The 144179-nt window shown below is 41.7% G+C and overlaps 1 protein-coding gene across 13 annotated transcripts; it reads right to left on the reverse strand.

Moving 5' to 3' along the window:
* Nucleotides 1-3200: 3200 nt before the first annotated feature.
* On the reverse strand, nucleotides 3201-96670 carry TNC (tenascin C). Of its 13 annotated transcripts, XM_032251421.1 has the most exons (29): nucleotides 96003-96670; nucleotides 69999-70588; nucleotides 65705-67114; nucleotides 64064-64327; nucleotides 62520-62635; nucleotides 61597-61753; nucleotides 57913-58182; nucleotides 56652-56837; nucleotides 56288-56377; nucleotides 55420-55683; nucleotides 46739-47011; nucleotides 45886-46158; nucleotides 45008-45280; nucleotides 41838-42110; nucleotides 39296-39568; nucleotides 34993-35268; nucleotides 30807-31079; nucleotides 28978-29250; nucleotides 24938-25060; nucleotides 23630-23773; nucleotides 21056-21175; nucleotides 18605-18748; nucleotides 17710-17840; nucleotides 14071-14203; nucleotides 12780-12931; nucleotides 11885-11981; nucleotides 9198-9359; nucleotides 6612-6775; nucleotides 3203-3952 (listed from the first exon to the last, which is right to left on the reverse strand). In XM_032251421.1, exons 2-29 carry the CDS (start codon nucleotides 70453-70455, stop codon nucleotides 3842-3844), a joined length of 6882 nt encoding a protein of 2293 aa, XP_032107312.1. In that variant the 5' UTR covers nucleotides 70456-70588; nucleotides 96003-96670; the 3' UTR covers nucleotides 3203-3841. The 13 variants fall into 13 exon arrangements, with proteins under 13 accessions (XP_032107314.1, XP_032107312.1, XP_032107313.1 ...); XM_032251423.1 differs by lacking the exon at nucleotides 34993-35268 and having other exon boundaries at nucleotides 3201-3952; nucleotides 96003-96655; XM_032251422.1 differs by lacking the exon at nucleotides 45008-45280 and having other exon boundaries at nucleotides 96003-96666.
* Between the last annotated feature and the right edge of the window lie 47509 nt (nucleotides 96671-144179).

Below are 144179 nucleotides of genomic sequence, written 5' to 3' on the forward strand. Positions count from 1 at the left end.
CTTTGGATATTTAAAGTGTCAAACACAGTGCTGGACTACAAGAGGGTCAAAAAATGTCACGGACTCATGGTCTAGTGAGGAAAGTACTAGCCAAGGTATCAGGCTTCTAGCACCTGAAATCATCTGGGACTACCTAAGCAGAAAAGGAATTTTCTGGAAGGATATCAGGAGGCTCATACAATTGACAGGAAGTTTGAAGAAGCAGGCACAGAAAATTATCAGGAACCAAAGGAGGCCAGGTAGCAGGAACCATCAGCCAGTCTGCCTTTGTCACTGCTGGAAACAGCTGTCACTGTTAGACAGAGACGTGCTGGGCCACAGATCCCACGGATAGATGGCCCCTTTGCTAGACCCCATGGGGGAGCCAGTGTCCTACGCTCTTTGTTTTGCATTCCTTGCTAAAGGTTAGAAGTCCCTCTGTGGGTATCCAATTGGCAAAGCCCAAGTTACGTGCCCATGCCCTGGCTACCAAAGGGAGGAGGAAAGAATATTTTCCTTTGTGGCTTCCTTGGTGGGAGGCAAGTTTCTCAAATTTCCTGAAACCGGAAAGGAGTTTGGATGCTGGGAAGCCATTAAATGACTAATAATCACTTTAGGAAGAGAGGCAGGAAGTAGAAATTATAATGGATAAGGCCAGCCGGCAGCTGTAACAGTGGCATTCAGTGCTCCCAAGGGTGGACGAGCCTACTGGTGTCCCTGAGGAGAGTTAAAGGAGAGGCGTTTTTCCCAAAGGTGTGGGCAGGAGGGAGGAGAGCCACAGAGGCTGGCACAGGTCCTCAAGGCTAGCAGCAGCTAGGGTGCAGTGACCACTCCTAAGCCAGAAGAGGCAAGTGAGAGAGCTGTTTTCTAAACCTGAAGAGAGAATTGCATGGAGACAGTCAGTGAACACTGGCTACAGCTCTCTTATGCTGGCATTGACAGCCCACAGTGATCACAGTGATACTGTGTAGACAGAGCTGGGCAACCAGTGCGCTGACCCACCCCCACTCTTAATCTCTTCTCTTCAATGTCCTGTTGGCTCTTCCCATTTTGTCACCCACCTGGAAGCTGGGGATCATTGATGTAATCCATATAGGATGGCCTTGAAGTTCACAGAGCAGGGAGAAGGGGAGCAGATGAGAGAAGGAACAAGGGGAAGGTGGAACACCCTGGAAATTACTTCCCAATTGAGACATTTCGACTGTTTCGTGGGGGCAGGGATAGGGCCCAAGCCTTGAGGGTGAAGTGGAATTTTAAGGGAACTTTCAAGACAGAGGAGGTTTCCTGAACTAAGCCACAGAGGCAGAGACTGAAGGACATGTTTGAGAAATGGTACGCTCACACTAGAGACTGTGGTCTTTGAATGACCTGGCCCCAGACCCTGTTGCCTGCCCTGTCCCCATTTGGGTTATTACTGACTCTTGTTTGATGTGGCTTCTTAACCAACCCAAATCCGATTCTTGTGTGGCTTGTGGGGAATACCTTAAAGCTTAGGTACATCCACAGTTCTGGAGAGGGGATAATAGGGCTTGGGTTTAGAGACTCACAAGTCAGCAGCCAGTGGAGAGGTAAGCCTCCAGCTTGAGGCCTGGTTGCTGCAGGGAGCCCGTTTGTTTGGATTTATACAGCCAGGAGAGTGTTGCTATGGCTGAATTGCATGCAAACAGTTCTTATGATCTGGAACAGCAAGTTGTATATATAACATGACAGCATTTATTAAAGCAAGATAAACTTAGCAACAAAGGATATGGCTGGAGCCATAAATTCCTCTGATCCTAGCTTCGGAGCCATCACATTCCATTTGAATGAGGCCTATCAGCCTAAATTTGACTTATTTTGTTAAATAAGTCAATTTTCTGAAAATCCCTAAGAGAATGAACTGGGAATTACTCTCCCTGCCCTTGTTTAAAAAGAGAAATGTTATGTGTTGAGTGGTTCTGACTCACTGTATTTACTGAGGACGAACAGATCTGCCACCCAGGGCAATGGGTTCCCCATCACTAGATGTGTTCAGTCTTAGGTTGATGGAACATGGGGTCCGTCCCATTTTGGGGACTGTGATGTAGGGGAGAAGGCAATATTCCTAATAGACATTCTTCCTAGTTCTAAGAGTTCAGGATGGTAGAAGCCTGATGCAGCATCCAGTTGAACTTTCCCCCATACCCCATTCTGCAACCTGTACTCTTTTGCCACAGCACACATTTCCCCAAAGATGGAGAAATTTTCATTGAGAGACTGGAAGACAGAGGGAACACTGGAGCCAGAAGACCGGGGTTTAAATCCAAATTCTATTATTTATTGAGTAGCGGCCACAATCAAGTCATTGGGTTTCTATGAACCGCAGTCCATCTCATATAAAGTGATAATGGTGATGGCTACAACGTACTAGCACTAAATATACCCCAGGCTCCCGTCTAAGGGCCTCAAATGGATAACATAATTTATTCTTCACAGAAATGTTCTGAAATAAGAAGTGCGAGCATCCCCACTTTACAGAACAGGAAACTGAGGCATAGAGAGGTTAGGGAACTTAGGAATAGTGGAGCCAATAATTGAGCTCAGGCGGTCTGCCTCTGGGGATCTTAGCCCTTGTGTGATAACAATCCTCACCTCATCTATATCATAGAGTTTCTAAAAGGTTGCATTAGAAAATGGGTATAAAAGCATCTTTTAAACCATAATCTATTAGTCTCTGAAATACTGAGCAAGATGCTGAATCTCAAGTTGTAAGCTTTTTTTTCTTTTTTATTTTTGAGACAGGTCTCCCTCTGTTACCCAGGCTGGAGTGCAGTGGTGTGATCACAGCTCACTGTAACCTTGAGCCCCTGGGCTCCAGTGATTTTCCCACCTCAGCCTCCTGAGTAGCTGGGACTACAAGTGTGCACCACCATAATTGCTAATTTTTTTTGTTGTTGTTGTAGAGACAAAATCTCACTATGTTATTTAGGCTGGTCTCCAATTCCTGGGCTCAGGCGATCCTCCCACCTCAGCCTCCCAAAATGCTGGGATTACAGGCATGAGCCACCACGCCTGGCCTGTAAGCTTTTCCCAAGCATGTTCAACTTTGTTTAAAACAGTGCTTTCTTTCCTCCCCGTCTTCAGTCTCCTTCCACCCCTCCCACTTGACCACCAGTCCTACTTGCCTTTCCAGTCCCAGCATTCCTCCCTTTGTTCAAATGATGGACTTTCATGAAATTCAGACTCAACAACAAAAGGCAAAATAACAAACTCAAAAGTACTTGTGCTTTTATTAAAAAAAAAAAAAAATACAATCAGGTACTGTCCAGAAATGTTTTGGAAAGAAAAATCTCTTTAAAAATCCTTAGTTTTTATCATCATCATCATCATTATTATATTAATAATATTAATCATATCCTTAAAATGGAAACAGTATTGCTTTTCTGGTTTCTGTCATATGAAATGTGAAAAAAACAAAGGGATGGCTTCCAATGACACATTTAATCTTTGCTAACAAAAACAATGACAATTAATTATACAGCTTCATGTAAAATATGGCTGGTTCTAAAACAAACTACCCCTGTACATTCTACCCCTCTTCCCATTCCCAGAGCCACCCAAGAGAAGTAAAAGCCATTGTGATGTCGTCACTGGAAGATCTTTTCTGAATCAAAACAACAAAACAGAAACATGTTGGAGACTGATGTCTTTGGTGCAAAGAAAGAAATCACATAGGAGGTGAGGTCTGTGCTGGCGCTGTTGGCCCCAGGGATCCATGGTCAGCTTTGACTCTCACCAAATGCCCAGGTATGGACCGATGGTTGGGCTGGTTGTATTGATGCTTTGGTAAAATCCTTTCCTTGCTCTGGGCCTTATTCCCCTCTCACCCAGTGGTCCCTGGAATTTACGCCCGTTTGCGCCTGCCTTCGAGATTTCTGAAGTTGCTCGGTCTCAGCTTCATCTCAGCAAACTGGATTGAGTGTTCATGGCCCTTCCAGTGGAACCAGTTAACACCCTGTAGAAAAAAAAAAAAAAAAAAGAGAAGTCCCCCAGGTTGGTTACTGTTAGGCAAGGTGTTCACTGATCATTGCTATTTAGTCGTTCAAACTAAATGAGTTCTGTTTCAACTTGACTGTTTGGTGTATCACAGCTGCCTCTTGCCTATCTCTCTGTTGGTCTGGGTTGTGAAAACTTTCAAAGGGACTGGCTGAATCTGACCCAATTTTTCACCTTAGTCAAGAGTCACCTGAGTTTGCATGGAGCTTTGGGCTGCCATCTTGAAGCAAATTGTGGCTGATGAAACCTGCCATCCTAAGGAATAAATTGTGAAGGAATTAAGGCCATGATTAGAGGTTCTGGAATTGAGTAGCTATATACAGGGTATATGTGTGTATGTCTGTAATTCACAGGATTTCTATGGAGTATTTTAATAAGAGTTTGATATGGAATAGCAGAAAAAACAGGAATGAAACACAAATCTTGCAACTTGACATATAGGGTTAAATATTAGTGCTCTTACCTGAGAGCTAAATAGCCTTAAACAAGTTCTCAATATTTACTATATTTTTTCTTTCTTAAGATCTGACAATGCTAGCCTTGAAAGATGTGATGAAAATTAAATGGATTTGTAAATGAGCTATCACAGAGCTGAGCACATTGTAGGTGGTTGGTAAATATTACTTCCCTAGTCTCAAGTAGGGGGAAATATCCTTGAAATTTTGGCCAAAGCTTTCTACAAGAAAAGCCTGTAATCATGTTTTGGCTTCCAGGTTCCAAGTTTGACCCTTTAGTGAAGTCTACAGGTGGCAGAGTCCACCCATCGAACCCCACATGGCCCCTTGCCCCACTGTGGGGAAGTAATGGCTAGTGAGATGGGAGAAAAATAGAGACAGTTTATTTGCTTCTAATTTTTTGGCATTCACTGACATGAGTGGCTTCTGAGTCTTATAGGGACGTGAGGTTTAAGAATGGCTCATTCATTTTATGGGTAAATGTGCTTGTAATCACTCAGTTACAGTGAATACGGTAATCCAACAGCCTGGTGCACACGCTGCCTCCCTTTGTCCTGGTTCTTTCCTCTAATAGTTCAGGGCTGGAAGCCACACCTTCTTGTACTGTGGTAGACACTAAAGCCAGAGAGGGAGAGTGACTTCACAGAGGCCACACAGCAGCTGGAGCAGAGCCGGAGCTGGGGCTCAGATCCTGTGGCTCCATTCCACGTCATCTCTTTCTTCTTCCAAAACAGAATGGAAGGATGGAAAGAGAGGCTTGCTTTCTGACATGTAGCTTATTTTTTTTCCCAGAAGAACTTTGTGTTACACAGGTGTTTTGAGATAGGGCAATAAAGATCATTAAAAAAAAAAAACCAGAATGGAAGTATTGGTGAAGTAGCACAATAAGATGGAAACAACACAGGACTGCTGTCAAGAAATGTCCTGTAACTCTTGCCTCTTCTGTAACACAGGCATGAAAAACCACATCCCAATTCCTGTGCAGGGTAAAAGTGATAAGCACTTGAGATACAGAAGGTAAGAGTGCTTTGAAAAGCAGCAGAAATTATGTAAGGTAAGGTCTACACTTAAGGTTGCAGGTGTTACTTGCTAGCTGTTAACTAGGGCATAAACACATGTATCAAAATTACTAATATTGAAGAGCAACAGGTCCCAACACCTGCTGCATGTCAGAAATCACTTGTGGAATCTAACAACAACAACAACAACAACAACCCAACACCAAAAATGGAAATATTAAAAAAGAGAAGATGCTGTATCTTGCCTGAGATCATTGAATCAGAATACCTGGGGTTGTCATAAAGCGTAATTTGGGCCTTTGCATTTTCATTAATTCCTTGGGATTCCAGTGATCAGACCTCTTGAAAATCCTTGCGGTCCAGGGCTCAGTGTGGTGTGGCCACATGGGAACACCTATCTCTCCTCCCTGGGATGGTGACTGTTGTGGAGGGACTGGGCAGGTGCTTGGTTGTGATTAAGTGGCCAGTCCCACTTATCTTTATACTTTTCAGGAATGTGCCAGTGTAGGCAGGGCTCAGAGTAAGGGAGATTACTGAATTTCATCCGTTGGCCTATTTCTAAAGGGGATCAAAAAAAGTCTGTTTCTGTGACTGCAGAAGAAGTGCTTGAGGTGTGTGTGGTGCAGGGGAAATGCCAGGCGCTGGAAGCAGGGAGAGCTGGCTCTGCTGCCAACTTCACTCTGTGATCTCAGGAAAGTCAGCTTTGTCTGGGCCTTGGTTTCTTCACATAATGAGGAGACTTAAAGTCTGTGGACTTCATTTCAAGGTGTTCTTGGGATCCTAAAGGTGCCCCAGTCCAGGGGATCTGTGTCATCAACACTACTTCACCTAAACGGCCTCTACTTTTATTTGCTTTATGTTTGGGTTTCAGACAGAGAGGAAAGCTTTGTGTGAGAAAACCTGTCTCTGTTTGGAATCCATTTGACCAGTGGTTGTCCTTGGGATCGTCAAGTGTTTACCCGTGCTGTTTCTATTTTACCTACCTGCAGTGTCCTTGAGATTGCTCACTGTCTTGGGAAAAACATGTTGTTATATAAGTAAGGTTCCTGCCTCCTAATCTCTGCTAGGATGGGGGTTAAATTCTGCTTCCATCAAGCCCTGCTTCCCAAGCCCTGCCTGCTCTGGGCCCTCATGGTCCACTCACCTGACTGTGGTTATTGTCCCCGTATCTCCCCATCAGGTTGACACGGTGACAGTTCCTGTACCAGAAAGCCCCCTTGTAGGACAGAGCACAATTGGTGATGGCTGAATCCGTGTCCTTGTCAAAGGTGGAGAAGGATCTGCCATTGTGGTAGGCCATGGAGTCACCTGGGAGAAACAGAAAAATCCCAGTTGAAATGTCCCTCCTGGACTGTAAAGGGTAGAATTAGAGGTGACCGCTGGAAGGTTCTGGGGGTGGGACTAGCCTTGAACATTGAGCCCAGAGTCAGTATTGAACATGGAACTGAATGGGGCATGAGTGTTGCCCCCAGTACTTACTTCCGACAGAAGCCGCGTGATGTGGTGGGAAGAGGGCTATAGCTGGCTTTGGAGAGTCCAGCTTCGAGTCCCATCTTCTCACTTTTTAGCTGTGACCTTGGACAAGTCAAGCCTCTTGTTGGGCCTCAATTTTCACATCTATTCAATGGAACCAGCACTTTGATTCTATCCACTGAGCAGTGCCATTGTGACAATGGATATAAAGGTGTATGCCAAACAGCTGGCACGGCACGCAAATACTTATTATGATGGTTGTTATTTTTATGACTTTTCTGCATTTCCTTTACATAAAAGATCTCAGAGCAAGGAGAAGCATGCATTTAATAATGGAATGCTTTTCTCCCACACATAAATTTTATTAGTCATAATTATGCCCTTCAGACATTAGATGTCCCTAAATAGCCCCTGTATCACATAGTTATTTTTTAAAGTGTTTATCTGACCATTGTTCCGTGATTCTTAGACAAGAAGCCCATTTCCATATAGTACTATTTGGAAACTAATTTGTAATTTAATATGTTAAACTTATAAAGCATTGCAATGCCATTGTTTTGTGGCATCTCCTCACTCCCAACTCAGCCAAGTGCTGCGTTCAAAAATTTCAAGACTCTGAGGTATTCTAAGCTGACAATTTGAAGCAAGTTGTCAAAGGGACCCAGACACCTTTTTAACTGATGATGCTACCCAGAGCCTGAGAACTGCACGTAGGTATTAATGAAACAGGATGCTCTCCTGCAGAGGGCCTGGCTGCAGCTGAAAATCACAAAGGAAAATGCAACCTTACAAATGTTATCTCACTAAAGGGAAATATTATGGCTCATTCCTTAATGGAAGTACAAAGAGAGAGGAAGAGAGGCCACATTCCTGCTGCTTGATGAAATTTGCTTGCCTTATAATATTATTCTTCTTGCCTGAAGCCATCTCAACGAAAGAGGTATTTATTTCCAGGTCATAAAGTACCAACATTCTTTGAGGGATTCAAGAAACAGAAAGCAATGTTTGCCCTTGGGTATCTCTCTTTATTATCACTAAATTGCCATCTCAGAAGAGCTCTGTGCCTCCTTAGGCCTCTGGCTTTTGGCGATCTTTTGTCTGGAGAGTTTTCCCCATATGGATGTTTTCTTTCAGGGCTCAGGGAGGTTGGAAATGTGCCAAGCATCTGTCTCTTCTGCTTTCACAAACATAACAGAAAGCCACCCAAAGTGGGCGTGGGTTGCATGGGGTGGTCCACACTCTCAGTCCTGACCTTTCTTTGTCACCAAGAACACTGTCGGCAACAGTTTTCTGCAGTCAGACTTGCATCCACCTTCTACAAGCTGTTTTACCTTGGGCAAATATCTGAGCTCTTCTGCACTTGTTCCCTCTTCTATATAAAAATAACATCTTCATGAAATGGTTTTATGAGGAATAAATGAGATGAATACAAGGGGAATATCTACAAAAGATGGTACCTAGTAGGACTTAATATGTGTTGTTTCCTTATTTATTTCTCCTCCTATGTGGAGCCAGGAAACCACATCAAACCAGTTCAAGTCCAAGAAATCTTCAAAACCTTCATGAAGGTTATGAGCCAGACAAGGAATGAAGGGGCCACTTGAGAGGCAGGGACCTTCTGTTCATGGGGATGCAGGCTGAGGCTAGATGACCAGGGATGTCTTGGAAAGGATTCAAGCAGTTGGGTGATGTGGTGTACAGTTTGTTACTCGAAGTGTGCTCCACAGACCAGCAACACCAGCCATATCGGCATCACCAGGGAACTTGGAGTAGATGCAGAATCTTGGTCCCATCCCAGACAACCTGCATCAGCATCTGCACGTTCACAAGATTGCCAGTGGGTGCATATGCCCTGAACAAACTGAGAAGTGCTGGATTGGAAGAATATTAAGGCCTTTGGGAGACTTTTTTTTTTTTTTTTTAATCAGTCTACAACTGATATCTAAAACTGGGTAAGAAAGACACATTTTTTTTTTTTTTAAAGATGAAATCAATCCTGATTGTCCTGATTCCCAATCTAGTCAGTTTCAGGATCCAAATATCTATCCAACCGTTTTGAATCACAGTTTTTTTTGGATTGGCCCCCGTAGGTAGTTAAATATTTGTTGATTTAATAAATGGCCTAATAACATTGATTTAATAAACGTTGATTTAATTAGTGAGGAAGGAATGAAAGAATTATGAATGGAGAAATTAGCTGTAAATGCCAAGAAGGCCTCCATGGCTTTGTGGGCTCTAAGTGCAGCTGCTGCTGTACCTGCTGTCCCGCTGTACCCCTCCACCTTCAGCTTGTAACGAGTCTTGGCATCTCCCACGCTGAACTTGTCATAGACGGCGAAGGCTGTCTCCCCATTGTCCCGCAGGTCCACCCGGAGCTCGTACTGCCCTTGGGCTGTGATTTTGTTCAGGTTGTCCAGCCCTGTGGATGACAGGCAAGGGTTGCTAAGAAGCACAGGTGGCTGAGGCCCTTATTTCTATTTCACTCTGTAAAAGCAGCAGCTGGGTACACTTAAAAGAGGACCAGCTGGGCGCAGTGGCTCATACCTATAATATCAGCACTTTGGGACACTGAGGCGTGGGGAAGCAGGGGTGCAAATTACTTGAGGTCAGGAGTTTGTGACCAGTCTGGCCAACATGGCGAAACCCCGTCTCTACTAAAAATACAAAAATTAGCTGGGTGTGGTGGTAAGTGCCTATAGTCCCAGCTACTTGGGAGGCTGAGGCAGGAGAATTGCTTGAACCCAAGAGGTGGAGGTTGCAGTGAGCCAAGATTGTGCCACTGCGCTCCAGCCTGGGTGACAGAGCAAGACTCTTGGGAAAGAAAAAAAAAAAGGCCATATCACACAAAGCATGGGCTGAAAACTCACTCTTCTACTTGCTGGTATAACACTGGACCAAATATGTGATGTTTTTGAGTCTCAGGTAAAATTGGGTTGACATTTTTGCCCCACTTCCAACCTCCCAGTGCCTTAGTGAAGATCCAAGGAGATAAGGTGTTGAAAGTATGGTTTAAACTCTAAAGTGTCTTACAGGCCAGGCTCGGTGGCTCACACCCGTACTCCCAGCACTTGGGGAGGCCACGGTGGGTGAATCACCTGAGGTCAGGAGTTCGAGACCAGCCTGGCCAACATGGTGAAACCCCGTCTCTACCGAAAAAACAAAAATGAGGCGGACATGGTGGTGGGTGCCTGTAATCTCAGCTGCTTGGGAGGCTGAGGCAGGAGAATCGCTTGAACCCAGAAGGCAGAAGTTGCAGTGAGCCGAGATTGCACCACTGCACTTCAGCCTGGGTGACAGAGTGAGACTCTAATAAATAAAGAAACAAAATAAAGTGCCTTACAAATGAAGGACAATGGATGATAATATGATAAACATTTCCTGGCATAGGCAGTGGTGCATAGAACAATATTCCCTGCAGGTAGGTGGTTGGAAAGTGTAGGTTGCATGGATGAATGGATGGGTGTAAGAAATGTAGAGTTGACTTAGGAAATTCCAAATTTCAGCTCAACTGTTCATTGGTTAGACTCCTATGGGCAAACCACTCAACCTCTTTGAGGCTGTGATTTTATCCATGCAAGGTGGTGAGGAGAGCAAAAATCACCTGCTGACCATCAAGTAAGTCCCGGAGACAAAAACTCCTTATCTGAGAGGTTTAGAGTTAATTAGACTTCCCTATTATCTCAAGCAAGCATCTGGGGTTCCAGGTTTCTTTCCCAAAAGAATATAAGTAACTAGAATTTCTATACATCTCTGGAATATATGCATATCAAAAGTCATTTTGCAACCCTTGCTGACATTAAGGCACAGAAATGTCTACAAATGTAATCACTTATTATGATCTACATGGCTAATATGGTCCAAATTACCCATAAGCTCCTGCTTTAAGGTCCATAAATACCCCTCAGGAAAAATCCACTGCAGAGCTCTTAGTCCTTTGGAGGCATTCTTTCTTTCTAATAAACTTTTCCTTTTTCAAACCTATACTGTTGTTGGGAAATTCTTAACAACCTACAAGTCAACCACTTCTGACACCTGACACCTTGCCCAGCAGGTGGCAATTGAGTACTTTGCAGGAGTGCTATCAGGATTAAAGGTTATGGCTGTAAGAAACTCATCTTAGCACCTGGAGCACAACCTGGGGCACAGGAGGGAAGCTGTCAGTGATATCAGGGAGAAGCCTGCTATAACTGGTCCAGCAAATGACTTAAGGCTATGTTAACTTGTAAGGGCTGAATTGAAGCTCTTCCTTAATCAGATTTTTACATTTTGTGAATGGAAATAAAACATCGGGACCCCAATTTATGCCAAAAGGAAAAAATTAAACTGAAAGCTGAGTCATGCAAGAAACTGCCTCTCCTTTTGTCCCTAAGCAGATGCCACAGATAAAAGCCCAGATATCTCCACAAGTAGTTATTCTCTCTTTATCTTATGTAAAGTGCTGAGTACTTTACATGCATGATTTGCTGAGTGTGAGATGAATACATAATTGACCATTCTCTTTTTTTGTCATTCTTTTTTTAAAAATCTTGCAACATGTGGATTCGGTAATGTGATCATATCCTTCCACTTTCCCCACCAGCCCACTTTTCTCCTTTAAATACTAAACCTCTCAACATCATCTTTGAAAAGAAAAGAAAAGAAAAAAAGGCATGGACTACAGGTTGCTCTTGTGGCTTTGTGTTCCTTTTCTTCTGGGCATGTCCTTAACCTTGGCTAAGTAAACCTCTAAATTGATTGAGATCTATCTCAGATACTTTTGGTTTACATTTTAATGTTTCAGAGCATTTAAATAATAGTCTTTTTCATTAAGAATTTGATATTCTGTGTCTGCCACCGGAACTAGTGCTTCTTCCTCATCTCTTTCTCCCCTCTCGGTCAGTCACTGTGAGTTCGAAAAAATGACAAGGAGGGTATTCGAGATACAAACATGCAGAGCTGCATTACCAAGCCAGAATTCTTCTCTGCGGTCCCCAAATCCAGCAGCATAGGCCTTCCAGTTTTGGTAGAAGTTCTCACGTCCGTTTTTGCGTCTCAGGAACACCTATAAACATATCGATGAATCTGGGTGTACTTAAGCTATTGCAGGAAAGAGAGGGCATTGTTCTGAGAGGAAGAAAGCTTGCACTGTGGACAGAGCTCCAGGCCCTGGCTCTGTCCATCCCGAATTTGCCATGTGACTTTGGGTGGTCACCTCTCTTCCCTAAGCCTTGGTGTTCTCATCTGAAAAATAGGGATTAAAAATACCATCCAGTTTTGCGTAACATGACACGTCAATGTAGGTTCATTGATTGTAACAAATGAACCACTATGGTGCCGGATGTTGATAATGGGGAGATTGTGTGGGTGGGTGTCGGGTCTATATGAGAACTTTCTGTTCACTTAATTGTGCCGTGGACCTAAAACTGTTCTTAAACAAATAAAGTTTATTAATTTAAAAATATCCTATGCAGCTCCTATGGTAATGGGGTTGGAATAATTCATCTAAAACTCTTAGCACAGTGCCTGGTAGATAATAAATCCTTAGTCAGTGCTAATTAATATAAGCAATGGGTTCAATGATCCCTGTCATTTATACATCACAGAGTTGTTTGATGAAGATTGAATGAGATAAACTACAAGAAACTTATTTCCCCGTTTCAAAAGGTACCCGGCTTGTTTCCCGTTCTTTTAAGACAGAATTCCCAAGTACCTCTGTGTGACAGGCAGTATCTTGCAAGGCCTCACACATGTGGGTGTCAGGATGCACCAGGAGGAAGAAATTACTCTCTTCTCCTCCCCTGCTGTGCCCTGTCCCTCCTCCCCTAGGCCTGAGAGCTCTGCAGTCCCTGGTGGTACTCACAATCCATCCACCCCCATCGGAGGTCATGTCACAGAAGACTTCCAGTGCCTGGGCCTTATCACCATTCAGATAAATGGTGTAGAGGCCAGAGGTCGTGTCTCCATTCAGCATTGCTTGGGAGCAGTCCCTGGGGAAGGGGTATAGGAGTCCAACTGTGGAATAAGGAGAAATGGTGATGCTCACAGAGCAGAAGGACTGAGCTGGAGCTTAAGTCTCAGCTTAGCTCTATTGACTAGAATGCCTGGACAATTTCCAAGTGCAGTAATATGATGCAAACAATTAAAAACTCATAGAAATAAGCAGTCTTGGAACTATGCCTGGTAGATGGACCTATGAGCTGATGGTCATAGCAGTTCTTTTTTTCTGATCCAAGGACATTCATCTGAGGTTGTATCATAAGCTGTTTTCTTATTTATTTCACATCCGTTGTATAAGAGCATCTTTAGGGCACATTTTTCATTAGCATTTGGCGTAAGATCTGGCCAAGAGGAAGCACCTTCTTTGGCAGATGTTTGCAGAATGACTGTTGCGTGAATTGTGAAACAGGGCTCTCCAAAGACCAGATCCTCCCATTCTCAGGAATGAATACCACTTTTATTTACCAATGGAACAACTTGCAGTTTTGCCATCTGCAGAAAACTCTGTGGCAGGTGCAGGGGGAGGCTCCTTGGGTGTGGAATATCTGAGCCCAACTCTGATTGTAACTCACAAGATAGATAGTCTTGAACAGGTCATTTCATCTTTGAAAGCCTCTGCTTCCCTACTAGGACATTGGGCATTCGGCCCATCATACCAGCTTGGTGGGAGGACCATTTGTGATTCTGAATGTGGACAGGCTTTGTAAACACTGGCATGATGAAGGAGAAAGGAAGAGACTTTGAGCTTATCTTAAACTCTGACAATAAAAGGACCACACATTTATATGGGTCACGTACTGGGCTAGGAGTTCAAATGCAATACCTCACGAACCCTTGCAAGACTCTGTTGAGGGAGGGATTATTACTAATCTCCCTGTATAGATGAAGAAGCTAAAGATTATAGGATGGACGTAGCGTTCTTAAGGCATACATAGCAAGTGATAGAAATGGGGATTGAATCCAGGCGGGCTCCCTCCTTTCCTTTCACCAGGATGCTCATAACCTCCCACACTTGCCTTCCTCAGGCTTCCAAGTAGTAGCAGTGAATTGATTCTTTTCAGAGGTTTGTTTGAAAATGTTAAAGTCAAAGGGGGAAGTCACGGGTTGATTCAAAGTTAGATCTCAAGGCCAGATTGCACCCTGGGCCTCCTTACTTGTGGTGAAGATGGTCTGGATCAGATTGCTCCTCAGCGGCCCACTGAGTGCCTGGATCTTGGCTGTGTAGTGGGTGGATGGGCTCAGGTCTGCCAGGCTGTAGGAGGTGGTGTCTGGACCCACAATGACTTCCTAAGAGCAGAAGAAAGAGCATAATGGCTTTTGGTCACAGAAATTCTAAGGGTATAGATAAGAAGTCATTCTATTTATTCATTCATTTACCCATCCATTCATTTATTTACTCAACAAGAATTCATTGAGTACCCACTCTGTGCCAGGGTCCATGTGGCCTGCTGAGATATCAGAGATGAGGAGGGTGCAGCATAAGCAAGGCTCCTGGGGCCAGAAATGCAGGCAGAGCAAGTTAAAATAATATGAGGAGGCAGAGACTGCATCTGAGAGTGAGAACCCTGCTGTAGACTCCAGAGCTGAGGCTACCCACCTGCCCAAGGCCCTGCCAAACTATATTGGGAGAATGGGATTATAATGATTAATTTTATGTGTTAAATTGGCTGAGCCATGGGGCCCAGATATTTGGTCAAATATTTTTCTAAATGTTTCTGTGAAGGTAGTTTTTTTTTTTTTCTAGATGAGATTAATATTTAAATCAGTAAGTTTGAGTAAAGCAGATTTAAAAAATAAAATGAAATAATATGAGAAAGCAATAAACTACTTCAAGCATACTTAGCTTCAGGTACCAGAACAGTGGAAAATGTTACTAGATTATAAAGAGCCTTTAAATGACAAGCTTTGAAACTCAAAGTTTATCATTATAGGGCGTGAGGATCTCTGTAAGGTTTAAATGCTAAGCTTTGGAACTTGAAGTTTATCATTATAAGGAAGGGGGAGCCTTGAAAGATGTTTGGACATGCGAATGACATAAACCCAGCTGTGCTTTAAGAAGCTTAATCTGGTGGCAAGATGAATCACACAGAGTAAGGGACTTAAAGGTCAGTTAGGTCCGTGGTCCCTAAATACAGCTCTTTATCACTCTGGGAAGCTTTAAACAATAGGACGCCTGGGCCTCATCTCAGACAGACTGAATCATCAGAGCCAGAAGTTGAGCCTGGCTATATTTAAGAAACTTCCCAAGTGATTTGGATGTTCAGTCAGTCTAGGGATCTCTTGAGTTAGGAAATGATTATAATAGCCCCATAGGCATGGTATGACGAAAACTTAAGCTGACCCCACATGCCTCTCTTCTAGAACAGAGATATCCATGAGAGACACATGTTGACCAACTCTAACTATGCCTGTAGTCTGTGGCTGGTCTCTGTGCTGCCGTACAAAGGTGATGGGTTTCAGTTTGCAGGAGGTCCTCTTGCTAGCTTCCAGTTCTTTTCAGCAAATGACCTTGGTGTCTGGGATTGGAATTCAACCTACATACCTAGTAAACAAAATACAATGCTGTTCTCTACAATCTGCAAATACCCAGCTGAGTTTGGGCAGTCATGTGTCAGTGCAGAGACTCCTGGAAGCTTCTCCTGCATCCTGGGAACTAGGAAGTTACCTCATCCTGATTTTTTTTTCAATTGGAGAATGAGTTTCAGAGAAGCTAAAAGACTTGCTGTCATTTCATTAACTGTTGGAGGCAGAGGATGATCTTGCCTCCTGGCTTCCCAACACCCTGACTAGGACCGTTTTCTCCTATACTAGGTTGATTTTTTTTTTTTAACTAAGACATATAAAACTGGTGAACAGACATGCAGAAAAATAAACTGGGGTGAGTGTTCATTTAATACCCAGTGGCCTTTGTGCCACCCTGGTTCTAGTCCCTGGGGGAAAGATTAACTGTCAGGGATAAAGCTGGGCTCATTGAATTACTTAGGAATACAATTACCTTTCAGCTCTCTAGGCGTTTATGAAAAGTCATTTTCTAGGCAATTAGGGTACCCTAGGTGAAAATGAGACTCACAATTCAGGTAAACACAGAATCCTAGAATGCCTGACCAGGAGAAGACCTTAAAGATAAGACCAAGTCATTCATTTTACATATGGGAACACTGACACCCAGGGAAGAAAATGGATTTGCTTTACCTCACACAGTGAGATAGTTCATTGTTGTATCAACTCCAGGAAGGGGTATGATAGTAATTAGCAATGTGTCCGGTTCTGGCTAAATGAAAGACTGGATGTAGCCACTTATCTCTACTTGTTTCTGAAACCCACTAAAAAGAGAGCAAGAGAATGTAAGGTATAAACCCACAAAGATGAGGGGAATGAGAGAGGAGACAGCAACAGGCATGCCATGTCAAAAGAAGATAGAAAGTGAGTGGTAGAGAGACCGTGGAGGGGAATGAATAAAGAAAGCTGAGGTTAACTAAGGAGCATGGTCAGAGCCAGTCAGAGGCTGTTAAGTGCAAGCCACAGAGTCCAGCAAGTTCAGGAAGGGAATGTGTACAAAAGCAGAGATGTCTCTGAAAGCCAATGTGGAATGTGGCTGAACAAAGGTTTGATTTGTTTAGAAGCTTTTTTTGTGAGAAACAGACCCTGAAATCTCCCCATTCCCTTCAACAGTCTAAATGACTGCCCTTTTCCATCCAGATGGTGGCTGAGGTTTATTCTCTGGGGAGGCTGAGCCAGAGAGGAGGCTTTGGGTTCAAATCCACCAGGCTCAGTTTTCAAGGAGGCCGAGGTGTTACACTGCAAACATAGTAAGATGAAGGTTTGTACATAATGAGAGCCCAGGCTTTAAGGCACTGTTATTTGGGGGTCCCTCAAGAAAACTGTTGGGTATTTGCCCGATCATTCTGTAGGGAGCCACAGAGTTGACAAGCCTGCCTGTGCAGTTGGAACTTCCAATGAGCTCTTTCATTCCTAGTTCAAATACAAAAAGACAGACCATGACTAATAGACAGTGGGAGGATATCTCCAACGTGAGAGGCAGAGACCCAAACCAAACCCAACCCAATAGCAGCAGCAAAACAAAGAAACTTGAAACAAACACTGTGCAGGATGTAGAATAAAACACCAGCAACATATATTCTTAAAGAGATGATGATACATGAAACACAAGGTGCTAGGAAAAGATGAATGTGCAGAGAATAAGCAAAAGATCTTGGAAATTTAAAGTAAGACAACCAAAATGAAAAATTCAATAACAGGTTTGGAAGGTAGAGTTTAGGAAATCTCTCTCACTTGTCTGAAGGTCTAAAGTTATTTCAAATTAAAAGGTAAAAGAAAGAAAGTTATTGGATAGAGAATATAAATACTATAAACACTGGATAAAAACAGTATTAACAGCTGATGTCATAAGAACATGGTGAAACAAATTGCAATACATAATATAATGATACCATCTGTGAGATAATACATATGGCAAACATGCAGAAGAACCTTTTGGTCTTTGTTCAACAAAATATTAAAGGATCAAGATTCCAGCTCCTAAAATGTCCTCACGTCTTGTAAGCAGTGGTTCTTGATCTTGGCCGGCTATCGGAACCAGAGCCTGCTTAAAATGAAAGAGGCTGGAGAGTATGATTCAGAAGATCTGGCATGCCGTCCAGTCTCTACTAATTTTTTTTTCAGCTCCCCAGTTGCATTGGGGTAGAAAAACATCATCAGGTCATTCTTCCACACTTTGAGGATCATGAAAATGCTTCAACTAGTAGTGAGAAGTTGTTATATACTTGAAATACCTTGACTGTGCCATCCACCGATTCATAGACCAGCAGGTAACCGGTGACTGATGCCCGAGGAGGTCGCCAGGTAAGGAGGGCAGTTTCCGACTGAACCTCAGTAGCAGTCAAGTCTCTTGGAGAATCGAGGTCTGGAGAAGATAGGATGATTAATATCAGATAAAGTCAGCAAGTGTAGGACAGAAATCTGTGCTGGGCATCAAGAAGACTGGGTTCAAGTCCTTTCCCTACCACTGAACTACGTGATCTTTGGCAAGAAACTTATCTGTTTATAAATAAGGTGGTTGAGCCAGATGACCCCCAAAGACAAATTCTCTGTGGTTTATCTCGTCCCAAGGGCTGGGTGTTCCTAACTGGCCTTGGCTGGATTTAGGGAGAAATATACAGCTGTGAACATCATTATGAAGCCCATTGTTTCTAAATAAGAGGACAGATGAAGGCTAACATTGGCACTCACCCCGACAGAGAAGATGGTTCCTCTGTTTCCCTGCTTGCAATAGTTTGTAAAAAAAATCTCAATGTATAGAAACCTAACAAACATCTAGAAAAAAACTGCCTAAAAAATCTACCTCTTCAAAAATATTTTCCTGCCTGGAACATGGATCATTAAATGCTAGGTTTAGGGCCAGTGGGAACTGTTTTTCCACTTACAAAGCCCTCCTCTTAAAATTTTTTCCTTGCCCGTGGGGAGACCAAGGTCATTTCAGTTCAAAAGGAAATGGTGTGTTTCTTCAGGCCTTGACTGAGTGGGCACTGGTGAATTTTGCTGCTGACGTAATCACATTGCAAGGCCCTGACTTAAGAAAGAAGAACTGGCTAGGGGTTCCCGTTTAGAATGCAGGCTGTGGGTGGGCGTCTCAGAAGGGAGAGCTTCCAGCTCTCAGTGCCTTTGTACCTGTTGTGAACTTGGCAGTGATGGTTGAGCTCCTCTGGGGACCTTTCTCTGCAAAGATTCTCAGTGTGTATTCCGTGGCAGGCTCTAGGTCGGTCAGAGCATACTCCACTGTGTTCCCGGACACCGTGCGTGTAATTTCTGGCACTAAACATGGAATACACATACCGAGGCAGTTACCTCTCACTGTCTGAGCCACGAGTGGGTTTGGCAAACCTCACACACACCTCCTTCAAACATAGAAACTTTCAGTGACCCTGTAGAAAAGCAGGTCTGATTGCTGAAATGACTCACGCTCTCTTTCTCTTGAGCACTCACCCCACATGTAAAGGATTTTTCATATGAAGATTGAATTTTTCCAGGCACCAAATGAGAAGGAAGGGAAACTGGGGGTCAGGAGATTTTTTTTCCGCATAATGCCAGCTGGAATAGCTTTGCCACTGAGACCGAGATACAGGACAGTTGGAGGGGACATCCCAAGCCTTGTGCTGCCCATGCTTAATTTCTCCCGATGCATGCTCTCCTCTCTTTGTCAGTTATTCACATGCCTTTTTTAAATTTACTAAATGTCATCAAGTCATTAGGCTGAAGGGTCACAAAAATTGGACAGTGATGGCTGTACCAGAGCCTGTCCACTGTCTTTCAGGACTGCTGGGTCATGCCTACTGGCAGAAAGTGATACTGACCACAGTGCCTAGGGCCATGTGTTTATTTCCTATTCACAGGTGACCAGCCATCCTGGTTTGCCAGGGACTGAGGGGTTTCCTAGGTGTGGAACTTCTGGTGCTAAAACTGAGACAGTACCAGGCAAGGGGGCACAAGTTGGTCACCTTACCTCATTATTGTTGGGTACCCCTTCTCTTCTGAACAAAGCCCCTTGTTTGCCCTGAATCCACGATCTCCATTGTTCCCATGAACTATACCCTGATTTATTTTAGGTGCAACACCATCTTCCCTGACTCAGAGTTGCTCACAGGGACTATTTAAGAATTAAAGAGTAAAAAGAATAAATCCATCATCCCTCCTCCCTGCCTCTCCCCCACCCTCATCTGTACTCTGTCCTCAAAAAGACATTTCCTAGATGCTTACCAGGGCTAAGTTAAAATTTTCAGAGGCCCCAAACACAGATGCTGGTGCCTGCCCATATTTTCACTGAGAGCAAAACACCAAACCATAAAATATAAAACTTACCTATACCTGGAAATTAAAATTACACAATTCTTTCTAGAGTAGTTCATTACAAAATGATGGACAAGTTCATTGAAAAGGACTCTCTCTTTCTCCTGTCTCATACTTGTATTTGATTTTACTTTCTGATGGCTGTAGTTTGCTGGTGCTCTAAGCAAGTGTTTAATCGGCCAACTGGGTAAGTTAGCACTAGTGGTTGCCAAACAAGAAAATGTTTCTGATTTTTTTTTTTTTTTTTCCTAAGACAGAATCTCCCTGTCACCCAGGCTGGAGTAGAGTGATACAATCTTGGCTCACTGTAGCCTCTGCCTCCCAGGTTTAAGCAGTTCTCCTGCCTCTGCTTCCTGAGTAGTTGGGACTCCAGGGGTACACCACCATGCCCGGCTAATTTTTATAGTTTTTGAAGAGGTGGGGTTTCAGCATGTTGGCCAGGCTGGTCTTAAACTCCTGGCCTCAAGTGATCTGCCTGCCTCGGCCTCCCAAAGCGCTGGATTACAGATGTGAGTCACTGCACCTGGCCTAAAATTTTTCACTTTTTTTTTTTTTTTTTGAGACAGAGTTTCGCTCTTGTTACCCAGGCTGGAGTGCAATGGCGCGATCTCGGCTCACCTCAACCTCCGCCTCCTGGGTTCAGGCAATTCTCCTGCCTTAGCCTCCTGAGTAGCTGGGATTACAGGCACGCGCCACCATGCCCAGCTAATGTTTTGTATTTTTAGTAGAGACAGGGTTTCACCATGTTGACCAGGATGGTCTCGATCTCTTGACTTCGTGATCCACCCGCCTTGGCCTCCCAAAGTGCTGGGATTACAGGCGTGAGCCACGGCGCCCGGCCTAAATTTTTCACTTTTTAATCAAATTTGCTAAAACTAGCCGTTCCTGTTGTCTCTGAAAAGCTAAGACTCCTAAGTACAGCCTGAAGCTGTCTGGTTAAGATTTTAGATTCTGTATTTCTTCTTTGTAAAAGATGACAGCTGCTTCCTAAACAGGGTGTCTCATGCTGGTAGGAAGAAAGGCTACGAGGAAAGGAGGAATAAGCCAGGAAAACATGTAGAGGCTGGAGATATATCTATTATTTTTATTTTAAATGTCCTACTGGACTCCCTTGAGGTTGCAGTTGGGAGCCACGAGAACATGACTGGCCTTTTCAACTTACCCGTGCGTTTTTACCATCCTGTACCAAATGTGGCATGAAGAAGAGAGAATGGGAAGTGTTTACAGCAGGAAAGACACTCCTTAGAGTGAGGAGAGACTTGGACAAAACCTTACCTTTCTCCCCTGTGTAGGAGATGACATAACTGTCCACAGTGGCAATGGCCGGCTGCCATCTGGCCAAGGCTTCCGAGTCAGTGATGTTGGCCGTCACCAGGCCAGATGGGCCATCCAGAGCTGCAAAGAAAGATGGTGAACAGGAGGGAAGTCATTGGGTGGGACATCAGATCCCAGATGCTCTGCTTTCCACGCTGCTTATGGAGTTCTGGTGTTAGGACATAGTGTCAGCTGCTTGGAATGGTTCCAAGACCTGAGCCTGCGGCCAGGCTGACCTGGCTTTGAGTAATGACTCCCTTGCTGGCTCAGTTACTTTGGGCCTCTATTTCCTCACATGTAAAATAGGGCTAGTAATTCTGGCTGGCTTCATCCTCAGTGTTATTTTGATTTTCCCATTATATTATGGGTGGAAAGGATCTGTGTAAACTGAACAGGGCTGAACCATGACAAGAATTATAGTTTATATCACTTTCCCCAGGGAAAGAACGTACACAAACAGAAGGGACTTGCATAGTTAAGACTGCCCAAGTCATTTTTTTCTCCTCTCCTCTCCTTTTTTTTGTTTTTTTTTTGAAAGGTCTCACTCTGTTACCCAGGCTGGAATGTGGTGGTGTGATCCCAGCTCACTGCGAATTCTCTCTCCTGGGTTCAAGTGATTCTCCTGCCTCAGCCTCCCAAGTAGCTGGGATTATAGGCACACACCACCGCACCCAGCTAATTTTTGTATTTTTAGTAGAGACGGGGTTTTACCATGTTGGCCAGGCTGGTCTCAAACACCTGGCCTCAGGTGATCTGCCTGCCTTGGCATCCCAAAGTGCTGGGATCACAGGCATGAGCCACTGTGCCTGGCTTCAAAGCCTTTTCTGAGCTTTGAATGGTATCTCTCATTAGGCGGCTTGCAGAGAATATAAAGCCAGGCTCTGGAGGCTGGTGATCCTGGGTTCTACCATGGCTTCTTGGCCTGGTGCCTCTGCGCCCTGGGGAAATCCATTTCCCTTCTCCAAACCTCACTTTCTTTAGTTGCCAAAGGGTGACTGTTTAATTAATAAAGACTAGCTAAGAAACATATGTAAAGTGTACTAGAGAAAGCTCTCAATAATTGCAGTTGTTATTAAGATCTCTATTAAAGATATTTGAAGTCTTAAGTATGCTTTTCAAATGACTTGTTCTGAGAAAGGATGGCTATTCAAAGGGTGTTTATCCCTGGCCTTTTTCAACTGACCTCTCCCACTCCCCAACATCACTTTCTTAGAAGCTAACCTGAATCTAACCATTTCCTCTTGCTTTTTCACTTACTGCTCAATTACTCCCATGACAGTCCTGGCCGGGGTGGAGGGAAGCTATCCTTAGCTCATTTCACAGAGAGACACCTGAGCCTCGAGGGATAAAATGACCGGCCTGAGAGCCAGGATGTGGCAGGGCAACTGTGGAGCCCACATTGTCCACTCCGAATTTCTTCCTGCTTCACTCTGCATGGACAGAATCTCCTTTAACTGGTGATGACAATGGGGCATTGGGAGGGACCACGTCCAGCTTTTGCGATCTGTTGCCGTGGAGAATCCATTGATGAAAGATTCCTTTGGGGAAATAAGGGCCTGTGAGGAAGGGTGGATGGGACTCTGGGTTCAGATGGGATGTTTTAATTGTGTGTTGTCAACTCTTTTTGGCTATGAGGATATTTTTAAAATTTCCTATGAGGCCCATTCTTTGTATCCCTTAATGAGTTGGACTGGATAATTGCTCATATATCAAAGGATAAATTGTTTAGAGACATGGCTGTGCGAAGAGAAATTTTCCACTTCATTCTCCTTCAATGCAATTCATTATTTCCCCCTCTTTACAGGGTACTCTACCAATCAGGTTATACTAGGAAAGGAACCCTTTCTTTTAGAAGGATAGAGAGTTTGGAGTCAGACCGACATATGTTCAAATTTGTTCCAGCATTTACTAATTATGTGGGCTTGGCCAAGGTATTTCACTTCCCCAAGTCTCAGTTGTCTCCTCTGTAAAATGGGAAAGATAATAGCTGTGAGAATTACATGAGAAGGGTTTAGTAACAGTGCCTGGAATGCAGGAGCCACCAAATAGAGAGGAGTTGGTTTTGTTGCTGTCACCATTACATGTTTATGTGAAGCACCTGCTTTGAGGGACCCTCATAAGGGTTCCAGGCAATAGGCGGGGAGGGGAGGGAGGTGGTAGGCTAATACAGAAGATTTACAAATACAATTTCATGTGAGTTATACCCTGTGAGGGAAGCAGAATTGTGCCTGAAAGTAGACCCCAGAAAAATGGACTGGTAGCTCATGTAGCTGGTAGAATTTGGATTTTAATTCAGGTAATTATGACTGCCAAACTTGGACCTTTTCTTTTGCCATAGTCCAGGAAATAGAGGCCCAACGAAGTTAAGGTTACCCAGCTCACCAGAGGCTGGGGTCTCATGAACGAAACCCTTTTATTTCTAGCTGCTGAGTCATGAGCTACAGGGCTGAAGGTGAGAAATGACATAAGATGTACAAGTGATCTTTGAAAAATACACACACATACACACACACACACACGCACACACCAACTCACCTGTGGTAAACGACCCTGAGACAGGTTCACTTTCCTCAAAGCCCTTCATGGCAATGATGTTAACAAGGTACTCCACCCCAGGTATGAGTTTCACCAGCCTGGTCTGAGTCTTGGTTCCATCCACAGTTACCATGGAGGGCTTACCTAGAACACAGTAAAAGCAAGACCAGGAATAATGAACCTCATTGACACTTATTCACTGTTGCCCCCAAAAAGGGTGGATCTGATTTAGAAATGAAACTATATTTTCATCCAACGCCACTTTCTTGACTTGTCATTTGCTCCTACCCTCTGGCATAAGGGAATAAGCCTTACATTTTGTATAATGCTTTTTCCATTGGTGCAGATGCCAAAAATGAAGCCAGGAGAGAGAGAGAGAAAAAGAAAAAAAAAAAACACAACAAAACATGAAGTCACAATGTACTAAAAATGGCAAGTTTCCATTCATTAGAGAGCTGGCATGTTGTGTAAGCTTTATTTCATTATTTTTCCCCACAAAGAATATGGGAAGCTTACTATGTAATATATATCTGATCTATTTCCCCCATTGTCTTGGCTTAGGATTATAGAGACTCCCTTACCAGTGAAAATTCTACTTAAGAAAGCTGGCCAGAGTCAAGTTTTGTGCTGTTGTATTTATTAAAAAACACAGAAATTATATTTCTTAGAATTTGGGGGCTAGTGAAGAGCTTGCACATTAGCTGGTCAGACTTGCCATACAGTTGCAACAGCATTCCTGTGAAGAGGTTATTAACCATCCTGTCTTCACACACTTCCAGCAACAGGTAGCTTACTACCTGCCAGAATGTCTTTAGGCAGACTTGACTGGGCTTCTACCCTGTGCTCTCTATTATAGCCCATGTGCTTTGAATTAGAACTCACCAATTTTCTAAGGCACAACTTGCTATTGTTTACTGAAACAGACAGATTTGGTACCCAAAGGCAAAACTTCGCAAACATCCAAGACTAGCTTTTCAGATGAGTGTGCTCAGAGAGAAAAATGCCAATAAATTTAGAATCTTTTGTCATGGTGAGCAAACAATACTGGAGATTTATTTCTCATAGAATTTTATAATTTCAAGGCTAAAAAGGTCTTATTCAAATGACCCTTCACATGATAGTTTCTTCTAAGAGTCTCATGGCACTTTACGAATGAGGTCTCTTCTCTCCAGATGGTCTCAAAAATAAAGAATTCATTTTCTTTGGCCATGTTGTTTGGGGGGATGAAAATTGTCAGAGTCTCTTTCAGGAATCCATCCAAGCCCGCAACACTCCTCCTCTCCCTCACTCCCCTTCCAAGTCTCTTACCTCCTGTAATGGGCACATAGGTAATTCGGAAGCTCTCCACCTGGGCAGTGGGTGCCCTCCAGCTGACAGTAGCTGAGTTTTCAGTGATGTCGGAGAAAATGACTTGCTTTGGGGAGCCCATGGCTGTCAAGAAGAAAAGATGAGAGAAGCCCGGAAACAGTTAACTATCTGGTCCTTCAATGGTTCTTTTTGAATTCCTTATTTAGGAAAACTCAGTGCCTAGAGTTTGTGTCTGAGCCAAGCCTTTAGGATGGAGAATGTGGTGATCTGTAGTTAAGTTGTGACTTACTAGGACTAATTGTTGTTTCACATCAGATACAGGGCTCAGGGTTGTAGAAGAGTCATTTGGTCTAATTCAAGGGGAGTGATAGCACCATAGCTGACTTCCAAGGAATCAAGAGAGAATGGTTTCCTGGAGTGGAATATGTCCCCCTTTTATTTTTAATTTTTTGCATTTTCTTAAATCTTTGCTAATTTCTTTTATTAAATAATACCAAGACTTGACAACTGTATAGTTCTTTGCAATTTATAAGACTTAATCCTCCTATAGAAACCCCTGAGAAGATGTGGTTGTAGCCATGTTTACAGAGGACAAAACCAAGGTTTCCATGAACATTCTTGTCATGTGATTTTTCGGGGTCCCAGGAGTAGGCAGCAAAGCCAAGCACAGTCTGGAATCCTGGAAATAACGTTCACACAAACACTGACCTGGACAAACCCATTCCTAGAACTGGAAGGAGGTCCAAAGCCAAGAGAACCACCTCAGGCCCATCACCAAAGCAAACACCTAGCAGACACTGGGTCTACCGGTGAGGAAAGTGATGCCCAGGGGAAGTTTCTGCCTCTCCAAATACCTCCCCTCAAAACCCAGTTTCATTTGGCTTTTCTCTGTGTATTTTTTGGCTTCCATTTTTGCCCTCTTCAGCTGACCATGCCTACCCAGAGAATTCAGGAAACAATTTTCAGGCTCTGGGGAGCCCACTTCCTCATCTTTTCCCCTCTCCAACCCATAGGGATTATTACATTCTGAAACCCACAGAAACTCAGCAAGGGTTTTTTTTTCTTCCCCTCTCTGTATTTTTCTCTCATCCAAGACATCTCCTACAGCTTTCTTCTGTGACCTGGTAGCCACCCCCAGACTCTGTGGCTGCCTGGGTTTTTGCCCTGTTCATGGAAAATTTCAGAAACCACATGGGTCTCTGGAGCCTGGAAGATGTTAATTGTCCAAATACCACTGATAGGCTGGGTGACCTGGGGCACGTCCCTTCATTTCTGTGAACCTCAGTTGCTCCATCTGTCCAGAGGGAAAAGTGGTACCCAGCCACAGGAATGTTTTGAGGATTAGCAGAGATAGTAAATGTGAAACTCCCAGCACAGCATCTGGCATGCAGTGAGAATTCTAAATATGATTGCCCTCTCTTTATTTTCTTTCCAATATCCCTCTTTCCTCCTTGAGCCATACTAGACTTTAAGGTGTCCCCTAGGAAAGATCAAGAAGCAGCCAACTGAGAAAAAAACAAGAGTAAGGTGCATAAACTCAGGCAGTGAGGATCTCCCTCTGCCAAGCTGGCGTACTCTCACTGTACCTACACAAATAACTGAAAAACTCAGTGATGTAGGTACATTTTAGTAGGTGTATCTTATGGCCAAACACAATAATATCTAATAAAGTTACGGTGGGTAAAGAAATTCTGCTAAATACTTGATATTCATGATCTTACTTAAACCTTGAGGCTGAGCTTTGAGTTAAATTCTCTTTTCCAGGTGACGGAATTGAGGTAGACCCATGATTAAACTCCAAGGACACTGCCCCACGGTTGTTGGCTTAACCACTAGGCAACACCGTCTCTCACTGCCCCTTCTACTGCCCTGGGAACTCAGAGCTTGCAGTTTGTGCTAGGGAGAGGTACCTTGTGAGTGAGAGGAGGAACTATAGCAGGGCCTTCTCGGGAGGAAGGAGGATAGAAGATTACAGAGAAGAGCTTACAATGGTATGAGGGAGGAAGAGAGGAGAGAGAACGAAAAAAACAAAAGGGGAAATTTATAAACCTGATGAGGTGAAGACAGAAATTAGGCTTCTGCTGTACTCAAGAGCCTCCTTTCCTGTCTTCTCCTGGTCCTGGAGCACAGGCATGTGGACACACACACACGCTCCTATGTTTGGTTGTAAACTACAAGGCTCTAGAGAAGAAAGTCAAAGAGCGAGCTTTCCAAAAGAGGAGGGTCTGCCTTGCCTTTTTTTATTGTTCTTTAAAAAAAATGTAACTCATGATTTTTCATTCTATTTTTTGCTTTAGAACTGCAGGGCTTGTAGAAAAAAGATCAGCAAAACAAAATCAGTGATCAGAAGAAGTAAACTTTGAAGAGCACTGTTTATAAACCAAGGTCAAAATCAAGGCTCTGCCTCTGATCTGGAGTCGTTTTATGGTCAGCCACAGGGAGGAGGAGACTCAGACCTGCATCCCAGGATAGGGTGTCCCTGTTAATAAGGAACAGGGTTTTTCCTCTTACTAGGTTGCTGCCTAGGTTCTAGCATTTTCTCCAAGTCTACAAATACTGATTATAATTTTTCCATTGGTGATTTCTTGGCACTTGTTAGGTCCTGAAAACTTGACAATATAAAATATCTATCTTTAGACAGAGAGGAGAGGTTTTGGCAAATGTCATGCCTATGCCTGTCAGAGATGGCAAGCAGGTATATTGATTGGTTTTCTGTCATCCAGCCTGCTCATTTTTAATAGTGTTAGAATAAGTTGGTCATTGGGTTTTACTCCAAATCTAGCTGTATGACTGTAGAAAAATCACTTCACTGTTCTGGGCCTCGGAGTCTTCATACACAAACAGAATAGGTTGACCTACATCACTTCTCAGGTCCGTTTTATCTCTCCTGGTGATTTTGTCATTCTGTCTCTTGGTTTCCTCTGAAGAAGCTGTTTCCAGTGAATGCCATATTGCTGCATTTCCCTCAGCTTCATGAAATAATTTACTTGTTGGAGGTCTTTCCTTTTCTCTTTAGTCATGTTCATCTTAGTATTATTATTATAAAGAGTCATATTATTACTATTATTGAGATAGAGTCTTGGTCTGTCATCTAGGTGGGAGTGCAGTGGCATGAACACAGCTCACTATAGCCTTGACCTTCTGGGTTTAAGAGATCTTCCTGCCCCAGCTTCCCAAGTAGCTGATACTACAGGCGTGAGACACTACACCTGGCTATTTTTTTAAAATTTTTTTGTACAGGAAGGGTTTCACTATGTTGCCCAGGCTGTAACCAAACTCCTGAACTCCAGTGATCCTTCTGGCTCAGCCTCCCAAAATGCTGGGATTACAGGTGTGAGCCATCACCCTGGGCCTAAGAGTCATACCTTGAAATAGCTCCTGTGGAAAAAGGTGATTAAACTCCAAGGACATTCTAGGTGCCTTTCGGAGTTGTTATGAGTATCAAATAAAGTTAGAGAGCTTCACAAAGAGTAGCATGTTAATCTTGCTAGCTCTCTCCTTTATCCTTGCTGATCACTGTGCTGATTATTCACATGTAACATTTTATAAATATTAATCTTTATAGGTAGAGGTACCACTTCTCCATATCTCCCTGGTTGGTGTGGCTCAAACATTTAGCCAGAGAACAAAGGGGTGTATCTCTGGATAAAATATGATGAGATAATAGATAGAAGGAAGAATCTGTGGAATGTAAAAAAAATAAAAGATGATGACTGTAATGATGATGATGCATTAATGACAAGGTGAATAGCTCTCATTTGCGGAGCCCTTGCTATGTGCCAGAACTTCTGCTATGGGCTTTACATGAATTATCTCATTTAATCCTCACAACCCCATTAAGTAAATGGCATCATACTTTTTTTTTTTTTTTGCATAAGGACTTAGCCAAATTGTCTAAGGAAACACAATCTATAATTGAAAGAGCCAGGGTGGGAGTGCCAGCTTGCCTGCACCCAAAGCTCCTGTGATTACCCGGCCCTGTGAGAAGAAGACCATTGAGTCATGACTTTTCTCTATTCTGTCCTGTTTATTTACAGTACCTGTTGTTGCTATAGCACTGACTGGCTGGGATCGCCTTCCTTTGCTTATTCCATAGAGTTCAATTTCGTATTCAGTAGCCTCTCTGAGACCTGTTATGTCCCTGGTACGTTCAGGGGCAAGTAGGGTTATTTCCAGTGGCTCAGACTGCTTTTTGGTATCTCTTATTTTGAGAACAAAATTGTCGAAGACCCCTTCATCAGCTGTCCAGGACAGACGGAAACCGTCTAGGGTGGCATCTGAAACCAGAAGGTTGTCAACTTCTGGTTCGGCTTCTAGAGGGAAAGAGAATGGTGGGAGAAGGAGGAAAGATAACATCATTTACCAGTACATGCAATCTTCTCTCCAGTGGGGGCATCAATATGTAGTGATACCCCAGCTTTCAGAGATACAAGTGTCCTGGGATACCAAAAATGAAATCATTCAACATTAACAAGTCCAGTAGGATCAGGAGAGGGGAAAGATGGAGTTGAAACATTCAATACAAGTCAAGCATATGCTTGCATATGTGAGTTTTGTCTAAAAGCAATTCTGTAAATCCACATCTGGACTCAGCATCGGCCCCTCCTACATATTATTAAATAAGTTCAAAGGCAGTAACTTGTTTATATTTGCTCTCTGTCTTCCAGTGGCTGAGTGCCCATTCTCTGCAAGACCTTTTTCTTTTCTTCTTGAAAAGACAAATAAACTAGCATTAACGATCTGTAGAGCTGCTCATGATGATACTGCTGATTACATTCCCCTTGAGTCTAACCAAAATGGCTTAAAAAATGTTATGGTCTTTTTGTTCTTAGTGCTGTTTCACTAAAGAAGGCTCCTACCCTTGACTTTTTTTTCTTGCGTTCTTTCTTGCTATTTTATTAACCATTAGATAAATGTTCAGATGGTAGAATTGAGATTGGAATATTTTCTGCTACATACTGTGGACCCAGGGTTTCATCTTGTATTGCCTTAACTAGACAAAACTCAATGTCAATGTAGATTTAGAGTTGAGTTTCCCAAAGTGTGCTCAGAGCATTTGATTTCTGTTTGATCCTCTTCCTTAAAAAGTATGCACTGTCAAATAAGTTTGGAAAATACTGCCTGGATAAGTACTTCTTGGAGATAATGCATGTTAGGATGTTCTGAAGAGGCCTGCAGTTAAAGATCCTCTTTAACTTAGTCTTTCCAAACTTACTTGAACATGAAATTTCATCACCAAGTAGGAACTTTGAACATTCTATGGAGCTAGTAATCTCTAGAAAGACTTTGAGAAACACAGATTTTCGACTGGTAGAGTTGTTAATTTCTGTAGGAATCATTAGTCTTGAGAATATTATGGATTTAGTCTGTGTTGCAGAATCTCTTTATATTAGTGATTACCAATAAAATAAGTTCACAGTTGTTTTCCCAATGATGAGCCCACTGGGTAAGTTTGTTAAGATCACGGTTGAGATTCTGAGATGGAATAGGTTTTAAACACGTTTTTGAAATATACTCATTGGTATATTTCTTTTGAGAAGGCTGAAATGTAGCTGGGGACCAGCCAGGCTGATCACCAGGGAAGATGATATAAGATAAGCACACAAGAGTTGTGAACAAGACATGGTCTAAAGAATTTTGAATTCAAAGTGGAAGTATTTCGACCTTCTCATTTCTGGGGTGAGAGTAGGAAGTGTTCATTAGGTACATACGACAAGAAGAAGTGTGGGGAGAACGTGAAACAGCAGACCACATTTGTGGATTAAGGAGGGAATGTGAACAAAGATGTTAAAGTCATGGCGATCTGGGAGACAGGTTACATAGGAGGGGACCAGGAAGAGGAACGAATGGCTCACTTGATTTGAAATACCTGTAACAATCTCAGCCCTCAAGGGCTTGGTTTGGTGCCCTTGGGTGAAGCCAGAGACCATAACCTCATAGCCAATGCCGGTTATGAGGCCTCTAAGCTCCAGCTTCCTCTGGTTTCCTGAAAGTGTGAATTCCTGGGGGTCCAGCAGCTTCCCAGAATCCACCACCGTTACTAGAAAGCTGTCAAAGGCATTCTCCGATGCCATCCAGGAAACTGTGAACCCGTAGGGATTAATGTCGGAAATGGTTAAGTTTTCCAGAAGGGGCAGGGCCTCTGAAAGAAGGGAGGAGTGAAAATAACTCAGGTTAGCAGCACTGACTCTGTCAGGATAGCACACGTTTCCAAGAACACCCATAGATACCCAAGTCCATCATTCAATTTGTGTTACATGCTCAGAAAATGAAAATTCAGTAGGAGCTTATTGGGTGCCAGGTAGTATTTTCTTGTGCAGTTCTCTTAATAGCCTGTGAGGTAGGTATTATTCTCATTTTACATGTGAGAAAACTGAGTTTCAAAGAGGTTGATTTGGACAAAGTCACAAGCTAGTAAGGGATAGAGCAAAGTTTTTAGTTGGGTCTGACTCCAAAAGCCATGCAGTTCTCTATACAAATAGGATACATTGTGTTGAATTTGGATCCCTTTCTCTACTTCCCACTGCCTTCCACTTTTTTTTTTTTTTGCAAGTATAATTTTTTTTTTGGTATACTTCATATGTTTCTATCCCTCTTCTAGTGCACATTTTGAGTCAAATTAATGAAGTCAATTAGTGCCATATCCTCACAAACTGAAATAAAAAGAGGAGGTAGGTTTTTTGTTTATGTGTCAAAGTTAATAGGTCATGGTTATAACCCACTAAGAAAATAAAAGATTTGCTAAAGCTTTTGCTGTTTATTTTCCTGGATAAAGTTAGAAAACAAGGACACATCTGGGTCTTAGTAAGTTCTGTCATCATCATCCCTCCTTTCTTCATTCATTCACCTTCCTTTCTTCACTCACCAAACATGCAGGTCCCAGGCATTCTGATTTCTCAGATGCTAAAGTGCCTATTCATACACTGGGATATCCAAAAGAAGGGAGCTTATGTTGGCTGATTCTGTTAATAGTTCCCAACTGACAAAGCTTCACATCATTATCCTAGTTAATCCTCAGAATGATACAGTAAGATGGATATTGCTACCTGCCTTCCAACTCCAATCACATCTAAAAAAAAATCAGAGATGTTAATGACTTAGCTTAGGTCATACATCTACTAGGTGCCTAAGCTGAGATCCAACCAGGTCTTCTGACTCCAAGTTCTACGTTCTTTCCATACCTAAAGCCAACCCCAATCAGAGATGGCAATCCTGAGGGATAAGGAGAATTAGTGGAGAAGGTCCAGTATCTCTTTTTTAGCTTTTGTTTGTGTGTTTTTAACCCATAGTAATGGTAAATGCATTTTTTTTAATCAGAAGAAAGAAAAGGAGACAGAAATTTCAAAGTTAGTTGCATCCAGTTTAGTGACTTCTTTTTCAACTGCAGCTAAATGGAAACTTTCAAAGAGATAAATCCTCTTGCATTAATTCACTAATGCTCAGGGTCTAATCCATGAGATGTAAAGAAAAATGTGTAAAAAAGAAGTGTTTGGTGACTGAATGAATAAGGGAAGGAATGCCTTCATCCCCTGAATAGAGATTTAAATTTTGCTGTGGCTTGGACTTCCTGTACTTATTTGGAAATACTTGGTGTTTATTCTGAGGCATGTTTTTCCATGTAAAGATTTCCCAAGGATCATAATTCTATCAAAGGCGAAGATGAAATCATTTATACTGTGCAAACAATCTTGGTCTGAGAGACAAAGGTATCAAATTCTGTTCCTGGATTTTGTTTAGATAAGTGGCATCTCTCTTTGATAGCTGGCCTCTTTGCACCTCCACGCCATCAAAGCAGTGAATTCCAATGAAACTGAGGGCATTCAGGCTAATTAGTCAATCAAGGGCTTGTTATTTAAGAGTCCCTCCTGTTTCATTTTTTTTCTTTCTTAATATGCTTCTCTTAAAACGCAATCTTTTCACGTCGTGGATTAGCTGAGACAATGCTGTAACTGGATCTAGGATTCCCAAGACCGGCTCTCAGCTTCCCTTTCTTCTGTTACGTGGGAGGTCCTACAGGCAGCTACAGTAAGCAACAGCCTGATGGGATCTGTGGCCATTTCTCTCCTCCTGAGCAGTGAGAATCTCATCTTGTTCCTCCTTGTCTCACTCCCTTAAGAAATTACCATGTTCTGCATTTGAAGACTCATCTGAATGATTTAATTCACATTAGGTAACTGGATAGGAAAAAAAAATCACTTTTTAATCTTATATTAAAACACATCCAATGTTCTCTTAAAAAGGAGAGGGAATTCATGATTACATAGGTCTATTGTTCTATCTAGGCTTATTGGCTATTTTTAAGAAAGCCACTTTCCCAATAATGTTGGGAGATGGTAGGAAGACCATAGCATCTATAAAATACCTGCTGGATGCTAGGCAGTTAAATTTCATCAACTCCGTTTAATCTGTGAGACAAGGCTTCCAGAAGTACCTGTGGTGTCCTCTCTCCATGCATAAGGAAATTAGGATTCAAATAAGTCAAGAACTTGTCAAAGTTATGTAATTAAAAGGCTGAGGTTTAGAAACCACATAAGCTTGATCTGAAAATCCTCACTCCTCCAGGATGCCATGCTGCCTATAATTAAATATTTAATCGTACTAATTAACATGTCTTAGTTATGGCAATTTAGATGCTGGGAGAGACCTGGTTTAATGTGAAAAATCAGATGGCAAAGTCTGGCTTCTGAAGATTACCATTAATGCAAAGCAAGAGACTTCTAAATATTGTCTGATGCTTTTTGGGCTAGAAATTTAGTAAACTGACACCATGTGCGGCCTTTGCCATTGCAGTCTTGGCTGCCACCGTTTGGCAGCATTTGCCAAATTGAACACTGGCAAATGTTCAAGAAGTCAAGTTTAATGAATGGGTAGGGCTTAATTAAACTTGGAGTTTATCTGCCATCTGAGGGTGAACCTTCATCAATCTATTGTATTGCCAATTTTAAGAAGAATTATTTTTTAAAGAAAGGGATGGTTATACTTTTGGGGCACATATATGAACTGCCTTACCTCACATGATTTATGAGCAGAATTTCTATCTTAGGCCTTTACTAACTTAAGATTCACTTTTTAGGTAGAATCTCTAAACTGTGGCTAAAACAGCCAATAAAACTGGGCACAAAAAATCCTAAAAGCTTTATACAACTCTTGAGAACATTGTCTCCATTTCCCAAGGGCAGCTGTGAAAGACCTCTTTTGTAATAGTACCTGCCTTCTCTTTACTTAGAAGTTTACATGTAGTGTCTTGGCTGTCATGAATAATGTGTTGTAACCTGTGTCAATCAATGGATGAATGGATTAAAAAAAAGTAGTGTGTGTGTGTGCATATATATATATATTTATATAATTTATATATATATATATATATGTTCCTTGTGTATGTATATATATCTATATCTATATAGATATAGATACATAAAATGGAATACTTCATAATCTTGAAAAATAAGAAAATTCTTTCATTTTCAATAACGTGGTTGAATCTGGAGGACACTGTACAGAGTGAAATAATCCAGGCACAGAAAGACAAATACTACATGATCTCACATGTGTGATCTAAGAAAGCTGAACACATAGAAGCACAGAGTAGAATGGTGGTTACCAGCGACTGAGTTTGGGTAGATGAAGAAAGGGGTGATGCTCATCAAGGAGTACAAAGTTCAGTTAGACAGAAGGAATAAGTTTTAGTGATCTATTGCACAGCATGGTGACTGGCCATCGTTAATAATAACATATTGAAGACTTAAAAATTGCTAAAAGAGTAGATTTCAAATATTCTCACAGCAAAAAAAAAAAAAAAAAAAAAAATGGAAAGCAGGTGAGGTGATTGATATGTTAATCAGGTTGATTTAATCATTCTACAATGTATGTGTATATCAAAACAACACAGTATTCTCCATAAATATACACAATCGTTATTTGCCCATCAAAAATAAAAGAGTGTACATTTGGAGTGAAGACTGTATTTTGGTTGAATTTTCCTTTAAGATGACTTATCTCTTTTTCTCCCTGTGTTAGAGTTTTAAACAGGCAAGTGAGAACTTCTGATTGAGTACCTGTAACGACATAGGCAGTGAGGGATCTGGTGGGGTCCCCGGCCCAGGTGGTCCCTGCCACACTGATGTCATAGCCAGTGTTCTCCACCAAGCCCATGACGTGAGCTTGCTTTGCATCTCTTGATACTGTCAGTTGCTGGGACTCATGCAGTGAGTGAGCGTCACTCACATTGATAACAATCTTTGCAAAAAGCCCAGCTTGAGTAGTCCATGACATGTTGAAGCTGTTTGGAGTAATATTGCTAAGAATTAGCGTGCCCAACTGTGGCTCTGGCTCTAAAGGAGAAGGAACATGGGTAGAAAGAAAGAGAGAGACATTATTAGAGGAAGCAGTAGATTTCTCCAGAATGTAGCCATCGAACATGAAAGCACTGATATCTCCAAATATATGCAGAAGAGGTAGTGTGTTAGGCTGTGTCTACACCTGCACTGAATATGATGGGAGAGAATATATTGCTTTCTCTGTGGGCATAGATTTGTGTTCTTTTCTTATTTTTTATTTTTAAGATTTGTGCTCTTTTAAAGCATAGACACCACCATTTGCTAGGCATGTATGAAGAAGAGAAGACAAGCCATTAGAGTGGTAGATCGGAATAATGTGAAGGGTATTAAGGCTACATTTTCTAAAGTTTGTAATGGGGACACAAGCCCTGTAAGATGTTCCAAGAAAAGACAGCTTTATGATTAAGTATGCATGGTAAACACTGAATATTGTATCTTACCATAGATTCACAAGGTGGGTTTGCATTTTAAAGGCTCTGACAGGCTGCTTCTGTAAATAAACATTTCATTTTCTTTAGCCAATAATTTCATAAACTTACTGATCAATGCATACACTATCTGAGGAATATTCTTCAAACATCCCAAGGAGCTGGTGTTCCAGTGAACATCCTTTAGAAAATGTTTCTTTGTAGTTTCCTTATTTATAATTCTTTTTAGTATCTACTGGTTGCACAAATTAAAGGGTAATATACATATAAAAGAAATTTTTACAGTATTTAATGTGCATTGTAGAAAAATCTATATTTCACTCTTTAATACCATCAAGGTGAAGATGGCTTCCATTAGAAATTCCCGGTGAATGCAAAAGTGAAAGAACAACTTGAAGTTAGGCATTAAATTTTCTGCTTAGGAAACTCACTTATTGGATAATTTGGACAGATAGATGGTTTCCCTGAGTTTATATATCTCTTTTCTGTTAAAATCTCGACATTCAGTTTTGAGAGCAACTCATTTAATGTTAAGGGGCCTATATGGCTAGATGTTTATGGGGCTGGCCTCCTAAATGCTCATTTATCAAATAAAACTAATTTTAAAATAAGTGCAACCCAGATTGTGCTTTAGAGAGTGCTGAAGGATTCAGATATTAAGATCAGGATTTAGGGTTGGGAAGAGGTACACCAAGGCCTTGGGAGTTATTTTGCTTCAGCTCCAAAATTTGGAGGAAAGAAGGGGCTCATTTGGATAAACTTTATCTGCACAATTGTACAGCATAACTCAATGCAATAAAATCTCTACGAACAAAAAGGATTTGGTTTAGAAGCAGCATACAGCCATTAGCATTGACTTCGGATTTCCTACTTATTAACTTGAGAAGGTAGCAATGCAATTGTTTTCAGCTATAACCTCAACCTCAACAAATTCCCTCAATCACACAAAAGATAAAAATTTTCCAAGTGGAACTCTGTTATTTCCCTATATTTTGCTATAGAAGCAATCTCCCAAATTAAGGATGCATGCCAGAATTCTTTTCATGCTACCAGACAGTCAATGCCAACAGATTCACCATGCAAAATAAGACTTAGATTCTTGAGGTCAGCTTTACCTCCAGCTGTCTCTCAAAGGGTGCAACCAAGCTGAGAAATGAGATGCAAGAAAAAACAGAGAAAGATAGTGGTAGTTAGGGTATGGTCAGTGTTCCATGCAAAATGAGGGGCATTTTTCTCCGACCACTTCTAACCTTCTGAAATGATTCCTTAACATGCTAGCTGCTTCCAGGAAAGAGAAACATTTTCAAAAATTTAATGCTATGAATATTCACCACATGCACCAAGATTTGGACAAGATGATGGCTGGAGAGAAGAGCCTGAGGCTTTGTGACAGCTGTCAGTGAGTGACAAAACATGCTTGACAAAGTACATGTCAAAAAAAAAGGATAGTCTTCAGACAAAAATCTCAAGAACAAAATAAGACCACTGGGTCCTCTCATGCAGTTGTTGATTTGTGATTCAGTGTCCATTCTCAGCATGCTCAGCTCAGGGCACCCTTATTTTTAAAAAATTCTGCTGGAGAGAAAGAGGGTGTAGATCTCTCTGACCAAGGCACCAGAAACGGCATGCACATACCTCTTTGAACATGACATATGCAAACTTTGATTAGAAAGACCACAGGAAGATGATAATGGGTGGGACTGGAAAAGATTATTCAAGATCAGAGGAAAGGATGGTTTAGAAATTCAACCAAAGCAAGTCAGGTTAACTCTATATAAACAAACAGAACGACTCCAGATGAGAATGGATATTTAGGAAAAAGAGATTGACACTGAAATTCTTTAATTTGGGGTGAGAGTTATTCTAACATTTTAAAGCTTTTATTTGGATGGTTCTATCAAATTTGAGAAGCATTGGGATCAACTAGGAGGATGAAAAGTGGGTAGTGAGTGATTTTTGGAATGCTATTCAGAGGAAGTTCAATGAAGACTGAAGAAGCTATAATAGGAAATACCTGTGGTTGCTTGGACCATCAGGGCCTGAGCACGATGCTCGCCAATCAGCCCATGAAAGTGGACAGTGTAATTAGAAGATGATTTGAGGTTGTTGATGACAGAGCTGCGAGACACCCCAGGCACAGAGAGCAACATGGTCTCCTGGGGGTGATCAGAATTACTGACTTCTATAAGAAAGCTATCAAAGGCAGACTCCTGAGCTTCCCATGAGATGGACACACTGCCCCAGGTCATGTTTAAGACAGTGAAGTGGCTAAGAAGAGGTTCGGCTACTAAAGCAAGGAAAAAAAAAAAGAAAGTGTGTCAATTTAAAACACCATTATAGAGTCAAAATCAAAACACGTAAGACTAAATCCATAAATTTTTAGATTTTATCCTTTGTTAATAGTAAAATAATTTGTCCTTTGTTGAAAATCAGTTTGAGCCATGAGAAATAAGCATATATGTTTGCCTAATTTTCTCCTCTGGGATTTTTTATACTTGAATCTGGCTAAGATAGGAATTGGATAATGTGGGCTCTCTGCCTTATCTGTGGACCACCTGATGACAATTTGTAGCCTCATATAGAATAAGGACAGACCCTCCTTCAACCGTGGGTGACCTAAATGACAGGCAATTTTGATGTTACAATGTCAACCCATTTCTTGGATTTCCCAGACTATGAGTCCCCTTTTAGTAAACTATAAGGAAAAATTCTGTGTTTATTCTGTATTGCTTTTTTTTCTAGTTTGTGATTTCTTCATTACCTCTCAAGAGAAGGCACTGTCTAAAATGTGCTAAGAATATTATTTTGAATGTACGTGGCTCCTCTTTAAATTCACTTAGCGTTCTCATGGCAAAGAGCAACTTAGTGCACATCTCACAGATACCACAAATTTAAAATGAGAGCACATCATTATTTTTTAAAACTAAGTCCCTTGTTTGAAACACAACTATTCTACTTTTATTTTTGCTATCTATCATTCATTATTCTCAGGGCAAGACAGCATGGGCTGGTCTTCTAGAGGTGATGTTGGAACTGAAATGGTCTGAATGGCATGGTTGCCTCCTGCACTCATCTGATAAGTAATCTTTGCTGTTTCTCTTCATTTTCCCAATTGGGGGAAAAAAACCACCCAAAACCATAAACACAATTATTAAATCATTGAGATATTTGGGTATTGCAAGGTCAAAGAGACAAGGAAGACAAAGACACTAAGCTAATACAAAAAAATATTTATAAGACCTCTTTGACTGAGGCAGACATCTTTCAAAGTCAAGAACAGCTCTTCTTATATAGCTTTTTAGTTATCAGAGGTTAGAATTCTTTTCTCTAGATTCCATATGGCAACCTAGACTGAACTGCATTTTATGCTGCAAATATCATGGTCAGTGATAAATCAGGCAGGTGACTTTATGACAATCCATTATTTGGGCTGCTGTTGGAAAAGAGTTACGTTAAACAGCACTCCAGCCTAGCACCATGGAAGAGTTAGTGCCCTGTGGGTTGTACAGCAATGGGTGAGGAGAAGGAGTGGCTTCACCCTGCAAAGAAGACTGTGGAGAGAGAGTGTTAGAAATGGGAGAATGCACATGTACCTGTCGTGGCTGTGGCACTGATGGTTTTGGTCCGGATGCTGGGAGCAAGTCCAGAGAGGTAGACAATAAAATCAGTGCTAGGGGACAGCCCTGAGATATGGGCAGTTCGTTCAGCACCAGAGATATTATATTCTGCAGTCTCCAGCAACCTATTGGAATCAATAATTTCAATGGTAAAGGTCTCGAAGATCCCATCGGTGGCTGTCCAGGAGAGATTGAAGCTCTCGGGAGTTATGTCAGAAACATTTAAGTTTCCAATTTCAGGTTCTTTGGCTGAAAAAGGAGGGGGTGGGGGAGAAGAAACAAATACATTTGAGTTAATTATTTGGCTTTTTTAAGATTGGGGTTGTTAATGGAACCATTGCTGGGTAGAGAGATCTGATAGTTCAGGGCTATGATGGAAGAAAGCAATGTTACCAATTAGTGCCAAAGAGAGAGAAGCAGCAGTTTTGTTAAAAGAAAAATTAGAAAAAAAGAAGGTAAGGGTATGGCAATTAGATTTCTCTACATGCAGTTGCCACATACAATCAGGCCCTAGCCAAGAAGATGTGCTGAATGATCTTATCAGGAACTGTTGCATCTCAGCCGCTCATGCCTCTGGGAGCCCTATCTCAGAGTTGCTGGCCACAAGTCAAAAGATATGAGTCCCAGCAGCTTCCAGTCTCTTGAATCGGATTAAGAAGACCAAGATTACTTGGATGCTTCTCACAGACATTCTTTGCTTTGAAGGAGCTCCCATCTATTCAAATGAAGGCTAAATAATTCTGATGCCATTACCCTCCCAAGGTGGTAACTTGAGGCATCTGATTTTGTGACTTAATGGGAATTATCAATTTCTCAGTGTAATTCTTGGTATTTTTTAATACTTCAGACAAGGACCAGCCAGCCATTCTCATATTTTGTTGAAATAGCGTGTCCTCACTTAACTGCTGGTAGGCTAATACTGCATTGCCAACCAAGAGTTCTAAACCAAGGCAAGGCAGTTTAGGTCATCCCTTTCAATGAACAAGTAACATTTTGTCTTGGAGATGGTCCTGCCAGTGCTTTCCCCAGCCACAAGAATAAAATGTGTAGAGGGCAGGTAGGAGCAGGGTTTGAAAAGCTAGTACTGTCTCTTTAGCAAGAAAGAAGGCTCCTGGTCTCTGAGATCCTTCTAATAGATTTGTTGAGATACAGATCAGATGGGATTAGGGTCCTTCCCGCCCATAGGCCAATTCATCAGTGGCAAGAATGTTGCTATTGTTAAGAAGGAAAACACACACATAAAAATACTGAGGACATAGAAACCACAAGATCTGCAGGAAAGATCAGAAGTGGTGGGTGATTACTTTGTCTTCTGGGAAGGGATGGTTTATGGATGCCAGATAAAAGATGCCTTGGGTGCCTTCAGAGTAGCCTCAGATGCAAATTCTAGGCATTTCAGGGTCACTGTCAGGCAGTGGTTTATGTTTATGTTTATGTTTAATAAGTGAAATGACTGAGGTTTAAATGCAGAGCTATGCTCTTGCTAGATTCAATTCAATACAGGTATGCATTACAGTTTACTTGCAATAATTATTTTAAAAGGGGGAAGTCATATGCAAAATGAAGCAATAGTCTCTACCAAGCTTCAAATCCATGGAGGCACATAATAAAGGTGCCAGGGGAAGGCTGCTGACTTTAGCAGGCTCCCGGGAAACACTGAAGCCTTGTAACGGGTAGAGAGATGAGTAAACAGTAATGCACCCTCCTGGGTCTGGGGCTGGGAGTTTGCCATCCAAAGGCCAAAAATCCAGAGAGAAAGTCGATTAAAAGAGCTAAAAGGGTATCAGTTCTTTGACATTCATAGCCCGGGACATTCCTTGTTCCAAAAGCTGCTGTGTGTACTTGTGCTAATGAATGGCTTTCTCTTTGGTACAGTCTCCAGTCATAATTGTGTAATTCCTTTTTTTTCCTTATGGTCTAGCTATTTGCTAATTTGATGTTCTAACAATGACTCAGTATCTGAGAGAATTGCCCGGAGGAGGGTAATTCAGTTCTCTTATTATACTGGGTGCATTTTAAAGAAACATTTCTTAAATGCAAGAACCACACACAGTACTCATATCCTTGAGTGCTTTAGAGATAGGAAAGCACCATTTCCAACTAGCAAAAGATTCTCTAAAGTAAATAATCTGTGCTCCACCAGAACTCATATACACAGAGTGGGGCTTTTAGTTAGACCCAAGCACTGGAGAAGTGAATTAAAACCATCTGGCTGATTCCTGAAACAAAAATTCATCATTCAAAAAAGATGTAGAATCAGCCAGGTAAAGTATGAAAGGTGTGGCGGGCGGGGGCGGGCTGGAGATCAGAAAGGGCAACATCTGCGTCATTCACCATCCACATGGCAAAGGCATGGGGACAAAGGCAGCCCACAGGGAGGTCTCTGAGCATGCACAGCCGGCCAGTGAAAGGCACATGGACAGGATTCAGTTATGGGGAGATGCTGACTCTGTGCATGATCTCTAGGAGAAGAATAAAAGAACCCTGGGGAGAAAGCATTGTCAGGGAGAGGAAGTACCTGTGGAGGCCTCAGCAGAGAGCACTGGCGTTCTATAGCCCTGGATCACCCCATAGATGGAGACTCTGTAAGGCGTGGCAGCCTTGAGGCCCGGGATGTCCACAGCCCGGAGGCTGCCAGGCACTGTGAGGTTCTGGGCTGCCTCCACCTTGTTGACCTCCTGCACCTGAATGACAAAGTGCTCATAGGCTTGGTCAGCTGTGGTCCAGTTGAGTCTGAGGCCATCCCAGCCAACCTCAGATGTGGCTAAATCTCCCAGCTGCGGGAGCTCTTCTGAAGAAGGACAGAAAGGTATTTGTCAGTTCTGCAAACCAAAAATGAGGAAACCAAACATCCCACAGCCCAACTCTAGGAAAGAGAAAGGGGAAAGATAAATTTTTTAAAAATTTGATTCTTGGTCTCTGAGCATTTGCAATTTGAACTGTGGTTCTCTGGTCGCAGCTGTCTTTAGGAGTTGAAAATGGCCAGAAAGGTGAACATCTGCCTGGTTTATCCTTGAGATGGCAAAGACATCTGCACCAATGCACAACCCACTGGGAGCATGCATTACCAGCAGCTGAAGTTCACATGGAAAAGTAGGACTGTGGGTCAGGGTAAGAGAAATGGGAATGGTTAGAAGGGCAGACTTTGGAGGCAGGTGGTCCTTGATTACAATCCCAACACTAGCATTTGCTAGCTGTGTAATCTTGGGCATGCCACTGAGCTTCTCTCTGAGCCACCCTCTCTTCACTTTTTAAATGGAGCTGATGGTGCTATTTCCTGGGATTGCATGATGATTAAATGGTAATATCGATGAACTTCTTAGTGTCATACCTGATACATGGCAAGGGCCGACAAGTGGCAGCTAGATAAATTTATCATTGTTCGAGTGTGTTCCCTTGGAATTTCTTACTCACGTAGGGGAGAAATGCCTGCTTTATTTCATTATTTGTAAATAGAAAGATTATCCATCACTAGCCACTGGCTACCTGCCTGGGTTTATAAAGTGTATGCTGTCTCAGCTGTGAACAAGTATGCTCCTTTGGTCTTTTATCAGCTTTCAGGGATCAAAGGTTATGCTCTGGGTTCTCAGCTTGCTTCTTTTTTCACCTTTTTCTATTTGTACTTTGTGTCTAAATGAAGAATGGCTGTATCACAGAGCAAGGCTGTTTGTGTGCAATGAGTGTGCCTGCTTTTAATTAAAAGAGTGGATGTTTTTCTCAGTAAATGGTGCAGGAGAGAACCCACTATTAGTTTTTCTACAGTGTAGAAAGGAAATTTAATGTAGTTGTTATTGGTGATTGAGAAAGTTAGGATTTAGGATATAGAAAAACCCACTGCTTTGTGGGTTACTCCTCAGGGTTAAATGCAATCTCCCAGCCACTGTTTTGAAGGCTGAAGTGGCCATGGGTTAGAAGTTTAGGGAAGAAACTATCTGCAGAGATTTCAACAAAAAAAAAAAAAGGTGAAAGATAAATACTTGTTTTTGGGTATCCAAGGATTCAGTGCATTGTGGGAGTCTGGGCAACTTCTTCCTTTTAAGAGGGGCTGTTTTCAAACTGTGTTTCACGTAGATCTGGGGCTTTTCTAGAAGAACTGTATTGAGAACATGGATGGAGGTATCCCCCCTTCCTTCCAGGTTTACTAAGAATAGCTGTTCATTATCTGTCAAAGAGCAGGTTTCCTTAGAAGATTTCATAAAGCAGTTGTACTGCTAAAGACAAGTTTGCAGACTGTAGATGAAGATAATGAGCATCTTGCCCACAGGCCACACCTGTCTCAAATGCCCTTTTTGCTCTTGTTTGGTCAGAAGATGAAATACAGGACTATGACCTGGCCCCCAATTTGTGGAATCGTGTGTAGTTTCTAGCAACCGCCAAGTTTATTTGTTATATATAAGCAAGAAAATTTTTTTTTAATTGGGTGGTTTGGATTGCATTATCAAAAGGCAGGATATGTAGAGTGGGCATGGGCTTAGGGCATAGCATAGAAGCCCTATTACCAAAAAGTTGGCCTTTTTCCCCATAGCCCTTTTTGAAGCTATTTCTAGAAATCTCATATACAGCACATAGTTTTCTATAATAGATGGAGCAGAACATTTTGGTGGAAAATTGAAATTGTTTTTCCTTCCCAAATTGAATGAAAAGCATTGAAGTCAAAGGTGGCTGTCCTTTCTTGGAAACGTCCCTGCTGTGAGTATCTGTTAAGGAGAGTCTTAATTTCAGCAGAAGCTAACTGTATCACTTCCAAAGGTTATTATGTAGAGATCTGCCTATCAGTTGGGTGTTGGTGGCTCTGAGGCTAGCAATAAGGTTTTTTTCTAGAAAGTTCTGATCTTATTTTTGTGCCACAGCCCTCACGTTTGTGCTGTTTTAAAAATCATGACGCTGTTGGTGAATGATAAATTTAGCTATTTGCTACTCAATATTTACTACATGATGGGCAGGCACTTTACTAGGCACTGACATTCATTAGCTCATTTATTGCTCATGACAGTTTTCTGAAGTAGGGTTATCATTGCTGATTTAAAGATGAAAAGAGGAGGCTCAGGGCTGTAAAGAAATATACCCAAGAATAGAGGCAGGGTACACTGGCTCATGCCTGTAACCCCAGCACTTTGGGAGGTCAAGGTGAGTGGATTGCTTGAGCCTAGGAGTTTGAGGCCACCCTGGGCAACACAGTGAAACTCTCTCTCTACAAAAAATACAAACACTTAGCTGAGTGTGGTGGCTCACACCTGTGGTTGAGAGAATCACTTGAGCCTAGGCGGCAGTGAGCTGTGGTCACACCACTGCATTCCAGCCTGGGCAAAAGAATGAGACCCTGACTCAAAAAAAGGAAAATATATAGCATAAATACACTATATATAAGTATATAAGTATATATTTGTGTGTGTATGTGTGTATATATCTATAGATCTATAACTATATAACTATGTGTGTATATATCTATAGATCTATAACTTGGGAATATGTGTGTATATATCTATAGATCTATAGATCTATAGATATATACACACATATTCCCAAAATTATTTAGCCAGTGAGGTAGAATTCCAGCCCGGACTCTCCTGAGTTCATGCTGTCTACCAACAACATTGAGGTAGAATTCTGCCACATGCGGGAACTTTCACTATTTCAATGGTATGCTGGCTCCTATCATGTCTCAGGTCTGGGAGGAGGATCATATACCTGTGATGACCTCTACAGCAAGGGGTCGAGTGCTGCGGCCCCTGACCTCGCCGTGCAGGGTGATTGTGTAAGGAGTGCCGGCCCTGAGGCCTGGGATTTCCACGGAGCGTAGGCTGCCAGGAACGGTGAGATTGTGAGCCTCTTCCACCTGGTCAGCCTCCTGGACCTGAATGATAAACTGGTCATAGGTTCCATCTGGCGTGGTCCAATTCAGTCTGAGAGCATCCCAGCTAACCTCGGTCACTGTGAGGTTTCCCATATCTGGAACCTCCTCTGCATAAGGACACAGAGTTGCTGAGTTACTTAAAAAGGCAATTGCACTCTCGGATTCAGGTGAGATGGCATTTTGGCTAAGGTTGGGATGAGTCGTCTGTTTAGTGTTGATTACAGATGCATGATTTACAGCAGGTGTTGAGCACACTCAAATTGTTGGCACTAAAGCCAGGGTTTTTCTATTCAGCCTTTGGGAATGAAAAGTAGTTTTAGGAATTGTTCACAATTTCTATTCTTGACATACAAATAGGGTTATGGGGAGTCCTTTGGTGTTCTTAAAATGAACTCATGAGCTCAGAGCTATTTTTTCTTCACTTACAGGTTGGGCTTTCCAACTTTTTCGATATTGTGATTGAAACTTACTTTGAAAAAAAGTCACCTCTCACTTTTTTAAAGGAAGAGTAGGTGGAATTTTCCATGGAACTGGGCTACAACTACGACTTAGCCAAATAAGGGATGTAACATTTAGGAAGAACCAGAGATGATTCACTGGTATTTCCCCAATGTCGTAGGAGCTGATCCCAGTTTAGAGCAAGACAGTACTTTGATTCTTCCTGAGCAGAGACAAAGGGGAGGAAGTGAATTAATGAGTTAGTCTAGAATACCTGTCAAGACTTCAACAGAGAGAGGGGTTGTGCTGAAGTCCTGAGTGACCCCGCGAATGGTGATGGTATAATGAGTGGCTGCTTTGAGCCCAGGCAGGTTCGTGGACCTCAGTCCTCCTGGGACCGTGAGGTTCTGGGCTGCCTCTGCTGTGTCAGCCTCCTGCACCTGAATGAAAAAGTACTCATAGGCCCCTTCCGGAGCAGTCCAGTTGAGTTTGAGGGCGTCCCAGCCCACCTCGTCCACCACAACATCTCCCAAATTGGGAGTTTCCCCTGGAGAAGGACAAAGAACTAGTTTAGTGATCAAATCCCACAACAAGTTCCAGGGAATCTTTAACACAAGAAAAAGCTTTGTATTACTTTGTATTACTTAAAAAAATGTGACTTTCTTTGCATAAACATAAACATGCATCATGCAACACTTTAACGTTTAGAAATGGAGCAAAGAGAGAGGGCGTGGGAAATTTTTTTTTTTTTTTAAATCTTAAAGAATTGCCTTAGCCCTCAGTAGATGAGAGAATTTTGTGATTTTGTTTCCCTTTCATGTATAGTGCCTTAATGTCCCTTAACAGGAGGGAGGCTGTTTATGGAGTTAAAGGTCCTCTCCACGGGAGCTGTGTGTTTAGTCCCTCAGGTTGAGCTCTGTACAAGTCCCAAGGGTGTCACTCATGTGGAGTGAAGCATTAAAGGTGGCCTTGGGATTGTGTAGCCTGATGGCCTGATGTCACAATTAAACCCCATAGACATAACTAGTGGGAGAACATGTCCATTCCAAAGCTAGTTGTGTCTAATGATTCACTGGCAGTTTCCTGCTGGGAAAAATAGAAGCTATAAATAGAAAGGGAAGAGATACCTGTGGAGGACTCAGCAGAGAGCACTGGTGTTCTATAGCCCTGGATCACCCCATAGATGGAGACTCTATAAGGCGTGGCAGCCTTGAGGCCTGGGATGTCCACAGCCCGGAGGCTACCAGGCACTGTGAGGTTCTGGGCTGCCTCCACCTTGTTGACCTCCTGCACCTGAATGACAAAGTGCTCATAGGCCTGGTCAGCTGCGGTCCAGTTGAGTCTGAGGCCATCCCAGCCAACCTCAGTCACGGTGAGGTTTTCCAGTTCAGGGGCTTGTTCTGAATAATGACAGAGATGGGGTCAGTTAAACTATTCCTCATAAAGTTTTGCTTCTGAGAACCTAGGAATGGCAAGCTCGATGCCACACCTACAGGCCATTGCTGCCCGAGTGCCATGTTTTGCTCACTGCATCTGCTACCAGTGCTTTCCCTATTAAAACATTAGCAGGACAACAATGTAATATTTCTTTTGTGGCCGGGTGCAGTGGCTCACACCTATAATCCCAGCACATTGCGAGGCTGAGGCGGGCAGATCATTTGAGGTCAGGAGTTCAAGACCAGCCTGGCCAACATGGTGAAGCCCTGTCTATACTAAAAATACAATAATTAGCTGGGTGTGAAGGTGGGCGCCTGTTGTCTCAGCTACTCAGGAGGCTGTGGCAGGAGAATCATTTGAACCCAGGAGGCGGAGGCTGGGGTGAGATAAGATGGCACCACTACACCCCAGCCTAGGTGACAGAGTGAGACTCCATCTCAAAAAAAAAAAAAATTTTGCCTTCTTGAATATTTGGGTTTTTCTCTTGGAAATGGTATTTTCCTGTTGATCAGTGTCCTGCAGATTTAGACAACTATACATCTATGTTAGCAATATTCTGAGCTTCAGTTTTCATTTTGGAATGTCTTGCTTCATAAGGGAGTGGCCCTCAGTTATTCTGGGGGTCTTGGTTTGAACTGTCTAACCTTCTGTATTTTGAGACAGTTGGCTCCTCTTAGATTCCCTTCTTTTTTCGAGGCTGAGGTGGGTGGATCACCTGAGGTCAGGAGTTCAAGACCGGCCTGGCTGACATAGAGAAACCCTGTCTCTACTAAAAATACAAAAGTTAGCTGGGTGTGGTGGCAGGCACCTGTAATCCCAGCTACTTGAGAGGCTGAGTTAGGAGAATCACTTGAACCCAGGAGGTGGGAGTTACAGTGAGCCGAGATTGAGCCACTGCACTCCAGCCTGGGTGACATAACAAGACTCCATCTCAAAAAAAAAAAAAAAAAAAAAGCTTCTCTTTTTTTTTGTTCTGCCTTAATATCCTCTGGGAGGTCTGTTTTATAGCTTATATTGGGATTTTGTCAGTTTCTAGGTCTAAATCATTTACACAGATCACATTAGTAAAGATTAGAGATGCTTTGAAAAACTGTTCCTTATTAGAAAAAAAGAGGCCCTGGGAGAAGCAGATCTTACGAAGCTCAAGGAAAACCAAATGCACCCTCTTCATTCATCTCCTGAATGCATGAAATTCCCTAAAAACTCACTGGTCTGAACTTGACTTAAGGGTGAAAATTTGCCCAGGGTTGAGCTTAAGTGGACTTTGCATAACTTAGGAAGGAAAGTATTTCTCTGGAAATGGATCCTGTAAACTAGAGAGTAGAAACTGCCTTTAAATCATTTAAGAGAACAAATTTTTTTTTTTTTTTAATTTGTACTTCACATTGCTGCTATTTCAAATGAGTCCTGTGTATCCATTAGAGCAGGCTTCTAACTTGAAAATCTTAGCTTGGAATTTGATCGAGGATATCCTCTCAGAGGAGAAAACATTTCTTTACTAGAATTGATTTAACTCAGACGTTTCCAAGTTCTGGGGAACATTCTTCCTACTTGTTTCATATTGTCAGAGCATGTGCTCTTTCAAATTTTGTTTGATCGGGAACAGAGATCCACAAGCTGTTAGCTGAGGCCCACATCTGGCCTGCCGCTTATTTTGGTAGTCAGCAAGCTAATAACAGTTTTGTACTTTTTTATATGGTTGGGAAATAAATCCAAAGAAGAATATTATTTCATGGTGCATGCAAGTCATATAAAATTCCAATTCTGGTGCCACAGATAAAGTTTTATTGTAGCATAGCCATGCCTGTTCACTTATATATTGTTGATGGCTGCTTTTGTGTTACAAAAGTACAATTGAATAATTGTGATGGAAACTGCCTTGTCCGTAAAGTCTAAAATATTTACCATTTGGCCCTTTACAGAAAATGTTTGCAATACTTGATCTTGAATGCCAGTATACAGACTCTTCTTTAACCCCAGCTCATGTCCTAAAGCTTATGCCTGAGGCTCTGAAGTGGTTCTTAACCACCTAAACACGGCCTCTATGAGAAAGGGAGGACCCCAAACTCCAAGTGATGTATCTAGGTTTAGGAAAAGAAAGGAGGTATCAACTACGTTTAATTTTGCTGGGCCTTGTGAGGTCAGAAACAGTGCCCCCTGATGCAGTGATTATACCCCTGACCTTGGGATTTGAGCACTACTAAACTCAAGAGCATGTCCTTCTCAAATATTCCAGCAGCCCTGATGTAGAAAGAGATATAGGACAAAAACAGAGCTAAATGAAAATGAAATCAATCCTATGTCTTTTTAGCTCCCTTTTTAAATCCCACTTTCCTGTTTTTGTTCCTCTGCTGTCCACCTGTCAGACACTAATCTGTCATTGACAACGTACCCCTTCATGTGAATTAAGTTACTATCTTACTTCTGAGGGTGTCTATCTTTTAATCCTTATCTTGTGACATAATAATATGTGACATAAAACACATTTTTTTCCTGAAAGAAATTTTAATGCAGCTTGTAAGAGATATTGGGAAAGTTACCTCACTGGGGTTGGGGGAATGAGATTGTGGATTGCCCATTAAACTGTGACAAGAGATGGATGGAGAGAGAAGATTCATGTTGGAAAAAGTGTCTTCCTGATGAGAATCATCTCTCTTTGAATCAGGTTTCTAATATGGCTCTGATGCTTTTATCTAATGGTCCTCACATCCTGTTTAATCTGTTCACATAGTTGATAGAGTGATTTTTTTTAACATAATGTCATATTGTTCAGTAAATAGTATCAGCGATGGTGTTGGTAATTCTGCTAACACTTTTGACCATTTCCCTACTTCTTTTTTGTTGCTGTTGGTAGGCAAATCAAGAAAGAGCATTGGTTTATAACTCAGAGAGGCAGTACTGTGGCCATGTCAGTAGAGAATGCTATGGGTGCCCCGCCCAGATTCCTTTATTAAATAAATGCTAGCTAAATAAGTAAAAGGTACAGCTTCCACAAATAAAATCAGTAGCTAAATTAAAGAGAGAGGGGTTTCAAATTATGAACGAAGGGGGAATATTATGAATAAAAATACAGTAGACAATAGTTGAGGTAAGGACCAAGAGGCTTCACATAAATGCTGGCTCCACATTTCAACAGCAAATGACACACTGTGGACTTACTGCCCTAGAAGCCAAGTGTTTCCGTTATAGATTCCACACTGAATTTCTTGGCATTTCTTTATGAAAAGGCTGTTGTCTTTTTCTTACAGCTGTGCACTGGAATCTACCCTCTAAACAATGTCAGTGGGCCTGTGAAATCAGAAGTTTGAAATCCCATTGCTGTGCTCCTGGTGGGTTGAGCAGCTGGTCTGGAGGAATTTCTGGCAGTGCCAACTTAAAACCTTTAGATGGTTACCATCTTCTCGGTGCTAATCACCAAGTGCTGGCTTGATGAGGAACCCACTTCAGTGTCCACTTATGGGAGAAAGGGTGATTCTCTCTCAGTGGGCGGATGGTCACATCCAAGCCTGACAACCCCAAGGGGTATATTTAAAGTTTTCCTGTCATCTCTCAGAGATAAGACAATTGGAATCAGAAGCCCTGGCTGCCTTTAAAACTTTCAGTGATTTCTTTGTAACTGTCAAGAACCTAGCCCCTTTGCAGATGTCCCTGATGATTTCTCTAGCCTCCTATCCTACTGCTTTCTCACTCTATCATATAGGAGGACTGTATAGCTTGCCGTTCACTAAGCTAACATTTCTCGTGTCTTTGAGCTTTTCAGATGCTATTCCTCCTGCTGGAAATGTCATTACTTTTTCTCCACTTGCCCAACCCCTTTTCTTTTTCAGAACTCAACCAAGCATCACTTCTTCCAAAAAGCCTTCTCCAATGCTCTTCATTCCCTTTGCTTAGGTCTGTGAGGCATACCTGCCTCTATGCTCCTGTGGCCTCCCACAAATCCCTCTAAAACAGATAAGCTACAGTGTTATAATTTTGGTTTTGGTTCTCTCTCTTACAGCAACATGTACCATTTCCTGAGAGGAGAAGCTGCTTCTTTCTGTTCTACACACAGCATCGCCTGACCCACGCAGGTATGAAATAAATATTTGTTGGATGGATAAATATTTGAATAAACTTCAGTTTGCCCTGTGAGAATATCAAAATAGCAAATCAGAGCAGAATCTTCTTTATTACTTGTAGCTGTGGCTAAAAACAAAATTCCATCTCTCCTCTTCCAAAATTTTTGAGAGTTACTGGGATGTCACTGTCAAGGCTTATGCTGCTATGAAAAGATGCTTTGCTGGGTTTGTGTTTCTACCTATGCCCCCTGCCTCCTGTTGTTTACAACATGCAGCAAATTCATGGCTTTGACCTTAAGAAGGGTGTAGTTGTGTTTATGAGAGTACAAAAGCAGAGAGAAAACGGGAGATAGAGGAGAGGAGAGGAGAGAGGAGAGAGGAGATGGGAGGAAGGAGAGAGGAGGAGAATAGTGGGGAGGAGAAGGAAAGAGAAGGGAGGGAATGGGAGAGGAGGAGAGGGAAGGATGCCTGGTACACATTAATTTTTTAAAATGCCAACAGACATAGTACCTTTCTTTCTTCCTTCCCTCCTTTTTCCTGCTTTTCCTCCTTTTCCTTCCTTCCTTCCTTCCTCCCTTCTTTTCTTTCCTCCCTTCCTTCCCTTCCTCCCTTTTCTTACTTTCATTTATCCCTCCCTCCCTTCCCTTTTTCCTTCCTTCCTTCCCTCCCTCCCTCCTTTCCTTCCTTCCCTACCCAGATTAAGCTAAATTTAAGACTTTCTAAGGGAACGATTTTCCATCTCTTATTCCTTAAGGAAAGAATTGGGCTGTGAATGCAGAGGTGGAAGGGAAGAATCGGAAGGTTCAATGGAAATGCTGACTCTGGAGTAGCCAGGGTCCCCAAACACTTATGAAGCTCATATCACGTACTTGTCTGTTTTCAGGGCACTGGGATGCAGCAGTAGATAAAGGAGTCAGTCGTTACATTCTGGCCTCTGATGGGGAGTTAGGCCCTAGATATTATGGTAAGCCAACGCTTGCATAATATCAACGCAGATGAATGACACAAGGAACTCTAGAGCAGCATGAAGAGGGGTAGATCAGGATGGGGGTGCCTTTTTAGGTTGGTGGTCAGAGAAGCTCTCTGTTCTGGGTCACACCTGAACTGCTGAGTGAAACAAGGGAGCACGTGGGAAGCACTGGGAGAAGAGTGATATCCAGGGAGCAGGAGCAGCACACGCCAAGGCCTGAGGGTGGGAGCAGGCTCAGCGAGCTTAAGGTACAGTGCAAAGGCCGAAGAGGCCATGGTGCAGTGAGCAAGGGCATGAGTGACAGGACTGAGGTCAGAGAACGGGCCAGCCGGGCCAGATTCTGTAGGGCCCTGTAACCCATGGCTGGGTCTTTGGGCAAGAGGTACGATTGGTGACCAGGTTATGCAAAGCCTTGCACTATGGCCCAGTCCGTTGCTAAAACCCTAGAATTCCCTGGGAAAAATTCCATTTTTTTTTTCTGTAAACTCCACAGACCTTGAGTGGTGTCTTGTAAACTTCTGCTATTAAGAATCCAGTGATAGAGAGCTGGGAGGTTCGTTCTTCTGAGGGTTGAACCCAGCGCTCCGCAACATTTCAGGACTTAGAGCCACTTGGTTCTTTCACCCAAGAGCTCTCACTTTTCCTGTTTTCTTGCTTCCTATATGCTTGCCAAGGCCAGGTGCCTGGGCTTCTACTTCTTTACCTATTCTATGTAACACATAAAGTCCTGTTTGCCTCTTATGTCTCTGTCCAAAAGCGTCTTCCCATTGTAAGCCTTTCTGGATTCTCTGAAGTCAGATCCAGTGTCTCCTGCGCACTGGCTGCACCCTCTGTACCCTGAATCGTAGCAAGCAGGATGCTATCTCAGCGTCTGTTTGCTCTACAGTGAGTTCCTTGGAGCTGAATACCCATCTTCTTTGCTCTAGTAGCCCCAGAACTTAGCACAGAGCATGGTGATAGCATTCTATTGGCTGAGTGAATGCAGAAGACTTAGAATTCAAGAGAGGGAAATAAATGTCTGCTTCACATTAAATAAAACATATATATATCCCCCCCCCCACCCCGGAGAAAGGGATAGGGTAAATATTCTGTGGACAGTGGAGAAGAACCAGCAAAAAGAATTTTGCAAATTTTTCCTACACTGAAGAATGTCTTTAAATATGAAACATGATATCTTTGAAATGGTATTAAGGAGGCGTGGTAGGGAAAATGAAATTACTGAGACTTTGGAATGCCGATATGGGGCTCACATTCAGAAACAGAATAATTCCAGCTAGTAAGTCTCCTGGTGATGGCCACGTTACCTCCTTTCTGTAGTGGAGAAGCCCCACACCCCAGAATCTCCAGGAGATAAAACCTCTCCAGTGACTGCTGAGGCGTGGGGCTTTCTCACTGGAGGAAGCAAGCAATGTGGCCATCACCAGAAGGTGGAGTGATTGGGGGGACGATGAAAATCTCTTAGAAACAGCATTTATCAAACTCAAGGGAAAGCTGAGAGAAAGGGGCAGAGGAAGGAGGAGGACAACGAAGAGGAGGAGGGAGGGAGGAGGAAAGAAAGAGAAAGAGAGAAAGAAGAGAGAGGGATTTTGTCTTTTGTCTATTTCTGATTCATTTGTTGCCCCTTGACACTTTATAACAAGCTCATGTTTATAAAGCTGAAATATTTAAATCTCTACTGTAGATTTATTTCTTCTTGATTCTATCCCCCCTCTTAGTTTTGATTAAACTACTCTTTCAGAGCATCCTTGATTCTCATCTTATAGTTAATGCAGAGTCAACAGAATTGACCACCGAACTCATTTCAGACTCTGGCAGAGACTGCTCATTGTCTGCCAAATTTCCCTTTTACAAATAATCTCCATTTTATGTGGAAGCAACATGTTTGGATGAAAGACTACCTTTCCACGTCTCCCTTACAGCTAAGAGTGGCCAACGAACTACGGAGAAGTGATTGGTGGAGTTTCCAGAAAGACTCACCTAGAAGGTGCTCCTCTTTGGGAGTTTTGGTTTTCTCTCCCTTATGCTGCCTAGAACACAGACGTCATGGCTGTACTACAACAGCCGTGTTGTGACACTGAGATGACTTTGAGAATGGAAAAGAAAGGACTAAACATGGTGAAAAAGAAAGAAGCAGCCTGGGTGCCTGACAATTTGAAACTGAGTTATCCCTGTACCTCCCAGCTCCAGATTCATTTTATAAGAAAGAAAACCAACTTCTATCTTATGTAAATGACTGTAATTTGAGACTGAGGATACTGCAACAAAGACTGTTCAAGCCATTTCCAAATATGCCCATTCGTCTAACCCTTTTCTTGCTTATCAAGGCTTAACTGGAATAACATCTCTTGCCATGACCTCTTTGCCAGCTGCTCCTGATTTCCCCAGATCACTGTTGTTCTTGAGTTCTGTCTAGATTCTGAGTACCTAGTCTTCTGCAAGCATTATGAGCAGGCACACGAGTCCACTTAACAATGCGGACTTTGGGAACCACTTTTCCTCAAGTATCAGCATGATGCAATGTATGCAGTAGGTGGTTAGTACATGCTTACGAACTACATTGGAAGTAAAAGACTATTACTTGCCAAACCCTGGAGAAGTGACATTTTCCACCTGTACATTTTGAATATTTGGTGGCCAAAACTGAATGGGATTATTTTTTGAAAAGGAAGAAATATTTTAAAAACCTGATTGTCTCTTCAGTGTAGCCACCAAGTAAGCATGGGAGCAGGTTTAGCGAATAGGTTGCATGGGCCAGAATGTCAGGATTAGCTGTTGTCATAGACAAACTAGGTTAATGTCTTAATGACTAAGAGAAAAGAGAAATGAGAGGGCACTGTGGAAGTCTCAAAGGGACATGTGCCACACTCTTCATAACACAGAAAGCAAAAAACCTGGAATAAAAACATTTTGTGGAAAATAATCAAAAAACATTATTACCAACATCTTGGTCATCTTTAAAAGAAATAAAATGAAAAGTAAATTCATTGTTAGGCTAAAAGAAGGAAATAGACAAATAATTAAAAAGATTCTGTGAAGCACACATAGTTAAAAAAAGAAAACAAAAATTGTAGGCAAACGCAAACACAAATCCTGTTGTTTTAGTTCTTCTAGGAAGAGATATTTCAAAACCCCGATTGCCCAGTGGGAGAACTTTGTTGTATCAGTTGACAGGAGGCAGAAAAGACAACTAAGCAGCCCTTTCAAAGTGGTGTTCAGGGGCTTCAGGCATGGAGAAAGTGGCTTGTTTTGCATATGGCTTGCTCATGTGAGGACAACCTGGCTGAAGAGATCTGACAACCTCAGAATCAACCTAGAGTTTGGAGGAAGCTCAGGGCAGACTCACCAGTGGATGCCTTCAGGCGTGCAGGCTTGCTCTTGTGCCTGCCCTTCTCGGCTGTCAGGAGGATGTTGTATTCCTGTCCTGGGCTTAGGCCTCTCAGGACATAGGAGGTGGTGTTTCTTGGCAGCTGCACCTCCACCCGCTGGCCTGTGGGGAGGCTGTAATTGAGGCGGTAGCGGTCAAACTTGGCCAACGGTGTCCTCCAGAGCAGGGTCAGGCTGGTCTCTGCGGTTTCAGAAACCCGAAGGTCCTTGGGTGCGTCCAACTCTGGGAGGAGAACAGAGATGAATGCTCTTCAGGTTGCAAGGCAGGGCTGCATCTGGGGCTGAAAGTCAACTGCCTCTGGGCTAGAATCCTAGGTCTGCCACAGGGGAGCTGAGGGACCACATACTATTCACCTCTCTGGGTCTCTCTTTTCACTTCTGTAAAACAGGTCTAATTATAAGGTCGAATTAAGACATAGACTTAAACTATGATCCTGTTACTTATAAACTGCTTGACAGGGGTATAAAAGTTAGGTGTTTTCTCAGAGAAAACCCCACAGATGTGTTTGGAGTAGACAATAGTTTATTTAAAAGATGCATTTGATTACCAATTTAAAAATGTTTGTGAATTTTTTATAAACCCTGGTTCTAATTTTTCTTTTAAAAATCTTCCATCCCCCTTCCCGTACAGGGGATGATGTTGGCCTCATATAGATGGACTGTGCTTATATTCCTTTTGAATTTCAACACTGAAGTTAGATAGTACTACAGGGCCCTTTCTCCTCTGGGCTTCTACTTTTTCTCTTTAAACAGGTTTTGGCCACACTGGCCCTCTCTCGTCTGCCCAGCACCAGCTCAGTGGGATGGGAATCCCAGGTATGCCTCACCTGTGGCTGCGTTGATGGTTGCTGGATTGCTCTCCTTGTCTTCCTTCACAGCAGAAACTCCAATCCCATATTCAGTTCCTGGCCTCAGACCTAAGGAGAGAATGTGCAAGCTAAGATTCATCCTGAAATCAAAGGGACTTTCAGAGGATGATAAAAATGGCTTTGAGTTGGTCTCTGGAGGTTATAACCAATGTTCAGAATGTTTTACAAAATAACTCGCTGCAGTCCAAGTAAGCGATATGTCTGGAAATTGGACTTATTTCTGAGGGTTGGGTTGCAAATGGGGACATGTGGGAGGAAGTGCCCATCCTTTAAGGGCCCTCTAGGGCTGGCTGGCTCAGGCAGGCAGAGATGCAGAGCTCACCAGTGAGTGTTGTTTTGGTCGTGGCTTGTTGGCTCTTTGGGACATCAACCTCAGCATGGTCCCCTCCGGAGATGGGTGCATACTTAATTCTGTAACTGTCAATAGCTGCCTTGCCATTCCTCCATTCCAGGGTGATGCTGTTATCTGTATGGGAAACTCGTCGAAGATTCCTGGGAGCATCGAGGCCTGTTTGAGAGAAGAAGGAACATTTGCTTTGAATATATCAGTCACAAGACAGCCAGAGTCTTTGACAGCTAAAGCTGACATATGAAAGGTGCCTGTCACTAGAGAAAATTTACAAAATTCTCAGCACACTCATCTGTCCTTATAGTTGATGCGCAAATCTAAACAAATGCTACAGATTTGCACCTTTCCCTATTATCCTATTATGGTTGACTGTAACAATGTAGTCATTTGTGCTTTTCTCAGACTTTGTGTTTAAGAACAATACAAAGACTTAAGAATAAGCTCATGAGAGCAAGAACTGGTCTTTTGCATTTTCTCATGGTATTTCTTTTCCTTTTCTTTCTATTTGTTTTTTAGATGGAGTCCTGCTCTGTCACCAGGCTGGAGTGCAGTGGTACGATCTTGGCTCACTGCAACCTCTGCCTCTTGGGCTCAAGCGATTCTCCTGCCTCAGCCTCATGAGTAGCATGTGCCACTACACCCAGCTGATGTTTGTATTTTTAGTAGAGATGGGGTTGGCCATGTTGGCCAGGACGGTCTTGATCTCTTGACCTCGTGATCTGCTCGCCTTGACCTCCCAAAGTGCTGGGATTACAGGTGTGAGACACCATGCCCGTCCTTCTCATTATATTTCTAATAACTCACAAAGTGATTACTGAGCTCTGAAAAAATATTTACTGAATGAAAAATGGACACTTCTGAATTTTTAAAATAATGTCATAGGCTAAGGTGATAGGAGGCTCATTTGTCATATATGTTTTACATATATTGTATTTTACTTCAAAAATATTTATTTGAACTTTAAGGAGAATTCTTGTCTGAGAATATCATACCAGCATCTTCTGTGTATGTCCCTCGCCCCCAAAGGTGCTTTAGAAGGTTATTTGGAATTCTGTGTGTTTTTTTTTTAATTAATTAACAAATTGCTACAATATTTTCAAATTTAAAAGAGTAGAAATACTCCTTTTATTCTTCTTACTGTAAAATGAGCCTGGAAGACACCCCAACATGAAGTGGGATGGAAATTTTTCAATCTTTCCTTCACTGTATCTGTTAACAGGGGAAGGCCTTTTACCTGTTGTGAAGGTCTCTTTGGCTGGGTTGCTCGACATGTCACCTCTGCGGGAGACGAGGGACACCTCGTACTCAGTGTCAGGCTTCAGGTTCCCGATGGAGTACTGGTTCTCGTCCTCTGTGAGATCGATGGTGGTACGGTCGCCTGGCGCATCTTTGATGCCGTAGGTCAGCTCGATGCCGTCAACCTCAGCCAGGGGCTTGAACCAGGTGATCAAAGCAGTGGTGTCTGTGACATCTTTCACCTCGATCTGGCTGGGGGCATCCAAGCCTATGATGGGCAGAGGACAGAATGGGTTCAGAGGTCAGGGCCAGTGCCTGAGGCTGAGCAGAGAGAGGACTTCGTAACTCTCCAGGCCTGTGGGTGAACACTTAGCTGTATACTAACCACTTGACTTTAGTTTACCTTTCTGAACCTCAGGTTTTGGTTTAAAAAGCTCTAAGTAGGGATAATAGCAGCTACCTCTAGTGTTTCTTGTTTTTTCAAATCTTAAGAGAGATAAAGCTTGCAAGGCATCTAGCATAGAGCCTGGCTCATGGATGTCACATTAAAAAAAATAAAAGGTTGTTCTTTTGTTATTACTATTACTGTTCTCATAAGTTGAGGAAACATGCTTTGGGGATACTTCATTTGAAAAAATGAACTTACTTTTTCTACATCTTTAATTAGGCAAAACTTCCTGGGTGGCTGAAAACTTTTCCATCAGAATTACAAAGCAGGAAAGTGAGGCAGTAGACTGTCTTGACAGCGTATGGAAAGTTATTTTTGATAAAAAGAATTCACGCAAGAAAGTCATTGCTATTTCAAGCCCTGCCCATTTTTGCATGCTCATCTTGACTTTTTCTGCCTCGCTCACTCTGGTGTTGTACTTTGATAGATGCTCAGAGCTCTGGAAGCACATTATGCGGTTGTGCATCACCTGGTCTCTGCACATGCTGTTCTCTCATTTCTTCTAAGATCATACCTCTCTCTAAAAATCTCCTGTGCATCCTTCAAAACCCCACTTAAATGCTGTCTCCTAATGAAAAGCCTTTTTTTTTTTTTTTTTAAACCCTGCTGCACTCAGGTAAACACATATTCCCTCCCTGTGGCTGCAGCTGTCCTTAAAGAGCAATCTAGTGTCATACCTTTCTTACTGTTTCATAACAGATTTCTGTACTGCAGAATCAATTTAGATGGGGTCATTGACTCATTCAGAGAGTGAGTCTTTTTTAATTCCCAGCATAGAGACAGGCACATTCTGGGTATTCAGTAAATGTTTCTTTTTAAAAAAATGTTTGTGTTTTCAGCATTGGTTCAGTAAACAATAACAAGTGAAAGGAAATCGGCTTTATACAGGGAATGAAAAGGAAGAGTAATTCGCAGCTGATTGTGAGAAAACCGCAGTCTGTTTTTGAAGTCTAGGTGTTCACACATCAGTCTCAGCTCACAGATAATGTACTTATCAAATGCGTAATGAAAACGATGCCACAAAAATGGACAGAAGCTGCCTGTTCTCTGTTCTTATAGGTGCTAGCAAGCACCCAAACCGTATCTACTCCCTTCCTTAGTACCTCTTTCATTAAAGAAGCTGGGATTCAGTCAAGGACACTGATACCCCCCAAATTTTGGACCTTTGAATAGCAGAAATTAACACTGCTCTGTTCTTATCAAGTGCAAACATGGTGCTTTGTTATTTATGCCTTGAGTCTTACGACAACCCCACAAGGAGAATACTGTAAACCCATTTTCAGCTGTTGGATTTGAAGCTTAAAGAAACAGATTTTTCCAAGGTGATGGTGAATGGTGAAGATGGAATTCAAACTCAGAACTGATTGAATCCAAAACCCATCCTTTTTCCCCTTTACATGACAACATCTCTCAATATTGACCTCAAAAGTAAGTGTAATACCACCTTTATATAGATGCCAGAGAGAAGGAGCCAAAGGTGTTTTGAACTGAAAGCTTAAGGCCCTTTAAATCTGGAAAAAAGGTTAAAGGTTTAAAGGCTTCAGGTATATCAGCAAAATGAACAGGTAAATAACTGTCCCCCTATGTTGAAATTTATATGATTTTGCAACTTCAAATGTGAGAATGTTTGTTCTGAAATAAGAAGAAATAAAGCAGCCAATTCCCAAATGTAGATTAAAAAGAAAAGAGCAGTGAAAAAAAAATCTTTTGTATTTTCAGTGCACCTCCTCCATGGCAACTAAGCATTTGCTTTTTCTTGTCTTTGTCTTTCTGTTGATCTAATGATTTTTTTTTCCTGTTGGTGCCTGCTTTTCTACCTACCACAGAGAGATGCTGTCAGGATGATGGAAAACGCTTGCTTATGAAGGAGAAAATCCATGGAATTGGCTATGAGCTAGGCAAAATGTGCAAATATTTAAATGCAAGATGTTCTTTCTTGTCATTAGCAACTGATTTAACTTTTCCAACAACCCCTGCCAAGAAGAGTCAATTACTTAAAGAGTTGATGCATATGTTATCTTGAAGAAAATAAAGAGGTTTTCCTTTATGGAAGTGCAAAATTATGTATTTTTTTCTTTTTAAAAAACTTCAGGCTGTAATCCTAGCACTTTAGCAGGTTGAGGCAGGTGGATCACTTGAGGTCAGAAGTTCGAAACCAGCCTGGCCAACATGGTGAAACCTCATCTCTACTAAAAATACAAAACAATTAGCTGGGTGTGGTGGTGGGCACCTGTAATTCCAGCTACTTGAGAGACTAAGGCAGGAAAATCACTTGAACCCAGAAGGCAGAGGTTGCAGTGAGCTGAGATCACACCACTGCACTCCAGAGTGGGAGACAGAGTGAGACCCTGTGTCAAAAACAACAACAAAAAATTTCTTCCTGGTAGAGCAACTCCAAATTCAGATATTTTTCTTACCAAATGATCTAGTACTGCTAAATTCTATTCTACTCACAAGAAGTTCTGACATCATTAGCATTGAGTAAATTTTTATTCAGGTTTCTATTGAAGAGATAGAATCAACATTCTGCATAAATCAGAGCCTAGTCAATGTTAGCAGAAACGGGGTTAAAGTTATAAAACTTACCCTGGCTTAAAGTTACGCTCCTGATAGTGTTAACTATGTGATGTTAAAGTGATTTAGCTTCTTTACGATTTAACATTAATATTTTCCCCTCGTCTGTCCTAGAACTGGGTGCTAATATTCAACTAGTGACATGGTAGATTGTTAGCAATGGACTTAATTATCTATCTTCAGGTAGTTCATGCCCCTTTGGAAGGCAATTTTGAAACTCCTTTCATCAAGAGACAGATCTGTTTCTCCATTCCTTAAACATAAATTGGCCTTTGGATGTACTTTGGTAGAAGTGATCTAATGCCAGTTTTGAACCTGTTCAACAGTTGTGTGAACAGGACCAGCATCCTGGAGAATGAGAGACCTGTGAAGAAGAAAGACACCATCCTGGCTGAGGCCATCCTAGGCCAATCCGCCCCTTAATCACACAGATCTGTGAGGAGTGCCGTCAAGAACAGATAAACTGCTCAACTGAGCCCAAACCTAGATCACCAACATGCAAAGAATGGTCATTTTAAACCACTGTAACTGGACTTTTAAAAATGTAGCAAAAAGTAAATGATATAGATGCTATATGAGAAGGCACTTTCTTAACCAGGAGATGCTATGAGGTACAATCAGCCTTATCATTGTATCAGGGGTATTAAAGGTGATACTCACGTGTGGTGGTCACCTTCTTAAGGCCAGGGCCCCGGGTATTGTTTTTCACTATGTGCAGAGATATCTCATACTCTTGCCCAGGAGCTAGACCGGTTTGCCGGTAAGAGGTCTCTGGCCTCCTCAGGCTTTTGGTGATCTCTCCCTCATCTTCTTTATTCTGAGAGATAGAAGGAGCTTGGTAAGACTTAGGGGAGGTGTTAGTCTCTTAATTTATGTGATTCATTCACTCTGTATTCATTCAATCCTCTTTCATTTTTTCATCTATTCATTAGGCACTTACTATGCATCAGATCAGTATGTGAACCACTGAGATACGGAGATGATAAAGACATTTCTCTAGTTTGTTTCTCCCTCTCGTAGACCTCTACCCCTTTGTCATGCAAGTCAAATGACAGAATGTGAGAGCCAAAGGACTTCTGAAGCCACAAGCTCAATCCCTCCTTTGGTAGACTGAGGCCAGCATCAGAGAAGCAGGGTGATTGTTGGATAGTCACACAGCTAGTTGGTGGCAGAGGTGGGGCTTAAATTCAGAGAACAAGTTCCCTGCCTTACATGTGCTTTTGGACCTGGAGAGAAGGGCTGCTCAAATCTGAGGTGTACCTGTGTTTTGAGGGAGAGACCATTTCTTCTCTTCTTTGCCTCTGAGTAGAGATTTCCAAGGTGATGAGGGACAACTGGAACCTTGAGATGACAAGTTCTATTTGTCTAGGCTCTCACCCCTAAATGCTGTACTCACCGACTTATTAAAATGAGGGGAAAACCAACATCCCTTAAAATATAGATGCTAATACAAAAGGTACTAATTAGAGTCTTGCCCTCCACCAAAAGCTAAGGAAATTGAGTTGATACAAAAGTCTTCAGAACCCTTTGATCATCTTTCAAATCCTTGAGGTCAAATGGATCTGCTCTTTTGTACTCCTTACCATATTCCGGAAGATGATCTCCCAGGTTTCAAAAGCAATGTCTAGAGGATCCCACTCCACTTCCACAGATGTCTCCTTGATGGACTTGAATTTCAGGCCTTCAGGTGCAGGCAAGTCTATAAGGAACAACACAAATAGAATGTAAGGATAGGGCAGGTGTGTGGGTGGGCAATGCAGCCGTGATTCCACTAAACCAGACTGGATGTCTGCAATGGTCAGGGCTGACAACAAGAGCAGATGTCCTTTCACAGCTTCTTCTGGGATAAGGTCTACTATGAGGCTGTATAAAAATTAATATTAGAACAAACAGTATCATTAATTGTGTCTATTTCATATAGTGAAATCTAAAACGAACACAGGCTTTGTAATCAGCCAGACTTGGGCTTAGAATCTAAGCTCTACTGTTACTATCAATGTGAACTTGAGCAAATTGCATACAATGCTCTAAGCCTCAGTTTCTTCACCTAGGAAAGGAAGATAAATATGTCTTCTACTTGGGAATGCATTGAGGAGCGAGTGATGTACTCCCTGTAGACTGCTGGGCCTGGTTCGTGGCATGCAGAGCAAGTTCAATAAATGGCAGCCAATGTTGTTATTATTAAGCAAGAAAGGGTCAATTTCTAGCCAGAGCTTGCTTTTTAGATATGAAGGTAATTATGCTGATGCTAAAATCATAAGGCAGAATGTTTCCACTTAAAAAAAAATAGACAGTGAGCTTCACTGAAAAGCCATAGAGTGAAGAGCATAAACCTGCCAGGGCTGCCAGGGTTAAAGTTTTGCTTTTACTACTTGTTAGTGGCATGATTTGGGATAAGATGCTTAATTTTCCATTTGATGTGTTTCAACATGTTGAAAAAAAAAAAGTTGCTTAACCATGCGGTCTCAGTTTCCCCATCTATAAAATGGGGTTAACAGCTCTTATTTCATACATATATTAACTCATAAAACGAGGACTTTTTTTTTTTTTTTTTTTTTGAGATGGAGTCTTGCTCTTTTGCCCAGGCTGTAGTGCAGTGGTGTGATCTCGGCTCACTGCAAACTCTGCCTCTTGGGTTCAAGCTATTCTCTGCCTCAGCCTCCTAAGTAGCTGGGATTACAGGTGTGCACCACCACACCTGGCTAACTTTTATATTTTTAGTAGAGATGGGGATTCACCATGTTGGCCAGGTTGGTCTTGAACTGCTGACCCCGGGTGATCCACCTGCCTCGGCCTCCCAAAGTACTGGGGTTACAGGCGTGAGCTACCATACCCAGCCAAATGAGGTTTCTTATACTAATATGTAGACTTCTTACAACGAAGTCTAGTACATAGCAAACACTCGCTAAGTGTTACTTGTAATGATTCTCTCTGGCAGGAAGCATATAGGAGAGCAAAGAGAAAGATTTTATGGAAAACAAGGTATTTCTTTAAGAAGTGATTCTGTGGACCTAATTCTAGGCTCTTACTTGGTGTAGCTATAACAAACGACAATAGGATGGTAGGGGCCGTGGCGAGGGAGGGCTGAGGTCAGGTGAGGCTGCCCAAAAGAGTTCTGCTCACTCACACGTGGCCACCCTGGCGCTGACGGGAATGCTCTTCTTGTTCTCCAGGATGGCGAATACCCGGATAAAGTACTCCACACCAGGCTCCAGCTCCCGGATGATGGTGGACGTCTGGTCCCCGGGCACACGGAACTGCATTTCCAGGCCGCCCTCATGGGTGGGCGTGTACACGACGAGGTACTCCGTGACCCGCATCTCATTGTCCCAGGCCAGGTTGACCGTCTCTTCCGTCACTTCTGTCACGATGAGGTCTTTGGGAGGAGACACTGGCAGGAATAACAAAGGACATCTTGGTTCAACAGTGTGCCCTATAAAATCCCTCTAGGTTTGTTTCTCTTGATCTGTCTCTTCCACCATCAGCCACAGAGGACTGAAGATCTTCCATTGTCTCTAAAATGCAGAAAGCATCAATGACCCCCTGCTGTGATCCATCTTAAGACCTGTGGTGGCTGTTCCTTAGTCCATTTACTTCAGGCTGGAGTCCCAGGTCAGCTGTGTGGCCTTTGGTGTTCCAGCCTCTCTAACTTTCTCTGCTCCCTGGGTCTTAGTTCAGATGCAGGCCGTTGGGATGGGAAAGTGCAGTCTTAGCATGACTCCCTGTTCTGAACCCAGTTACATGTCCCTAGCAGTGGGACAGTATTTTGGGCTCATCTGATCCAACGTTCTTATTTTACAGATGTGGGTAAGGCAGAATGACTTGACCAAGTTTGCTCACTTCATCAAGTTTAGAACTTAGATCTCCTCCCTGCCAGCCTGGTGTTCTTTCCAACCAGGCTTCCCTGCTTGGGCCCGATTGAATGCAAAGCCATTTATTTATGTCTAGATACCAGTAACTTTAGTAAAGGCAAAAATTTTCCATTATGACAATTATAATATGGGTGGAAGAGAGAAGTACAAAGAAGACACTCATTAAACATGAGCATTATTTTTCTCTCCTGTGTTTTCATTTAACCAGGGTTTACTGAGCATTTACTATGTGCTAGACCGCACACTAACTGCTAGAAATAGTGCCCTTTTAAGGATAAGGAGCTTACAGACTTTAGGATTAAAAAAACCAACAAAAAACAAAAACAAAACCAGTAACAAAAGACAATTAAAAGGCAGGCAATAGGATAATAGGCATTGTGGATAATAGGCATTTTGTCTTTAGCCGAGTATGCATTTGAAATAGTTGTTTTTATGTAATGTCACTGCATATTCAATTTAGCTGATTTTTTTAAGACCATTCAAATAAAGAGATTTTGTTTACTGTTGGTTTGATGTCAGTGGAGAGTAGGAAGGAAAGCTAATGTTTAGCAAAAGAGAGGTTATTTCTTTACCTCATCTTGGATAATAGATGTTAAACTCCTGTAGATGAGTTAGGCAGACTCGAGTACCAGCTCTGTGATGTGTCAGCTGTGTCCCTGAGACAATTATATTACCTCTCTGAGCCCTTCAAGCCCTTAAACAGGTCACCTTGTAACAACTGCATGACAGGGCCCTCTTAAAGAGTCATTATGGGGGTGTGTTTAAATGGATATATTGATATGTACGAAGAATCAGTGTGTATGTATGTTTATAAATCTAAACGTAGTTTTCCAACCCACACTAGGTGTCCACTCCATCACAGCCATCATCATGCTGGTCCGTGCCCTGGGACTCACCCTCTGAGCAGTCTTCTCCGGTGTAGCCCTCATTGCAGATGCAGCGGCCTGAGACGCACTGCCCCAAGTTGCTGCAGTCCCTGGGGCAGGAGCGCTGGCCACAATCCAGGCCTGTGAAGCCCTCATGGCAGAGGCACTGGCCATCCTCACAGCGGCCGTGGCCATGACAGTCACTGGGACATCTTTGCTCCTTGCAATCTTTGCCCGTGAATCCTTCATGGCACACGCACTGCCCGTTCACACAGCGACCCTGGCCATGGCAGTCATTCGGACAGGAGAGTTCTGCGCAGTCAGGGCCGGAGAAGCCGTCCTCACAGACGCACTGTCCATCCACACAGCGGCCCCTGTTGCTGCAGTCCCTGGGGCATCGGCGATCCCGGCAGTCTTCCCCTGTGTAGCTGTCATCACAGACGCACATGCCATTCACACAGCGGCCGTGCTGGTGACAGTCATTGGGGCAGCTCATGTCACTGCAGTCATAGCCCTTGAAGCCTTGCTCACATACACATTTTCCCTGGACGCAGCGGCCCCGACTGTGACAGTCGTTGGGGCACCGCAGCTGGCTGCAGTCCTCCCCAGTATAGCCCTCATCACACACACACTGCCCATTGACACAGCGGCCATGGCCACTGCAGCCATTGGGACACTTGAGCTCCCCGCAGTCAGCTCCCGTGAAACCATCATCACATTCACACTGCCCGTCGACACAGTGGCCATGGTTATGACAGTCAGCCGGACACCTCTTCTCACTGCAGTCCACACCGGCAAAGCCCTCATCACACACACACTGCCCCTCCTCGCACCGGCCGTGGCCGTGGCAGGCGTGTGGGCAGGTGAGTTTCCCGCAGTCTTCACCTGTGAAGCCTTCTTCGCAGTAGCAGGTGCCATTGAGGCAGCGGCCCCGGTCGAAGCAGTCGTTGGGACAGATGAGCTCACTGCAGTCCTCGCCCGTGAAGCCCTCATCGCACACGCACTCATTCTCCACGCATCGCCCACGGTTGTAGCAATTGTTGAGACACAGAGGCTTGCTGCAGTCATCGCCTGCAAAGCCATCGTGGCACACACACCAGCCATCTACACACGTGCCATGCTCCTCACTGCAAGGCACCGGGCAGACTTCCCGGCTGCAGTCAGCCCCAGAGTAGCCTTCGAAACAGATGCAGACTCCATTCACACACCTGCCCTGGTCACTGCAGTCGCTGGGGCAAGCCAGCTGGCTGCAGTCCTCACCCGTGAAGCCCTCATCACAGATGCACTGCCCATCAATGCACTGGCCTCGAAGGTGACAGTTGCCTGGACATTCGGGCTCAGAGCAGTTGGGGCCTTTCCAGCCAGATTCGCAGACACAGCCACATCCTTCAGTGCTAAAATTTCCCCGACCGCTGCAGAAGGGCCTGGTGTCCACACGGCCTGCAACAAAAGAAATAAGTTCTCAGCCAGGTTCAGCAGCCACATTTCTTGGTATCTACCCAGGGCACCCAGAATCAAATTCAGCAGAAGGATCGTTGCACCCTCAGGCTCCATGTGTCTTGATAACCAGTTGTTTAGTGTGTGAAATCAGATGAGACTCACATCCACTTACACCAGGTAGGAATTCATAATCTGGACTCCCCGAAATGATAGGCTTGTATGCAAAGACAGTGTGTGATTATGTGTAGGTGTGTGTGCGTGTATTTCTACCCTCAGGGAGTGGATTCTTAGTTTTTGCCACATTTTCAAGAAGTCTTACAAGCCTTGTGATGATTATGAGTCACTGCCTTCTGGAATGCATTATGCTGGGCTATGTTATTTCTTTAGCGCCTCGTCAAGACCAGGCACATAAAAGATGCCCAAGAAATAGTTGTTGAACTGAATATAATTCTGACTTTTTGATTCAATATCTATGCCACATTTGGGGAGGGATTTAGACTATCTGGAGCTCAGTTTTCTTATAGGTGAAGTTGGGTCAACAGCCCACTTCCCTGGGGTATATCTGAGTTAAGTGAACACATTAAGAGCTCACTTTTGTGTCCTTGTAATTTTTTCTGTTTTCTTTTCCAAAGTATTTTTGTGGAAGTTTGGCTCAAGTTGGTATGTGGGTTTATATAACCAAAACATTCTAATTTTCCACAACTAAATTGAGGTAGCTAAAGTGTGGCTTTCTGATTCTCTATGAACACCTTTCAGTTTGCTTCTGTCCCCAGAAAAGGATCTGCCTTTATCTTCTTTTTCTTTCTATCCTGAAGGCTAATTGGAGGTCAATGTGAAGAATGTGGGGTCAAGGTTGACATTACTTCAGCCCCTTGAGGCCTAAATATTGCCTTAGCGCAGTTTGCAGAAGTCACTGGTCTGATCTCCATGAAGCTTAAGGGGAAGAAAGAAAACTCACTTCTATAGTTTCTGAGCTAGAACGTATTCACTCTACATTCTCTGTACCTACAAACAGCTGCATTAATATATTTCATCTCCTTCTTGAAAGCAGGAAGAAAGAAACTTTTTTTAAAAGCTGATTTGTAAAGTGAGAATCTAAATCTGTACTATTTGGTGGGCTGGGCCACATGTGGTTATTAGGCATTGAAACGTGGCTAGTCTGAATTGAGATGTGCTGTAAGTGTAAAATACACATCGGATTCCAAATAGTATAAAATAATGGACTGTATAATATCCATTAATAATTTTTACACTGATTTCAGGCCGAAAAAAAATATTTTGGCTATGTTGAATTAAATAAGAGATGATTAAAGTTATGTTTACCTGTTTCTTTCTCCTTTAACGTGACTACTAGAAAATGTAAGATTACATGTGTCTCATATTTTCATTAGACAGCACTGCTTTAAGCGATCATTTTAAATCACTGCTTAGCATTATTCCTACTGTGTATTCTCATCTGCATTTTTCTAGGGAGTTGACAGAGTGGAAGGTAAACTAGCTTATGTCTAAAGAAAATGTTTTTAAAAATCTCCTAGAAACCTAGAGCCTGTCCTGCAGAGCCGTAGGAGTATTTCACTTAGGGTGGTTTGGTCTACTCTTGAAATAATTGTTGAAGAACATTTTGGTAATTTTTTTCTGAGTGGCAGAAACAGAGACTTTCAGCTCTGATTTGAAGTTGTTGAAACTCCTGTAGTTTTATCAACTTTAGTATTGGAGATAAAGACATAGTTCAAAAGCAGCAAAATTCCTTGAAATGGGATGCACGTGGACACAGGGCATCCATGGGAGAGTATGAGCTCTGGAGACACACAGGTACATGCAAAGCCCCTATCTCTCTCTCTCTCTCTTTTTTTTGAGGTGGAGTTTTGCTCTGTCACCCAGGCTGGAGTGCAATGGTGTGATCTCGGCTCACTGTAAACTCTCCCTCCCGGTTTTGAGTGATTCTCCTGCCTCCGCCTCCTGACTTGCTGGCATTATAGGCATGTACCACCACACCCAGCTAATTTTGTATTTTTAGTAGAGATAAGGCTTCACCATATTGGTCAGGCTAGTCTTCAAATCCTGACCTCAGGTGATCCACCTGCCTTGGTCTCCCAAAGTACTGGGATTACACCAAGCTTGGCTTAAGCCCGTATCTCTTATTACTCTTCCTATCATCTTGTGCCAGTGAGTTAATGCCTTTGAGTTTCATTTCTTTGATCTGCAGATGTCTTATCTTTCCTTATCTAGCCTTTACCTTAAAGTGGCTGCTGGGAGGATTAAATGAGATAATATGACAGTGCCTGTTACACAGAGGTAGCTTAACTCATGATTGTCATCATTATAATAGCTATTACATTGGAACTTTTTCCTAATTTTTATAGGCTCAGCACTATCACAGGCAGCACTGTGTATTTGTAAGAATACTGAGACGTAAGGAACTCAACTCCTTATTGCAGGACCTTCAGGAATCCCATCCTCCTTCTTGGCCTCAGTTTCTCTATTTGTGCAACGAGGTAATGGGGCCACATCAGTACCTATCAGAGTGCTCTCTGGAACAGAAATTTCATGGCATATTCATAGGTTTTGGGGTAGAAAGTGGGTAGATTTCATGGTCAAATACATTTTAGAAACTTATAATTAAGGTGAAATAGGGTTTTTCAAAGCAGGACTTCTTGGAGCCTGAAAACCCCTCTGAGAAACAGTTGTTGCCAGGACTCCTCCAAGCAGGAGAGAGATGGTTACAGTGTCCACATTTATTTGAACATGAAATCTCTTTGTAATGAACACTCTGGGGAGCTAGTTTTCTAGTGAGCCCACTTTGAAAGCAAGCGATGGATGCTGCTATGCTTATTATTTCTCCACATTTGCACAGCGTGGGACTGGGCGGGCTGCCAGCTCATACCTGTGGCGGGCTGGAGACAGCAGCCAGCTCCTGCACTACATTGCTCCCTCAGGGAAGACACCAGGTTCTCCAGCTCCTCCAGTCTGCTCAGCAGCTCCTTAACATCGGGGGCTGCGGCACAGCCACAGGCCCGGCGAGGAATGTTGATGCGATGTGTGAAGACAATCTGGTTTTCCCCATCCACTGTGTGCTCCTGGAAGCTTTCACTGGGCTCTGAAGGTAGGGTCAGGTCTTTCTCCCCACTGGGTGACTCCAGATCCACTGAACACTGAGATCCCACTGGCAGCTTGATGTTGTAGACATGGTTAAACACCACTGGCTGGTTCTCCTCTGGCAGGGTGACATTCACCCCACTCTGTCGCTTGTGCCGGATGACTTTCTTGAGGACTCCGCCTTCAGTAGGGAGGGCAAGCAAAGCAAGAAAGACACCTGCCAACAAGTGAGTCATGGCCCCCATGGTGGAGGTGGGTTTGGCTGGGCGTTGCCGGGGTTCTAGCGTTCTAGGGTGTCCCACTCTCAGCAGAATTTGAGATTTAGAAGCACAGAGTAGACTCCAAATCAGTTGTCCCTGATCTTGAAAGAATTATCTTCTACAAGCAAAGACAAAAAAAATTATGAGTATCTACTATTGAATATATTGAATATCTATAATTCAAGCAAATTTTGATTTTATATCCCTGTATTTGAAGCTTTCCTGATAATCTTTCATTATATACCCTTGTAAGATCATAAAATGGTCTCTAAAAGAACTTTGTCACTTGAAGGAATGATTTCACTCACTATTCAACTTCTGGAAACTTAGGGAGGCAAAAATAGAAAAAGTAAAATATTGGAATAAGACAGACATAGGTTTGTATCTGGCTGTAGCTCTGGTTCCTTGGACAAATTATGTAAGTTTTCTTTCCTTTATTTCACTTTCTATGTAGCGAAGATCATAACCGCTAATGACAGGGTGAAAAGAATGATGTAGAAGTTATTTGTGTATTCATTAGTTCCCTCAATATTTACTACATCCTCTGAATAAATTATAGTGTTATAAAGGCCCTAGTTCCGGTAGATGTTCAGTAACTCCTGCCTCATATTACTGATGCTCAAAACTGACTTTCACACCATCTGCTGGTTGTCTTCTGTCAAGAGGCAGAGGTTAAAATAAAGGACTCCAGGAAGCAAACTGAGTTTTAATCCCAGCCGAACTTCTTACTAGTTATGTGACTGTCAGCATAGCATTCAATCTACTTCTCTGCACCTCCATTTCCCTGCTCCTTGATTTATTTTCAAAACCTTCAAATGTCCAGTTTTTAGAAGAACCTGACAGCATATTCCTGAACTAGTCATTTAAACTGAGGTTCACAGCTCAAGAAAGCATGCCCAAGAGCCTCTTATGTCTCTTCCAATCAATGAGCACTTAGAGGATTTTTACAGAGGTCTGTGGGTGGTAGAAATAAATATAAGACCAAGTATATACCCTCAGGGGACTTACCAATAGAATTAAGAAGAAAAGGGAATTATCCATTCAGTACTTAGAGAGCAAATCAAGAAAGAATGCATAGGATTTGTTTTGTGGTATAGCATATAACCACCTAAAGTTTTTGAAAATAAAAAGGAAATAAAGAGAATGGTGGGGCATAGCTTATGGGAAACGGAGGGTAAAATTTAAGCTGAGCCGTAAATAGTGAGAAGAATTAGATGGAAATAGATTATGGAGGAGAATATGCTACCATGAAGCACTTCTCTCTTTGCCAAGTTATCTTATTCATCTGTCTTAGAGCTATTCACCTGTATGGGCAATCAGGTGGCAGAGAAAAGGGGATTTGTCAGAGGCAGTTGAGAAACTGAGTAAAGACAGGAAGAAATGGTAGTTATAATATTCACTAACACAATGCCAGGGAGGCATGTGAGAATGATCTATACATCATATGAAGTCATTCATGGGTTTCCTTAATTAGGAAATACACCTGAATAAAGTTCAAAAGATAATTGAATAGCTGTTTGTTTTTTGTTGTTGGTTGGTTGTTTTTTGAGATGAAGTCTTGCCCTGTTGCCCAGGCTGAAGCATAATGGCATGATCTCAGGTCACTGCAACCTCTGCCTCCCAGGTTTAAGTGATTCTTTTGCCTCAGTCTCCTGAGTAGCTGGGATTACAAGTGCATGCCGCCATGCCTGGCTAATTCTTGTATTTTTTTTTTTTTTTCAGTAGAGATGGGGTTTCACCGTGTTTCCCAGGCTGGTCCCAAACTCCTGAGCTCAGGCAATCTACCCGCCTCGGCCTCCCAAAGTGCTAGGATTACAGGTGTGAGCCACCATGCCCAGCTGGTATTTGGTTTTTAACACGTCATTTACAAATTGACATTTCCCCGTGCCCATACTATTCTTATACTTGCACATTGTAAGTTAGTTATTATGCCAATTTGCTGTGGTACTTGGATTGCTCAGCCTATAAGAAGGCTTTTAACTTTTTTCCAGAAAGATTTTATCCTAGTAATAGAAGGCATCAGCATGATCCCAAATGACTACCTTCTTCCTCATGACTGAAAGCCTTGCAAAACTTAAGAGAGGAATTGTGGCAGGGAAAACTGAACTAGAATGTACCACATTCTAGTTATATTCTTATTGACACTTTACTAACTACCCTTGTAATATCTACTTAGGGCATCTTCTCCCTAGTTAGACAAAACAAAAACTAACAAACAAACAAAAAAATCAAAGAAACAAAAGCCACCCAACCTTCCTGTGAGTGTGCTTTCTCATTGAAATTAGCTTTTTAATAAAAATGTGTGGGTCTGCAATGTAGGTAATGCCACCGAATGAAGATTATTATAAAAAAGGAGACTTGGCATGTTCTCTTATTTCAAACCATTTGGCTATCTTATTTGTTTACTGGACAAATATTTATTGGTTGCATAGTCTAGTAGAACGGCTGCTCTGACTCTCTTCACCTTCACAAAGTCCTTCTTTCCTACCCCTTTCCCATCGATTCTTAGCTTTTTTTTTAAATTTTTTTTTTGAGAAAGGGCCATGGGCCAAGCTTGAAATGTTTTTGGACTTCTACCCAACACTTTTGTGTGTGTTGCTAAATGACTTAAATTTCCATCTAAAAAGCCATTATAGTTGCCGATTGAGACTCCAAGGCAATGAGTTTAGGGTAATAATGACCAGAGTGTGAGTAGAGTGAGGATTTCTCACTGTATATTTAAGAGATGTGCACTGGCACAACCACATGTTGCATCGTTTGAGAAAAGTGTAGGTTATTCTTGAGCATTGTGTATTTCCTATTGGCTCACGGTGGTCTGAGGGTAGGTGGATGTTTTTGTACCTTGGGAAAGACTTATTATATTTTAAGTGTTGTAGAAAATGGTTAGGCTTTGGAATTAGACATACCTGGTTTCAAATGCCACTCGCTAGCCCTGTAACTTTGGCAAGCTACTTACCCTTTCTAAACCAGGAACTCATTTACAACACAGGAGTCAAAACCTTTCCAGAGAAAATGAAGGATTAGAGACCTGTACATGAAGCACCCAGCAGGGTGTCAAGCCCGTAGTAGGCACTCATTAAACAGTAGTTCCTATTTTGTTGCACTCCTGGGAACAAAACCTAACAAGAGTCTGCGCCAATAGCCTCCTTTTGCTTAAGCCTGAGCTTGACCTCCTAGTTGAATACAGTCCTAAACTCAGCAGCAACTTGGATCTAGATCAAAGAGGAGCTGCAGAAATCACTGGTGGGTGAGGAGATAAATTTACTAGAACTAGAAATATTTATATGAGAGAGGGAAAAATAGGGAGAAAATAATGACCTTTAAGAACGTAAAATATCCTCATGCAGACAACTGGCTATTTTATGTCTCTTTTGTGGATGGACCCAGAAATAATTACTTGAGATTGCAGTTGGAGATATTTAGGTTAGACATGAAGAATCATGTTCTGATAGTAGGACTTTTATAATTTCAGAATGAGCAACTTATTCTACAGAGGCTCTTTAAAAAACACAGGTTATAATCTTTATAGTGATCAGCAATAAAAGGTCTGGAAAATATCTTGTAGGAGGAAGGACTACAGAACTAGCCATGTTTATTTTGTAGTTGAGAAAACCAAGGTTGGGTGGAGCAGGGATGCCATGTCTAAATCCCGGCAAAGCGGGCACTGGCTTGTATACACACACACACACACACACACACACACACACACACACACACACTCTCCCCCATTTATAATACACTTGCTCCAATTATAATATGTAATATAACATAATATTACATATATTACATATGTAAGTGTGTGTATATCTTTCATGGTGATATTTAAGGATCTGGTAAGTCAATGATTGCAAGAAGGGGCATCAGGAAGAGACATAGCCTTTGCATTGGCTCAAAGTACAGATTTTTGGGGTCACATATCAAGGACAAAGCTATTTTCAAGCTAAGTATGTTGTGCTGCTTTTTGCTCTGCCTCAGCGTATGTATCTAATGCAAAACAGTACACACGTATGTCAGACTTTCCTTTCTCTTTTTATCAACATTAATTTTTAGAGTCAAATGAATACCTGTGAATTACGGAATTGTTTTTGTGAGATGTTCTATGTCTCTCCATCCCTGTTAAGGTCTCAAAAGCAAATTAATCTGGTAAAAAAAATCCACAATAAAAACTTCATGAGATAGGAAATTTAAAAAGAGGTAAAACACTTTAAATTGATTGATCTTGAGCTGCTGTGTCCAATATGCCACGTGATTATTGAAATTAATTAAAATTAAATGCAATTAAAAATATCATTCCTCAGTTGTTTTACTCACATTTCAAGTAGTTAAGAGCCCGTGTGGCTAGTGGTAACAATATGAGACAGTGCAGATAAAGAACATTTCTCTCATCTAAAGAAGTTTTATTGAGCAGTACTGGTTTAGAGGATTGCTTGTTTTTATTAAGTCCATGGTATAAAATGAGGTAATGGAGGCTCAAAGAGATCAAGGAGAATCTATAAGAAAGTTTCGATGTTGTTAAGTTTCTTGACTAATGAAAATGGGTGAGTACCTCAGACACAAGTGCCAGAGGATTAGGGAGGAAAAATGACTTCTTTTTAGCAACGAATTCACTTAACTATAGCAAGCATGTGTGTGCATGGTAGTTTCCATACCTTACATGTTTGAACATATTCAGGGGTGAGTGAGAAACAGTCCTTAAGGCTATGGTCCTTTGCAGATCTGAAGAGGTAACTACCCTGTCTCAGATCTGTATCCTCTCTCTCAACCTTGTCCTTAGGTTAAGAAATCTTTTTTTCTTCCTCCCTCTGCACACCTTAGAGCCTCTTAAGAATCTTCTCCCCGTGTCAAACTAAAACCAAGTTGCTACAGGACCCACTCGGGCCATATCTAACATCTCTTTCTGTCTGCTTCAGCCTCTCCTTAGAAGCTAGAGGAACCTTTCAAAGGCAACTCATGACTCCCATTCCTCTGCTGACCCTGCACCGCTTTGCTCCAGAGTTTTGAGGGCACTCAGTCCATGTCTTTCAGCCATCTAAACATTTCCATTAATGAAGCAGCTGCGTGTGGGGGAGTCTTGTCTCTGCAGTAAAATAAACCTGTATTAGAATCTAGTTCTATCACTTTAGCAGTTGCTCCCTGTGGCCGTTCCCTTTCCCCGCCTCATCTCCCTGAGGATATGTATGTCTATCTCATAGTGCTACAGGAGAGTGGGCTGAAATGGGAAGACATATGTTAAGTTACTTGCACAGTTCCTGGCACACAGTAGGGGCTTAATATGTGGTAGCTAATGATAACAGCAGCAAAAATAACAACACTGATCAAATAGAGAATAGATCAGAAAGAAAACCTTGTATCCAGAAGGGATGGGGGAATCAGGAAGATAACATTCATGACTATAACAAGTAACAAGAGAGATTGGCCAACTTCATATCCGTTAATGCTCAAAGTGGAGGGAGGCTATATTCTTTCGAGGGGCCCAAGAAAGACATCTCAGAAAAAGTGGCATTTGAGATAAACTTCAAAGATGAGCAAGATTCTGAAAAATGGTTGGATACAACTCCAGCAGGTAGGTTCAAAGGGAAGCCTACAGCACCCTAGAAAAAAGAAGCACCATGAGAAAAGGCAAGAAAGTTGGAATGTGTGGGTGGTGAGAATTAAGAAGATGACTGTAATAATAGTGGCATCTCCTCGTGGGTGCCTGATACTTGCCAAGGTGGTGTAGCACGCAGGGATTATGGTGAGGTCTTGTTCTACTAGGGTATAAAGTAATGCACAGGAAAGCGGAAAGGGAGAGACCACATGGAGTTGGCGGAAGCCATATTGGGAAGGATATAAAAGATCAACCTGAAGAGCTGGTACTTAACTCAGTAAGCAATGTGGCACCTCTGTAAGCCTAAGTGCCTAACTGCTCACAGTTAGTCATCTGCTGAGAAGATTGGATAGAATATAGGCTTTAATATTTAGTCTTCCATTCTCCGAATACCTGGTGCATTTATGGCCCCAGACCCCTGCAAAAAAAATAAGATGAAAACAATGGTCCTGAAAGCTTTTGGGTGGGGAGGGAAGTGAAGGGTGGGAGAGAGATTAAATGTTAGGCTTTAATCTTATTTCAATTGCCTTGGTATTAAATGTTACCAGTGTTGGATTATTTCTTCAGATTTTGGCATTATAGATTTTTATTTAGAGCATTACTGTGAGATAACAATTGATTTATCAGGTTGGGAAACCAAGGCCAGTATCATGGCAGTCCCAATGGCTTTTTAGCATACAATTTTACACATGAAAATGCCTCTTGGCTTGCTGTCAAGTCTTTCTTTTTTTCTCTTTTGCTAGTAGAGTTGTTTGGTAGCTAACCTTTGGAAGCAGAGGGAATAGAGTAACAGTTATTTTTAGGCACCTCACTGCAGGACAAAGACCATTGCTAGAAGAAGAAATCAACAATCTTTGAATTGTCCTCTCATCACAGCTGGAGAATAAACAATTTCATTTTTAGATAAAGATAAAACTTCCAACTGGCTAGAATCATATTTCAAAGTTAGTTACTCATGACTTCACTTTTAGTAGCTCATGGAGTATATTTATCTTGTTGACTTAAGTATGTACATGAAATATCCTAGGTTTGGGAGGACATGGAGAATTCCTATTGTTTAGAAATGCAGATGAATTTGTTTACACATCATTTTGGCAACCCATGAGGCAGCTTACACCAAATTTTTCTTCTCACTTATAGGCAAAAGAGTTTTATTGTGCATGGTCTGTCAAGCATAGAGTTGCTTACATGGGCCTTCTTAAATGTCCTAGAAATTCCTCACCCTTTGTCCTTCCCAACATCCATAAATTCCTTTTGGAATGTGTCAGGAAGAGAGAGGAGCCAGGAAACAGCCTCAAGTATGGATTTTCTTTTTGTTTGAGGACATCTGATCCCCGTAGTTGAGCGAGTCCTGCACAACCTGTGTCATAAAGGAATTGAGAAAACTCTAACTGCCAAATCAAAGACCTTCCTAACCCTAGGTGTTTGTAGAATTCCAGAACTGAGAAGCAGTTATCCATTTAGGCAGCACCATGGCTTAACTGGTGCCCAGGTAAGATGTTGGGGAGCCAAGAGGAGCAAGAATTTTTAAAATGATTTATTCTTGCATTCAATAAAGATGTGTTGAACAAGTGTAAGAAAAGGCTACATGAGAGCTCAGTAGTGGTGGGGTGTTTCAGAAGCCAGTGATGGATAGGTATTGTCTTTAATGAGCTCACAGTCCAGTATAGAAAGCAGACGTGTAAACAGATACTTGTCAGGAAGAATGATAAATGCTAAAATTGACAAATATCCAAGAAACATCTACGCAATGTTTGAGGATATCCGCTCTAGCATCATGCAAACACTGTTAGATCCTTACCCTGTCACTTGCTATTAATTTGAACTACATGGAATCACCAACTATGTCAGAAATAGTTGAGTAGTAGCAAATTCACAGAGTTTCATCCAGTAGCTGTCTTGGATGTGTAACATTGCCTGCCTGGGCCTTAATTTTCACATCTGTAAAACGGTAACACTAATAACCCCACGAATAAAGTTCTTACAACTGAAAGTGAGAAAAATGAGATTATGCAGGCCAAACACTCAGTAGCTAACACTTAAAAGGAGGGAGACCTTAGCAACTGGCGAGCATTGGCATTATATGATTATCGTGTCTTCTGTCTGGAGACGGCATTTCTAACAGAAGGCTAGTTTCTGAAGGATGAGATCCATAAGACAAACCTGGGAAGCCCTCTCTTTCCCACTGTTGCCTTTTCCATGGAAATGTATAAATCTTAGTGTTTCAGTTTGTCAAGTGGCAGGGACACTCTAAAATTTTTAGGAAAGTGAGGAGGCTGTGGCTACAGCCCTGGTTTTCCTCTTAGCCTATCTACTCTAACTCAGTAGCAAGAAAAGCAAAGGAATTAGCCTGGGGTGGGGCTCTTTTCTGGGAGGTCAGGACCCTGGCCAAGGTTTCTCAGGGGCAGTGCTGCTGCTGGGACGGCTGTCCGTGCTGCTGAGCCAGGGCTTTCTCCAGAACAGACTGCCTGTGGTTTAGTCTTTCAAGACTGTGTTCCTAACGGGAAACATTTGGCCCAGCTTCTCAGTACTTTCCAAAGACACAGACAGACATCAAATTATAGAACCAAAATCACACTTGAGCAGGACTTAGAAGTAACTGTAGAACGTCACTGGATACAGGCACAGCAAGTCTGTGGCACAAAACAATTCCTTCTAGTGTACAGGGCAGACATTGCTAATCGATAACAACACACTTCTGAGGAGCCGCACTTGAGAATCTGAATCATCATTTCAGGCAGCCAGTTAAGTAGTATATAAATGGAAGTAGTGGATCACATGAAACCTATTTGCCATAATTATTAAAGAGACTAACTGAATTGGTGACACTCAGAGACAGTCACCAGCTAATTAGCTAATTAGTAAAACAGATATTAAAATCCAAGGATTTTGCCTTTTGGTCAGGGAATTTGATTAAGATTGATCTCTTCCCCTAGGCCACTGGGAAGCCTGCAAAAAGGAGTGCATATGTACAGCATGGTGATTACAGTTAATAATAACATATTGTATACTTCAAATTTGCTAAGATAGTAGGTGGCTCTTAAGTGTCTTCATCATTCACACATAGAGGTAACTAACTATGTGAAGCAATGGATGTGTTAATTAGCTTGAATCTGGTAATCATATCACAATGTATACATGTATTAAATCATCACATTGTATACCTTAGATGTATAAAATTTTTGTCAATTATACCTCAATAAACTGGGGAAGAAACTTTAAAAAGTGCATATGAAAGTCTTCCAGTAATTCTTAGTCTGTCATTGTAATGATCTCCAGAGAGAAATATTGGTGGTGGGATCCTTGAGAGCATTTGTGTTAAAATATTTTTAGACTTCTTGGCCCTGTTGACTATCTATCTATCTATCTATCTATCTATCTAACCATCCATCCAACTATCTATCTTTTCAGTACATATGTACCAAACCCTGAGTTAAGCATGAATGATTCAACACTAAAGATAACCATGTTCTGTATAATCAAAAAGCTTATAATTTCCTCCCAAAGAGTAAAAAAAAAATGCAACTAATTTCATTTTAGATGGAGTCTCAGTCTGCTGCCCAGGCTGCAGTATGGTGGTATAATCTTGGCTCATTGCAACCTCCTGAGTAGCTGGGATTACAGGTGCCCACCACCATGTGCAGCTAACTTTTGTATTTTTGGTAGAGAGGGGGTTTCATCATGTTGACCAGGCTGGCTTGAACTTCTGAACTCAGGTGATTGGGTTCACAAGTGTGAGCCACCGCACCCAACTGCAATTGATTTTAACTCCATGTGTAGTGAATTTAATATTTGTGATATTCTTAAGTGCCACTGCAGGTTGGGAACATGGTACACAATCCCAAGCCAATAGCAAGAGTATAAATGCTAACATTAACATTCTTTGAAGGGCGAATTGCTGTTTCCTTACTGTGGACTGCCCAATGTGCTGGGTACTTTGGAAAAGAGGCCAAGCAAGGAGTTATTTTTTGTTCCTAGAGATCTCAGAAACTAGAAGATCATATACAAGCAAGGCCTAGTATAAATGCCAGCCTGAATGAGATAATTGTGGAAGTGTCTTTTTGCACTGGGAAGTTCATGGAGGGCTTCCTAGAAAAGGAGAGACTTACGATCACCAATCACCAAATATTGGTTGAAGAGGCCTTGGAAGATCACGAAGTTGACATAATAATAATAATTAGGAAGAAGTTGACATCATCATCATCACAAGTAATACAGCTATCATTAACTATAATTTATTGTGTTGATTTTGCCAGAGCCTGTGCTTAGTTAGCATTTTAACTCTCCAACTTCAAATTCACATACAATTATGAGATAGTATGTGTGCCCTCATTTTGTAGCTGAAGAAACTGAGACACAGAATCTTTACATGGTTTGTGCAAGTTCAGACATTATTAAGTTACGGAGTCAGGATTTGAACCAAAGCCCATCTGAGTCCGAAGTCAGGGCTTTGAACCATGATTTTACACAACCTTTTGTGTTGGAGGGCTAGGGAAAGGAGCTATGAGTCAAGACCAGCCCCAGTCTCTGACTATGTAGCTTCCCAACACCTGGCTCAAAGGAGAATACTATCAATTCCCCAGAATTATGCCATTAAGATACCAGACAGCCTGTGGCTGCTGTGGAGATGAAGCAAGCTGACAGATACATTTGGGGTGCTGCCATTTCTCAGTAATCATTGAGAGAGGGTTCCAGATGCCTTGAAGGCTTCTAGAAGCCTTTTGCCATCTCTGAGTGAATAAATCTACCAGTTCTTCAAGGTGTTCCGTAAAAACATCTACTACTGAAAGTTTTATCAGGTAACTTCAGCCTAAATTTATCTTTTTCTCTTCTGAATTGTCTGGGGAATTGATGTGATATTTTTCAATCATCATTTTAAAAAGACTTGGAATAGCTTTATTTTGCATGTGTAACTCCATCTCTTAGGAAATTAGCGAATTCTATCTTGTATTTATATTAGGCTGTAAACACTTTGCATATAGTTATTCTGCATGCACTTAAACTGTATGTAGACTGTAAGCTCTATGAGGGCAGGGATATATCTGAGACATTCATCTCTGAATAAATACAAAACAGTTTATCTAGAACATAGTAGATGCACAGTATATTTATATTAAATAAAATGAAGCTGAATGTATTTCTTGGTTTGAACTTACACATAGTAGGTTCTTATATTGTAGAATGAATGAATGAGCAAATACTCTTATTTTATTGACGACCCTAATGTAATTGATTCTCCTGTAATCTCTTCTAAAGTAAGATATATCAAGGAATTCATCACAACCTCAGTTCTGAAATTAGTTCATTTTTATTCATTCAGTTATTTTGTGAGTACTTACTATGTTCCAGACACCACACTAAGTGCAGAGGGTACAAAAGTGACAAAGACAGACCTAGCTCCTTCCCATAAGATTCTAGACATCAACTCAAGGGCTTTTTAGAGCTCAGTGCTTTCTACTTGAGACAAGATTTCTTTATGATCAAGTAAACTCCTTTGGCAAAAGGTGGACTTAACCAGGCCTAGGACACACTCAGCATGAAAATTTGGTTTTGGTGTGAAGGAAGAATCCTGGGTTATTACTTAGTAACCTTTTCAATTTCATTGCAGTGTTTGTCATTTTGTTGTATTGTTAAATCTAGGTCTCCCTTCATAGTTTGAAATTTTGACCTTCATTACTTATTTTTAAGTTACCAGATATTTGGCCTTTTATGAGGCCATACAATAGGAAGTGCAATAAATTGAAGATCTGGAGGAGAAGCTCTGAGATCCACTTCTGCCAAGCAGTTCTGACTAACAGGGTCATTGTGTGACCTTGGGCAAGTCACATTCACTCTTAAGACCTCAGTTTCTCTTGTAAAATAAGCAGTTGCGAATGGTTTCCAATCATAAGATCCCTTTGGTTCTAGTGATCTGTGGTCCATTGCTACTTTCGTAATATTTTTGTTAAACTTAATTTTGAATTTTACTTTAGACCCAGATTGAGTGGCCAACATTAAGTACAAAACCCTCCAAATATTGTTTCTGTCCGTAGTTCGGCTTAACCATTGGTGAAGCACGACTTCCTCCTTCCTGCTCCTTGAACAGAGGTTTCATTACCAACCAAATTAAATCCACAAATCTTAATCCATAAAAATACTTCCATCCAGACATAATAATGAGATTCATATTTGTGGTTTAGTATACCTAAGAAATGCTCACATGAAATATGACTAGATCCATTGATACATTCAGACCACAAACTGCCCTGGTGTGGTCTGGTTTCAATTTTTGAAATAAAACTGCAGAGCACTTACTTTCTCTCTTCTATTCCTTGCCTAGATTAAATAAATAAATAAATAAATAAATAAATAAATAAATAAAAAGTAGTTCTGACCAAGTGGCAACAATATAGATTTCTGTAAAATTCTGAAAAAAATTGTTTCAAAATAGATTTGAATTCATTTCCCAATGGAACAATGGCCTTCTTCTATTTTGGCCTTCATGCAGTATTTTAAGAAATCTAGTTGGCTCTTTCACAAGCATTGGAAAGTGGGTTCTCAAAGTCAGGAGCCAAGGTTAAGAAAGGAAGAGATTAATCCAGGAAGAACTGGTTACAGACAGACTTGCAACACGATCCTAAATAAGAGAACTTCTGAATAGGGCTCTGTGAAATGGTGGCCTTTGTGAAACTGTTATCAGCCACCCAATGTCAGAAATTTAGTCCTGAAAGACTCTGGAAAATTTTAAGAAGGCATTGTGATGGCAGAGACACGGGCATTGCCTTTAGAGTCAGGAAGACTTTGGATCAAATTCTACTTACCTGTTGGGGAGCCTTGGCTAACGTCCTATACCTTTTGAATTGTGGCTTATTCAAGTATAAAATCTTTCCAGGGTTGTTTGAGGCAGTGAATGGGACAACAAAGCTACAAGTGCCTGACATATTAATAATAAATGTTACCCAAATGTTAGTATATCTTCTCCTTTTTTCCCTTTTCCTTCTTGTCTCCCTTTATTAGGGAGCTCCAGGACATTGGGCATATTAAAAAAAATAAAAGAATAATAGTGTAGAGGTGGTTCAAGCACTGGCTAAGAAGTAGAATTGGTTTGGAGTCACTATTATGTTTCGACTCAAAGAGCTGACATAGCTACCTGGAACTGCTTTGAGAAAGATTCTGTGGCCATGGCTAGTTTTTCGGGAAAAGGTGCTGTGATGGATTAGCAATATCCATCATGGGTACAGGAGTGAGAGTGTTGACACATACACCAAATATTTGGCATAGCAAAACTAGACAGCTCTGGAAATCTTTTCCGATCCAATGTGCTAATATTCAAATGAATGGAATCCTGCTTGAGTGGAGTTTGCATCAGAGGGAGCCAGATGGAGCCACTGACAATTACAAAATCCTGTATAAATCAAGTTCAATAAAGTCAGACACATTTTGATAGAATATGACTCGTGAAACAAAAATACGTCTGTAGGACTGGAAGCAGGAAACCGGACTCTCAGGGAAAATTAAGACTACTCCAGTAATTAATTTGTGTGACCCCAGGCAAAGCAAACATACTTTCACGGCCTATTTTACCTTTCCCAAAATGGGACCATCTAAATGTTACAATAATAATGCACACTAATTGAACATTTCATCTGTGTCAGACACTGCTTTTTGTGTTTTCTGTGGATTATCTCATTGATAACCAAGACCTCCGAGGTAGTTGTCTTTATTTTCCACAGTTTATAGATAAGCAAATGGAGGCCCACACAGCCCAAGATCACATAGCTAGAAAGGGGCAGCAGAAATTTAAATCAGGTGAACTGATTCACGTGTTTTAATTATGTTAAAGAGTGGTTTGCATGACAAAGGTTGGGGTTCAGAAAAACTACTGGCAATGAAATATCTTTACGATGTACAGACAGGATATGAAAAACTGCAGAAGAACCTGAAAAATAGAAATATGTACAATTCCCTTGACTTGGCTTTATCTTAGCTGGGTAACTTTAAACAGGATTTTCTAATGTGTATTCTACAACATGTTGATAGGTATATACTAACATGAGGGAAAAAGATTTCCTAATTAAACAGGCTTGGAAAATATTATTTTAAACCAAATATGATTTTAAGCCAAACAAATTACATAACTTTCTTTACTTCAGGGTTTTCCAGGGTCTTTTAATAGGCTCATGCTCGTTGACAATCTCCAAAATGGGGACAGTTTATACAGTGTTTCCCAAATCTTGATTATTCTGTTTATAGTGCGTCACAGGAATAGGTTTGATGGCATACGATGGGGGAAGGGCTGATACAGAACAAATCCTAGACTCTTTCTCCTCTCATTTCTTTTTGTATTAGAAAGGAGTAGTCATATAGCTAACTATGACCTGTCTGGGATAAAATGTGGAGACCCATGTTAAAGGATCTTGAGAAATTTAAACAGAGTGAGGAAAGTAAGTTAACATTTATGCCATGCCTGGCACTTTACAAATGCTTTTTAATCATGTTACCAAATGTAGGAATTAGGGGTCATTATTTGTATTTTACTGGTAAGAGAACTGAAGGCTTAAGAAGGTTAAGTAAGTGGCCCAGACAGTAATTATTTGAATCAGAATTAAGAACAGCCTCATAATTCCAAACTCTATGCTCTTTCCGCTATATCAAGTTACCTCTGAAGCAAGACTCATTGTTCAATTTAAAGAATTAGTATTTATATGATCACTATCGGAGAGAAACCCAATATCATTAATATAAATAGAGTTGTTGAATTTCCAAAATGGAGCAAGGTGTGATGGTGTTAGGGAACTGGGGTGCACATAACTATTTTATTTACAGTTGTGAACTTGAGGGGAGGGCATAAGGCTAAACGGACTATAGCATCTCTGTCTCAGGCAAATCTTTAAAGTCCCTGGAGAACAGCTTGTTCTCCTTGAATCTGGCCTGGAGAGAAGGTTAATAAGTGAGAAGAAGATACAGTGAGAAGTAGCAGACGGGGGAGCTAGAAATCTACCATTTCTGGAAAACTGGGCTTCAGACTATGTACTATCTAAAAAAAGTGTGTTTTCCAAGAAATCAATCAAGGCAGGAAGGAATTTCAGAGGGGCTGGAAATTACCACTTTCAGTTTTGAAAGCGTGGGCTTGCATGAACAAACAACTTATTTGTAAAGTAAGGAAAGGAGGGAAAATTCCTTCTAAATAGGATCATTTAATTCAGCATATGGCAGGAAATTCAAGAAATTTAGCCAGAAAGAAATACAAGTCAGAGGAAGGCAGAGGCAAATGAAGATGAATCATATAAATGAATAACTTTTAATCACTCTTCTGAACTTCTTTTAGGTATAGAATTTAGCCTTATGTTTTTGGAGGAGAGGCTTATTAGATACACTTTTTTATTCTGCTTCAATCTCTTTATATGCATAAGTATGATAACATCCACCTTGTTAGGTTAAGGTGACTGGAAAATAAGTATAAAAATTCAATAGGTTGACTGGAAAATATCAGTAAACGTTTCCTTAAATGACCAGATAGGAAATGTACTGAGTTTGGCAGTCAGATAATTTCAGTCACAACTATTCAACTCTGCTATTGTAGAGACGGCAGCTATAGATAACACACAGGTGAGCATGGCTGTGTTCAAGTGAAACTTTATTTATCAAAATAGGCTGCCACCTTATGGTTTGCGAACCTTTGCTGGAATATAGTAGTTATTCAATAAATGACAGCTTCTATGATAAAACCAAATACAGATTGAATGGTAAGGAAACTAACATTTTGTTGAGTGCTTATTATATACATGTTTCATGCCAAATCTTACACTAAATGCTTTTTATACATGCTATCATTTATCATGTCATTTGTTACAACAACCTGGTGAGTTAGGTACTATTATGTTTATTTGAAAATTAATGTGAGACTCAGGGAGGTTCCATGACTGGCTTAAGAGGCAGAGCCAGCTTTTGAATCCTGATTTATTTGTGGCTCTAAAATGTGTGCTTTCAACTACATTGAGCTACACTGGGCTGGCTCCTCAAGCAATTTTATTCAGTTCAGTTAAGGTAAAAACTTAAATTTTTACTGCTGCATGAGGAAAGAGATCAGCATTCAAGTGGATACCTTCACCTTCCAATTCCTAGACTTTCAGCAACTCTTTGGTGGCTGTGCACATGTAAGCACCAAAATATCTGACCTCTGTCTTTCTCCCAGAACCTCTGGCTGGATCTCAAGTTTTATACACTTCCTCTTTGGAAAATACTTAAGCCAAGGTATACTGTTTGCAAACACTTATTAGCCTCAGGTAGATGCTGGCGAGTTTCTTTTGGCCTCAAATGGGCTTCCAGAACCTGCTGAGGCCTGGCTGTGCTCATTAATTGTCTTTGCCAAAAAGAGCTGCTAATTAGGATGACATCCTGTTTGTCTCTACCTCTAGAGCTAGGTTTTCCTACCTGGGCATGCCTATTTTGTCCCAGGCAGTTTGTTTGGACTTTTACTGCAGATCTAGGTGAATAAAAGCAAATTTGTAGTCCCTTTAAAAATCTACAAAGCCTTGTACAAAAGTGAAGAATTTCCAAGAGTACATTGCAAGATGTTTTTAGGTAGATGTCCTGTGGAAAAGAGTATCTATGGTCAGGTGTGTTTGGAGATAGTGTGCTAATGAAAGCTGAACAGATTAATGACTGCAAGATTTCTCAGATGATGCACTCTACTTCCCCAAGCCTTCCATTGGCTTCTAACCACACTCAGAATAAAATTCAAACTCCCAGCCATTGCCCACAGAGTTCCTTCTCTCATTTCATTCAGATGTCTACACAATGGCACATTCACATCTCACCCCAGCTAAAAGAGCACCCCTCTCACCACCAGTCATTGTTTATCCGCTTAGCTTGTTTTATATTTCTTCTTAGCAAATATCACTACCTGAAATTATACAATAAGTTTATGTGATTCCTTTTTATTTTCTGCCTTCCCCCTACTATGGTCTGAATGTTTGTGTTCCTTCAAAATCCACACATTGGAACCTAACCACCAGTGTGATCATATTAGTTGGCAGGGTCTTCGGGAGGTACTTAGATCATGATAGCAGAGCCTTCATAAATAACATTTGTGCCCTTATGAAAGAGACCCCAGAGAGCTGCCTTATGTCTTCCACCATGTGAGGACATAGAAGGTACTATCTTGGTCTTGGACTTACCAGCTTCCAGAACTGTGAGAAAGTAATTTCCATTGTTTCTAAGTCACTCAGTTTATGGTATTTTGTTGTAGCAGCTTGTATGGACTAAGATACCCCATCAAAATGTAAACTCCATGAATAAAAGGATCTCATCTGACTTGTTTTCTATTGTATCGCAAGCCCTTATAACTATGTATTGAATGGACACGTGAGCTGTGCATTTCCAGGAACAGAAGAGTATCAAGTGTTCCCCAAATTCATTTGGCAAAAAAACCCTCTTTTAGGCAATTCCCATGAGAACGCTTTTCCACAAGACACATTTTTTGGAACTGCTTCTCTAGTGGAATCTTATCATCAAGAACTATTTGATCAACAGGTAACAAATCAATGACCACAACAAAACACTTATATTGAATGCCAGTTTCTGTGCTAAGCAATGCTCATGAGCTACATCATATATCATCACAATAAACTTTTAAAGGTGCTATTAGTTTGCTTTTAATATAGACAAGAAATATTAGCTTAGAGAAGCTAAGGAACTTGGCTAAGATCACATAGCAAGCAAGTATCTCTTGAACCCAGAGGATTCTGATGCCAGAGTCACACTCGTAACCATTATTCATGTCTTCTCATGGACTGTGAGTTTCTCCGTGTCCTAAAATAGAGAGCTCTTTGTCTCCATCCCTCCCTTGAGCCTATTCTTTCCTCCTCCTAGCTGTTGACTAATCTTTGTTATAACTTCCAGATTTTCAGCTATCTCTTGTGACTCAGCTTCAAATCCCCAGACAGGAATCCTCTGTCCTTGGTACTGGTTTTTCAAAATCCAAAGCAATTTGTGTTTTTATCCTGAAGGCCACCTCTAAAAGCAAAGACATTCCCTGAAGCCTATATCCTGAGACAGTTTCTTGTCCTGGGACTGGGATGGTTTCTTCCTGTCACATGTTGTGTCATCACACTGCACACTTGCAAGCCAGTGGGTTAAGCATGAAAACAACTTCAAGCTCTGGGCTTTCTGAACAAACTGCTAAGGAAGGGGATGTCCAAATCTGGGATGCAGCAAAGACTCTATTAGTTGCTAAAGATTAACTTTACTCAGGTTGTGCTAGGTTTCAGATAAACCAGATACAATTTTTTCTCTTAAGAACTATATTGTCAAGAAGGGCAGACAGACAATTTCAGGATGATAAGAGGGATGATAGATTAAAAAAAACCACACACACACACACACAGCTAGAATGAGATGACCGTAAAGGGGCATCTAATTTACCTGGAGGAAGTGGTACCTGAACTGAATTTTGGAGGAAAAATATGAATAGGTGAAAAACACAGGAAAGGACATTCTAGGCAAGAGGAAATGGCATTTACAAGGACATAAAAAGAATAAAAGGGTTGATGTGGAGAGTATGAATTACAGCTGAAGTACAGGATCTGTTTAGAATCCAGAAGCAAGATCAGAGAGAATCCCAAATGTCAGAATATCTGAATTTTTTTGCAGGCAGAAGAGAAGCACATGGAAATCTTGAGGCCTAGGAATGTTAACCTCTACAACTCAGGTTGAAGGAAGGGAAGGCTGGGTTTCTGGGGGCCAGTGGGAAGGAAGGCTGTTACAGTGGACCATCTGTGAGACGCCAAGTCCTGAACTATGAGGATAATGGAGGTGGGGCAGGGGCTGATGATGGAGAAAGTGGGGAGGTAGTGAACAGATTTACTTGTTAAGACTGTAGAGACTACAACATTTATGTGTGGGGACAATAAGAAGAAAAGAATTAATCCAAGATTTTACTGTTCATTATACCTGCTGAGAGGAATCGATTGAGGCGGAGGGCAGAGTCAAAGGATGAGTTTTACTTTTGGTCCCACTGACTATCTTGCTTTAGAATAAAATACATTTGGAATCATTGCCTTGAAAGGCCCTTCCCTGGGGTGAAATTCAGGAATAATTATGGCTACCCAATGAGTTAAAACAACTAATACAAAACACCTGGCTGCACTACATACACAGGAGAATGTTAAATAAAAACTAGTTCACTTTAGTGGCTGCCACAATTTTTTTTATTACTCACCAGTGAAAGTACAGATGAGTTGAGTGAACTTGTCATTGATAAGAAGTTGCCAGTCTCTGGCAGGCAGACTCTAAGGTGGCCCCATTCACACTGCCTCCTGGCATTCCCATTCATGTGTGATTACCTCCCCTTGTGTGTGGGATGGCCCAGTGACTTCCTTCTAACAAACAAAATCTGTCTAAGGCGACAGAATGTCACTTCCATGATTAGATTACATAGGACTGTGATGTGCCTTTTGCTTGCAGACTGTCTTTCTCATTGGCCTTGCTAATGTAAATGGCCTTGTGGGAGAAGCCACTGTGGCAAGGAACTGAGGGTGGCCTTGGACCAACAGCCAGCAAGGAACTGAGGCCCTCAGTTCAATAGCTCTCAAGGAACGGAGTCCAGCCAACAACCACATCAGTGAGCTTGGAAGCTAATCATTCCCCAGTTCAGCCTTTAGATGAGACATCAACCCTGTCCAACACAGATAATAACCTCATGAGAGACCATGAAGCAGAAAATCCAGCTAAGCTGTGCTTAGACCTCTAGAAACCATGAGATAATAAATGTATTGATTTGAAGTAATTTGTTATGCAGCAATAGATAACAAATACAGAGACACTAGTCATCCTTGGGTCAGTCCACGTGAGCTAAGGCTGTTAAGAGAATAAGACTGTTCATTTTTCTTTTCTAAAAGAATGTCTTAATTCTGCAACTTTTTATATTGTCCCTGGCTTCTGAGAGCAAGAGTCAGAAGACCTAGGATTCCACCCTGACCCTGTTGCCAACTGGCGGAAGATCTTAGGAAGATCTTTCCCTTCTCTATGTCTCAGTTTCACCCACTTTAAAATGAGTTATGCTAAACCAGGCCAGCAATTTACAAAAACATTCTGTTTTTTCCCCACAGAACCCTTTCATCAAATGAAATTTCATGAGGAAGCTCAGTGCACAAGACAGATAAGTGGAGGGGCTTTCACTGAAATAAGGTTGAGGGGAATCCCTGCTTGGCCTCTCTGTCTCTCCATAGCAGCCCCCAAATCTCCTGTGAGGTTCTTTTTAAAATCCGGTCTGCAAGATTCTGGCTTAGAGGCTACCTATGAGCCCTTTTAATAGAAGTTAAAGCATTCCTCTGTAATATCTCTGCATCTACCTTCACAAGCCTATCCCACAACCCAGGGCATCTCCTCTGGGACAGTACTAATGGTGCATCTGCCCATGGCGGGCCTGTTTTTGGGAAAAACAAACTCCAGCAGACAAAGCTCCTGCCTCCCTAATGTTCTTGATCTCGATGGTGTACAGTCTAGTGGGGCAAGGAAAGCAATCATAGGGAAAATTATGACACACACAGTGGGGGACGTGCAGAGCTCAGTGGGAACCTGGAGCAGGGGGATTCCAGGTAGCTTGCAGGGCACTCATGGCTTCCCTTGGGCAGCACTTGCTTATGTGTGTCTATGCTTCAGGTCTCAGGCTGGTCACAGGGATGTGATATGAATTGGACTTTGCCCTTATGCAGCTTAAAAGTCTAGTAGAGAAAACATGTTACTCTATGGGTCACATGCTAATTATTTAATTACAATTTCTTCAAGAGGTGAAGCCTGAAGGAGCAAGCTGGAGAGGGCAAAATTAGCCAGTCTGTCAGAGAGAACACCAGGCCCAACAGACAAGCTTTTGTGCCTTTTTTTTTTTTTTTGAGATGGAGTCTCGCTCTGTTGCCCAGGCTGGAGTGCAGTGGTGCCATCTCGGCTCACTGCAACCTCTGCCTCCTAGGTTCAAGCAATCCTCTGCCTCAGTCTCCTGAGTATCTGGAATTACAGTCACCTGCCATCACATCTGGATAATTTTTGTATTTTTAGTAGAGACGAGGTCTCACCATCTTGGCCAGGCTGGTCTTGAACTCCTGACATCATGATCCACCCCCTTGGCTTCCGAAAGTTCTGGGATTACAGGCGTGAGCCACTGTGCTCAGCTGCTTTTGTGTTTTTCTTAGCTTTGCTGTGTTTAGCCCTCCCTCTTGTCAGAAGATGAATAGAATTAGGGTGCTGAACATGACTTCCTCATCCAAATGGTTATAACCACCTTCTCAGGACTGGGAACTGGGTTTGCATTTTGGTTCTACCAAGTACTCTCTGCATGGTATTGAGTAAGCTACTTAATCATTTTCAGCCTCACGTTGTGCATATTTGAATGGGGTGGGGTTATGAGACTTACTAGCAGCTATGGTTGACTAAATGGCATAATGCCTATAGAGTCCTCGGCAAATATTAGCTATTATGATTATCCCCTAGGATTCTCGTAGGAGAACATTTCAGACACATTCTTGTTGAAATTGGCAGGAGCCAGCTCACCTCCTTTAGGGTAAGAGGTGAACAATGGTTAATTCTGAAGCAAAGCCATCTATGTTCCAAACTCAAGACATATCTCTTGCTCTTGGTGTAGGGTATTTGGGGAGGGTGAAAGCACCAAACAAAACTATCCGAGTTACCATGGGTATATCATGAAGGACCTGTGAACTTCAGGAAATTTCAAAATTCTGAGACATTTTGGCATGAAATACATATTTTTAAAATCTCCATTCACAAGTAGACTAAAAATGCACATGGAAGGGATTTTCTGTTCACAATCTGCTTTTAACATGGGCATTTTACTTTTATTTCGCAATGAAGGGTCAAAGAGCGTAATGATAGTGATAGAGTTGTTTCTGAAGTGGAGGCAAAGCTGGAAATGTGAGACAAGGTGAAAGGAAAGGAGTTCTAGGCTTTAGGGGATAATGGAAAAACCTGGTCACGAGGGTTAGAATTAGGTTTGTATGCAGACTTTTCTCCTTTACAGAGAAGTCACAAAGCATGTATGGCCCCCGAAGGTAGGTAAATCCACCATCTCTGCCTTTTACATTGAATAGAATTATGGCCTGGGGTTTGTAGGAGGCTGGTTTTTCACACTTTGAAGGGGTTTTCCTCCTTGGAAGGGAGCCTTCATCTAATGTTTCCCACATGTTGAAGGTGTTCAAACTGGCCCAGGATAAGATTCAAGGGGATTCCCTATAATCTTCTCAGAGTGAGGGGTATGTAAATCATAATCTTCCTCTCTGAGGCTTCTGCTGAATTCGCAGCTTGGAGCCTACAACCATTTCCAAATTGTCCTGGGATTCACTGTCCCAAGGCTGATTTCACTTTACCTACCAATCAGCCCTTTTAAAGCTAGATGTTTGGCTCACCTGTGTGCCTACTTTTCTGAGATGAAAATCAGCAGGAGTGATCTGACTGCTACCTCTAGTTTCATTCTTCCCTCTTCCAGGGCTGAAATTTGAACTTTTCTGTTTCCAGGCAGAGAGTTGCACCACTGAGAGCTGACCTTTGCTGAGAACCATGAAAAATGATACATGCAGGGCTATTCTGTGAAATCAATAGGCACCAATGCCAGCTGGGGGCTTCTCCACCATCTTGATCATTCCCTGACAGACACCATTTAAGGTTCTAAACTTGGTCACCACAGCCCGACTTCAGAAGGCAATGTAGCACAGCACAAAGAACAGTAGGGTATTAGTCAGAAAGCTTGAGTCAAAGCCAACTCTGCCCCTCAATTACGGAAAGACCTCAGATAAGTCACCTAACTTCCTTGAGTGTCGATTTCTTTATCCACAAAATTGAGCTAGTAATTCATAATTTGTAGCGTTGGAGTGAGAATTAGATAAGAAACCATTGGCAATCCCTCCTATTAAATATGTGACACATAGCCCTTACTATTAACTTTGTGTGTTTTATCATCACAAAGGGACTGTATATTTTGAGCTAACTAAATGTTTGCAACCACTTTTTACATTTTAAACTGAAGTGGCTTCAGTATGAAGGGGCTTGCACTTTAGTCCAGTGGTTATTTTTTCTTTTAAGAAAGCACAGCTAGATGTCTATAGAAATCTAGAGAGAGAGGAGAGAATAGGTGCTCTTAATTCATTGTAAGTACTAGAAAGGGTAGGATTGAGGGGGCTATGTTTTTCATTCTGTCAGCTTGAATTCTCTTTCCAAATTCCATTCTGGTTATATGATCAGGCTACTGCTGTATTTATGGGTGGCCACAGTCTGCCTGGAGGGGCATATTTAGTCAGAAAGGAAGTGTTTTCCTTCTAAAGGCAGGCAAGAAGCAGAGAAGCATTCAGAAGGAACACGACAGAATGTGCCTCTCACTTGATCACGGGGACCTGGGTGTGAAACCAGGCTCTATCGCTCTGAGTTCCAGGACCTTGGAAAAGCTATTCAGTCTCTCTGTTCTTGACGCCATCTCTTTGTCCAACAGGTATAGTCCATACCTCAGAGACACGCTGGATTTTTAGTTCGATGATCCCACAAAGGGCCTGCAGTTTAGAAAGCAGGCTCATCATATATTTTTGCTATCATTGTCATTAGAATGATTTAAAATAGCTTTTGTTAAACCTTTTAAATTTCTCATACATATTCCTGCCTATTGCACTATCTGTGGACTTGCTCTTCTGTTATAGATGGTGACTCAGAGGGGCAAAAATCCTTGTTGAAGGGCAGAATTGCAACCAGAATGCACACAGCATGGTTTCATGATTTGTAACTGTGTTTTGTATTATTCAAGATTCCATGGCAATGTCCCAGAGGCTAAGAGCAAAGGTGTAAGTGTTAGACCCTGTAACCTCACTTCAACCAAAGCAGACCTACATTTACCTGTCATGACTGGGGTTTTGCCCTAAATTCATGTAATGAATATTTTCATCATTAAAAATAAGTATAATCATCATGATCTTAGGACATTAATCTTGGACAAAGTCCTTGTAAAATGATAAACAGAGAAACTAAGAAAAGTTTCCATTTATTGAAACCTTAACATATGGCAGGTACTATGCCAAGAATTTGCCATATATCATGTCATTTGAATGTTGCAAGAGCCCTGTGAGACATAGTTTGTCATCCCCTTTATATGAATGACAAAACGGAGGGCTAAAGGTTAGTAACTTCTTAGAGTGGGGAAGGAGAAGGTGAGTGGGAGATAAAATAGAGAAGCTAGGTTTTTAAAACAAAGCATAGAGAAAAAAATATTTAGCGACTGTAGAGCTTGGTGACATCCCTTTCAATCCTTTCCCCTGTTTGAGCAAACCAGAGGATATTCATATTGTGCAACTTTCACTTCCCCCCAAAGCGGTCACCTTCCTGAAATGCAAAAGGCCAGAACACACTAATTTCCATCTCCTGCAAATGGCTTGTGTACACACAATGCCAGAAACTCTTCACTGGCTTATCTAGGACTGAATAAATCTTCTTCAGTCCTGAATTGGGCTTGCCTGGCTGAGGTGGGTAGTAGTTTTCATTTCTAAAGCACATATGGGAAAGCTCTGTACAAAATAAGGGGAAAAGTCTACAAAAACATGAAAAAGAGGCATTCATTCTTCAAGTGGGACTCCCTGTCCTGCTCTCCCTCCAGACAGAGAGCTTTTCCAAAGAGTTTCCAACAGCATCGTACTTCACAGCTGTCAGCTTTAGAATCTGCAGATGCCTAAACTCAAAACCTCCTGACATTCTGAAATCAGAATTTGACAATTACATCCAGCCCGGGGCTGCTACCTTTTCTCCAACCTGTGCCAACACAACCTCCTGCTTGTAAAATACAGCCAAGTCTCAGACCTGCCAGCCTAGTGTCTCACCCTCAGATTGGGGGAGATAAAAAGTGGGGGGTGGGGGCAGGCTGAGGAACAACATGCAAGAAACGAGCCAAGATTGGCGAAGTGCCTCCTTTAACTTCCAGAGTGATGGCAGATTTTGGCAATTACAATGATTATCCACACTTCCAGGTGGTGAGCAGTCACTGCCGATCTTTCTAGACCTCATTGTCTCCGCAAAATGACGGCAGACGCCACTGTCCCCATTTTAGAATGTAAAAACTGAGAAATAAGGCGATGTGCTTTTCTCAGGGTCATATGCATGGTGGTGGGGAGAATATCAAACACCTCTGGCTTCAGACCTAAGCTCTTATTTCCCTTACAACACTGATGGGTGAGAGGAACTCCTGTTTTCTTTCCAAGGTACATCAGGGGCAGTAGGGTTCCCACACCTGGGGGAAGTGTTGCTGGTGATTCTAGAGACAAGTGGGATGCTGCTGGCTCCAGGCACCCTAGGCACCCCCCATAAAACTGCTCTCCACCACTCTCTAGCTGCCTGCCAGTTATTCATCTGGCCAGGAACCACCTCCCCACTTCTGTCCCCCAACTCTCACCTCCAAGGTGAAGATTTTGAGGACCAAATGAGGGAATGGGTACAAAACTCTTTGTAAACTTCATGTAAGGGCTGTTTAGATGTAAACTTTTGTATTCTCCCTGCACTCCTCTATCAGACTCCCTTTAGCCCATCCCAGGGGCAGGCTGTGAGAAAACTTTACCTTAAAACTCTGCTTCCTTAACCTCAACATAAAAATTATCTCTATCTCCACAGGTGAATCAGCCAGGCTAGGGGTAGGGGGGCAGTTTAGGAGGGAATTCTTACTCCTTTGCAGAACAGCAGAGGTAATAACTTTACAAAAAGCTCCGTCCAAGTGTGACTATTCATAAAGTTACGAAACAAACAAAATTACAAAACCAGAACAGTCAAGGTGCATCTGATCATAACCAATACATATTCCTATTTTTTTCCATCGGCGAAAAAAGAAACACCCCAAAGTTTTATAATAATATAAAACCACAACTCATGTGGTACCAGGAATGCAATCCGTACATCATAAGGATCTCTAAGGATGAAGGAGAAACAGACCTACCTTTCCGATGGGAGACAGACCTAGATCCTTGGAAGAAGTAAGTACCTGGAGCGGGCAGCAGCGGCGGTTCCCAGGTGCGCGGCCCCTAGAGCCCCCCAGCCGCGCTGCCTTTGTGCCCACGGGAGGCGGGGGCGTGTGTCTGCGCGCGGGAGAGGCGGGTGACAGTAGGCAGGCTGTGGCCGGTGCAGCCAACTTTGGCTGGCTTATATAGCGAGCTCCTTCCTCTGTAATGGGACGCCTCGCCTCCAGACATCCTTTCCCACTTTTTCAGTTGGCGAATTAAAGGAACAGCCCTCCCAGCGGAACAGGGTTAGCTCAGGAAAGACTCACTCACTCCTGGCTCTCGGCCAGGGAAGGAACCCATTTGCATACAATTTATGGCGAAAGTAGGAATTCCTGCCTCCCCGCCCCCCACCCCGAGTCGTTGTCGGCTAAGTGTGATTCTTGCCCTGCTCCCCGCACGGGTTTTCTAATTGTGAGACGGGGACCCGGGAGCAGGAGGGAGCAGGTCCGCAGCCCCGACTCCCGTCCTGTGCTGGGTCAAGCTGGAAACGGGGGACCAGGGCTCGCCTGGGCTCTGGGCAGCAGCTGCTCAGTGGCACCTCGGAGCGAGCACAGCGACTGAGCACAGTTCCTGGAAAGAGGAGATAAAGCCCTTCAAAAGCCTGGGGCGGTTCAGGTTTCTCCGGGCCAGCAGAGAGGTAACCCAGGATTCGTTCTCAGCAGGTGGGGAGCGCTCCCACCAGCCCTGCATTTCTTAAGTGGGAGCCAGCCTGGCCCAGCTGCTCAGAGGCAACTTTGTCCCAGCCCCAGCGTCCTACAGGGCGGTAGCTTTTTGACATTGTTCGTGCCCTGTGCCTGGTGTGGTTTTCTCAGCTGGATGTCCAGGGGGAAGGGTTTCTGAGGTTTTCTCTCAGTGCTGAAAGGCGTCCCCCACAGCCGTTTCTTTAAAGAAAACTAATTATTTAAAAAGGTAACAACCTAATCCTTGAGCCCTAAGCCGCGCCTTTGCTTTCCAGCCTGCCTTGGATTGCTTCCAAGCTCTGAGTCATCCGTTCGTTGGGTGGTTAGCATGCATTGAGGATCCGCAGGGCACACAGGGGCGTTTAAGGGAGCGGAGAAGTGGCACTTCACCCGTGCCTAGAGACTTTTGAGCCTGTGGCAGAACATAGCAGTTTGTGACAAGGAAGGAAAATGAAACATCAAATGTAATCCAACCTGCAACTACTATTGAGCCCTCTCTTATTAAGTCTATAACAAAGGTGCTGTGCAGAGCACTTTATGAACACTCTTTTTATTCACTATCTTATTATATCCTTGCAACCACGAAGTAGGATAGGCACAAGTGTCTCCTTTCTACGGAAGAAAACTGAGGTTTAGAGAAGTAATGAAACTCCAAGGGAAAACACCTGGGAAGTGTTTCTATTAGACCACTGGGCTCCAGAGTTCTATGACACGTTACTGTTTAGGAATAGGGAAGGATGATATTTAAACAATGTTTTATGCCGTGTTAGACTGTTAACACCATTTTTGTAGAAACTACAGCCATATTTGAATATGGAAAATATATTTCTTTGTTCCGTAAAGCTAATTAGGAGAGATCTTTGATTTAAAAAAAAAATAACTTCTAATAATGGAGATCTCAACTATCCACTTATTTTCGACGTTAAATGATAGCATCCCCACAGTTATTATTGTTTGCTGTGGGCCTCAGTTTCTCCATCTGAAAGAAACAAAAAGCAAAACAAGATTAGGTCATCCTATGGTTGCTTTGGCTGTGTAGTATTTTAAGATTCTCTGCTAAAATGACCCTCCCAGACAGCAAGAAAGCCCATAAATAGTCATGTCATAAAACCGCTCATTTGAACTTTTGATCCATTTTGGCTGATTCAAATGTTGGTTGTTTGGGAAGTTTTAAAATCTGTGCTTTAGCCAAAGCATATTTCAGTAGCATGAAGCTGTGTTTCAACCAGCAGTGAGTGCTTCCACACCTCTTGGCTTTCCTAAGGTTATTGAGTTAATCTCTTGGGTTAGGGAGTAAAATATTAGAATAGCGTATCATACACATCATATGGTATATAAACTATATTTGTATATAACATATAGTCAATATATATTTATAATTCTGTATGAATTTTTAAATAAGACAAGAGCATGCTAGTAAACGGGATGATAAATGTGGCTTTTTCAGGGAATGTCCCACACTCGAACTCCTCTCGCCAGCTCTCTCAGGATTCTACAATCATTGATTAGTGTCTACCACAAGTAGCATAGCCAATCACAGGGAAACTAAAGCCAAATATGACCAGGCTGGCCCCCAAGTGGAGCTGACAAACAAGAATACTATTATGCATTAACAACTATCATATAAGTATATTCTGATAACATAGGGAAGAGATGATTTATGCATTTTTAGGAGAGGTTGCCTGTAAAAGGCATTTTCTCCAAAAAGCCGTGTGGCATGTTAAGATACATAGCTTTTTGGCATTTGAGTAAGGAAGGCCCAGACAAGGACGTGTTTTCCATCCTTGTACTGTTCTCATCCTTTGTTTCTGGTAGGTTGGTCCATATGTTCCATGTAGTCTACAATACCTCAACCTTTGTTCATGCTAGGGGGATGCCCTAGGATCCTCATCTCCATGTCCTCACATCTATTTATCATCAATTCTCATCTGACTTCACTACAGTGCTTCCTAGATGGACTTCCATCTAGGAAGAAATGCTCCCACGTGATATGGCATTTGTAACTCTATTAGGACATTCATTGCATCTACATGGTATAATTATGCATGTGTGTGTCTAGATTTTCCTCCTAGACTCTAGGCTGCCCGAGGCTGGTGATCACACTTGCTTTTTCTGTGCTTGGCATAGGGCTTTGTATATCATAGAAGCTCAGCAAATATTTATAGAATGACTGAAGTAATGGAGGAACAAATAAATGTTTGACATGTTGTGCTTTATTATTAAATTCTTCCTTTTACAACCATAGAACCTGAAAGGAAACTGGATTATTGTGTTCAATGCCTCCATTGCACAGATCAGAAAATGGGGCACTGAGAGGAAGAATGACTTGCCTGAGGCCACTATGCCTGTTTTCCAGGAAGAAAACTGTCACAGTCAGAACTGAGCAACCAAACCACACTAGACATTACAGCAGAGAATGTTTATGGAAATTAAGAACCATTTATCCTCCTGTTTGGCAGAGGCCATACCTCTTGGCATCTGATCCCTCATGGTTGCATCCTTCTCAGAAGCATAAGCACTTTTTTCCATGTGAGAGGGCAGAATGCGTGTAAACACCACCTCTGCACAGAGCTTCCTGCCAAAGATGGATTTTGTTGTTGCTTGTTTGCAATTCTCATTCAGGAGTTGCTGGTGGAGGCTGTGGTTTGGAGGCCAGAGGAATGTGGGGTTTGCCTCAGGTGAGATCATTCTCATTTCCTTAATGGTCTGTTACATATAATACTTTTTCTTCCAGACAGAACAGCCAGTGAGTGGAATTTTGGCCAGGACTAGTGCTGAGGAAGCTGAGTGTCCACTTCCCCATGGAATCTCCTGCTTCCTACTCTGATTACGTACTCCTTCACTGCTCCCAACCTCCTCCTCCTCTTCTTGGGATTCATCTGGTGTGCTAACTCCAGTTCAGAAATCTCATGTGACTCCATAATTACCAGAAATCTTTCCCAAAGCCAGGATAGATCTCTCATCCCACACAGTGGGCCAGTCATTTAATTAAATGCATTTCGTTAGAGTCAAGGTTTCCCAACTTGCCTGCAGATCTTTCTTGAGTGGTCTTCTTTTCCATCTGCTCTCACTTTTCCTTAGACCACAAAGGACAATTTAAAAAAAAGCTCAAAGACTGTATGGAGTATGTGGCAAGACATATGAGAGCTTCTCTGACAGATGGACTATGGCAATTTAGCTGCACCATCAACCAAGAAGTCATGTCTGGTCAGCACAGCAGAGTGGCGAGCATTGGTTGACTGTCCAAGTCTTGATGCTGCATCAACTTGCTGTGTGACTTTGGGAAATTCCCTTTCCCTGCGGAACCCTGGTGTCCTGGTTACCAAGTGGGCAATTCCCAAGGATTACAGCAACTCAAAACTTTCAAGTAAAATTTTTAAAGAAATAATTTAGAAGTCCAAGCATTTGCACATCCACTTCCCTAGGAAGAACCCTGCTTTATTGCCATGACGAATTAATTCCTTTGTTTTTTTGTTTGTTTGTTTTGACATTTCCTTCGTAATGCTGCTTCTAACAAAGTTTTGATGACCCTCACATCCAGATGGAAGGCCTTCTCTTTCAGACTCATCCACACCATCATTTTCTAATTTTTAGTGTGTTGCCCATTTTATTTGTTTTGCCTGTTTACCCTGCTAGATTATGGACACCTGAGGGTAGGCACTGTGCCTTTCCATCTGTTTGTCAGCAGTTCTGTTTGTCGCCAGCATCTGTTGATGGCAGCTGCCTATGCCATACCATTTGTTAATTATTTTGAATATCATTTCTGCATATCATAGTTTTTAGAATAGCATATGACCTGTAGCAGATTTTGGAGGTAAGCAATAAAAACATTCTTGAAGTGACTTTTTTGAGATGTTTAGAGACCTTAATTGTTATCATCGATTCACTCATTCATTTGCCCAGCTGGTCTGTGCAGACTACTTGACAGCAAGGACTGTGCTTTTCACCTGTACAGACCCAAAGCACTTGGAAGTCTATTTATATTCCCATGAAATGATTGACTGATCAACTAATTGTCTGCATAATGGAAAATATATGATATTAGCACACGGTCTTGGGTTCTATTTGGCTCAAGTGCTTACAATGTGAATTACCTTGAGAAAAGCATGTCCCCTCTCTGAAGCTCCTCTTCTTTTTCTTGGGATTCATCTGGTTTCCTGTTTCATAAAACTGAGGTAAAAATCTGTACCTTGAGTACTTTTCAAAATTTGTATGAAGACCAAGTAAGAGGGTATAAGACAAAGTGTTTAGCAAACGGGGATGCCCTCTGTAGCGTTTTCTGATGCTAAATGATGTGGTTCCCTTCCCCACGCCATCCTCCAAATCCCAATAGAAGGCTCAATCTCTGCAGAGCTGTATTGTCCTTATGAAAGCACGGAACCCAGCTTCCATCTGAAGCACTTCTGGGCTTTGCAGTGGCTAGCAGCAGGGAGAGGGGAGTTGAAGCCACCTGATGCAGTCTTGTTAACACATTCTGAAGACTGCCTCTTTGGAGGTTGAAGGTAAAGGGGGAGAGTTTAAAAAAACAGCATTGCTCAAGCTAAATTAGAAGATCTGGAGTCGTGTATTCCCCACAGAGGGCTGGGGAGGCAGTTTTGATCACGTTTACCGGTCTGAGCTCAGGCTTCGGTGATGAATACAAGTGGGTCAAACCTTCTTGGGCTTAATACAGGTCCCAGAAGGAATATATAGCTTTGAAATCAATGCAAATTGAATTTCTTTGTCTGATTTTCCACAGCTGGGTTGGATACTTGCGAAGAAGTATAATTTGCCTCTTTTCCTTCTCTCTTAGGTTTCTTAAGATTTCTTTTGTGGACAACAAAGAATAACAGTGAGTAGCACTGATTGAGTACTTCCTGTGATCCAGGCACTGTTGAAGCAGTTTGCATGTATTACATTATTTAATCTTTACAAAGAACTTATTGGGTTAGTCCTATCGTTGTTCCTATTTTGCAGATGAGGGTTGTGAGACATGGAGAGGTTACATGGGTTGTAAATAGCAGCAAGAGGATTCAAAGCCACCAAGAGGACTCCTGTTCCCAATTTTCTATTATGGTGGGTGCTTCCTTATGTATTTAATGTAACAAATGCCCAAAGGCAAAGATGATATTCTTTGACTCATGAACCAGATTGAGTGATTTTGGAGCTTGTGCATAAAGATCTAATGAGGCAAGAAGGGCTTTGGTTATTTTGCTTTGTCCCTGTCTATTTGTGCTAATCCTGGAGTTGTGGGATTACCTAGCATGGACTTGATTTTAAACCTTCATTGAACCAATAATAGCTACAAAAAGGAGTAGGGCCTTGGTTAAATTACTTAACATGTTTCTTATAGGTCATTTGTCTGTAAAACAGGTGCAATAATAACTGATACTCCTTGGAGCTAGTTTCAGGATTCAAAGAACAGTACTTTGTCAAATGTTTATGCTGTTGCTAGCCACATTCTAAGTAATCTCAAAATGGTGGCCTTTGACTATTGTAAATAAATCATTTATTCTACTCTGAGCCTTTACTTCCTCATCTGTAAAATGATGGAAAAGATAATGTCATAGCTATGTTTCAGAACTTTGCTCACTAAAATAAGAAGAGTTAATAAAACAAATACACATGCAAATAAAAATTATACAGCTCTTTTCATCATAGGACAAGATTTTCAGGTTGACTGAACTGTACCATTCACCCTATGTGCTTAAACATTCTTAATAAAATTCCCCTCCAACCTGCTACACACATGCAACACACACACACACAAACACACACACACACTTCGTTGAAATGAGTATTCTCCCGAAGGGTGTTTAGTATTGTTCTGAGAGAGAAATAGTAGTTTGAACTTTCTTTGAAAAGTAGAACTACATTTGCTCATCCATTCAATAGCAGACGTTATTTTTGTTAATCGTCTTTCAAGCCTTGTCCATTCTGTTTCTCAGGTGAAAAAAATGCCTTTATTGAGACAGCTGGTTGGTTTCACTTTCCTCAGAGCCAGAAGCTCCCTCGGCAGGGCCAAGAGGTTGATGGACTGGCATCACATAGGTATTTGAGTCACTCTCCTCCTTGGGAAGTACTCTGGGCTGGCCCTTTGTCCCTTACCCTTCCCAAGGAGGAGAGTAAATTAATCCTTATTATTTTACTGAGCACATACTGGGCAGTCCTTACCCTGACAACTTCCTTGCCCCACAACTTTCCAATAGTAGGGGTGGTATCAAATACACCCACTTGTATTTGCTAATAACACGACAAAGCATTGGCATTATCCCAGTCCTCATGCCAGGCCATTCCCCTATTACAAGTGAGAAAACTGAGGCGAGGAGAGATCAAGAGACTTGCTGAAAGTCATACAGCTGGTATGTGGTCTCACAGAAGTTTCACACATGAAAATTACCGGGCTCTTTGGGTTTCCATTGCAGAACCATCTGTAAAGAATATTATTTTATCAGTCTTATGGGGTACAGTGGTATAAAGAAGCTCATGATCTGACACTGGACAGGTAGGGTCAATCTTAGCTCTGCCAATTATTGGCATTTGACCTTTTCCAATTTCCTTCACTTATGTGACCCCATCTTGTATCTGAGTCTGTAAAAGAGGAGTGAGAATATTTACTTCACAGGGATAAAGGAAGGGCTAAGGGAAACTGAATAAGGATTCCCAAGATGTGAGTTTGAATCCATGGAATCTGGGAATATTATCTTGTACGGCGAAAAGGACTTTGCAACTGTGGCTAACTAAGTTAGGGATCTTGAGATGGGGAGATGATTTTTCACATACTTAAAAGTGTCCTTGTAAGAAGAAGGCAGAGAGAGATTTGACTACAGAGGAGGAGAAGGCAGTGACCAGGGAACAGAGATTGGAGTGATGTGGCTACAAGCCAAGAATGCCAGCAGACACCAGAAACTGAAAGAGGCAAAGAATGAATTCTCCCCTGGAACCTTCAGAAAGACCAACTCTGTTGACAACTGGATTTTACCAAAAACTCACTTCAGGCCTCTAGTTTCCATAATTGTAAGAGAATACATTTCTGTTGTATTAAGTCATTAAGTTTGTGATAATTTGTTAGAGTAGCAATATAAATCCAATACAAGAAATAAATGAGAGAGTATCTTTGCCTTGCGCATAATAGAGCCTTGAACACAGTAATGTTTAACTTGAACTCATGGAGATAGAGAGGAGAAGAAAGGTTACCAGAGTCTGGAGAGGGTAGTGGGAAGGTAGGTAGGGAGTGGGAATGGTTAATAGGCACAAAAAATAATTAGAAAGAGTAAACAAGATCTAGTGTTTGATAGCACAACAGGGTGACTATAGTCAATAATAATTTAGATGTACATTTAAGAAGAACTAAAAAAGTATAATTGGATTGTTTGTAACACAGAGGATAAATGCTTCAGGGAATGGATACCACATTTTACATGACATGGTTGTTAAACAAAACATCTCATGTACCCTGTAAATATACACACCTACTTTGTACCCACAAAAATGAATGGATTTTTAAAAAGGCAATGTTTAGTATTGGTCTGAGGGATTATTTTTCTGGGATAAATGGCATTAACTTCACTTGAAACTGGAATGATTTTCCATAGAAATCAGTTCTATGACGTAAATGCACATAGCTAGATTTTCAAGTTGTTTTTTGTCCCAGCTCCTTCATGACATTTTAGGTGTAGGCTGAAAGACAGAGAAGGAAAGGGAAGTTGGAGGGAGTTGCAACCTCCACCATTAGCCGGAGGGTTTTGAAGTGGCCTGTTGATATGGGAGCTTTGCAGTGTCGAGTGGTTTAGCCCACAGTGAGGAGTAACTCTGGACTTATACATGACATTCCTATCATTGCAGTGTCAGTCTGAACCCAGCAAGTGGCAGGCTTATCTGGGTCTCTGCTCATCCATAATTCAGAGGATTCACCCACAGCACACTTTGACAAGTGTGAAAAGAGCTACGAGACAATCCTGCTCAAGTTAGAGATAAGAAAGCAGGGCCCAAAGCAGTTGCCTGTCTTGCCTACTCTGAGCTAAAATCCAGCTCTGCTCATCTGGGAAACTATGTTCCATGTGGAGGAAGGAGCTTGCCTAGATTAGTGTTAAGACCAGCCAAAACCTAAGGATGTTATTGCTTAAAAAAGTCCTTCACACCCATTCAGCTTCTTTGCTTAGAAAGGGCATAAGAAGGGGACTGAGAGGAGTAGGTGAGCGCACACCAGGCTCTCCACTCCCTCTGAGGTTCTGCGAGCCATACAACACTCCTCTCTCCTGCTTTTCTCTGGTTTTGTATGTTTGCGGTGCTCTCATTGATGTGGCTATGGTATTAGGGGACTAAAGGAGCCCCTTAGTTAGATGCCAGGCAAGTTTTTCAGACATCATCTCAGAAAGCAGCCGTAGGGGAAGTTCAAAGACTTCCTAAACTCTTTGGAATACCTGCCCAGGCCAGCATTGGACTCAACATACGGATGAATGGTGTATGGGGAGTCCTCTTGAGTGAATATAGATGGATGACTCATCATTTCAGGCAGATGATAGAAGATTTCCCTTGTGGAAATACTTTATAAGGAAATTATAGTGAAGCCTTAATAATCCCCATGGACAGGAGGGGGGTGGGGGCCAGGATGAATCAGCGAGACAGCTGCATTGTGGAAGATCAATCCGGGGAAGCTTACTTTGAAGTATATTCTGCCAGTGGCTTCTTTAAACTAGTAAAGTATTGCCAAGGAGAGATCTTCTGAGAGTCTGGCTTAATGAGAAGAAATCAGTCATAAGTGGTTGCTTTTGAAGGAATCGGAAGTACTTTGGCTCTTTAGCAAGTTGCAATCTTGTTTGCTCAGTTATTCTAAGAAGTAATTCATATGAAATTGCTCTTGTTCAGCCATAGTTGACCTACAAAAATGGTACTTAATATGATTAAACTTAATACAGTATAAGCCCTACCACATCTGTGACAAAGATAAATTCGAGACCAGACCTTGGCTAAGTTTAAAAAGGTTTTACCCACTGTCACTCTTGTGACGGAAAGACAGGCCAAGTTGGTGTGGGGCAGGGTATGTGTGAAGGGCAGTGAGGTAGCTCCGGGCTTGCAGTTCTAACAGCCACAGTTGACAGATGAATTCTTTTCTCCCACCTGTGGATACTGTACTGCTATCAACACCATGTGTAGAACCTAGGTAGAGCAGGAAGACACCTAATTAAGAGATATCACAAGCTGATACTGAGTATCAGAGTACAGGTTTAGGCCCTTGGAGAGCCATAGAGATGATCAGATAGCATGAGTAAAAGGCATGGTGTTCTTGAGGCTACATCTGGGCAAACATGTGAATGGATAGTTGCTTTCTAATGAGCCCCTTAGAAGGGAATGGAGTTTTACTCTATCACTTCTATGACACTAGGGAATCTTCTGTAAATAGCAATTGTTAATTTTTATTAAGCATTTACTATGTGCTGGTTACCATTTTTTGAACTTTGCATACACTAACTTCATTTAATCTTCATAACATGTCTATGGATAGATACTATTATTGAGTCCCAAATGAAGGCATGGGCAAGGGGAAGTTACTTGATCAATAATAAATAGCTGGTGTCAGATATGGGATTAGGACCCAATACTCTTTATTTTGCCCAGGATCCTCTTCACTATGCTTTCCTGCAGAGGAGGTTTGTATTAATCCACACTCATGCTGATAATAAAGATATACCAGAGACTGGATAATTTATAAAGGAAAGAGGTTGAATTGACTCACAGTTCCACATGGCTGGGGAGGCCTCACAATCACGGTGGAAGGTGAGAGAGGAGCAAAGTAATCTCATCTTACATGGCGGCAGACACCAGAGTATGTGCAGGAGAACTCCCCCTGTGCCTTTTTTTTTTTTTTTTTTTGAGATGGAGTCTTGCTCTGTCACCCAGGCTGGAGTGCAGTGGCACAATCTCGGCTCACTGCAACCTCTGCCTCCCGGATCCAAACTATTCCCCTGCCCCAGCCTCCCGAGTAGCTGGGACTACAGGTGAATACCAACACACCTGGCTAATTTTTTGAATTTTTAGTAGGGATGGGGTTTCACCCTGTTAGCCAGGATGATCTCAATCTCCTGACCTCATGATCTTCCAGCCTCAGCCTCCCAAAGTGCTGGGATTACTGACATGAGCCGCTTCGCACGGCCTGGGGACTCCCCTTTTTAAAGCCATCAGATATTATGAGACTTATTCACTAGCACCATAGCATGGGAAGGACCTGCCCACATGATTCAATTACCATCCACCAGTCTCTCCCATGACACATTGGAATTATGGGAGCTACAGTTCAAGATGAGATTTAGGTGGGGACATAGTCAAACCATATTAATGTTTTACTGCTTTACTTTTCTTATTGAAAGAAAGAAAAAGAGGAGGAAGCAAGGAAAAGGCATGGTAATATTTATTTCTATTTATGTTGTTGACTAATTCTTCCAGCCATTTCTTCATTGCATTTATATTGATGGGATACACAGGCCCTGTGCTAACAGCTGGTGGCAATATAGCCACAAACACAGCAGATGCAGTCACTTTCTTCTTAGGCCTACCTTTTAGGGTAATGTTTCTCAACCAGGGATTGTTTGCCCTCTCGGGGATATTTGGTAATGTCTGTAGGCATTTCGGCTGTTAGAGTTTGGGGATTTGCTACTGGCATCAAGTGGGCAGAGGCCAGAGATTTTGCTAAAAGTCTGCAACGCAGAGGATGGTCTCCCACGACAAATAATTCTTTGTCCCAAAATGTCAATAGTGCTGTTTGAATAATGCTGATCTAGTGAGAATGTAGGATGTCGAATTGTGACAGATTACAGATGTGAGCCACTGCGCCCGGCCTATGAACTCCCTTTTTTAAACCATCAGATCTCATGAGACTTATTCACCGTTACAAGAATAGCTTGGGAAAGACTGCCCACGTGATTCAATTACCTCACACCAGTCCCTCTCACGACACATGGGAGATTGAAAAGACCTGAACTTGGACCCCCAAATCACTCTAACATTTATGACTTTGGGCAGAACTAACCCAAGGGACATGCAATGAGATGGTGTGTGAGAGACGTAGGTTTCATGAGATGGGATAAACACCTTCTTCTAATGCAGTGTCTTAGGAGGTGAGAAGACTTCAACTGATCATGCCATGGGGTGGATTCAGAGGGGCTGTGTCCCAAATGAGTCACCAGGATCTCAGTATCATAGTTGGAGATGGAAGAAGCAGGGCCACTCACTTCTAGGGGTACAGACCCCAAAAATGAGGATATCTTCTATGGCCAGAGAGGCATGCTACTAGTTCCTAAATGTTCTAGGCCATATAAGACCTCTGGATTCTTGAATGAACCAGTGGACAAGAGAAGCAACACTCAACACAGCTGAGATTGAATTTTCTGCTAGTCACTTGTGTGAGAACTCAAAGGAGTATGGCATGGTTGAAAAAAATGAGATATATCTTATCCTCAAATAATGTAATGTACCCACTATGGGGAGAGAGAGATATATGTATCACCCAGCTTCTGGCCAGCCATGGAAAATGGTAGTTTCCTTCTTTATTTCAAGAGAAAACAATTGCAGTTGAAGTAATAGCTTTCCCTGTTTTTATGACAGTTGCATGATGGGGAGATGAGACCCATGGGTAAGATAAACTTTCCAATGCCTAAGCATTATGTTTTGGATGCTAACCTCTAGTTAGGAGGTATATATGGCTTGGCTTATTAACTATTTCCTTCATGTTTTAGATGTTCCCTTCTCCAAGGACCAGGATGCTGAGACCAGAGGTTTACGAATTTGTCTCCAAGATTCCTGAGCCCCTTATTGCTGTCTGCCTCAAGCAATCCAATAGAAACAGCTGGTTTCCTTTGGGTAACTGAGAAGAATGCTCAATGTCAAAATCATTCTCCAAGTCTTAAAATATCCAACAAGATTTAACCGGTACCTTAAACAGTGGCTGGCTCATGGTAAGCACTCTATAAATATTTGTTATAAGAATGAATGGTTGAACCTAATCATCTTTGAGGTGCTAGCCTGGATATGGAAAATTTGGCTTACAATTTTCCTTGTAAAAGCAGCCAATTAAATTCAATACAGCATTATTAATTATCTGCATTTTTTTTTCTGGAACAATAAAAATAACAGACCCAATCTTTTGTTCTTGGTCATTAGATGTTGTCTGAGCAGGGTTGGCAGTAGAGTTGCCAAAGCCTGGAATTGTAATTTTGTTGGAGTTCCAATTCAGTGGACCAATCCCCCTAAGGCATCAATATCTTTATTTTACAGATACTTATTATATTCAGACACATATCACACCGGGGGTGCAAGTAATGGGACCATGTCTTAGGGATTGAAAGTTGATCCATCCAGCTCTGAAAGAGTTTATAACCAAAGAAACAGTAATTGCAAACCAATGTCATAAGTGCTGTAGTACAAGGCACCATAAGAGGCTATGATTGGGAAACAAAGGGACAGAGAATCTTATATTTCCATTGTGTGAGTATTTCCAGTGTCTGAAAATTCATTGTCATAGAAGGAACTCCAGAGACAGAAAGTGCACTAATGTTTCCCATTCATTGAGCATATTTTAAATGAGTATTTACTATATGCCAAGTACTATGGGAGGTTCCAGAGAGGCAGTGAATAAAAGAGACAACCATTAAACACACAAATACACAGACAAGCATATAATTCCAAATAGTAACAAGTGCCTTGAAAGAAAAGCCAATTGACTGTGAGACAACTCTATATTAGTTTCCACTTCCTGGTTTTAGTTAATCCCGTCAATCCTGAGAAGTAAGTATTTTAATCTGTATTTTGCTAAGGAGTTAACTGAGGCTTCCAGCTGTGAAGTGTTTTGCCAACAGCCACCTGGCTGGTAAGTTTTGGAGCTGGGATTAGAAGCCAGAAGTGTCCAATGCCAAGTCCATGCACTTCACTCCAAGTCCTCATAAGTGAGCTCATGAGAGATGAGCCACTCCATTCAGGGACAGTTTCGCTAATTTATTAGAAGCATGCTTGTTAAAACACATTCTTTCTATTCAGCCTGTTATTTACTTTACACTCCTTTAACATGTACCACCCATGTAGGGGTTAATTATATACTATCTCATGTTGATTTGTAAGTGTGGATTAGTCTTGTTTAAGTAAGGATGTGGAAAGTCTGATTTTTCCACTCAAATCTACCCACCTTCTGTCTAGGCTTTTGCTGGCTATAGACGTTCCTATTAAATACTCTCTGGTTTAAAGCATAGACCTTGAAATTTTTATGGTGTTGGATATAGACTCCAAAGTAATGGACTAAGAGAACCAAATGGCTCTGAGTTCCTTTAAAATCATGAAGATCTGTGTTCAAATCCCAGCTCAGTCCTTACTAGCTATATGCTTCTGGGCAAGACTTTCACACACCTGGGCTTCAGAGTCCTTACCTATGAAAGGGACTTACCTTCAGCTAACCTTCAGTGCTTTTTTAAGGGGTCAGTGAGTTAAAGTGCGTAGCACCATACTTAGGACGCAGAAAGCACTAAATAAATGGTACTTATTATTACTTCTAGGTTTTCCTCTATATTTAACAGTTCTCACTTCAACCAACAAAGCAAGCTGCTCCACTTTCAATTCATTTATAAAACTACATAAGGAGTCGAAAACTTACTGTATTTTATTTTTTCTGGAATTCTTTCCCTTGCTTTTAGTAGAAAGGGAGTCTGATTCGTTCCACTTTTTCTGTGCCAGTGGTTCTCAAGTGGGGGCAATTTTGTCCCCCATTATTTGGAAATGAGTGGAGATATTTCAGGTTTTCACAACTAGCCTGGGTGGTGATGCTACTGACAACTAGTGAATGGAGGTCAGGGATGCGGCCGAACCTCCTACAACACACAGAGCAGTTCCTCCCACACTTCCCAACAAAGAATTATCCAGCTGAAAAATTTCAGTCGTACTGAGACTGAGAAACCCTGGTTTCTAGCGGCCAGCAGACCAGAGCCCCGGTGAGCTCCAAGATGATGTCATGCTGGGGGAGACCCACGCTGGCCTGCGGTGAGACACATTACACGTGGGGGATCGCACCATTTCCTTGCAGACCCCTCGCCTCACCACCACCGCCGCCTCATATCCTGCTCAGGTCCCTCCTGGGAACCCAGGGAAACCTCGCAGCAGATGGGGTTTCGCTTAGTCACATTCTCTGCAGCCAGATTGGATTACACTGCCAGCAGCTCTGGCTCTGAGAGACCAGAATTGCCTGATGAGCTCTGGGCTGGCCTTTCACCTTCCAGGACCCAAACTCACCCCAACACACAGGGCAAGAGGGGCTTCCTTGCAGTTCTATCTCTCAAAAGGACAAAAGCTGAGAAACAGAAAAAGCCAAAAGGATGTTGGTATTTTCTGCTGAGAATGGCACCTGGTTATTTCTGCCTGTGTATTTCTTGTGTTTATTATGACAGGTGATAAATATACAGTAATCTTTTTGCAGAAATATATCAATTATAGAGATCTCCAGGGAGTCTGTATTTCATATGTGTCTTTGTTATAGGCTGTTATAGCAGAATGCCACAGGCTGAGTGGATTATAAACAATAGAAATATTATTTCTTATAGTTCTGGAGGCTGGGAAGTTCAAGATCAAGGTACCAACAAATTCAGTGTTTGGCGAGGGCCTGCTTCCTGGTTCATAGATGACCATATTCCTGCTGTGTCCTTACTTGGCAGAAGGAACAAGAAAGCTTTCCGAGGCCTCTTTCATTAGGGCACTAATTCCCTCAAGAGGGCATCACTCTCAGGGCCTAACTTCCTGCCAGTGGTTCCACCTCTAACTACCATCACATTGGGGATTAGGTTTCAACATAATTTTAGGCCTATAGCAATGTAAAAGAGTCAAAACGGCTACTAATTTTTGAGCAGTTATAATAAGTACTGTGTTATGTGTTCAACAAGCATTGTCTCATATAATTCTAAAACAATGATGTGTAGATTAGCTTCTCCACTGGAAGCAGATATAATGGAAGATCAGCAAAGCTGGCTCACTTGAAGGCCATAGCTACTAAGAGGAAAAGCCAGGATTCCAACTCATCTCTCACTTCCGGCAAGACCTACGTCTTAACCACTAAGCCAGATGCTTCTCACTAAATGGTTTAGTTTGGTGCCAGTGAGAAGATAGCTAATCTTTTGCAGAAAGCATGACTAATCCAAGATCTTCCAGCAACTGAGAAGTGATGGAAGTATCTCTGATTCCTCTTGATGTTGCTCTTTAGCAAATGGGCGAAACAGGTAAGATGAGTTCCCAAAGGCTCCCATCTCTCACCTGGGCATGGATTCTACACCTTTCCAATGTACACATGCTACTGCTCCCTCCTGCCTCAAATTCCAGGAGCTCCCTTTATACTAGATAATATGCTAGGAACCAGGGACCTAAACATTCAGTACCTGCTCTTCACAAAGCTTACAGTCAAATGTGAAAACAAGACAAGGAACAATGTTATTACAATCCAGCAGGATGAGTCCTGTGACCGAGTGTTTTGCTGAGAGCCATGCTGGTAAGTTTTAGAGTTGGGATTAGAAGCCAGAATTGTCCAATGCCAAGCCCATGTACTTCACTCCAAATCTCAGTACTGTAGATACAAGCTAGATGAGGGTCGTCCCAAGCTACAGGGAGGATTAGCTGACTTATCTCTGGACTGAGTTTTGAAGCATCCTCAAAGCAAAGCAGTTTGGGAAAGGTATTCTGGTAGAAGATACAGCACATGCAATAGCAAGGAGGCATGGAAGAGAATTCAGGAGCACTGAGTAGTTCAGGAGAAATGGGCAGAGGATTCATGGGAGAGAGATCATGAAAAGTACTGTGTACTCAGGAGTGTACAGTTATTCAGCTTTTCTGACCTCCCCAAAATGGCGATGTCCACTCAGGAACAGAGATTTTCACAACAGAACTGCCCACAGCTAACCCTTACGAGAATTTCCTTAATGATTTTGGCACCACGAGCCACCGCCGTGTGCTTGCTACTAGGTTAAGGACTTCTAGTCATGTGACCCTTGAGAGTGTAGTCCACATGTAACATGTGCTATACATTCTAGTCTCTCATGGCTATAATGTGTGACAGAGAAGGCACTGATTCGTTACCTACTTAGGTACCCTTTTGTTTTGCCAAGCGTTCTCCAATACAATGATGTCCTTCCTCCCTGCATGCCTGGGGAACTAGTGAGCTGTTTCCTTTCTTCAGAGAAGAAGATAGACTTACTGTACAATTGCTATGAAGAGAATCAGCCCCTTCCTGCCACCAGCATCGGTGGAGGAGACAGGGGATGAGGATGCTTTGGGAACTAGAATCTCAATTTCTCGTTTGTAATCTGTATTTGGATAGGAAGCAGAGCCACATGGAAAAGATTTGATAATGTTAACAAATGACACAATAATAACTAGAGAAGCCAGGAAGTGTTTCTTTTTATGCTCAAATGATGCCCTTCAGTAACATAGACTTCTGATAAGGTGGCCTTCTCATTCTGTCTAAAATGCCATTTCATCTTCCAGTGTGCAACCAAATGCCATCTGCTCCAGAAATCATTCCTCCATGTTTAGCCCAGAATTCCTCTTTATATTTTACTTTTATCTCTATTCTTTGATTACCCCACTTTGTCAGGATTCTAAGTAATTGCTTTCTTATGTGACCCTCTCATGAGATTATAAAATAAAGAGAGTAACATTATGATGAGCTTTTATGTGGCAGGCACTGGGATAATTGTTTTATAAATTACACTTCATGGAACCTCCCCAAATTAACTATGGGCAGATGTTGCCATCCCCATATTAAAAATAAAGCTGGGTATGATGGCATGTGCCTGTATTCCTGTGACTCAGAAGGCTGAGGCAGGAGGATCGCATGAGCCCAGAAGATTGAGTCTAGCCTGGGCAACATAGCAAGACTCTGTCTTTAAAAAAAAAAAATAACAAAAATGAGTAAAATGGAGGTTCTGAGATTTTGAACTTCTGGAGGGCTTAAAATTTATGCCTTTATCTAGATCTGTATGCTCCATCAGCATAACATAATAGTTCCCTGGATACGGTAGGAACAAAACGAGTTTTCTTGAAATCCCTGGACTATTTCTTTTCCCTACTGAAGTAAGGCAATCTCCATCGAAGGTCCATCGTACATTAAAAAAATATGCTAGGAAAGTTCAACAGTCTTGTATCCAAGCAGTCACAGCATTAAACATCTTGGGCTCCTGCCACAGGCATTTACTGTGAAGTAAAGGACACGTATTGTTCTGTGCTTCATCACGAGAGAAAGAACGTCAGTGACGTCATGAAATATTTTAGGATAAGATTTGCAATACTGTGCTCCCAAACAGCTGTGTGTCACGATGCGGGGCAGGGCCTGGGTATCTGGGCCACCCGTGTTCTGCTTCTCTTCTTCTCCCTTGAACTTTAGCGGGCTCTGTGGCTCTTTGCCTTGATGAAACGGCTAATGAAACACAGGCCTTCCTTAGGTCAATCCCTGATTTCGGAAAATCTTCAAACATCTGCATGTATGTGTGTGTGTGTGTGTGTTGGGGGTGGGGGAGTGGGGGGGAGAGTGAGGAAATAGTTTCCATTCAGTAGTCTGGAGCCTGATCTATTGGAAAATTTTCCCCCAAAAGGAAATGCTACAAGAGCTCTTCTTTTATAGAGTTTGGAGTGGATTCTTTTCTGTTTTGAAGTGCAGGTGTGAAAAATTCATCATGTTCTCACGTATGGTCAGACAGACTGTTCAGACTTTAAAAATTGCGGCAGAAGCATTCTCTAGCCCTAGTTTTCGATAAGCTGGATATGTGGGTTTCCTTCACTAAAGGGAACTTGTTCTCATGGCAATGATGAAGTCATGTTGACCATACTTGAAAGAGGAAGGCTGGGGGTGGCCCTAATGAGTTAATGGCAATTGTCAAGTTCACGTAACTTTTGTAATCACAGTTTGCAAATGCATAGCATCTATTAGGAGGATGTATAACATTCATTAGGAATTAAAGATGATAATGAGAATATTTATTCATTTAACACATATTCACCTGTCTCTTGCTATGCATTGAGCATTGTTCTGGGAAGGAAGAAATTTAGATGAACCAGGGGGCTTGTCCTTAAGGGGCTCATAGCTTAGAAGAGGAGACAGACAAGCAAAGTGACAATTGTAACCTATTGTGATTAATGTCATTAGAGAGTAAGTATGGGATCTAGGAAATAATAGTGGCTCAGGATGTGGGGAGGAAAGCTGGCTAGAGAGGGTTACACTTGAACAGAATCTTGAATATGATTTACAGTTTCGGAGGAAAGGGAAAGAAAGGAGGCAGTGAGTGAGAGGCAGAGGGGTCTATCCACACCAGAGTGTGAAGATGAGAAACACCATGCTCCTTGGGAACGTCCAAGAAGTGAGGGTCGAGAATGGAGGGAGGGTTTGGGTGAGACAGATGAGATTGGCGGAATCTTATGTAGGACCTTGAGTGCCCTGGGGAGGATTTTGAACTCTTCTTCTCTAGAAAGGTTATAGGAGGCCATTTTGGGATGTCAACAAGGAGGGATAAAGATAGATTTGTGCTTTCAATATATCATCTTAGCTTTAATTGTGAAGCAGAATTACAAGCAGATTGGAGTTGGAGAGACCAGTGAGGGACTGCTGTAGTCATTCAAGCAAGAGAGGATGGGGCTTGAACCAGGGTGGGAGTTGTGGGGATGGAGGGAAGTGTGCAGAGTCTAGTGATATTAAAGACAAACTTGCCAGGTTTGGTGATGGATGGGATATGGGTAAAGAGTAGAGAGAAGTAATATCCTGAAATGGAATTGGAAGAGGGAGAAGTGACTGTTGTTTGGACCTGGTAGTCCCAGCTTAGGAATAGAGGCAATAGAAACAAAAAGATTCCTTTGTAGACCTGGTCTCAACAGGAAACTGTGTCTGTGCTCTATCTCCAGACGTGGCCTGCCAGCACATGTATATATAGCACCCTCTCACCTAAGATGGAGCTAAGGGCAGGCAAAGTTCATCCTTTAGAGACCCTTACCCTATTGATTTGGCATGTCTATTCTCATAGCCCAGTAAAATAATCATATTGCATACAGAGAGATGGCGCCATGGTCAAGTGCATGTAAGTCAGACTGCTGGATTTGTAAGTAGACTAATTCTTAATTAGCTACGTGAGCTTGGGCAAGTTACTGATTGTAACATCTGTGATTCAGTGTCCACATTGATAAAGTAGGGCCCATAGCTCTTACTTGACAAATTTGTTGAAGAGAGTGAAGAAAAAAGCAGAATTATATGTAAAGGAGTAGGCACTTGATAAATACTGATAAAACAAATGAAAAGTTCTTACCTTATTCTTGGTTCATTTTCTCTTCTCAGTATATTCACTGTATGTTGGGGATTCAGAGCTCTGCTTTCTTTAAGGGAGAAAAGGAAGTTGAAAGGTCAATTAACGTGTTTTGGATAATCTGTATTATCCAATAGAGATTAGGTTAGGCATTAGGGTTAGGCATTTTTCTCATGTCCTCTAACCTCAGATTATCATTCTAAAGTCTTTATCTCATCATGTTCCTTCCTGTTGCCCAAAGGATCAAGTTCAATTTTCAAATGTTGAGCAAGGCTTTTGCCAGAGTCTGAATGTTTGTGTTCTCTCCAAGTTCATGTGGGAACCAAATCCTCAATGTGGTGGTGTTTGGAGGTGAAGCCTTTGGGAGGTGATTAGGTCATGAGGTGGAACCCTAAGGAATTGGATTAATGCCTTCATAATAGAGACCGCAGACAGCTGCCTTTCTTCTTCTACTATATAGGGGCACAGCAAGAAGACGCCATCTACGAATCAGGAAGTTCCCCTCACTAGGCACTGAATCTACTGCTGCCTTGATTTTGGACTTCCCAGCCTCTAGAACTGTGAGCAATACATTTCTGTTGTTTATGAGCCACCCACTCTATTGTATTCTGCTACAGCCACCTGAAAAGACTAAGATAAACTTCATGGCCCTTTGTAACATATGCCCAACTTGCTTCGTTAGCCTTATCTCCTGCCTCCACTTGCTAAGTGCTGACTCTACCCTCTGCTTTACATATACATTGCATTCATCAAAATGTCATGACCACATATGGCCCCATGCTAAAATGTGTGCTGTGCCTTCTGTGGGACTGTCCTCAGTTCTTACTCCTTAATTAAGGCTTTGCCACCTCTTATAGAATTGATCATTCTATCTTCTCTGATCCCTGGTACCCTGAAGTTCCTCTAATATAGAGCTTATTTCAGAGCATCTCAATTGTTGAGTTTGTCTTTCCCTTTGTAAACTTGCTTCTTCAAGGGAAAAACCTATATCTTTTTGGTTTTGGTAGCCTCCAGTCCTAACCCAGAACATGGCTCAGAGTAAGTGTTTAGGAAAACTTTACTGAATGAATCAAAGGATAAGCCAATTCAAGTTAAAACTGAAGCAACAGTAGGTAGATGACATACCTTTCTTCCTCCCACCACTTTCTTGCTTTGACTTGCCTTCACTCCAGCTCAGAAAAGAAAGCATCAGAATTGACCAAAAAAGGAATGAATAGCTTAAGAAATGATGCAACTATATATTGCTTTGCATGTGTTTCCCAGATAAGGCATTGATTCCTAGGCATTAGCATTATATATGAGCATTACATACTGTAATTAAAGAGATCTTTTAAAAAATTTCTCAACAGAGACCTAGAGTTTGAAAAATCTTTCATTTTTCTAATGCAAGCTAGGGGACTAGTTACACAGGGTAGCATAGGTCAAAGGGTAGGGCCATAAGACCTGGACTGACTGGCTGAGGATAAATAAGGAAGTATACACTTAGTCCAATTGCAGCCCAAACTTGGCATGTAATATTTATACTTAGAAAATGTGTCATTCTCACTTCCTTTATACAGATTTATCCATCAGTACATTGGATCTCCTTAAACACTTACCATTTGATGCTCCTATTATAATTACTGAAGAGAATTTACTCTGATAAAATACAGTACTTAGTAGTTTACTTTAATTCTCTCTAAAATATTTTTGGAAAAATATGAAACTTTTTAAGGTGGCAAGTGCTTTTATTATAAGTTTAAATAGTTGTGAGGGATATCATGTAAAGCATATTGAAAATATAGATATTTACAAATAAAACTGTCTTACTATTACAGATTTAGTGAATCAAAATTCCACTTTAATTTGATACCATCATTCATTCATTTAAAAATATACAAATAAAATCTTCCTTAACAGTTGAAAACTCACATCATTCTTTTTTTGTTTTCCTTAAATCTTTATTTCCATTTCATTTGCTCTGTAGAGATTTATCCTAATGTGTTTTTTTTCTAATACAGGAAATTCTTTCACTGATCATGTTATTATATGATTCTGAAACAAAATGTGTATATAAATTGACGTTAAAATTTCTTTAATGTTCTGTAAATATAAGATCCTAATAAAACTCAATTTCTTCTGGATTAAATTATCATAACAATTATTAGAAGCATATAATTGATCAATCTACCATATACTTATTAAAATTTTGCTAAATGTGATGTGAAACAAAGTTTTATTAGAAATGCTTCTCTGAACGAGGTGAACTTTTAAAATAATTAGATTATATTTCTGCTGAGGAATATTCATTATTGCTAACATGAGATGGTATTTCATAAATTATATTTACTTTCATTTTTTGGTTATAAGCACTGAGAAAACTATTCACGGAAGTAAGTAGATAGGAAAAGAAAAAATTTTGTTATAGCAGTGGTATAACCTCTTACCAGGTTGTATGCCAAAAATCACATAAAGATCAATCATCAAATAGCATTTTTAATAATTTCTCAGCTGACATTTTAATTAGGTTCCTCTTCAGTTTTGTGGTAACCAAAGCATTGAAAGTCACCTGACTTGCAGAGTGATTTGCTGTGAGGTCATTAGTCATTTACTTTCTCAACACTTTTTCTCGAAAGAATTTTGAATTGTACTTTTGTTTGGTCCCCCATAAATTTTTATACCTCAAGGCAACCCAGGATGGGTGACAGGAGTGACTTTCCTTTGTAAAATGAGAGAAAAGCATTTCCGAAAATGGGAGTCTCTTGAGATTCCTGAGAAAGAGTGCAAATGAAAGCTGAGAATCTGAAAATTTCCTTATCTCTGCCAACTAGAGCCCTTGGAAAATCTTTAAGTAACTCTGGGGGTGCTGTGCATCACAGTCTGAAAATTGTTATATGAGATATCCTTTCTATACTTAAATTTCCCCAATGAGGCAGCGTTGTTATACAAGCGACAATGAGAAAACAATGCAAAGAAACCAGAAGTCAAGCTCATATTGACTTATATAGATCTGTGTCCATAACTCAGAAATGGGAAAAAGTAACTTGTTTTTCAGCAATCAAGGTTGACTTCATGAACAACCTGGGGTTTAAATGAATCCTTAAATTATGGAAACAGAATGTTAAATCTGGAATGAACTTCAGATATCATCTAGTATGGAGAGGACAATTAAATGTTGAATTTTATATCAACTTGGATTAAATATTCGTGTTTGCTTAGAATTGTGTGTCAAGGAGTCAGAGGAATCATCTGAGATCTGAAGGAAAGAATGCTGTGATTGATTAGTTATGCCTGTCAGAGGAAGCAGGGAGAGAGGGGCACAGGTGATCTGTACTTGCTACCCTAGGTACATACAGTACTTATCACCTGGACCACAGGGAAAACTGAAGCCCAGTGAGAGCAGAAAGATTGACCCAAACTCCACAGTGAATTAGTGGCAGAATGGGTAGAATTACCTATGCTTTATTCAACATTTGGCGGTCATTGTAGACTTGGTAACATTTGCAACTGGAAAATTGGAGGATGTTTTGGAGCTGGAAGGGAGCAAATTATTAACTGAGCAAATATAACCTGTCCTTTCTTTTAGGCTCCTTCACATTTGATCTCTGTGCAATTTGATAAGAGGAGGAACTGGGCCATCAATTATGAAGAGAATGCAAACCTGAAAATACTGAGTATGGTCTGAGTTCCCTCTCCAAATGGAGCCAGGAAAAATGCCAAGGAGGAACTGGGCCATCAATTATGAAGAGAATGCAAACCTGAAAATACTGAGTATGGTCTGAGTTCCCTCTCCAAATGGAGCCAGGAAAAATGCCAAGCCATGCAAGCCACTGATTACTCATCTGGTTATTTTTTCTACCTCACCCTGGCCCAGGAAGACAGAGCTACTGGGGAGAGGTAATAGAGGCTGGCAAGTTTTCTACTTTTACATATATCTGTAATATCCACTCATTCTTAGCATCTTACACATCCACAGGGCTTTATAGGAGTCCTCTTGCTTTGTATTATTGAATCTTGTGATTAGGGTAAGAAACAAAGGTATAAGCAGAGGTCCAACAGGATGCAGGACATACATGTTGATGGAGGGGTTAACTTTATGTATAACACATAGATTTTACCATGCATACCAAACTGAATATTACTTTCCTTTTTTTTTCCCTTAGATCTTTTTCTACATAAATCTATGTGTGCCTCATTCTTTTACTCTACAACATAATGTTCAGTTGATTCTGGACTTTTTGCTATAACAAATAATGCTGTAATAAACATCCTGCTTGTGCATTCATCTGGGTGGACTTCTGAGAATTTATCTGAAGGATAAATTCCTAGTGAACTGACTGTAACATAGGTTCTATGCACTTTCAATTTCCATAAATTCTGCCAAATGGGTTGCCTTAAGAGGTTATACCAATTTACACTCTCAGCTATGGTATATGGGAACCCCTGCTTTCACACAACCAACCAACACTGGGTATTTACAAGTATAAATAAATGGAGGGTTTGAATAGTTGTAGTTTTGAATTAGACTTGAGGCATCCCTCTCATCTGCCCCAACTTGTGTCTCCCCAAAGCAATCTCACTCAGAGCAGAGGCTGAATGCTGCTGCTTCAGTGGGAACAGGGGGTGTTTCTTCAGTGTGTGCCCTACTTGGCATCTGTCCCTGACAGACCCAGCCAGTGTGGTGAGCCAGCCTCTCTAACCATAAGAAAGAATGGATTGGAAACAAATTGATCTTTTCACAGCTGGCTATTCCCTTCTTTCCCCTCAACTTGGACCCAGCTCAGAACAAGGTTGCTGATGTTCTGCTGCAACAAAGATGCCATTATTGAGCACAGCCTTTTTTGGGGGACGTGTCGTTCTCCAAGAATCGCCTCTGTAGTTTCAACTATGACAAGCCTGGAGACTGAGCATAGCTGTGCATCTCCAAGGGTCTCCAAAGCAACACCCAAATCTATCCGTCCTATTGATGACCATGTGCTCTTCTATTGGCATCCACAATTTTATTTAAATGATGTCAGATGACTCAGTTCAACAGAATCTGACCCTTTATTCATTTCATCCTCCCTGGAGACCTGTGGTCAGTGGGTAGGAGAGTTTGAGATTCAAAAAGAGGAGAACTATGTGAGCACAGGGAAAAATAATCTAGTGTTTATTTCTAGCACCACCATTACTCTTGCTGTCCATCCTATTATTCTGCATTCTTTTTCTTCATAGCATTATTTTTAACTGAAAGAAATGGCTCCACAAAGGCAGAAATATTGTTTTGTTTATAACTGCATCATCAGTTTCTAGAATACCTCCTGGTACCTTGGAGGTGCTTGATACATATTTATTGAATGAATGAATGAATTTAATGAGCACCTTCTGTGTTGGACAATTTAATGTATGTGATGACATTTAATATTTAAACTCTGTGGGATATAGATATTATCTTTATTTATAGCTAAGGAAATTGGGTCTCAGAGATTAAGTAATGCTTCCAGAATCACACAACTGGTAATTGGTGAAACTGAGATTTCATGTAGACCTGATTGATTATAAACCTATTTTTTAGAATACTGAGATTAAAGTTTATCCAAGCTTAAGCTCAAAAACATTAAAACATTTTGCAATCAGTGAGGGAAGTGGTCATCAGGGACATTTCCAGGTGAGCATGGTATGTTCAACAGGAAGATAAAGTCCTCCGTACTCCCACCAAAGTGACTAAGTACCAAAACGTTAAATGTTAATTAAATCATATTCATCTGGAGACAAGCAGTGGGGCTAATTTATTTGCATGTGCACTAATTTTGAACTAAGTAACAAGGGGATTCTAAAAGACCCTTATGCTGACAATGAATGAATGTAGGCAAGGGTACTAATATTTGACAAAGTTATGTTGTGTGCTAGGAACCATGCTTTAAATTTATAATTCCACTTAGTCCTTATAATAATTTCCTTTCTTTCCTCTTTTCTTGTCTCTCCCTTCCCTTCCCTTTCTCCTTCCCTTCCCCCTTCTGTTCTCTTCCCTTCCCTTTCTCTTCCCTCCCCTTCCATTCCCTTTGTCCTTCCCCCTTTCCTTTACTTCCCTTTCCCCTTCTCTTTTCTTCCCCTCTCTTCCCTCTTTCTCCTCCTCCCTCCCCTCCCCTTTACCTTTCCTCTTTCTTCTCTTCTCCTCTCCTGTTCTTCCCTCCTCTTCCCTCCCCTCCCCTTTCCTTCCCATTCCCCCCTTCCTGTTTCCCTTTCCTTTTTTCCTTTTCCTTTTCTTTATTTTATTCCTCCCTCTCTCCTTCCATTTCTCCTTTCTTTCCTTCCTTTCTCCTTTTTTCTCTTCTTTCTTTTCAAATACCCAGGCAAGAATTTTGAAGTTCAGCTTGGGTAAGCCACACATAGTGATGGAACCAGCATTTAGATCTACATCTCTTGCTACCCATCATGTCACATAATGTTGGGCAGAGACCCGGGTTTCAGTTGCCTAGGCAAAGTCATAGGCATGAAAGGTGTTGCAGGGATGACCGAGTGGCAGGCTCCTGACAGCCTCTTTGATAGACAGTGACCCCAAGGGCTACTTGGGTTTTGGCACCATGCCTAGTATGACTTTGTCCTTTAACAGTTTCTTTCTTTTATCAGCCAACACCCTGAGGGAGCCCTGTCTCCTCCTTGAAACTCTACCAGAATGAGAGGTCTCCACAAGGGTTCCAGAAACCAATACAATGTGCTGTGGTTTCCCTGAGAACTGGCTTCAAGGTAATGCTCTGAGATCAGTCCTTCCAGCTCCCATCTCAACGATTTCCAAACTCCAGGCTCTCATGGGTTTTGAGCTGCCAGTTATGATGAAATATTAGCACAGAAGAAAATATTTTTTTTTCTATTCTGTGTTTCTTACCAGGATACCATGGTTTCAGAATGATTTATATACTTTGGATATTTTCAGAAAGTTTTTTTCAATGTTGTTCCTTCTTCAGGCTTTTCTCTTATCACTTAGGCTCAGCTCAGCTTGATCCTTTGCTGGAATTTGCCTTTTTTTTTTTTCCCCCTTCTCATCTATAAAATGCCAGACATGTGTCCCCAGTCTGCATCCATGGAACTGAAAATCATGGGGAAATTCTTTATGTAAAAAGCCCTATAAATTGTGTTTTCAGACAAAATCAACCCCAAAGAGTTGTCCCCACAATATTTGGGAATAAAATTGTCCCTCTGAAATAAAAACACCACTTTATGTGGAGGAGTTTCCCCCAAGCATTTTGCTCTTTATTTATTGTTTGTTCGTTCATGCTGTCATTTGACAAATACTTATTAAGAATGTACCCTGTGTTGGCCATTGCACTGGGTACAAAGACTGTAATGGCAACTCAGGTAAAAATCCATCCTCAGGGATCTCATGGTGTATCATACTCGCCAACTGAATACAGCTGCTTCTCAACTTTTGGTGAGATTACATCTCAATAAACCCATTATGAGTTAAACATATCATAAGTCGAAAATGCATTTAATACACCTAATCCACTGAACATCACAGCACAGACAATGTCAGGCACTTTATCACATGTAGGCTTTACACACCAAATGATGATCATCTTTATTTACTGTTTGAATGACTGAGCAAACAATAAAGAAGTAAAGTTGATATGACTCTTAATCCTACTAACAACTCTAGGAGATAGATTCTGTTATAATCACCATTTCATGATTTGTGAAGCTGAGAATCAGAGAGGTGAGGTGACTTTTTAAAGTGGCTGGGTTGGAATTCAAGTAGCACAGTGTAAGAGCCTTTGCTTCTCCTAGAGGCTCTGTAAAGGTCTGCTGAATAACTGAGTAGATGATAGATTGATTGACATGTAGTTCCTCTGTTGACTTTTTGGAAGTGTCATTTTAGTAAGCAACCACAGAGAAATTATCTGCTAGAGGTGGGAATAGGAAGTTTCCTCAATCAGGGTTGGCAACAAGTCTTTAGTTCAATCTGTAAGCCCTTACTTCTGCAACCATTATGTGTCAACATGAGCTATACGAGATGAAAGATAAAGAAGCGATTTAGCAAATTTATTCATAATTCAGCAACATGAGACTATGAAGGGGAGCACATTCCTGTGAGCCCACTCTGAGATCACAGGAGACATCCATTGTCCTCTTAAAGGAAATAGTGAAAGGTGTTTACCTGAAGGCCCCTGGTTTGTGCTCCCCCATAGCTGAAGAGAGGGAGCTGTTGCCCTGTCCAGTAGGACTTACATATTCTATAGTGTCCTTATCTCAATTCTTTTAAGGGCCTCTAGCATTTTGGAAGCATAGAAAAAAGAAACAACATTCCTGGCATCATGGGGCCATTGATAAATAAGAATGTTTATAAAAAGCAAGCATCTTTGCACTTTATACATTTCCAAACCTTTTAAAAATATATCTAAGAACTTCTTAGTTTCCCTCCATGGTTATTGGAAATAGCCATGTTATTCCAAAGTTGGAATTTTCCCATTGACCCTCTGTTATGATTACCTAATTTTCCAGGCTGGGGTAGGTATCCTTATATTTTGGAGTCTGTTCTTCATCTTGTGGATCCTCTGGGCTCTCTCTTGAACTCCTGGAACATTTTGCTCCCACAGCTGTTGGAAGTGACCCGTTGATGTAGCCAGAGCCAGTCACTCAGCATCTTAATGGCAAGACCAAAAGGGGTGAAAGAAGTGGAAGTTATGGTTAGTAAGTGACTGACCTCATTCTGCAGGAATTCTTTCTGGAAAGAGAGCAGTACGATGTTGTGACAGGCGGTAAGTCATCTGTAAGAATGTTTACTGTGGAATTCTAGCAAAAGAAATGGTTCAAGAAGCTTCCTGGGTAACACAAATAGAGTCTGCTCAGAGGACCCCAAAGACAGTGACTGGAAAACATTAGCCTTGTGAGGGAGGCTGTCTACTCCTGTGTTGGGATCAGCTGGAGCTGCAGCAGCATTTGAGCTATCCAAACTGCCAGGATGGTGTTTATAAAAAAGTATCTCCTTCTCAAGTCAATGTGACTAAAACAGCCACCTATGGGATGTATGTGAAAGAAGTGCAGAGCAAGCTGTTATTTATTGAGTGTGTAGTTAGGAATTACTATTTCCATTTTATGGAGGCTTAGATAGATTAAGGAATTTGACTAAGTTCACAAAGTTAGTTAAGTTCCAGACTCTGGGTTTAGATCTATGTGTGGCTGACTCCAAATCTGGCGCGGCTGGCTTTCTTCAAAGCAGAGTTACGCATTGTACACATTTTTCTTGCTCTGGTCCACATTCACTGTCCTAGGTATACAGAATCCTGGAACACAGGATTGGAAGGACATTTAGGCATCCCATGGTCTAATCTTCTCAGGGTACAGATTAGAATGGGCCCAGAGAAGGGAAAGGCCTTGCTCAAACTCACACAAAGGCTAGGGCCAGAATAGACATCTCCTGACCCTCAGTTCAGGATGCTCACTCTAACAAGGCCCATCACTTCACATGGATAGTTAATGTATTTTGCTGGTTGGTTAAAAATAATGTATGGCAGAACCATCTCTCTTTCTTGGAGGCAAGTCATTGCTAAATCTCGAGTCCCGTTTTGTCCCCCAGCTCCTTTTCTGGTTGTTGATTATCACCGTTTCATCTGTAAAGCCTTTCAACTTCATTTCTCCCACATGGCTGTGGGAGACATTGGAGATGCAAAGATAAATCAGTCCTGATTCATGAGCTTCAGGAACTTAGGAGCAAGTTGGAGAGTCAGACATGAGAATAGCTTGTTTTCGTACATTATTACACAATCTTATGTAATATATAGCTGGGGGGTATATAGAAGTGAATATGAGGATACCTACCCCAGCCTGGAAAATTAGAGGAGTCTATGGATGAATTGATTACAATGACTCATGATTTCATTCATACAACTAATATTTAACAGGTACCTCTTCTATGTCAGATACTCTTCCAGATATTAAGGGGTGCAGCACTAAGAAAGCAAAAATATTCCTCACCCTTATTGGAGAAATGCAACAAGTATAATTAAACAAAACATTATTCAAATTTGCAGCAGTGACAGGCCCATAACAAGGCAAAGATCTACAGAATGATACTGGGTTGAGGATTTATTTTTTACAAGGTTGGCCAGGGAAGGCCTCTTCAAGGGGAAGTCTTTTGATCAGAGAACTGAGAAAGTGACAGGGAAGAACCTTGCAAATACCTGCTTTCCAGGCAGAGTGAAAAACAGGACCCATGTCTTCAGTCAGGAACCAACTTGATTTATTTGAAAAAGAGCAAAAGCCAGTATGGATAGAGCAGAGTCATCGAGGGTTACTCCAGGAAGAGATGGAGATATAGACAATGACCAGATTGCAGATACTGCACAAGTCACAGGTTGGTAGGGCTTTTCAATAATTTCCTTCCTCATCAGCATTGCTGGCAATACTATGGCATCAATGCATAGAGGAAGACAAAGCTAATAACAAATGAATCATTCTGAACATGCATCTTGAGATATTACTATAGATCACAATTAATGTGTTCCTGCCCACAAGGCCAGATTCCATCAAAGCATCTTTTTGGAAAAGGCAATGAGCTCTCCTGGCCCCAGCACTCCCACCCACCCCATCAGGCATCCTACATTCATCATCTCTTTCTCTGGTTCTTTGTCACGTTGCTAACATCCTTTGATGGAAGATGGTGCAACTTCAAGTAAAGTTGTCTCCATAAATATTTAGACTGAATAGAAAATGTGCCAAAGATGCAAATAATCTGTACAGATGGAGAAGAGACCTTTCTCTTCGTTGTTTTCTTCAGGCTTGTAATTTAATTCATGGATACATGTCTTTGAATAATACATAACTATCAATTTACCTGAAAGAATCCCCTAGAAACCTTAGCCTCTGCATCCTTCCATGGTGCTTCTCATGGCATTTGCTTCTTACACTGGAGTATACATTTCTCTGCTTTTCTTTTATCCCTTTCTTTCTTCTTTATTCCCATGTTTTTGATCACATACTGTGTGTCAGGCTCTGTTAAGCTCCTCTGTGCAGAGTCTATATTCACTGCCTCTTCTCCTCTCATGGTCACTTGTCAATTCATTTTAATTAGCTTTCTCCCTCCACTCTCCTTTCCTGAGTCTGTTCTTACTGAGGTCAACCCAGTGTTCATATTACTAAATCCAGTGGCCATCTTTCTGTTTCTTCTTTTACTGGACCTCTTCACTGAAATATATAATGTTAATTAGTGCTGGCTGGAGTGTGAGTCTCCTTTGATATCTATTTGCACTTTTCCTCTGCTTGGACCACTCTGTCTATTCCTTCTCTGTCCCTTAAATTTTTTGGCTTCTTGTGGGTTGGGTTTTTTCTATTTTCTCTTTATCTGTTTGCAAGTTCTCCTTCTAGATATTTCCTTAAGGGGGCAGAGAAACTGTGCTCTCTTAGTAATTGCATAATTGAAATTATTCCTCTTGAATGTTTGATGATGACATATTTTGACTTGATTTAGTTTTTTCAATCTTACGAGAATTCTAAACCTGGAGGAATGGTTAAACTTCTTCCAGCTGCCTGTTTTGTGTAAAGAGCTCTTTTCTAGACCTGGGAAAGTGAGGGACTCTTATATTCTCCTTTAACCAAATGAATTTAGGCTGAAAAGAAGGCCAAGTTGACAGCCAGCATTTCACTAGCATTCCACCTCTCTAAGCACCTATATATATTTTGTCTGCTTTACTAGATGAGAGGAGTTGCTTAATTTTTTTTTATTTAGCAATTTTTTCCCATTTATTTATTTAAGGAGTTGCTTAATTTTAAGGGCTCTCAATCAACAGATGAACTTCCAGATTGCAAAAATATAAAGTGCTCAAGGCTGTACAGACAAAGGTAAGGGAGCACAGACCTTTCAGTTGTCTACAGGTATTATCAACTGAAATTGACATATGAAGAAAGAAGGTCACAGAAGGAATGTGACATGCCCAAGGCAATCCAACTGAAAAAATAGCCAATGTGGACAATAATCCTAGCTTATAACTTCTAGTGCATTGACTTTTGACTTTTGCCAGCACACAGGACATCAGAAGAAAATAAGGCCATTGACTTTCTTTAGTGAAAACTGCAAATTGTTTAAGTAGCACATGTGCAAGGTCCAGGGTAACATCTAATTCAACACTGATAGAATTTGAAAGCTAATAATTATAAGAATTATTATCCTGGTCCAGCTGTTCCTTATACTGTTTCACTGTTGGTTAGTACACTGAAAATTACTAAATCTTGATTTTGATTGGAAGAGTGGTATAACTTCTCTTAGGAATTATATTACTAGTATTCTAGTAAATTATCAATTCGTACACTTAAGGAAGCACAATTATAATAGCATTGTTTTTCTTTATTTTTGCCAGTAAATCAGTGAGTACTGCATGACTACATCCTGCTAAAACTTAATAGTTGATGTGGAAGGGAACTTACTCCTTATTCCACATAGAGAGATGTTATAGAGTCCCTGGAAATGCTGGTTCCCCTCCCTCTGCTCCTTTGCTTCCAGCAGAAGAGAAATGAGTTTATGCATTCAATTGATGAGTTTAGGAGCTGCTGAATATACTTAGCTTAAGGTTCTTCGCGTGGTCCCAGGACCAGCAGCATTAATAACATGAAGGAACATGTTAGAAATGCAGATTCTCAGGCCCCCCTCCAGCCTCCTGAACCAGAAACTTTGGAGATGGGCCCAGCCATCTGTGTGTTAACAAGCCCACCATATGGTTCCAGTGACCATTTGAGTTTGAGAACCTCACAGAGAGGCTGTGTCTGTCTTCTGCCATGTGGCTATTAAAGGGTCTGCCTGGTGGAGTTGGGGAAGGACATGCAGTTATGCAGTGCTGCCCTTGAGTAGATGTTCCTGTATGCTAATTTCACGTGCAGTGTTAAAAATCTCGTGACTTCACACATACCTACCTAAACCATGTTCTCCAACCAAACCTTATCTAACGAAGATGACATTTTATTCCCTTGTGTAAATATGACTCTAATTTCAAAGTATGAAGTTGGTTCTGAATTCACAGGTGGGAAAAGGATGTGGTGTCTAAATGTGGGCCCCTTAAAACACTGTAATTGTCAGTTACTTATTCTTTATGGCCATATATCGTGTACATTCTAAAGATTGAAGGAGCCTTAGGGTGGTCTAGCTTACTTTATATTTGCTGGCAACTGAAGCCCAGAAAGGGGAGGGAATTTTCTCAAAGTCACTCAGCAAGTAGCTGGAGATAGCAGGCTCCCGGTCCTGGGCTCAGACCCACACATCCAGCCAACACAACCAGGGCACCCTTTAGCCAGGTCCAAGTTGAAACAGAGGAAATGCATATTTGGAGCACATTGAAGATTTCCTAATTTATTTTTCTGCCTGGTAATCATGGATGCCTCTGTATCTACTTCATGGTCCCCTGGTGAATATGGCCTCTCTCAATGTCAGATCCTTGTATTCCTGCCCCAGCCTCTTGCATCCAACATCCTTGATAGGAACTGAAAATGAATTGCAGCTGTTCAGCGTCTCGGTGGAGGGGACCAAATTCTTAATCATAAACTGAGCTCACCGTAGGGAAAACATATAGTATAATGAGGAAGTCCTCTTAACTATGACACTAAACTAACCCTTGTTTCTTTTTAGTCATTTTTATTTTCAGTCTACAGTCTAATTACGTCTCCAGGTTGGATTACTTGATCACCTGCCAAAGAGAGTTTCTATTCATTAACAAATCTTGGCCTTCAGAACTGTTATTTTCACCAATCTGATTTTCATTGGCATTATGCTTTTCCGTTTTCTGACTCCTTGTATGCATTTTTCATGTTCAAATGTTTCATAGCCACTCCTCCTCACTTTGGTGCTAGGGACCAACCAATTTATCTCTACTTTTATGGCTTGATATTGCCAGCTACTCTTTATTGTGCAATTACTATATGCCAGATAAAATGCTAAGTGTTTTATATGCGTTAGCTTAACTGATTCTCACTGCAATCTATGAAATAGGTACTGTTATAATCCCTATTTTTTAGATGAACAACTGACACAGTGAAGCTATGTAATCTTTCCAAGATTACCCAGCTAGTAAGCGGTGGAGCCAACATCTGAGCTCTGGTTATCTGAGCCCATAAATTGCTTGTTAGCCCTGGGTTATACTATGATCTCCATGCAGAGTGATCTGGCAAATATTTTTATGTTATGCTTTCCTACTTGAAGCACCATTCTCTTCTTTGTTCAGTATCTACTATGGCAGGCATTTGAGCTCAAGTCATGGGTCTCCAAGATCATTTTACAAAATGATACATGTGATGGTTTTCTGGGATGGCCCAGCTGGCAGATAGGGAAGAAATCACTGGGGTAGGGGACAGTGTAATTGACAGCCTTCATGGAAGCCAAGCAAAAGGCATAGTTAGTTCAAACTAAGTTCAGTGGCAAGGGGAAAAACTAATGTTCCCTGGGAAATGATTAGGTGTTTTCTAGTAGTGTACAACAACTAAAATGTATCCCCATAGACAACACTTGGGTCTGGAAAATATCCATCAATATAGAGTATGTGATAGATTCTGGAGATCCTACTGCTCACCTGGTGTTTCAGATTGGCCCCAGGTCATAGGAAGGTCCCTGGAAGTCCACAGAAAGGATTCTCAAGTTCTGGTAGGGGGAAGCTTCAAAGGTGTGCAATCCAGAGAAAATGGATTAGTTGGAGACACCTACAGAAATCAAAGATATAGGCAGAATTTGTTCCTAGATTCTAAGAAGTGTGGAGATAATAAAACTAGCTCTTGATAGAAAATTTATGTAACTTGTTTCACTGATCCAGGCAGAATGAATCAAAAGTTTGTGTTCTGACATACAGACTAAACTTCAGGAGGGATGTAAGACTGAGTTGAATCCTGAGAAGTTAGTACGAGTTAGACAATGAAGGAAGGTGGTAAAAGTTGATGTTCCTAAAATGAACAACTTACTTCCTGGTATCAGTTATGATGTGTTTGGTTGCCAGTGACAGAAAATCTGACTAGCAATGGGAAAAACAACTCTGAGTTTATTTTTTCTTTCACTTATTAAGAAATCTGGCCCTAACAATATCAAAGTTGGTATCTGTATTTGATTTTATTTTTTATGATCATCTCATGTTGGCAGTCACAGTTTTGGACATTTCATTCAAATCAGGAGGAAGGGGGGTGAGTGGTATTACCTACACTCAATCCTTTTTATCAGAAAAGGAAAAGCGTCTCCAAAATACCCAGAAAATTTCCACTTGTTCAGGACCAGCAGGGGAATCCAGTGAGAGTCTTTACTTATTGAACATCTACTGTATAGTAGATATTGGCTTTAAGACAAATATTGTAGCCATTCTTGGTGACTTTTCCAGGTTCTATGGTGGAAGAATGCCACCAGGACTGTGTGTTAGGTTGGGTTAGCCCTGGGTATTCCATCACTCCAGTCAACCTGGAAGATTTATGTTGGCAGAGGTGGTATTTACTCTTTCTTTATGTCTTCTTAGTGTAGAGCATAGTGTCATGCCCAAAGAAGGGATAATACAAAACATTCATCACAAGAATAAATAAATTTAGTTCATCTCAACAGGCATTTATTAAGTGTGGCCTTCATGCCAGGAACTGTATAGGTACAGAGCAAGGAACATAGAGCCCAGAAACTGGTAGACAGATACTCAACACATACATGTTCCAATATGCCATAGTACATGTTAGGGTATAGAAACACATAGGGGGCTCTTTAAGGAAACCCAGAGTGGGAACACATGGCCCACTTTAGAGGGTTGAAGAAGGAGGGCAGAAAGGAGTCAGTCAGGATAGTTTCAGTTATGCTTAGGTAAAAATAATCTCTAAACCTTAATGTGCAACTACAACTTTCATCTCCCTACTGTGCTATGTGGCCATGTTGCTTATCTGTGGCTCTGTTCTACGTTCTCTGCTTAAAGTCCAAGCTGACTGAGCTGCCTCTGTCTGGAACTCTGTCAGATGGAACAGAGAATGCAGCAACCACACATTGGCTCTTAGAAGCATCTTCCTAGAAGTGACACACATCACTTCCACTTACGCTTCCTTGACCAAAACAAGTCCTGTGACTCCACGAGAATTGAACAGGATGAGGGTATATAATCCTTCATGCGAGAGGTACAGTAATATCATCTACTACAAGGAGCCAAGACAGGGCCTAACTGACGGTGCTCTCTGCTCCTTCTAGTTTATCTCCACATCTTTCTCCTTTCCCTAGTGACGAGCTGTCAACCTCACTTAGTGTGGGAGAGCTGTGGGCTGAGCTGAGTCGCCAGGGATGAGCTGGAAGAGCCAGGGGACTGACTTCATCTCCACCTGGTCCAGGAAGGGAGACTGAGGGAAGGGGCCTGGATCCAGAGCTGGAAAGATCTTGGCAGGATGTGGCTTTTTAGGAGGTAGAAAGATGGATTTCACCATCTGTCTCTTTACTAACACTGTTTGGAGGGAAATTCTCCCAGGATGTAGAGGCTAGTGGCCCAGATTCCGGAGACATCGTCGTCAGCCAGCACTGGCTCAGCACATGTCAGTTGTGAAGATTGACTCCTGGCTTGTGTGGGGCTTGGTATCTACAGGTGCCAGTAGGGGAGTGAGCCAGGGACAGCAACAATGACCAGAATCCTTCCTTATTGTCAGTGGAAATAAACATGCATAAATATGTCTTTAGCACACAAAGACCCAGGATGAGACCTGCATGTATGGAGCTTTGGATGAGAGATGACCTTAGATTTTTCTACCACCTTAAGGTATTTCAAACTCCCTTACCTTTCCCTTTCCTATCAGCTGTGTTTGTGGACCCTGCATTCAAATCCTCCTTTAAAACACTATTTGGAAAATAAGTTTTAAGATCAACTGTTCTTAAGATACAAACTCAGGTTTCTGTCTGTAGGCACCAAAAATCATGCCCTGGGTTTCCAGAATGGAAGTAGTTAGAATGCCTGCTAAGAATACATGCAATTTCATTTTATTGCTGGCTCTGAAGTTTTCTTGGACCATCAGGCACTCATTAACTTCTCTGAGTCTCATTTTTCCTACCTGTTGAATGGAGATGCTGGTCATAGCTCTCCTGCTTACCTTAAAGGACTAGTGAGGCAATCCAGTGAGAGTCTTTACTTATTGAACATCTACCATATAGTAGACATTGGTTTTAAGACAAGTGGGAACACATTGTCATTGATAAGATTTATGGAAATAAAAGAAATATTTATTGTCATAGCTATCCTATTTGAGATAATTAAAGTTGGGTCTACAAAAGTACACAAATATGGACTGTACATCATTAATTCTTGCATCTAAATCTCTGCTTGTGTCTTCAGAATATTTGAAATAATCTCCAATCGTCTGTTTTGGACCATGAATCTTTTGAAGCTGAAATTACTTTTTTTTTTAGGTTGCCAGTGTTTCTTACCTGGATTATGGCAGTGTCCTCTTATCTCATCTCTCTGCCCTCAGTCTCAGCTGCTCCAATCCATTCTGTGCATAGCAGACAAATATAAAGATATTTCATTTCCGCTGAAAATTCTTCTATTGTTTTATGCTCTTCTGACACATCCACATTTTTAGACTCTCTTTAGAGGATCTTTAAATCCTAGCCTCTGATAGTTTCTCCAGGCATATATCTTGATACATGTCTTCCTGCCCCAACAACCCAGTCACGTGCATTCCCACACAGAAACCCAAAATCAATACTGGAGTCTCTGAAATACCTGTATCATTGATGAGGTCCCAGCACCTTGGACCTTTGCATATTTTTGGCTAGAACATCTTTGTTCCTGTGGCTTCCCATTTAGGTTCAACTCTAGCATATCTTTCAGATTTCTACTTGGAAATCCCTTCACTTCCTCTGGGGAATCTTGCATAATATTCCTCTTTTCCTTTCTCCTTCCCAGCTCATAACAAACCTGACATCTAGTAATTTTAGTTGCTATTATACAGTGTCTGTTTCATTTTTAGGTGGTTACTAGATTTTGAGCTCTTTGAAGACAGATTGAGTCTCACTCATATTCTCTTTTCCTGAATTCCATTCTTTCTTCCATAAATAGTACCTGATTTTCTACTTTGGGCCAGGCACAGTATTCTTAAAGTGCTCATATCTTCATGCCTAATATGGTGCCTGGTACAAAGCAAGCAATAAACATGAATGATGGAATGAGTCAACCAATGAAGCAAAGGTTTAGTTCAAACAAGTTTAGCCTTCCCTATGATCTAGGAGCTTCAAGAGGATTAACACCTTTTCTAACTTTTGCTTTTTACCATATTCTAGCTCCTTTTTCATTTCAGCCTCTGACAGAGAGACAGCTGAGTGAGAACAGGCTGCCACATTTTCGTAGGATACATCATCCAATTGGTGAATCACCCAGGCCCTTGATTGGGCTTACTATTTAACTTTATTCAAAAGGCTGGAATGTAGAGGTGCAACTTTGGCCCACTGCAGTTTCAGGCTCATGGGCTCAAGCGATCCTCCTACCTCAGCTTCTGGAGTAGCTGGGACTATAGGTGCGGGCCAGCATGCTGGGATAATTTTTATATTTTTTGTAGAGATGGAGTATCTCTTTGTTGTCCAGGCTGCTCTGAAATTCCTGGGTTCAAGCAATCCTCCTGCCCAGGCTCCCAAACTGCTAGAATTATAGACATGAACCACGGTACTCAGGCTATTAGGCTATTTTAACCTTCTTTTTAACTTGCTCTCCTGGCTGGTGGGAAGAGCATGGCACAGACTCCAAGGTTCTCTCACTTATAACTATCCTTTGTGCAGACCACTCGCCCTCCTTGAGCATCCTTGTCCTCATCCGTAAAAAGGAGATGGTGATAGTCTTGTGAGAAACTATTTCAAAGATGCATAATAAGTGGCTGGTTACTGATGTAGTCCTTGGCAAAGGATGGATTCTCCAAAATTATATCTTCCTGTTTCTTTCACTCAACACCCACTCAGCCAGGAGAAGACCATACAAAGAAAAAAGGCCAAATAACAGCAAATAGATAGCAAATAACAGCAAAAAGACAATTGCTCTGAGAATGATTGGGCAAATGATTATGTCTCATTGTTGCTTTTTTTTTTTCTTTTTTGAGATGGAGTCTCACTCTGTTACCTAGGCTGGAGTGCAGTGGCACGACTTTGGCTTACTGCAACCTCTGCCTCCCAGGTTCAAGTGATTCCCCTGCCTCGGCCTCCTGAGTAGCTGGTATTGCAGGCACATGCCACCATGCTTGGCTAATTTTTTTTATATTTTTTCTAGTAGAGATGGGGTTTCACCATGTTGGCCAGGCTGCTCTTGAACTCCTGAACTCAGGTGATCCACCCTCCTTGGCCTCCCAAAGTGCTGGGATTATAGGTGTGAGCCACTGTGCCCAGCCTGACTCGTTGTTTTTTTTTTTTTTTTTTAATAAAACTTATATATTTTCTTTTCTATGGGGGTGTTGTGATTACTAAATGAGAGAATGAATGTGAAGTCTTTCTTCAAGGGATTGTCACACAGGGAAGCTTCAGTACATTTTGGTGACAGTAATATCGTATGATCTATCTTCATTCCTATCAATTTGGTCAGCTAAGCTACACTTCAATTCTGAGATTCTTTAACTCTGACAGCTGGTTCAGACTGGCACAGATCCTGGGGGCAATGACAGAGTCCAGATGTCCCCATGGGCACGACCTGCAAATTATGTACTTTGACAGAATATGGCGAAGACAAGAACCAGACCACACAGCACTTTATTCTCACGCCAACTGCAGAGTCTAAATGTGTTTCCTGACACCTCAGAAACTTCTTGGGGGAGGGCATTCTGTGCTGGGTGATGGGACGTGCCAGGATTTTGTTGCTTTCCTTCCCTTTTGGGTCTTAATGGAAAAGCTAAGTTACCAGCAACAGAGAAATCGTGGTGTCAGGCATTGTTGAAACTTTCCACGTATTCTCATGACACATCATTTCCAGTTATAAAAAGGAGTGGAGGTGTTGGGTTCTGTTGCCTAACTGTGGTAAGAAGGCCCTTTTACTAGAATGCATTTTTCATTATGGCATTGTGGTCAGTGATCAACCATGTGAGCTTGCGTAAATAGCAAAAACTTTTCACTATCATGACATCTCTGTGGGAAGAGATGGAGCCCGTATGTGAGAGAACAAGATCATGATTAGACACATGGGAGAGGATTGGGCTCCAGAGTGCATCTCCACTTCAGACCAAGCATAGCATTATGCACATTACTGGAACTCTCTGAGCCTTAGTTTTCTCTTCTGCTAAATGGGAGTGATGGTTGGTCCATTTTATGGAGCCAATGTGGGGATTAAAAGCTATAATGCACATGAAGTCCTTTGACTGGCACACACACTGGCGCACACTAAAGAATCAATCCACTTCTGCTACCGTTATTATTAGGAACAAATAGTTACTAAGAACGTACCCTATTCAATATCATCTGAGCGTATTTTCATATTCAATCTTCACAGTGACACAAGGAGATACTGTCCTAATGTTGACTGAAAAAAATTAGATCTGGAGAGCTCAAGTTACTTGCCCAAAGTCACATAGATGTGAATGGCAGAGTTGGAACTTAAACCAAGAATTATTTGATACCAAAACCTATTGATGATCTTTCTACTGAAAGATACTTACCAGATGACACCTTGCTTTCCCTATCGAATACTAAACAGAGATCAATGACTAATCAAATGGAACTAATTAATTCTGAGTCAAAAAATATTTATAGATCCCCTGGCATTTGTCTAGTGCAAATACCATGGAGATGAGAGCTACCATGAACAAAAGGATGATTACCCAATCTTTGGTGGTACAGAACCACTGTAAATCCCCCAGGAGGTCTTCCCTGGTTCCCGGGTTGATGCTTTCTGAATCATTTCTCTCTATCACTGCTTTGTCACCAGCACTTTACTTGTCTGTTGCCTTGGGTAATTCCTTGAGCTTATTTATTTATTTGAGACGGAGTCTGGTTCTGTTGCCCAGGCTGGATTGCAATGGTGCGATCTTGGCTCACTGCAACCTCTGCCTCTTGGGTTCAAGTGATTCTCCTGCCTCAGTCTCCTGAGTATGTGAGATTACAGGAGCTTTGCCCCCACACCTCGCTAATTTTTGTATTTTTAGTAGAGATGAGGTTTTACCATGTTGGCCAGGCTGGTCTCAAACTCCTGACGCAAGTGATCCACCCACCTCAACCTCCCAAAGTGCTGGGGTTATAGGCGCAAGCCACCATGCCTGGCTTCCTTGAGATTCTTGAGAGCAGGCACTGGATCTTTCTTCTTTGCTACTTTCTCTACAACACACTGCCTTGTACATACCAAATGCCAGAATCTTATTGACAAGCATGTAGGGAGGAATGAGCATCTACCTTGCTGGTCAGATTGCTTCTATCCAGAATGGCGATCCCTGGGGAGATGTTTTGCAGTTAGCCTTGTGGCAGATGGATAACAAGTGCTGGATCCCAGAGGAATGATGCATTCTACAAGTCCTGAGTTTTATCTACAGTGCCATGCAGTGAGTTCCTCCTGCTCCTGTAGCCATGAGTCTTGGGATGCACCTTGAGCACTGGCCCCACCTTGTCATGCTTCCTATGTAACAAATTTCCTTCTGCAACCAGATAGATTTTTGACTCAGTATTACATCGGTATTATAAAATGAATGTTTGCCTTTTCCCTCCCCCAAATCCACATGTTCAAGCCCTCCTTCCCAATGTGATGGTATTAGGAGGTGGGGCTTTTGAGAGGTAATTAGGATTAGATGAGGTAATCAGGGTGAGACACTTGTGAATGGAATTAGTGTTCTTATAAGAGTCATGAGAAAGCTTGTTTTCACTTCTGTCATGAGAGGACACAGAGAGGAGATGATTCTGTGAACCAGGAAGTGGGCCTTCACAAAATTCTAAATCTTGGAATCCTTGATCTTAGACTTCTCTGACTCCAGACCGTGAGAAATAAGTATTTTTTGTTTAAGCCACCCAGTTTATGGTGTTCTTGTTATAGCAGCCCAAATGGACTAAGACATTCAGAAACCTTCCTGTGGCCTCCTGGAAGATAATTATTATCCTGCAATATCTCCAGGGCTGTCAGAAATTTAGACTTCAGTGTCGTTCCAGAACTAGTGCACAGAAATACAAGGCAAAGTTCAAAACCATCCTTCAGGTTCAGCATGTGCTGCATTTTGTCTCACTCACAGGCTCTTTTCCTTTTCCTCTGCTGCTTCACTAACTCCTGCTTCTTTTTCAGGCTCAGCATAAGTCCTCTAGGAAAACTTTGTACCCTTTTTTGGGCCTTCCCCACTACAGCCATCATTATGCTATGATTAATTGCTCAATTATCTTTCTCACCACACTGTCAATCATCTTTAGCTTTAATTAGTTTGTCAGATAAATTTACCAGCTACAAGCCCTTAGAGGACTTAGAAGACTGGAAACTTTGGAGAAACTGTTTATAGGATTGGCAGTTTTTGCTGGAGAACATAGGAAGTAGAAAGAAAATATCTGGGTAGCCTTTGGATATTCCCTGTGCAGGTCTCTGAGACTGATATCATTGAGCAGCTTTATGAATAAGACTCAGGTGGAGAGGCTGGAGAAAATGAGTAAAACAAAGGAAAACTTTACTTATGTTTTGCCCATAAGCCAGTCCTGGAAGGGAGAATCAAATGTAATCTCATCAAAGACGTTTTCCTTTAAGATTATAACTATATATATATAACTATAGATACATATATGTGTGAGAGAGTCTCTTTCTGTCACTCAGACTGGAGTGCAGTAGCATGATGCCGACTCACTGCAACATTTGCCTCCTGAGTTCGAGTGATTCTTGTGACTTAGCCCCTGAGTAGCTGGGATTACAGGTGTGCGCCACCATGCCCCGCTCATTTTTGGATATTTAGTAGAGATTGGGTTTTGTCATGTTGGCCAGGCTGGTCTCAAATTCCTGGCCTCAAGTGATTAACCTGCCTCAGCCTCCCAAGGTGCTGGGATTACAGGTGGGAGCCATTCCACCCAGCCCATAACCATATATTCTAAAGTGTGTGTATGCATATGTATGTGTGCATGTGTTTTGCTTTTTGACCTAAAAGCACCGTCATACAATATTTCAACAGACTTATTTGTTAAGCACAACAGAGTTCCTCTCATTCATAAATGAGGAGTCTGAGGTTTGAGACTTGGTTTGCCCAAGTCCCACAGCATCAATATAGGCAGTCAGGTCTTTGGATAGCTGCCCAATTCCCTTTTCACGTCTGAAATATGAACGGTCTTCAGATACCTTGGAGATAAATATTTGTTTTCACCTCTTTTCTCAAAGAATTAGATGTGGCTTCTTGAGTTTTATCATGAAGCTTTGTAATGCTATTCAATAGTGGTATCATATAATATTCTTTACCATGGAACAAGATGGCAAAAACTCCCCGAGAGACTGCGCTAAAAGATCAAGACCAAGGGAAGAGAAAATACAAATATTCAAACCCTATGCTTCTATGTGATTAATATATCTGAGACTCATCTGTGGCTCTGGTTACCAGAAACCAAAGAAGAAAAAGCGAATTAGATTCATTTATTTGTCCTTAGGAAAATAGCAGTTCCTCAGTCAAAAAAATATTTTGCAAGCATTTAGATTCTGGAGAGGTCATTTCAAACTCCTTTAGCATTTATTCAACAAACACTTATTGACTGGCTACTATGCACCAGGCACTATGCTAAGACATGGATATACATAATGAAGAAACAATGTCCTTGTTCTGTGAAGCTAAGTCTAGTGAGGGATAAATATGTTAAAATACATTCTTCTGTATTTTATAATATGGTCAGTGACATCATTTGGCTCTGTGTCCCCACCTAAATCCCACCTTGAATTCTAATAATCCCCACGTGTCAAGGGCAGGATCGGGTGAAGGTGATTGGATCATTGGGGCAGTTTCCCTCATGCTGTTCTTGTGATAATGGGTGAGTGTCACAAGATCTGATGATTTCATAAGCGTTTGGCATTTCCCCTTCTTGAGCTCATTCTCTTTCCTACTGGCCTATGAAGAGGTGCCCTCCACCATGATTGTAAGTTTCCTGAGACCTCTCCAGCCACGTGGAACTGTGAGTCAATTAAAACTTTTTTCTCTATAAATTACCCAGTCTCCAGTATTTCTTCATAGCAGCATGAGAACAGACTAATAAAGTCAGTCATGGAAATTAATAAGAGAATGGGAGAGAATTTGGAAGGATTTTGTTTATTTTGGGAGTTAGAAGATAGCTCTTGTGAAAATGATGCTTTAGCTGAGAATGAAGGGTGACTAAGTTTAAAAAATGTAGAGCACTGGGAAGAATAGTGTTCAGCAAGAACAGCAGATGCGAAGGCTCCAAGGCAAGTACAAGAGTGTTGCATTCCAGAAACGTTAAGGACAATGTGTTAGTGTGAACTTCAGAGGTCGAAGAGGAGAATAGTTTGGGGTGAGCCCTGAGAGTAGCAGGAGCCCAGTCCTCCTTCCCTGCAGAGCTTTGCTGACCTTAGTAAGATGCGGTCTGGAGAGAGACATTAAAACTAGTGAAGGATTTCAATGGAGAAAGTGGCTGTCAGATTTGCATTTAAGACTATTGCTCTGGCTATTAGTAGTGATAGCAAGAAAAGTGGGTGAAAACAAGAGTGCAAGTCTGGAAACTAGAAGGAGGTTATGGAAGAGACACCCTTGCCAGAAATGAGGGTGGTCTGGAAATACCGTAGGAAATAGACATTCTAGAGTTAAAAACTCAACAAGCTTGATGCAACCGTCTTGTTTCAGGGGAAGGCAATTAAGGCAATTACTGTATAGAGAATAATCACGGACAATGCCCCACAAAACTCCACATCCCAGAAATCAGGATATATAGGAGAAGGTTGGAGCAAAAATGGAACCTTGGCTAAAATGATTACTAGTGTCCTTCTTGCTTCAATTTGCAGGAGACATTTAGAGAGAATATCCACACTCAGAACCCAAATGTGAGTGCCACACAGTCAGTGCCGCTCACATCTGGGAATTTTCAGCAAGCAATTGAAAAAAAGCTATTTTCAGTTCTTTCATATACTCTTTTTGTCATAAGTTGGGTTCGGGGGGTAGGGTTCAGTCCCACAGCTGGTGTGGTGAGAGGACCAAACTTGATAGCTTCTGGCAGAGCAAAGCACAAGTATTTCCTGCAAAATGTTTGAGTAAATGGGTCTCCCTCCATGGGCAGATACTGGCACTCCTTGGTGACTCCCTTTTCAGGGGCTTAGCTCATGATGGATTTGAAGACAGGAAGAGGCCTGGCACCAGGCCCAATGCTGGTGACATAGTGGCTTCTTGCCTGCTTTTTTGTAGTTGCCCCAATTTGTCATCTTGTATAAAAAGACAATGAGGGTTTGTTCTCTGTATCCGAAATGATGACTTCATAATTCTCTTACGGCAAAATAAGAGTTGGAGCAGAGGAGGTAGGGGATGAATGGAGTTAAAAGAGCATATTACAAAGATTGAATTTCATATTGGCTAAGATCTGGAATGCTTTCTATCTGGCAATCATTAAAGTCCGAAGCTTTAACTACATTGGCAATAAGGACCCAAGTTTCCTCCCATTTAGCTGATTCTGAAAGGAATTATGAGTATCCAAGACGTCGGGTGACGTGTATAGATTTCGTTTCCTTTCCTGTGTCAAAAATATAATGTTGAACATTGGCTTTTAACATTTTTTGACAATGACCCATAGTCAGAAGTACATTTTTTATTGTGACTCTCAACACACACGTAGTGAAAAAGTTTCATAAAAAATACCACTGCAATAAGTAACACACACACGGTTTCTATGGTATTTTATTTGTTAAATTATTTCATGTGTAAAAATGTGCCTGTGACCTAAGACATTGTTTTCATGACCCTCTAACAGGTTGTGACCTGCAAATGGAAAACACAGATGTTGAGGAAAGAACACAGGTCTTGGCTGTTTAGGCTCGAGACCTAGCTCCCTAGCTGTAAGAGATTTTCCTGTGCTTCAGTGTATGAGTAAGCATGAGAGAGGTTATGGTTCAGTAATACACACTCCCAACATTTCAGTGGCTTAAAACAACAAAAGTTTATTCACATTCATGCTACATTGGAAGGTTGACTCCGTATGACCCCAAGATCCTGGCTGCAGGAGCCTTCACGTTCAACCCTACTTTCTCCTCATCTGCTACAAGAGCAATTTGACTTTTAGCTCTGAGTCTTTTTTATTTTTTTGCTGTATGAAGATGGGCAAGTCATAAAACCAGGATTGGCTTCATGAGCATATGACTTAGGCAGTGGTATAGGACCTGGTGCTCAGAAGGGCCTTGTGGCTTGGCTTACTGCTCTGTTGTCACTGCCTTGAAATTCTTAATAATTTTTTTAACGAGAAGGCTCTTTTTGAACCAGGTCACAAAAATTATGAAGATTGCATGCAATCTTTTTTAAGTCTCCATTTCCTCATCTGTAAAAATGGGCTAATAGAGAAGAACTTATAACATTCTTAAAAGGACTAAATGAAGGAGGGCATAGTACATACACATGTCATTTTCCACTTGCTGTCCTCATCTTCAGTAGGACCACTACAGAAAACCTGTACTTAATCAAGTTAGAATTCTCACCTTGAAAAACTGTATTTCCTTATGTTGCCCTCCCTACACCCTTCTGTTTATCTAAATTTTGTTCATTATTCAAGATCCTACTCTAACATCTCCTCAGGGTTCTCTTCCATGGCTGTCCCCGCTGCTTTCAGAACCCCTACACCATTAATTGTGGATCCCCGCTTTATGACTCTCTTGTTTTTGTTTCCTCTTCTCCTTTGGACTCCTCCTTGGTTAGGATCCCTCCTACCTTGCCTGGAACATGAAACAGCCTCCCCATTAGTAGCCCCTTTAGTAAGACCCTCTCCAGTTGGCCCTCCAATTCTACTTTCCATCATGCCAGGGTTATCTTCCCATTATCCTGAAATGTATTTTCTATCATGCCATTTCAGCTTTCAGAGACTTCAATGGCTCCTCTCACCTAAAGGGCACTGGCCTTGGTCTTATATTCAGGATCTGCCTCTCAGGTACCCCTTTGGATCTCATTTTCCTCCACTCCACTTACACACTGCTCCTGCATCCCTGCTCTACACCATCCGAGGAATAAAGCTTATTCTCCTGCCTTTGGTTCTTTGCATATTCTCTTCCTTCCTCTAAGATGGCCTGCCCCTATGGGCATGGTGGCTCATGCCTGTATCCAAGCATTTTGGGAGGCAGAGGCTGGTGGATCACCTGAGGTCAGGAGTTTGAGACCAGCCTGGCCAATATTGTGAAACTCCAACTCTACTAAAAATACAAAAATCAGCCAGGTGTGCTGGCATGTGCCTGCAGTCCCAGCTACTCTGGAGGCTGAAGCGGGAGAATCACTTGAACCCGAGAGGTGGAGGTTGCATTGAGCCGAGATTGTGCCACTGCACTCTAGCCTGGGCAACAGAGGGAGATTCCATCTCAAAAATAAGTAAATTAAATAAAATGACCTGCCCCAACATTTACCCCCAACCCTTGAAATAATCCAATCTACCTTTTACTTCTTGGCTGAAATCTGCCTCCTCCTCAAAGATCTTCTGTGCCAGCTCGGGATGAAAAGTCTCCCTTCCTTGGAATCCCTCTGGCATTCTTGGAAGCTCAGATAAAAAGTTTCCCTTCTTCCTTGGAATCCCTATGGTTTCTTAGAATTTGACATGTATCCTGTATATGTCAGGCAATTCGCCCAACATCTTGGTTTCCTTTTCTGCTGGGCCTGTGTTCCAGGGAATAAGGACAATAACAAAATATGGCTAGAGTGTCAGTCACGCTTTGTAGGATCTCCCTGGAATGAAGGGCTCCTGCAGAGATTGCCTGGGGCCTTTCCCAATTCCCTCAGCTGTTCTGAATCATCCTTCTCTGGGTTCTCCGGGAACTTTGTGCATTCTTGTAACATAGCACTGACTACTTTCCATTTGAGTTATTTCTTGACATGACTGGATCCCCTACTAGGCATATCGTAGTCATCATTGCAGCTCTAACACGGACTGGTATCAGCAGTGAATGAATGGTTTGATGGAAGGATAGAGACTAGTGAGAAAGGGAATTTGCTGGGAAGGAGATTTCTTGTACACGTGTGAGGTGAGGTAGGCTCTAATAACAATTAATGCCAACCTCTTACTGGCACAAAACAACAAATATATATTTCTCGTTCAAATTAATGTCCACTGTGAGTTGGCCACAATTCTACTCCACTC

This window comes from Sapajus apella, unplaced genomic scaffold (genome assembly GCF_009761245.1).
Source record: "Sapajus apella isolate SASKATOON/1434 unplaced genomic scaffold, GSC_monkey_1.0 scaffold76, whole genome shotgun sequence".
Lineage (NCBI taxonomy): Eukaryota > Metazoa > Chordata > Mammalia > Primates > Cebidae > Sapajus > Sapajus apella.

Excerpts from the sequence above, each read along its gene's own strand:
- TNC (XM_032251421.1), bottom strand. The coding sequence starts at position 70,455 with ATGGGGGCCATGACTCACTTGTTGGCAGGTGTCTTTCTTGCTTTGCTT. Across the intron at positions 67,115-69,998 it reads CTGTCTCCAGCCCGCCACAG|GCCGTGTGGACACCAGGCCC; the intron begins GTATGAGCTGGC and ends CTTTTGTTGCAG. Across the intron at positions 42,111-45,007 it reads TGCTGTAGAGGTCATCACAG|AAGAGCTCCCGCAGCTGGGA; the intron begins GTATATGATCCT and ends GTCCTTCTTCAG.